The sequence below is a fragment of the Pygocentrus nattereri genome, chromosome 27 (genome assembly GCF_015220715.1).
Source record: "Pygocentrus nattereri isolate fPygNat1 chromosome 27, fPygNat1.pri, whole genome shotgun sequence".
In the NCBI taxonomy this organism is placed as follows: Eukaryota; Metazoa; Chordata; class Actinopteri; order Characiformes; family Serrasalmidae; genus Pygocentrus; species Pygocentrus nattereri.
The window spans coordinates 5,604,102-5,748,280 of NC_051237.1; the positions used below are offsets into that span (position 1 = coordinate 5,604,102).

A 144,179-nucleotide genomic window follows, 5' to 3' on the forward strand; every position below is an offset into this window, starting at 1 on the left:
AGTAGTTCTCTTTTTCCATCTCCAAACATTTCCCAACATAACCTTAAGGTCTTAAATCATGGCTGAATTTCTTTTAGTAAACTAATTCATTATGCATCTTGCATTCTCTTGTTAGAATGTGATTTATTGTGGTTTTCCTCCTCCTTAGTGAACAGAGAGCACACAAAAAAAAACTTCTACTCAACTCAGTGTATGACGTACATATGAGCAATTATTTTTGACTGTCTGTGTACATATTGGTCTATACTTTTAAAATTCAGAAATTTTAAACACCCCCAAATTAAAGACACTGAGTGAGTTCATCCCATCACTAATCTAAAGGCTCAGTTTAGCAATATGCATGATTGTTAAGGTAGGGACAGGGAAATGTCTCTTACCCAGTTATGTACAAAATCCCAACCACATGCATCAGTGATTTCACAGATTTAGGAATCTAAATTGATATATTTGAATAGTATAAACCTTAGTACTCTGAGATTTTGCATTTGAGATAAACCTCTTAAAATTTCTGTTTGTCCTGCTGTCAGAATCGGCCTTGGGGATTATAAAAAGCTGTGTTATTGCTTGCTGTGCTGAGGAGAATAAAACTGCACCAGCAGTCCCACATCTTAGATTTCTCCTCTCCAAAAGTCTAATTGTATACGCTGACGTCTCTATAAATAAGTATTTTGCATCCTGTTTGATCAAATTAGATTACCACAGTTTTGAATAAGAGTGTGCTGCACCTGTTTCCTGACTGCTAGGAGTATCATATACTGTCAAAGAGAAAAACACAGAATCAACAGCTTATAATTGTATAATAGTACAATTATATATTTTTTACATTTTGCATTTATCACACAATAATGAACGCAATGTTAGTAGATTAACTGTTAACATAGGTAGCCTGGGACCAGCACTCAGACAGCCCACAGAAAACTGTGCCTTTCATTTCATTTCACCTGTCATGGAAATGTGATTTATCATTCATAGTAACTCTGCGTGTGTGTGTGTGTGTGTCTGACTGTCTCAATCTCTATAACTCTTCCTCTCTCTCTCTCTCTCTCTCTCTCTCTCTCTCTCTCTCTCTTTTACTCTTTCAGTTCAATGCAAAGTAGCTTAATCAGCATGACTGTCTATGTAGTACAATGATGGAAACTACAGAACAAATCAAATTTAAAAAGAAAAATATCAAATAATAAAATTAATTATATTCATAAAATTTAATGAAAACTGTCCTCTCTCTTTCTCTCTGGCTGTCACACTCTCTTCCTCTTTCTATCTCTATAACTCTTCCTCTTTCTCTTCCTCTCTCCCTCCCTCTCTCTCTCTCTCTCTCTCTCTCTCTCTCCATATGCCTGTCTGTTCTGTTCTTTTATTCGATGATTTACTGAACACACCCACTTGCTCTCTGCTCTCTGTATAAGACTGTTGCCCTCTGCAGCTGTTGTTTCAGTTTTGTCCGGTTGCAGAGCAACTGTGTCTGTTTTACTTCACTCTACACTCAGCACACCTGAGCAATACACACTCCACTCAGTCATGGGTGTCTACCACAAGGAGTTCGAGCAGGCCGGTAAGAGCACAGGTCTGCAGATCTGGAGGATTGAAAGTATGGAACTGGCTCCAGTGCCTGAAAGCCTGCATGGCGCTTTCTATGTGGGAGATGCCTACCTTGTCCTACGCACTGTTAAACAGAAGGATGTCTGCTTCTATGATCTGCACTTCTGGCTGGGTAAGCAAAATAAAAAATACCAAGAATAATTTGTCTGGAACAGGCTTAACTCAGAATATTACATAATTTCAGATTAAAAAAAAAGCGTGATGTACTGCTGCTGAAAGAATCTGTATGGAGGATGATTCATGTCTATGCAGATGATGCTGATGACCTGTGGAATCACTGGTATCAAAACGGAATTGGTAAAATGCACTGATTGAATTCTGATGGGAACTGCTCAGATAAGGAGGGCTTTAAAAAGCCAGGTTAGCATTTGGAAGTGTGATATCATGATTTATTAGGGCATGTCATTTACCTATCAAACAAGAACAGGCTTTCAAACATAGAGCAGGAAGCTGATCATCAGGTTAGGGAAGTTAAAGGGTCAGGGTAAAACAGGTTGCGATAACTTGTCTTGCCTTTACAGTAATTAATTCTAACTATACTAAGGATTCTTTCTGACGAATTCTAATTCTGATTTCTTTACAGCCAAACTGGCCAATGGCTGACTTTTTAGCCAATTTTGATCAGACCTTTTATTCTAAAGCTCATACTGTGAGGAATTTTATTATTCAATGAACTCATGAAAGCAATTAGCACAATTCCAGTACGTTCAGTTAGCCAAACTTGCAATAAAAATGAGATTATTTGCTCTTTAATGGGGCAAACTGGCATTTAAAATTTTAAATCCGCTGCCTATTTGAATAACATGAATTAAATAAAGTGCCATAAACCCCATAAAATTGCCTTGATCTGACAAAATAAAAACAATAAATTAGTTGTTGATTTCATGCTTTGAGCAAAAATCTGCAGATTCCAATCTTGGCTGGTCTCTAGTAAGACAACAAATCGTGATCCTGAGCTCTGCTGCCACTGTCATACATGCTATTGACCAGTTGTGGCCTAAAACACGTTACATCATATACTAATTAGACTTTGCTTTGAATGTCACATGTTATGACAAGTCAAAGGTTACTGTGTGCAGAAGTGGGAAGATTTCATGATGTTTGTAAGGAAGTGATGATTGTATGCAGTATGTGGTCCAAGTGAAGGATGCATAAAATGCAATTAAACAAGTTCTCATCTCACATATGTTTCAAACAGTTCAATGCTGTCAGAACAATATGGCCAAAACATTAACTTAATAGAAGAAGGAAACAATGCTCTTAACTTTAATGTATGATAATGTGCTCTATGGATGCTTCCTACTTACCTGTTTTACATGAAATGGAAGGGCAGCTGATATTTTCAAAACAGTGTTAAAAAAAGACATGACCGCAATGAAATACTAAATAAATAAATGGTTTGAGATACAATTTGAAAAGAATTGAATTCAATTTACTATAAATGATTATTCTCTTCTTAACCTCACTGTCTTGAATGGAGGTCAAAAGCATGTCTTTGTCATAGATTTGTGTTCTCAGCCTTCCTATAACCCCCTCCATTAAGAATCATTGACCACTAAGGATGTAAATGGACTTTTAATGGCTCTCCTGCCTATCATGTCCTAATGCAGCTAGCCACATAATGGACAGGAACACTTACAAGGCCTTTTACAGAGAAACTGTCAGATCACTGCAATGCTTCTGTGCACTTACCAGCTTATCATTAAAACTGGCTGTAAAGCATGAAACGTGTTACAGTAGAGTCTGTGAGTGTAAAATATGGTTAACACAGTGGGTGTTAATAACCATGTTAGAGTGTGAAAACGGACATCCCGTTTACAGTGCAATGCTACTTAACAATGTTCTTTTCAGACCCATTTATGGAATGGTGATTTATTAAAGGCTTGCTGTAAATAACAATACATAATATGCTGCAGTATATGGCCTTAGACATCTGCAGTTGTCTATGCTTTTATATCTGTCCATATTAATTAAATATTAAAGCTTAAAAATAGCATTAAATATTAATTTTAACATAATAGCATGCTAAAATATAAGCACCACAGAATACTGCAATTCGCAGAAAAGTTAATTTTACTGTCTGTCTGTCTGTCTGTGTACGGTCATGTCAAGAAGTAAGTATACCCTGTGGAAAGTTTAGCCTATTTCAGCATATTTTGAGAAAGACATTTCATATAAACAGTGTTGATAGATAAAGGTTTATCATTTAACAAAAGACACTTAAAATTACCATTGTTGTCATCCATTATATAACTGAAATAAACAGAAAGGCAATTTCCATATGTGAAAAAACAGTAAGTACACTTAAATATATCACTCCTTCAAATGTGTCAAATTGAAATCAGGTGCCCCCATCAGAAAAAAAAAGACTAAAGACTAGAAAAAGACTAAAGTTTGTTAATATCTAGGCAAGTACCAAGACTTCTTTAACAATGTACTGTGGACAGACGAGTCAATGATAGAGTTGTTTAGCCACAGTACTAGAAAACCAAAGTCAGCATTAGAATAGAAGAACCTCATACCAACTGTAAAGCATGGTAGTGGAAAAGTTATGGTCTGTGGCTGTTTTGCTACATCAGGGCCTGGCCAACTGTCATAGCATCAACTCATACCAGAGAGTGCTTGGGGAGAAAATGAGACCATCACTAAAAACAGATGAAGCTGAAGAAGTGAACTTTCCAACAGGACAATGATTCCAAACATACAAATAAATCCACCAAGGAATGGCTCAAAAGGAAGAAAGGGAGGGTTGAGGAATGGCCTAATCAAAGCCCAGATCTGAATCCCATTGAAATGCTCTGAGGGAATTTGAAACAGGCTGTACATGCAAGAAGCCCCCCAAACATTGCAGAGTTGAAAAGAATTCTGCATGAAAGAGTGAACAATTTTTTCCCCAGGAGATATCAGAAACTGTTACAGGAAATGCCAGTTGTTTTAGCCAAGAGGCAATACCAGTTACTGAAACCAGGGATGGTCTTACTTTTCAACAGACAAAGACATCTCAGTCATTTTATTTTTATATTAATGATTGCAAAATCAAATTTTGTTCTATGACTTGACATTTATCTATTAATTTAGCCTATGATCAAACATTGATATGCACGTATATGCCATAAAATGAAACATTTCATGTGGTGTACTTACTTTTTTATGTGACTATATGTCTTGGTTTTCTGTCTATGTCTAGGTAAAGAGTGCACTCAGGATGAAAGTACAGCTGCAGCTATCTTCACTGTACAACTGGATGACTATCTGGGGGGTAAACCAGTTCAGTACCGTGAACTCCAGGGCTATGAATCCACTGCTTTCACTAGCTACTTCAAAGGAGGGATCACATACAAAGTATGAACCCATACAGGCCATAACCTTCTGCCTCTGACATTTACTTTTAATATCCATTAACTGTCATTGGGAGAAAGTTGTGTTATTCTGTAGTCGGCATCATGCCCGTTATGAGTTTAACGTAATATTTTCTTTGAGAAAAATCGTAGAAACATTTTTCCTCTGAATGTCTCTTGATCTAATGAAGTACAAGCTCTTTCAAATACGAATATTGCTATATGCAAGCGTACGCTGCTGATTTTTTCTATTTTTTCTAATAATATATTTTAATTCAATTTTAATTATACGCAATGACTGCAATTTCCAAAATGCAATTCATTTTCCCCATAGAGAAAACATGCTTAGACCAGGAGTTCCTAATATGGGCATAGCAAGCATTACAGAAAGACACAAAACCTCAGACTATACTTTTAGGTGCACAAAAAGATTCTTCAGAAAAAGAAACTCATTGAATAACCACTTTTGGAACTTTACATTGGATGTTTCTATAAAGAACCACTTCTTGAACGTGTAAAGAAATTTATAAATTAAATTTAACTTCCACATATGGTCACAAAGGTGTACTTTCCAGCCATTTAGGCAATTTTATTTTATAAACACGTAGCTTCGTTTTGACTTTAAATATTTGCTTAATGGTAACAGAACAGCACTGCCACACACTGGGTCATGTGTCCTAACATATACTGTGTCTTCTGTCATGAAACCATTACACAAACATTTATGTTAGTACACTATTACGGTCTAATTTTTATTTTTAGAACATTATATTTGCCATGAAGCACTGTTTCCTTGTTCATCCTGGCCTTTTGACTTATAATGGCTCACTGTTTAGGACTGAAGTGAGGACACTGGTCCAAGATCAATAAACAAGTGCCTTCCTTCTCAAAATGCTCCATTTATACAACCCAACACAAGATGCTGATCTAAAGAGAGACTGTTTGTGAAGCAAAGATTTGTGCTTTGCAGACGAGTCTGACTCATAGAGCTGAGACGTGAGGCCCAGAGAGGAAAGCAGGAAAGTAAAAACAAGGTTTATTTTCTTTTTCTTTCTTTTTATTTGAATCCAGGCAGGCGGTGTGTCGTCAGGGTTCCAGCACGTGGTCACCAATGATCTCTCTGCCAAGCGGCTCTTCCACATCAAGGGCCGGCGAGTGGTCAGGGCCACGGAGGTGCCTTTGGACTGGAACAGCTTCAACAAGGGCGACTGCTTCATAGTGGACCTGGGCGCGGTAAGGTCCCACAACAAGAGTAATGTAATAAACGTCTTTATAAGAGATGGTATGGTTTACCTACACTGGGACTTCATATGAGTCATTAAACTTTCTGTTATGCATTGTAAGGGTCTAACAATTTCAATACAGTATCTAGAAATTGAAAGAATGAAAGTTTCAAACACTATATTGAAATTTAAAAGTGTATCAACATGAAGACCAGTCTTTTCCAAGGGTTTCTCATTGGCTGTTCTGTGGAAGCCATTGTCAATAATCAAGTCACTGATCAGTTCATTTAAACACTAAACTTTCAAAACATTGAGACAGTAACTTACAGTTACAGTCAAGGGTGGAACAGGCCAAGTTTTACTGGGGAACCCCAGGTTTCCTTTTTCAAAAATACATCATAAACTGGCTTCTTTTGGTGTATTTTCCATTGAATACACCTTAAAACAGCCTTTTTCATTTATGGGTTTCCGTAATCAACCAATAAATGCTTAAATCTAGTGCACTTCCTGAATATAACAAGACATTTCAAATTGAAAGCTTGACAGTTTTTTCTCAGATACTTATCTTTATCTTACTTCAAGGGTCTAACTGAAAGAAGAAAACACTCAAATTCTGCATGCTGCCAACAACATATTGATTGTGGCAAATAAATGTAGATTATACATTCACTGAATTCACTGAATTGGTCTGTAAGCTATATGGCACAGACATTTTCTTAAAAATTAAACAAACCATAAAATAACACGTTTTAAAAGTTAATGGCACTTTTGCTGAAACTACCATTAGTGACAACGCTCGGGAATCCAGACAAACTTTCCATCAAGGCAGAGACTACAAAGCAAATCATTACATGCTTGTGAAAACAACAATCATTTTATCAGAGATACTTAACTACCTTGATATGTTATGTGATCTGTACTATAATGTCAGAAACGTGTCCATTTACTTTTACATTCGATATTTAGTTCTCAAGCTCGCAAGGAGTGAATTATGCTACTTTATATTTGAGTCACATAAACGCTTTATTATGGTGGACATATTAAACTGAGCTCACTGCTGCAATAAACACACAAATCATCAAATAATGTTAAAGTTTGAAGAAATTTAGAAAGCAAACACCACTTTCATTACTGATTGTGGAGGTTCTTGGCTGCCATCATGTTCCAAACACACAGCATATAGTGTTTTTTGCTAAAGAGTGGGAGGGTAGACCCTGTGACTTTACATTGGCTGACTCTGCTATAGGTTGAACTTGAGATGTGTTCAACAGGCACTTCATTTCATGCAAACACTTTCATGTGGTTTCCTTCTAAAAATAGTCAGCTAGATTTTCGAGATCAGATTTCACTGTTGTGTCTTTACTTTTAAATGGGGTTCCAGTGCATTATGGTTCATTTCCACCTCTTGTAATAGCTGAAGTGTCCGGTTTATTGTAGATCAGGGTTTTGTAATGTTTATTGCCAATTGCTCATTTTATGAGATCACTATTTTGTAGAAGGACACACTACTTTGCTTTCTTGTGTTTTGCATTAAATTCAAACACGTCATTTTTCTGAGCCATTGCAGTCTGTGTAGAATATAATTAGAGCTACATAATCAAAACATTCTTAATAAATAACATTAAATGCAATTCACCATGCACATACGTTTGATACTTGAACTTACTGACTTTGCACATTTTGTCTTGTCTGTTACTATCTTTTTTCTTTGCAATGTTTGCTATTTATGTCTTATTACTGCACTGGAAAAGTAGCCCGATAGTGTTTCGTTATACTGTACTACCCTGCATTGTATAATGACAATAATGTTGAATTAAATTGAATTGAATTGAAAAATCTAACTGAATATTGACCTCAGAATGAAAAACTGAGCTTATATTACAGCTATATAAACTGTATATTATTTCACTCGTATTACAATGTCATAAAAGTTTCTTCCCACAGAATGGCAACCAGAAATGATCATATTTCCTTTAGTAATGTGTTCATGCAACTGTAGTATTATAGTTAGCAAGTATCAAACAGGATCTGCAGTGAAGAACATACACTTAGTGTTTGCTTTGTAGCTCCATGGGAGGGAATGTGTGGGTATTTGCCTTAGTGTGAAGTTACAGTCAGTGTCAATATAATCAATTAAACCACAACTACTCGAAGGAAACAAGACAAGTTTAGCGAGGCCTGGGATCCTTATTTACAAGATGCATAGAACAGTGATGAACCCAAAAGCAAGTAGAAAAAAGTTCTGACATTCTGCTCTAATTTATTTGAATTTTAGCCTTAATTAATAGGCATAGCAGTTTATACTGTAGATTTACTTGAGATAGGACTGAGAAGTTTGATTTGCTATCTGAAGATTGTGTTTAATTGTTGTGACATATAATACACTGAACTCTCAGAGCAAATGAATAACTCTTATTATCGTTATGATGCCTGTAACGAAAATTAAAGTCCATTGTGATAAATATATGTCCACCTTATCTTTGCTGTCGCTGAGAAAGAGATACTAAAACATTGTTCATCTTAAATGTTAAAAACAGCTGTTCCCAAGGTACAAACTACACTACTGCAAATAAACAGTTACATTTGTTAAAGATCTTCACTTGATGGGTATCTCAGACATAAAGAAGGTAAAATGAGATGAAGTGTTTTAATGAATAAACAGGGAAAGTTAAGCAGTACTCTTCTATGCTCAGTGATAGGCCTGGAACACTCTTTTTCTCTCTCTTTCCCACCCCTTACCTCTTTCTCTCTCTGTCTGACTGTCTCTCTCTCCAGGTTATCTACCAGTGGTGTGGTTCCAAGAGCAACAAGTTTGAGCGACTGAAGGCAGCCCAGGTGGCCACTGGTATTCGCGATAACGAGCGAAATGGCAGAGCTCAGCTTGTGATTGTGGAGGAAGAACATGAACCAGGGGAGCTGATCAAGGTAACCCTGCACCTGTTAAAACCAAGGCCAGGCAAGCAGCTCACTGTTAAAGAGCAGAAAACATCCTGTTAGGAGAAAAATACCATTAAGGGGCCCATGTCACAGAAAACTGAATATCCCCTGCTTTTTGTAAATTAAATAATCTGATGTACTATGTAAACACTGTTAAACCATGTTAGACCAAACTAAGCTGTAAAAAACAAGTCTATTTTGAATATGAACATTTCCATATAGTCATGTACAAAGGTTTGGTTAACACATCCTCTACAGAGAACACACTTCTGCATATTTCAATGCACAAATACTGTTTATTTCCTGAATTTGACATATTGAAAAAATAAATGTTATATTATATTATACTATATGATATATTATTGTGTTTTTTTATTGTGCTATGTTTTTTAATATGTTAAAAACAGCAAATAAATAGATACTGTGCATTCAAATTAGCAGAGTGTGTTCTTTTGCGTACGACTGTACAACAACTCTTTAAGCCATGCAATATTCACAAGTAATAAGGAGTGTTGTTACTGCAGACAGACTGTAACAGACATTTCAGGCTTAACATAACAGTTTGTGAAGTCCATTTTGCTTCTAGTGTGCATTTCATCCTAGACTTTGACTTTGAATAAGGCATAACATAGAGCAGTGATTCATAACAGAAGTCATTTACATATATTACATATTATATTACTTAGAGTCACAGATATGGCCCATTTCATTCCATTAGAGAGGATTTGGAGAATGCATGTAAAAATGCATTATGACTCTTTTAGTACACAAAACCACAGAAATGTTCAATGTTATAAGCACTTATAAGACTTCAAAACACAATCCAGTAAAAAATATAGAACAGGAGAATGTAATGTGTTTTCTTTTAGCCATCAGCTGTTGTAAGAATGTACATAAGGAACAAGTTGTTAGGGGAAGTAAGATTTCGCCTGATGTGTCTGTGCAGATATATGAGAATGTACATTTGCACTGTCATTTGAATGTTGTAGGTTCTTGGTGATAAGCCAACCCTGCCAGATGGTGATGATAGTGATGACATTGTGGCTGATATATCTAACAGGAAAATGGCGAAACTTTACATGGTAAGGAAGTGCATAAGCTGCACTATATTTGATCCAGTGAAATATTAATATATAGGTGCAAATGCATTGTGGAACCACATTAAAAATATTGTGTTTATTAGGTATCTGATGCCACTGGAAAAATGCAAGTGTCACTTGTATCAGAAGAGAATCCCTTCTCTCAGACTCATCTCTTGTCTGATGAATGTTTTATTTTGGATCATGGCAAGAGCAAGATGATCTATGTATGGAAAGGTACACCCAGCTTAACCAAGTAATCCTCAGGACAGTATGTGCTTTACCCTGAGGCTCCATAGAAGCAAAACATTAAAACTGTTTGTAAATGTTGAAAAACTCAACACTAGTTTGTATTTACTGCTGTTAGATTCATTGTAAAAACCCTTCTCTGAATGACACATTATGTAAACAGTTGCTCAGAGCATTTTGAGGTGAAGTGGTATATTTAAGAGAAATTAAGACTCAAAATTCTTTACAGTGGTATCATAGGTACCAGGGGTCACGATATTTGCAAAGTATAAAATATAATCATTTATTTAGTATCCAAAACCATCAGTGAAACTATACAGTTATACACCGATCAGGCCTAACATTATGACCACCTCCTTGTTTCTGCACTCATTGTCCATTTTATCAGCTACACTTACTATATAGGTGCACTTTGTAGTTCTACAGTTACAGACTGTAGTCCATCTGTTTCCCTGCATACTTTGTTAGCCCCCTTTTACCCTGTTCTTCAGTGGTCAGAACCCCCCATGAACCCTCACAGAGCAGGTACTATATGGGTGGTGGATTATTCTCAGCACTGCAGTAACACTGATGTGGTGGTGGCATGTTAGTGTGTGTTGCGCTGGTCTGCGTGGATCAGACACAGCAGTACTGCTGGAGTTTTTTAACATCAGCATGCAACTGTCTACCACAAATCTCTTTTAACAAACACATTTTATGCAAAATCTCCAAGTTATCATTCAGACATCAGACAATTCAGTCGTAACCATTTCATGTAATAATTGTCTACGAAGTGACTTTTAGAGACATTAAACTCTTCAGATGTCGGGTTTCCTTCACCACAGTGAACCACTGTGAACAATTCTGATTGGTAATTTCCTCTAGAAGAGAGCATTTCACATCAAACCACTTTGTTTACACCTTAACTCTTTAATTACGCAGAAATTTAGAAGCATTGGTGGAACTCATCTTTAAGTGAAATTGAAAATGGTGCATATTAATAAACTGGTAAATACAAGCTTGAGACCTCATTATATTCGTCCAATGTTTTGCATGACCCATTTTTTGACTGACCCAGGCCGAAATGCAAACCCCAATGAGAGAAAAGAGGCCATGAAGACAGCTGAGGGCTTCATCCAACAGATGGGCTATCCTGCAAACACACAGGTTCAAAGTCCTTTGAAAATCTATTACTTCGCTTCAACAATCATTAAGAATTGTTCATTTTCTGTCACAATACATAAGCAAGCATTACAGAGTCCACCTCTGGGTCACCAGTACGATGCATTTGTTGCGTATGAAATTATCAGAGTGCTTTAATGTCATACACAGATCCAGGTTCTTCCAGAGGGAGGGGAGACGCCCATCTTTAAGCAGTTTTTTAAGGACTGGAAGGAAAAGAACCAGAGCGAGGGTCTGGGCAGAGTCTATGTGACTGAGCGGATTGCGAAGATCCAACAGGTTGAGTTTGACGCCTCCAAGCTTCATGAGTCTCAGCAAATGGCAGCACAGTACAACATGGTGGATGATGGCACTGGAGAAACACAGGTGAGCTGCACAATAGCTGTGACAGGTGCTGGAGGGATTGTCTACTCTTTGTGTATGTGTATGTATAGAGGGGGTTGGGGTGATGGTACACTGAATAGGTAAAGATCATTTGAATGGCAATGACAGATACAGCATTATTGTCCAAGGCAAACAGTGTTGTTCTGGTGGTGAGTAAACAGAATAGACTACAAGCTCACTATTAGATCTCAGGTTTAATGGCTGAAAGATCTCAGAGGCTATTTAATTTATCCAATCAGTCTCTTTGGCCCTTTTGCAATGGAATAAACATGAACATGAAGACAGTCATTATTTTGAAAGTTTTACTCGCATATTTTCAAACAAGATGGTTCAAACAATTTCTAAAGAGCAATTTTTAAAGAAACTCATTAACCACAGAGTAAACATCAACAAAACTGGCCATGCTATTTCAAAAAGAAGAAATGTACCATGCATATATGAGAAGTTTCTGAATGTAAGCTTATACCATGAAACCTCTAAGGTGAGATAGTTTGATGTTGTATCAGAAGTGCCACAGGAGTGCTGAAGAGGTTAAAGTAATAGAGATATGAGGCTTAGGTGATGTAGTACTGAGGTGCATTCATGATTCTGGTGGTTTGTTAAAGGGGAATTCAATCATTGAGATGTGAAGTCATTCAGAGTGGTTTAATATGAAACAGTAGACTGTAGAGAAGCATACAGACTCATATTTACTTTACAATGGTGGACCAAGGGTTACAATGTCTACAATGAAAATATAGCCTTTTTATTTACTATCTAGAACCACCGGTTAACCTAACATGTGTCTTTGCAGTTTTTATGTGATATCAATAATGGTAAAATAATTGTGCATGTGAAAAATACGTTTTTTTTCATGTACCTCTGGATTGATTTTAAGATATATATTTTAGGCCAAAATCGTATTGCAAAACCATCGCAAAACCATATTTCAGGCATCAGGCAGCATATTCATAAGCATTTCATGTAATAACTTATGTGTACCACTCAGATTCCATTCCATATAGTCTCTGTATGGAAATTAAGCTGCAAAAACAGCCTGTTTTGGATTCACTGCTTTAATAACGTCAAGAAAACCAATACATTTACAAATATCCACCTATTCAACCCACAGCATTTAGCCCCGCCCATTCACACTGAAGTTATATGGAATGTTTCTGCTTGCTGGTTAAGTTAGACTGCTGGTTGCATTATTTTACCTTCCACTGTCATGGACATCATTATACAATCACTGTACATTATACAAACACTGTTGGTGTTTTACTTCTCCACCATTTGGTCATGCTTACACTTCATTTGTATCAACTCACCTTCACCACCGAAAGTTGTACACACCGTATTTTATTACCCCTACAAAACAGAATTACAGAAAGATCTATGGCTTTTAGTTGCTATGCACACAGCTGTGGTTGGTAGGGAATCACTGTTTACAGAACAAAAGCTCTGTAATATACACCACCTCTGATATATGTAATTTGGTATTTTAACTGACCCATTTAATTGAGGAACTACAGCTTCAGGTATATGCTAGTGCTGAAAATGTATGTCCATGTAGTATGCCATGTTTGGAACAGAACCATACAGTGCCATCACAAATGCAATTTACACAAAATTTGAGCTTCATTGTGACGCAATGTTATATGGAGTGCAAATATATGTCTAACATGTGGAGAGGACCAGTGCCAGGAGGTCAAAGCCTACATACAGCAATTCAAATGTAAATCTAGATGAAAAGTACACCTGCAGTTAAAGTCACCCTAATGTCATATATATCAGTCATAATAAAAAAAGTAAAACAAAGTAAAAAACAAAGCAAATAAATGCTGCAGACCAATGCTTAATTTCTAGATCCTGTTGCTTTTATTGCACACAATTTCATAACTGTGGGCACAGCACAAGACCATCAGTGGCAAATCAAGCTCATCAGGAAAGTTTTCCGGTCAGGGAACATAGCCTACAAGGAAAGACATCACAGATGGTAAGAAAAACAAGGGGAAAGACACACTCAATATGAAAACAGATGGAGCCAATAAAATCTTGTCTCCTGTACCAATCATCAAGAAAGTTCCCATAGTTTAAATAGCTGGGTAAGGGGTAATATATCCTGTTTTAAACACAACAGATTGAATTGTTTTGGGTATACCAAGCCAAAACCTCAATGATTTGGAAAAATACAATGCATTCTCTTTCATTTGACTTTATTGACTTTAGCTGATTTAATGCTTTCTGATTGTTTTTGTGATCTGAGGCATGGTAGGGCCCAGTTTTTGGCATGTCTGATAGGGCTGGGCCTGTGTTGGACTCCATTAAGTGTGCTCTGGGTTTGTAGTTGCTAAATGGAGACATTGTAAAAATCATGTATCCTCCATTACCTATATCAGCATTATATGTGTGTAATTTAGCAATGTCAAAAGCAATAACAGTGTTTCTGATGGTTTCCTTGTTTTATTGTCAGATATGGAGGGTAGAGACGGGCAGTAAAGGAGAGAGCAAAGTACCTACTGATCCAAAGACCTACGGGCAATTCTATGGTGGAGACTGCTATATTATTTTATATACATACAAAAGAGGACAGATTATCTACACCTGGTAAGATTCATCATTTACATTGAAGTCTCATATCTTTTGTGGGTTCATGACAATTCAAATTTGACAGAAATTATTTGAAATAGAATGTAGTGATAGTTTATTCAGTTGTACTACAAGAGCGATTTTACTCACACTCTTTCCTTAGGCAGGGCTCCAGCAGCACAATAGATGAGCTGACTGCTTCGGCCTTCCTAACTGTGGAACTGGACCGCTCGCTTGGCGGAAACGCTGTCCAGGTGATTTATTTGGGTCTTCTTTCCACTGTTGTCCACTCCAGCCTGTATAATCTGGGTATCATTTTTGATCAGTCACTGTTGTTTGACACACATGTTAAACAACTGACAAGATCTTGTTTTTTCCACTTAAGGAATATTAGTAAATTGAGGTCTGTCGTTTCAAGGGCGGAGCTAGAGATGCTTATACATGCATTTATCTCATCTCGTATTGATTACTGTAATGCTCTTTTTTCTTCACTTATTATGTCTGCTCGTGACCGATTGTAGGTGATTCAGAATGCTGCAGCAAGGTTACTGACCAAGTCAAATAGATGGTCTCACATTACCCCTCTGTTAGTTTCGTTACACTGGCTTCCTGTTGAGTATAGGATTCAGTTTAAAATCCTTACACTTACTTACAGAGCATTGCATGTATGTGGTTGATCTGCTTCATCCATACGTATCAGCACGTTCTCTTAGGTCGAGTAATTTAAATGTACTGTCTGTTCTACGTTCTCGGTTAAAGACTCATGGAGATCAAGCATTTGAGGTTGTCACTCCTAAATTGTGGAATACACTGCCCCCTTTTTAAGATCAATTGATTCTATGGAGTCTTTCAAAAAGCAACTAAAGACCTACCTTTTTAAGCAGGCATTTGGATAATAATCAAGGCAGCTAAGGCATTGCCAGTCCTGTATTTGTTTTAAATCTTTTGTACTGTGTCATGTTGTACATTTTATATTGTGTTATGTTTTGTAAAGCACTTTGTGGCTTGTGTCTGTGAAAAGTGCTGTATAAAAAATGTACTTATTTTTACTTACTTTACATCTATTTCATGACAAATCTACACATAATACACACATGCTATATGTCTGCTGCATTACTTTTAGCCATGTTATGTACCAGCCACAAATAATAGTTAAACATAACATAACAAACCATAGTTACACTTTCCAATAAACTTTCAGCCTTAAAAACTAGAAAAGCCCCTTCTGATCAAGTAAATAGAGTGGGAGGAACTGATCTGGGGAGATTTGTTTGTTATCTGGTGAATGCAGAAGGAAGGCTAATGTTACTCTTAGGAAGGATAATTTCCTGCAGTAATTGACATAAAATCATCATCATAATGGAAACCCATAACCTCCATTGCTTTAGAAATGACTTGTCAGATTATTAGAGATAAAATCTAAAAACTAAAAGTAGCAAGGTTGCTGGCTCTCTAGATACTTTAACTCAGTTTGGTTTATTTGCTCTGCCTTAAAGGGTAAAAAAAAACTTGTTGACTTAAGCAAGTTTACACAGAGTAACATAAGGAGTCAGGATTGACGACACAAGGATCCCAATGATAATGATGTATTTGTGCAATACATGCTAGGTATTGTAGTGAGAATGACAGCATGATGAGGCTGGGGAAATAATGCTGAACTACAGAATACTGCATAAATCAACAAAAACATCCTAATCTCTAGTTTTAGGCTCTTTAAAATGTAATGTTTCAATTCTTCATTGTGGCTATCAATTATATTTGCCTTACTAGACTGGCATTCTTCAAGAATGAAATTTCAATTTCAGATATAACATCACTCGATTTAAACTTGGATTAACAAGCATTATAAATCTAATGCTATTTTGCAGTTTTATTGAAATACAGTGCCATCTTGTGGTCACACTGGAAATTACAGTAAAGAAAATGACTGTATTATTTATGGCTCTCGTGATCATTATTTAGGTGCGTGTGACCCAGGGGAAAGAGCCAGCGCATCTGTTAAGTCTTTTCAAAGCCAAGCCACTGGTGGTCTATAAGAATGGGACATCCAGGGAGGGGGGACAGGCTCCTCCGGCCCTGACCCGCCTCTTTCAAGTGCGCAGAAACCTGGGCACAATCACACGCATCTCTGAGGTGAGCTTCTACACACATGAACAACAAAGTGTTCCACACTGTCAGAAATGACATGTCTGTAAACAGCACTCATTATGTGTCAGACAACAAAAGACACAGACACAGCTTCATTTTAACAAACAGTTTAATTTTAAGAGATAAAAGAGGTGGTAAAATGCTCATGTAAATATCAATTATGGCAGTTTTTGGTGCATAAATCCATACAAAACATTTTAAGTGGACACTAACAGAAAATAAATACAAGAAAAGGGAGCATGAAATTGTCCAAAATCTCTAGGTCTGCTGAAGCATTAAGAGTTCCTTTCACTGGAACTAAGGGGCCGAGCCCAACCCCTGAAAAACAACCCCACACCATAATCCCCCTTCACCAAACTTTACACTTGGCACAATGCAGTCAGACAAGTACCATTCTCCTGGCAACCACCAAACCCAGAGTCATCCATCGAACTGCCAGAGAACTTGTCTCCACTGCTCTACAGTCCAGTGGCAGCACTTTATACCACTGCATTCGACACTTTGCATTGCGCTTGGTGAGGTAAGGCTTGAATGCAGCTGCTCGGCCTTGGAAACCCATTCCACGAAGCTCTCTATGCTGTTCTTGAGGTAATCTGAAGGCCACATGAAGGTTGGAGGTCTGTAGTGATTGACTCTGCAGAAAGTTGGCGACCTCTGCGCACTATACGCCTCAGCATCTGCTGACCTTGCTCTGTCATTTTACATGGCCTACCACTCTGTGGCTGAGTTGCTGTCGCTCCCAATTGCATATGTTGTTTTTAACTAGACACATACACTATGTGTTATTTTTAATACAACTTTTTTGAGTATGCACTTCATCAGATCATTTATCAGCTTTATCTGTATTTGCATGTCCCCTTTCTCACAGGTTGATGCCAAAGCATCCTGTCTGAACTCCAATGATGCCTACCTGCTGAAGATGCCTGAGGGGGAAGCATATATGTGGGTGGGGAAGGGGGCCAGTGAAGAAGAGGAGCATGGAGCAGAATACATGAGTGAGCTACTGCAGTGTGGGACAAAGCACATCACAGAGGGACAGGAGCCAGGTAAAAAGGACATATTTAAACATATTGAGTTGCCAATTTATTAAGCAGTCTCATACTGTCTCTCATCACTCACACTTTTAAAGTCAGTATTACCTAGATCTTTCAACCAGGGACAGATCATTTTCTCACAAAGCCCCTGTGCACAAGTATCTTAGGCGGCCCTATCCCCACCATCTGACGATTCTACAAAAACTAACAAAAAAGGACACCTGAAAAATAACTTTTATAACATTATATTTAGCCTTTTTTTCTCTGCACATGTTGGGGTATTTAATTAGGTTAAATATCATAGCAAGGAATGGGCAGAGGGGCACTTATTTGATTTGGCATCTGCAGCAGACAGTCTTTGGGTCTGAGGGCCCTGGCTATCCAAGGCCACTGGGCACTGGCAAGGCAAGGCAAGTTTATTTGTGTTGCACCTTTCATCCACAGCAGTGTTGAAGAAGCTCTGTTTAACAGTTCATCAATTTAGTTGAGCTTCAGCATAGCAGCTTTAACTAAGTCCTTGATTGGTGACTGTGTTGTTGAGTCCCTGAGGCAGTAGATGAGTGTGGAGGAAAAACTGTGCTCATTTTTTGCTGAACCTGAGGGCTGGCTGATAGGGAAATTGACAGCCTCATCCCAGCCGATAACAGCTTTTCCATAACTGGTGAGAGGTTAAGGTGGGGTAAGGCGGTGGTGGAGAAGGAGGATGGTGTAGATTGTTTGTGCAGTTTTGGTGTCTCCAGCAGCTGATACAGTCGAACATCATCATGCCTCTCATCCAATAAGTGCTGCTCTGTCAGGGCATTCTTACTGGGAGGAGGATGTTATGGCTCCTTAAAAGTGTTATCAGTGCGGGGGAGGATGTTGTGGCTCTGGAGTGATGACAGAGTCACTGGGTGTGCTGATGTGTCCCCACCAATGGAGCTGGATAAGTTGCACATGGTGAAAATGAGGTTATGTGTCAGAGATTTGACACCCCTTTTGTTGGCTGCAGTCCAGTCTCACCTTTCTCTCTTCCCAAAAAAAAGGTTAAAGTTCCAAGTAGCCTTGAGAATATTTAACGTCTCCTTGCAGGTAGAGGACTACTGATATATTACCACATGTTGAGTTTCCTGAGTGTGTTAAAGAGACCATTAAAGACACTTTTTAATGCTTAAGACTCCTGTTTCCTTGTGTCATTGTTGCCTACCTGAACAATGTTTTGCTTCACTGTGTATTCAGCCAGTAAGGTAGGAAGCTTTTCATTTTGTTCAGAGACTGTTACATCGAACAATGACCAGTGGCCTCACTGATCCGGTCAGTTGTTTTGTGATCACTGCCGGCTAAAACGCTTTTCTCAATATTTGCACCGCTTTTGTGTTTGCAGTTAAATTGTTGTGACGATTGTGTGCCTAAAGGTTTCTTCAACTTCAATGTAGCTTAGTTAACCTGATAAAAAGTAACGAGAAACAAATAATAAATTAAGGATTCCTCTGAGAAACGAGAACATAATTGTTGCACAGACTCCAACGTTAACACATTTCTACAATCAAATATTCAAGAAAGATTATGAAAATAAGTTTAGATCTAACAAAAAAAAAAAAGTACGATTGTCAATTATGTCATGTACATCCACCCCCCAGGCCCACCAAAAAATCAGACAAACAGTCCGCACAGCATGTTGCACAAAAGATGTGACTGTTACAGGAGTTGTAAAGCATGCTTAATGTCAAAATGGTAATGGGCCTAAAGTGTGAGCCCTTGCAAATAGTGTGAGTGTTGGTTGCATTTGTGATCGCAAATACCTAGGACTGCAAAGTGTACCAACAAGGTTGGCATATCTAATAAATATGTGTACACAGTATTTCAGTGTATTAACTGGCAAGTCAATGGAAGACCTACAAAGACTTGTTTTAACTAACAGTATCCAACCTTGAGGCTTTTTAGCTTGGACGTTTTGTGTGAAATGACATGACCATTATTAATCTCTTTGTTTACAGAGGGTTTCTGGAAAGCTCTGGGTGGAAAGACTGAGTACCAGACATCAGAGAGGCTGGAGAGCAAAACCATCATGCATACTCCTCGCATGTTTGCCTGCTCCAACAAAACAGGCAGATTTATTGTGAGTATTAAGGGGCAAAGAGCCAAGGACTAACAGCAAAATTTGTATGAAAAGCCCCAGTAGTATTTGAAATAGAACACACTTTTTGCTCTGTATCCAATAAACTGTGTTGAAATTGTAGAATATTTTGTACAGTCATACTGTTTTAGTGCATAAGTCTATGAGCAGACAAACATCATGTTCAGCAAGCGTCATGCATAATGCTTGACTGCAATGGCATATTGAAGTTTATGATGCGTAGAGATCACCAGAGCCTGGACATCTTCCCCGGTGATGCTTGATGGTGCAACCATCTCATTCCTGCATGTTTCAGGGCTTTTTCTTTGCATGAATGACCAGACAAGTCAATGATCTGCACAGAAAGTGCACTTTCCTTGGCCCCAGGAACTACAAATAGCATTAGTTTAGTGACATCTGGCAGTATCTACATCATCTTTTTTGAGACCCAGGTTAAGAACAGCCCATTTGAAATACCACTTCTGAAACATCACAAAGAGCAGTGAACAAATAGAGCATTATCTCATGGCAGCATTAAATAAATTATACATTTTAGATGTACAATACTGTCTAGAAGTCAGATCCCACCCTTCATTTGTTTAATTTCCAGTCAAAATGGCTTTCAGTACATTATATATGTAACATAATCTACTTGCATTATGCAGTGAAAAGATCAAAAGGATTTTCCAAAACTGGCACTTTAAAAAATATATTAAAATATGCAGAAAAACAACAGTGCAAGACCACTAATACTGTCACTATCAGATAAACATACTCAAAGCTTTCAACTTCATTTAATTCAAAGCTTTCAACTTCATATGCTTCATATCTGAAAAAATCCAAGGGTGTTTCTGTGAGAAAAAACTCAGAACTATGGGTCTGAAAGGATTTTAAATACTGAAGGAATCCTACAAAGGAATTAAATACTGAAAAAAGTGCTATATTAAATTGTTGAGGCTTCTGTGTAATTTTCTGTTAACATGTTTCCTGATGCTTAAAAGTGATCAACTTACATTTAATGGCAGTTCTGACAGGAAGTTAGATAAATGATGTGGTCTCTGACTTTTGCATAGTACTCTAGTTAACGAAATATTTGCATTATGAAAATAACGAATAACTCATACATAATTTAATTTTATCATGTGACAAACGAAGTCTTTATATTTCATCCTCAGATTGAAGAGGTGCCAGGTGAGTTCACCCAGGACGACCTGGCAGAAGATGATGTCATGCTACTGGACGTCTGGGATCAGGTATAAAAAAATAAAAAATAAAAAAAGTTAATACAGTTAATACAGCTAAATGTAACGTAACAGAGCATTTAAGCATTAACACAGACACCCTTCATCTGTAATGTCTATGATGTAAATACAACACTGGACTGTAGTGCATTAAAAAGTGGTTTAAACTCCCAGGTGTTTATCTGGATTGGAAAGGATGCCAACGAAGTGGAGAAAACTGAATCAGTAAAATCTGGTAAGAGGCACATTCATATTAACCACCCCCTTCCAATAAAATGTACCCCATTAAGCTTGATAATGGGTTTTATGTCATTATGAGTGTTAAAATGGACTTCTAACAGCATTAACATGAGCACAAAATGACATTAAAGTACTTTAAAGATGAAATCATTCGCAGTGTCATAGAGAATAGTAGGTCAAAAAAAACATAATGGAATTATCTTTGTAGTGTAACAAGAATATGGAGCATAAAAACATCAAAGTGAAACAATAGATTCTAAGATCTTTATAGAGATAAGAGATTCAAGGCTTAATAGGCTCAAAGCACAGAATTACTATAATAATGAAGCCAATACTGTTCTTAATCTGAACATTAATTCAAAAGCATATTAAGAATAAACATTTGTCAAGCATATGGTTCTGTGTGTTACTTATTATAATTATTCCATTTCAAATCAAATTTCTTGACATTATACACTTGCATGCAGAATAATTTAATAATAATATATTTTTAAATTTTGTTTTACAGCAGGCCAGCAAGTATTATCCACTTAAAGGAAAGATTTACTGAAAAATCTAATTCACACAAATTTCCCCTTAGCTTAAACATTGTGGATTTGGCATAATATGTTTGGTGTATGCAGTTTTTTTAGCAAATTATAACAGAAGTCTGTTGCCCTCAATCTTTCAAATCCAGCTTCATAGCTCCAGTGCAAAACCAATGAAACAAAATTCACACAATACACATGTGATGCCCAATCAACTGTGTCTGGGATAATAAGAAAATTGTGTCATACTGTTTCTATAAAATTCCAATGTCAGATGAGTCCCACGGGACTTTTGTTCATTTTTGTGTCTATGCATAAACTCATAGTCATATCAAAACTTAAAGTTAAGAACATGAGAACATCCTTCTCCTATAAAGATTCTGATATTTCTGAGGTTTTATTACAATAGTGACAATATGCATTTAGCAGTAGTCCAGTCAGTAAAGCACAGCACTTTAGAAGTGAAAAGAAAGTGAACGATGTCTCACAGAGTGATTTACTCCCCTACAGCTAAGATGTATATTGACACAGACCCATCAGGAAGGGATAAGGGAACACCTGTGGTGATCGTGAAACAAGGCCATGAGCCCCCTACCTTCACAGGCTGGTTCCTGGGGTGGGACTTCTCCAGGTGGGAGACAGATCCTGGACAAGCGCAGTGAAGGTCACACTGAAGGTCAACCGGGGGCTGCAGGAAACTCAGGGAAGTTAGCTGGCAACTTAGAGATTCGACACCTTTAGTTACATAAAGATGCACTTTGTTGACAGAATGCTGCAGCTGAATTGCCAAATATATTTGAAGTTTCATTAAGACACCCATTAGATTATCCTCCCAGCCATATATTGCAGAACAGCCATCTTATGAACTGGTTCTGAAATTTATATGAACATTTTTATTTTTATTATACCCGTTTTTATTAAGTTCAAATTTTTTACTGAATGTGCATGCATGTTTTTCTCGATATTACTTTGTATGCATTCTGAAACCACAACTAATACAATGTTTATGCTTGATAAATGATGTTTGATGTGTATTGTCTGTTTTCCTTATTGTAAGACTGTGGGTAGGAAGTAGCTACATTAATTCTGTTGCTTGTGCTTGAATAAAAAATGGTGGATTTGTACCTTTATGAGTTTTTGGAAACAATGTCATCTGTTCATTTTCACAGCAATCACACTGATGGTTCTCTAGGTTCAGCATCTATCTATCTATCTGCCTGTCTATTTATAGTTAGCTCTTCTACCTTGTGGTAAAAATGTTTCACACATTCTCTTTTGCTGATTATTTAGATCTTAATTCATATGTTCTCGTGTATTTAGGTTGTAAACAATACAGAAATGTATTGAATTTACTGTTTCCATCATTTTACCAAAGTTTTAGTGGCTGTTACGACTAGCCCCTGTTTTACAGTTAACCACACCCATAGGGTACGTTGTAGCATTTGCACTGATGCTGATTTTGGCTGATTTAGTTACAAATGCTGGTTATTAATCTTGCGCAAATAAGAATGTGGTAGATTGTTCCTGCTGCTAATATATTTTTCCTATTTCAATTCAGTAATTCACATTTGGTTCCTTTATTTGGTTCCCTTTATTGAGCTTAACTTTACCCTGATGGGTCGGTTCAGCTCCAGCTCCAGCTTTCCTGTTGTTCACACCTCTAATTTAAGCTTTAGCATTTTATAATAAACAGAAAGAAAAGAACAGCACCTAACAAACATCAGCTCAGCTGCAGGACTCCTACTCTGCTACTTCTACTCGACTCATTATTTAAAGGAGAATTCCCCTGATTTTTCTAAATATCTGTTTAATCAAATTGGTAGAATGCGAAGTCATTCAGAATGGTTTGGTGTAAATTGGTTCATTGTAGAGACTCAGATGTCTTCACAGTGGTGGTGATAGGAACCAGGGGTCATGTCTATAACACAAATGCACCCATTTATTTACTATCCAAAAGCACCAGTGTGGTGTAGTGACTTACACGTCTTCTGAGTTCTTATATGTAATGTTGATGATGGTAAAACAGTCGACTATCGGAAAAAGTAGATTTCTTTGGGAACTATGCCTCGTGGCTCTTCATGTAGCCCTCCGTCAAATGAATTTAAAAATATACGTTTTAATACCACAATCTTTCTATAAAACACTGCCTCAGACATCAGACACTATACTGATGACCATTTCATGTAATACCTTTCTATGAAGCAGCTTTTAAAGGTGGACGTGACTCGCCAAGTCTCTCTAGAACAGAGAATTTCACAACAAACCACTCTAAATGACTTTGCTTACATCTCGACTACTTAATTGTCTAGAAACTTTGAAGAATTGGTGTTCCTCTTTAATTAAAAAGTTTTACTTCAGGCTGGTTTTAGGCTACTCTGTGCCCTTTAGTCACTTTCTTTCTTGCTGAACAATCATCTCTGATTAACATTATCTGAATAACCCATGGTGATTAACGTTAGGCGTGTCACTTTTCCAAGAAATTTAATCAGGAACATTTCTCATGAGCCCCTGACTCTCACAATCCACCTATTAATGAGCTGCAGTCCTACAAGCGGCGCTCAACCGCACGGTGGCGACGGTGGGAAGGAAAAGACCTGAGGAGAAAATGGCTCTCCAGCTCTCCTTTCCAGGAAGACAGTCCGTTCAAGTGACACTTAAACTCTTACCAAGGTAATTCAGTTCAAGGACTGTGTATTGTAGGAGTTATTATGCCAGTCTCCACCGCTGCTGCTGCTGATACTCGGTCGTTTCAAGATGAAACAGCTGCTAATGGCTGAGTGATCCATGTGATAGCCAAGCTCATCAGAAGTGTGGTCAGATGGAGCTGCTGATGGATTAGTGAGACACGCCCCTTGCAGCGTATCGCGCTCTGGATGATCATTGAAAACAAAAACTTAATAATTTAGCTTAATTTTGTCTTCCATGTGGGCAGTTTTTCTTTATTTTCTGCTGATTCGTCTTAACATTATCTGTGATTTCACGCATCTGCTGTACGTAATCAAAACGTACTTAATAAAAAAACGTACTTAAAAATGTATATTATACTGGATCCGCAGGACAAAATATGTGAACAAACCGAAATGAAATAAAAAAGTAAAAAAAAAAAAAAATCGTTAGGGTCTCACCCCCCTCTCTCCATTGATAAGTGAAAGGAACAGGTGGTCGGTGGGCGTGTCAGTGGCAGATGATTGACGCGGCTCTCCACCAATCAGACGCCGATTAAAAACCGCGCCAGCTTGCGGAGAAATCGACCAATCACGGCTCTGCTTCGTCGTCGGTTGGACCAGCGGTGCTGTAATGAGCAGCAAGCGGCTCTGCTGTGTCAGTCAGCCGGGGAGAGAGAGAGGAGAACGCCGCGCTCGTCTCCAGGCTCTGAGGGAGAATACTGCGATTTGGAAACACTCAGCTTTATGTCAGATGAAATATCCTGTCTCAACGAGAGGGAATTATCGATTAAGGTTAGTGTCAGCCTCTGGTTTTATACACACCTGTCTCTAAACGTTACCGGTAAACGCCTGCTATCTATTCTGAGTTTTTCTAACCGTGGATTTAATACTGGTTCACTTAGAAAATTAAATTCACTTTATTATATTATGAGGGTGTTCCCCTCAGCAGCTGCTTTCGCAGACGGTCAGTAAACCAGCCCCCCGTTTTTGTTCAATGCACTCCACTGTTTTAGCAGCTTTAGGTTTTGTTAAAGAGTGACCAAACTAATGTGTTCTGTGCTATGCAACCACCTGCACAGCATTTATCCCGAGAAAAAGTGTCATGAATAGAAGTCAGTGAACGGAAACGAATGTGTTCGTCATTCATTTACCGATTTTATTGCAATTGAATAGGAATCAGCCGTTGGTAGTAGAAGGCATTAGCCTATGAAACCTTTACCAGCTCCCTGCTGATTTCTTCCTCATTCATCCTCACTGCCGTAGGGTGACATCCAGCTAGGTTACAGCTGTGTGCTTTTTAGAATGACAAAGAGAAAGCCATGCCCACTTAGAAGCAGTTTCTGAAAGCCATGAACTGTGTGTTTGTTACAGAGCCTCACTGCTGGCCTCATTGCATCAGCTCCCTTTTCATCTGGTTTCAGGTTGTAGTGGTGGCCTCTCGGGGGAATGAGAGAAGCCTTGTGAATATTTGGTGAAGCAGCAGTGGCGCCCAGTCTCCTGAGCCTTCCCCTCTGCTTTCATCCTCTCCAGCGTGGCAGAACGAGATGGGGAACGGATTATCAGAGCCCCATGCCGTCTTCCCGTGTTTGCCATCTTTCCAGGCCCTGCACATTGTTATTCTAGGGCTGGACTGTGCTGGCAAGACCACTGTATTGTACAGGCTGCGCTTCAATGAGTTCGTGAACACCGTCCCAACCAAGGGCTTCAACACAGAGAAGATCAAAGTGGCGCTGGGCGGTAAAGGCCGGACTGCAGCCTTCCACTTTTGGGACGTTGGGGGACAGGAGAAGCTGCGGCCGCTGTGGCGGTCCTACACGCGCTGCGCGGATGGCCTAGTGTTTGTGGTGGACTCTGTGGATGCCGAGCGCATGGAGGAGGCCAAAACGGAGCTGCATAAGATCACGCGGCTGCAGGAGAACCAGGGTGTGCCCGTACTGGTGGTGGCCAACAAACAGGACCTCCGCAGCGCTCTTCCACTTGGCGAGGTAGAGAGGTTGCTGGCATTGAATGAGCTTGGTGCCCACACACCCTGGCATCTCCAGCCTGCATGTGCCATCATCGGAGAGGGCCTGCAGGAGGGCTTGGAGCGCCTCCATGGCATGATTGTCAAGCGGCGGAAGATGATGAGGCAGCAGAAAAGAAAGAGATAACTGTCGCATGGGTGGTGTGCATGTCTGAATGAGGGAGAGAGAGAGAGCAAGCGAGAGAGAGAGAGAGAGAGAGGGAGTTAGCAGGGTCCTCTCACGCCTCTGGGCTGGGTCTACTGATGACACAGGCCGCTAGGCCTGCGTGACTGTGCACTGGTGGATTGATCAGTTTATGTCGGCTGAGTTTTATCAGTCTGATGGGGCTGGATGAATACAGTTCAAAGATACTGGGCAGTATGTTCATCAACAAGCGAACACTATCGATTTGTCACTCTGGTAATGGAGGGTAAAAGTCCTGGGACTGCGCAGGTGACGTCATGGGACATACGCGTATAGAAGACTTCATGCTAGTTCAATGGACTTTATTGAATTCTTATGAAGGTAAACACTGGACAGAAACCCATTGAAGATCGATCACTTTAGGCTAATTTGACGTCTTGACTTCCAGGGTTAAATATTTTCTATTATCCATTCAAAAACAGTGTGAACTAATGAAGTGAAAGGATGGATTACCAAAGCCCCCATTCCACTTCTGTAAGTGTTCTGAAATATCAGTTGTACGCGTTCAGGTGATCTGTTAGTCCTGTTTCTGAGATAAAAATGGGCCTTTTCCCCAAGTCTGAATAGTACCATTGTTGCACAACAGAGGTGTGGTTATAAGGAGAACCAGTATAAGCTTTATGAATCACTAGTTTGGGAACACACATGTTTTTAATTTTCAGAGAACAAGGTGGTTCGCCAGCCAAAACACCTTCAGTCCTGCACATGGCAGTGAAAATGCCAGTGAGGGCAGATAAGCAAGCACAGGGTGTCTAGGCTAATGACTCAGCTCAGCAGGACCTCTCCCAGGATCCTGAAGTTTCTCTGTCCTACAAAACAAGTGGGTGTCATTTGTAGTTCTATACACAATGTGTGCTTCCCTGTACAATATGCACTTTAGCAATCCTCTTTTGTAGTCAATGAACTTGCAACATTCAGATTTTTGTATGGAACTTACGAGCGACGAAAAGATGTGACGTATTGCTTCGAATGAAGCGTTTTATAAGTCCTATGTTGTTCCACATTCAAGTGTGTGTTTTTGTCACTCGCTATGTGTATGATGGAGGGGTGTTCATATTTATGTGTCAAAATTTATACACCTTGAATAAAACAGCTATATTCAACAAAATGGAATGTTTTGAGTTCTTTTGACCGTGCATTGTGTGCACCAACTTCCTACGTAGGGCCAAACCATATCGGCAGAACACACTGATAGGGCATTTATGATCCCATTTCCTAATCTGATAATGACTGGAGGCACTGGGCTGATGACTCATTGAACATTGGCCTTTTCCTCTGTGTTGTGGAGGTATGGCACAGTGCCTTGTTTTAAAACCGATGATATAGCAAGCTGAATTGTATCGGCTCCATCCCAGGCATGTGATGCAACACTACTTTTGCCCCTCTCTGCTTTTGTTTCTACACCTTCATTCCAAGTACATAAGCTCATGTATGTTTGTGAATATGTGGCTGTATAACCGCGACCACCCTTCATGTATTTAATTTTCAGTCAACAAGGCTATTCATTGCAGCATCAGGAGAAAAATAGGAAACATACTCTGTGTGAACAGAGTTATACAGAACACTCAGCAACTAAATACAAACTTAGTTCTGGTGCACTTTTTTCCCCTTTTATCAGTAACAGCTTAACAGCCACACATCCTTTCAGACCCATAGTGTTAAGTTGCCTTCTCACAGTGGAAGGATGAACAGAAATTCCTGTGGATTTCAGATCTGAAGTAAGAGTGGAGCTTGATTTTTCTCCTGTCTCTCACAGATGAAAGCTTTAAGTACTGTTTTTCTGAAGATGACAGTTTTGGTGGTCTTCCAGGTCTTGCAGGTTATTAGGAGTCCCAGTTTCTCTGTATCTTCTTATTTCCAGAATCAGATGTTTCAGAAACTCCCTTTTCCACCATTTATTTTAATCACTTTCACACTCCTTTTGTACGTGGATTATTTTATGGCTAATCTCTTTAGAAATATCTCCTGAAAAAAATGAATAATTTCTTTATTTGCTATTATGACTGGAAGTTAAATAAAAGAAGAGTGGTCTCTGACTTTTGCACTGTATGAGCAGATGTAACATATGTCATGTGCAAAGGACTGAATACAGGAAACAAATGACATTTTGTTCATATTTTAGTGCACACTTACTATTTATTCGCTTACAGTTTAACAGTAAATTCACAGTAAGTTCAGTGAATACACAGTAATTGTGTATACAAACGTACAGAAGTGTGCTCTCTGTAGAGACTGTGTTGACTTATTTTCTCTTAGAAAATCAACTAAACAATTTTACAAGGGTGCACAGACTTTTACTTATGGCTATATATGCACACATTTACATCTTGCAGCTAGTTTAATTGAAAACTGAGCTTTATGAATACTAAATAAGTGAATTAATGAGCTGAGTTAGAGATTCTGTTATAGCTTTCACCATACACACTCTGTTCCATGACATATGTTATTCATATGCATGAAGCACATATGTTCTGAATTAGGTCATTTTACATAACTCCTCAGAACCAATCATATTTTCATTCCTGCTGTGCTTTGTGACTCTTTAATATTGACAACAAAGCAAAACCTAAAACTGCTCTCAGGCACAAGGTGAAGAGGTACAGTGCAAATTAAATACTTGGAGAGGTCTTCATTTTCAGTCCTGCGAAAACATGTAGAACTGTAATAAACAGTGCAATCTGAAGCTTGTCAGGGTCTGATCCTGGGCGCTTTAGGCGGAAGCCCCCACAGGGCTGTGTGTTGTGTTTGGAAAGGGTCTGGCACAGCCGGTCCTAGGACAAGCACAGCTTCTCTTTGAACAATGATGTGCTAACAGAGGAGGCCTTTCCAGCAGTGGACCCATTAGAAAACGGCCTTTGCTGGACTTGTTTACCCTGTTCAGTGTGTTTATGGAAGAAGAAAAAAAATTCTACTGACAAAAGAAAGGGAAGACATGAGGTCATGTAGCACCTGTAGGCCAGCTAGCTCCCCAGGCTGCAGAGATAATGGAAGTAGAATTAGTGTGCTTCTAACTGTGGTATGGTTTAGGAAATATGCAAACAGATTTCCTCTACGGGAGATGCTGAAGCGTACACCACCGAAAACATAAGTCCTGTTTGGCAGCGCTACACGTAGACCTTACAAGAGCTTCAAAGAGAATCCCTAATGCAGCATCTTTGCATTTTGTAGGGCAACAACGTCAAGGCTCGGTAACGAAGTGTGGATGGCTTCGGGGCTTCGGAGAGAGCAATGTGATCTGACTGTTTGACTGTGAGCTTTGATTTATTTTGAAAACAGCACTGGAAAATTACACCTGACAACCTGCACTTCACATGTGATGTAGATTTGCTGAGGAATTTTAATGAATCGGAACCTGCCATGTCCTTGTGTTTTCATGAAAATAAAGGCCCCATGTATTGGTACTATGTCTTTGCAGGAAGCTGGCAGTGTGCCCGGTGCCCAGTGGTTTGTTCCATTAACGTCAGGTCTGAAGCAGAGCTGGGTAGTTCCCATGACTTGGAGGGAGGGAAAACAAGCCTGGTTTATCAGGTCTTCGCTAAGTCTGATAGGTTAGCTGTACCCGTACACCCACAACAACCCCCCTGGCCTTTCCTGTACCAGTGTGGGCCCTGACCTGGACCTGGCCTTTCCTTTTGATCTTGTGATGTAATTAAGCGAGGATTAAAGGTCTTTGTGTGGGACAGTGGAGTTTAGTCTGCAAAGAACACTTCCTATTCCTCCTTGTCCCACCCCAGAACATGCTGTCTCAGGCTGTGTCCTGCTTCACCACCTCCACGTTCACTCCACACCGCTCATAGAGTGGAGAGAGTTGCTTTTGCATAGCTCTTCGCTACTTCATCCGGTCATAAAAGGGCCTTTCAAACATGTAAAAAAGGCTGCTCACTGCCATAAAGTGCCCTCCACACTGTCATTAAGGCCTTTCTAGAGGAATGTAGGGCAGATATGCTGTGTTAACCTTTTCTCTCACTGTATGAGTGCAATTACTAGTGCCTACGATGCACAGCTATGCAATGAAGTTGGTGTTTAATTTGGCTAGTGAATTCAGAGGAGCCTCATTGGGGTTTATGTCCTCCACTTTATTGGCTACATGTTGTTTTGATAAGTAGGTTGTATAGGAAGATATACATGAAGTAGGAAGTATGGAGCCTGTCTGTCTGAAGAGGCATGAGACAAACAATCTCCATGCTTTGTGACCAGGATAGGAACATTTCCTGATTTGGAATAATAATAATAATAATAATAATAATACGGCTCATTCACCAATATCATCCTAAGTTTTTTCTTAAATTTGTTTTTAGAAAACGTCTGTCAGATTTATGATATGTCCTTTAACTGCAGAATAGTTTACCCCTTTGTGTTCTTGAGTGTGTGTAGATTCTGTTCTTACCTAAGAATAAATCCCAAATAAATGATAAACTTCACAATCAGAAAATTGTGTGAGTGGGTTTTAAGAAGAAAATTCTTTTTAAGAACAGTTGGTGAATGAGGCACAATCTTATTTATTTTGCACTATTCATACCTTAAAATGCAATGAAAAGCTTTACAGTAGATAGATCACAGCGTAGGAGAATGAGAAGATAAAATAAAAGTATCGAACAAGGAAGGAAACAAAGATTACTTTCTTTATCTATTTTACCATGGCCCTATGTCATATAGATTACCCAAGACCCCTTTCTACAAATCTTAAAGGGCCTATATCATCAAAAAAGAGTTCAAAATAATATGTAAACACTGTTAAACTTTTAAAATGTACCATTCATTTCTCAGGTAGATTCAGTTTCATTTGGATTATGTCACGCATCCCTATAGATCAGAGGTTTCCCTGCACTCTATCTCCCAGAATCCTCTGGGAGAATCCTCTTTCTACAGCTACTGAGTGTTTAGTTCCTGTGTTTTCTGGTTTTGACTATTCATCTGTATTTTTACTCACCTGTTTTTGCCTGACCCCTTTTGGATTGTTTTTGCCTGTTGTTATGTTTATGTTTCTTTACTTGCTGCCCTCTCTGGATTTGACCTGTGCCTGTTTTCTGACAACGATTTTATTTGATGATTCAAACAGTAAAGGCTTTTTGGTCTTTTTATCCATGAGCGTCTGAGTGGTTCTGTCACGTTACAGATTAACTGCTCCTGTGATGTCCTGAGAACTCTTTTGCATCTATTTACCTGTTCAGTCTGCAGTGATTTAGTTCCCCTCCATTCATATTGAAGTTATAAGTAGTGTTTCAGCTCTGAGACCTTTCTGAATGAGGCTGGGCAGCCAATCAGTACTCAGGTCATTTACATTATATCAGTCACAGTCAAAATCAGCCTGTTTAATTTTACAGGATAAAAAGAGGTTGGGAAATGGACATGTGAAATTGAATTATGACCATGTTTGTCACACAAGTGGTGAGTTATGAGTGGACCTCAAAGGAAAAAATAAAATACAAGAAAAATGTGGGATATGGCCCTTTTAAGTCTACTTCACGAAATGCAAAACACAGGCATAATGGTCTTTCCTAGAACCTCTGCTGACGAACCCCGTTTTTTTTCATGCTTTAAAGTGGGAGATTTTATTTCTTTACTCCAAAAAAACACACAAGCTTCTACTTACTGATTCATTTTACCTATAATATGCAAGAACGATATTTGTATGACTGACATTTGGATGAAATTCTCAAACCAGAAATTTGTGTTATAAAAGTCCAACACAAGCTCCTGAATCTCCTTCCAGTGTGGTGAAAAATCTCTGGCCAGTACTTACTATTAATAGTTGTATCCATTGTTGGCAGATAAATAAATAAATAAACAGTAAACAGAGCAGTATTCACCCATAAGCCCATTGAGTGCAGTTGTTTTACCTCAATTATATTTGTAAAGTGAAGCACAAGAAAAACGTGCTTTTGACCGCTTATCTGAGCAGAAGCTGATCATTTCAAGCATATTCAATGAGAACTCAGTCAAAACTCTTCTGAACATGTAAATTAATGAATACTATTGTCATCATATGTTTATCAGTATAATGTTTATTTTGCGTTTTTGGCCATAAACATCAAGTCAGACCTTCTTTCAGACCCTCTGCGTATGATGTTAATACGTAAAGGCGTAAAATGACTTTTAAATGATTATTTCAAGCTTTACAGAGTAACTCACAGCAGCACACACACCATATTATAACACGTTTTCGTCGCCTGACTCAGCAAAACTACTTCTTTCAGTTTCAGAGGATCAAACTTAAGTGTCACATGCTAACAATATTCCCCCTAAGAGTAATAGTAACAATGTTAATGATAGTGATGAATGTGGTAGTTCATCACAACATTTTAAAAAAGTAAATAAATAAAATAAAATTGTGAAAACAAACTACGCCACTCAATTAAAATTCACTCAGAAAGTAGTTAACGTGCTGGTGCCTCTATGGTTTCAGCGAAATCTATCTGGGTCTTTTCCAAAGAGACAGTCGTGCTTAACTTCAGATTAGCATATATTTGAAGAGGGCAGTCTATCTCAGATGTCTAGCTGCACTGGTGAGGTGTGAATGTGTGTATGTGTGTATGGTGTGAACAGGCGGGTGGGGTTGGTGGGCTTGAACGAAGAGGGAAAACAGTGAAAGATAAGTGAGGAACCCCTCCCAGCATTTCCTGAGAATAACCGTGCATCCCACCCTGCTCTCTCAGAACGAGCACCAGAGCATGACATCACAGGCCTTCTGCAGGCTTCTGTAGACCTAAAGCCTTCCACAGTTACATAAAATCATTTTGTTGACAGCTCTCATCTCTACTGCACTTATAATTAGATAAACTCACGTCTCAGCCTCAGAACTCATTAAAACTCAAATATCTTTGAGGAAAGAGAACGGGGGTACTGTTAGCTGTAAAATTACCGAATAGTCATTTGAACTATTGTTGTAGTATATAAGAATCAGATCGCTAATGAGAGAGTATAGTCATTACATAACTAGCCAATTACTTGAAGTGCTTCCAGAGGTTGTCAGTGAAGATAAGGAGGCAAATTCAAATTAGCTCTATTTGAGTCATACTCTATTTTCGAGGTAATTTCTGCAGACAGGTTTGGCGCATTGAAACTTACAGCCCTTTTTATTTCATTTTGTACTTCAGAGCAACTTATTATAGACAGAATATAAAGACCACTTAGTTATAATTGCACATTATAGCTAAGTGGCCATTAGATCATTGTTACCTATAGAGCAGTGTTGCAGGCTTTCAGTTCAAAGAATGGTGAATTGTTTTACTCACGGTGGTATTACATAAGACTCTGATTTAAGCACATTTAAACCTGTAATGTTTAGAGTTCATTTCAAACAACCACACACATCTGTGGATAAGAAAATGCCTGCTAGGTCTGGTGAATTTTACATGGGACACTGAGAACTGCTGTGGGTTCATTTGGGTTAACACTGCTTTGGGTTAGCACTACGCAGCTCAGGCTCATATGTAAGCCATGTGTCTGAGAATGCCAACTTCTTTTTGTGAGATGGTAAAAAGTACAATGGAAAGAACGATTTCTTAGCAAGTGAAATCATTTTATATCATTTTTGTTAAATATTTCTGATTTTGGGATTGTAATAACAATATTTTTTGATTCTTTAGCTTATTTCTAGACATTTTTACTTGTTTTTGTTTTCAGCTATTTATATATATATATATATATATATATATATTAGTGAAATTGTTTTATGTTATCGACCAACAGAATAAGACAATTTCAGTGGATAAAATTACTTTAAAAACTTAAAAGTTGAAAAATCATATTATATTCTTGCAACAATCTTCAGAAGAGAAATTTTAGATATATTTACTCTATTTACACAGTTACACTATTTAAATAATAAACAAAATTGTGTTGTCCTTGCCATATCACATGTACATACTTATCTACTTACAAAAGTAATTTATTTATTGATTTATTTTATTATTTACCATCCAAGAAATTTGTGAAATGTAAATTGCCGTTCTTGCCGTATTTCTCTTTTACAGAATGTGATTCTGTGAGCTGTTAGGATTTGTTGCTTAAAGCTGCCTCACAGAGAGCTCTACCTCACTGAATAACCATGCCCACTCACTCAGCTCTTATACTGTAGCCACGAGCTACTGGCTGGCACTGCATCTGAGGAGCTTGGGAGGTGTGGCCACGCTAACTGTCATGTAGCTCATTGCAGGAGTGTGCCCTCCTAAAATGGACATTAACTTTAAATCTCATTGTTTGTTAGTGTTATTAGTGTAAGTCGGTGTTTGAAGTTTATTGTATTTGGGGGTGAGTGAGTTTTGGGGGTTGGTCAAGGGTGGGTGGTCTGACCACTCTTTATTAAGACCCCCCCAAAAGTGGTAAAAACAACAGGTGTGCTGAAGGCAGAGTAATTGTATTAGTTCAAATGTATGGCGTTCTTGAGATTAAATTCACTGTGAGTCAATGTGAGCAGGAGGAGAGGAGATATACAGCACTTTTTTGGTACTAAAAAGGAGTAAGTTGTAACTTGTAAGAAATAGGTCATAGAGATGATAATGTAGTCTTCAGTTTCTGTGGTTGTCATGCAAGCCTAATACTGAGTAGGATATGGGTCGTGGTAAGTTTTACATCTATGTGCTACTGTATTAAGGAAGCAGAGGGTGGTCAGAATGACAGTCAGTAGGCAGGAGGAGGTCAGGAGGATAGTGAGCAGATAGAAACTACCAGTAAAAAGAGGCGAGTAAAAAGAGTGCATGTGTGGCTCTGCAAATTTTCTCTAGAATATTTTGTTGGTCACCCCTGACTTCAAACGTTGTGTGAAACATACCCCATGAGCTGATTTTTTGGATTTATCATCATCTACAGACTGCAGACAAGCTAGATAACGTAAGGATTGTAAGACTTCAGTTCACTATAACAGGCTAGGTTACCTTTACACCCTGGAAAAAGTGTTGACCCCTTGATTGTGATTGTATAAGGCAGGCTTTGAGTTTAAAGATTTACTGGAGGAGTCAACATCCAAACCGTAATGTCCAAAATAAAGAATATCTTACATGAATGTCTGCTATGAGCTTCAAATGTCTACTTTTAATCTAGACAGATGCTATGAAATGTGAAAGGAACCACCTTGATGCTGGATGCTAACATAACATTACCAGGTTAGTGGAAATCGCTATTCAGTGGTAAACAAAAGCTATTTGCACAGCTAATTCCAAGGCTTCTGCTTTAAACATCTCGGTAGTGAATGCTTGGCTAGCACTTGTGCATGATTTAGTGAATGTATCTGTATCTCAGCGAAAGCAAGCCTAAAAAGGTTAATGCATGTAGTCTCTCTCTCTTTCTGTGCTCCACAGCAGCCATTGTTGAGCTCTATAACACAGATGAAGGACCATACTCCTTACCCCATCCCTTCTTCAGAGACAGCCAATGAAAGCCATGTTGATTTGCATATAAACTCCACATCAAGAAAATGACTCTTGTTTACAGAGGAATAAAATTAAAGAGTAAAACACGTTGCGTAAAGATGAAATTAAGGTGTTATTTGTTTCATAGTCTTCAGATGTTTTTCAATGAGTACAGGGAGTCATTTTTAAAGGGCCCATTTCATTGAACACCAAATTTTCTTCACATTTTTAAAATGAAAGAGTTTGCTGTAGTTTGTAAGAGTTATGTTCGCTCACAAATTTTGGATTTGGGCCCTCAAATAAAAAACAAGGTTTCACTTACTTAGATCCATGTCAATTAGAATTACTCTTACTTTCTGTTTGGTTGTATTTTGCTCATGAATGAAGCTAAATGGTGAACTGGTGCATTCAAAGCCCCTTAAGGGTATTTTCTATTGAGTCACATTGGACAGGAAGTAACCACCTTGTCTGTTTCCTCAGCTCACTGATTAGAGGTGAGAGTTCACCAAGGCAGATTTTTGAAACTTTAAACAACCACTGTACCCAAGAAAGAGTGACTTGTGAATGGCACAGTGATTTACAGTATCCTTCATTTCCAAATTCAACACTTGCTGCATGTATTCTTTACCTTTACACTTCCTGAAAAGCTCTGTCTGGAGGCCTGAGAGATTTCAGCAGGGTGTTCGGGTTCAAACACAGATACTTTCTCATTGCGTTCACTCCTACAACATAAGAACCACGGCAGGGAGCGACGGGCTGATTTTGAATTTGGTATTCATGTGAGTGTGTGTGTCTGTGTGTGTGTGTGTGTGAGATAGAGAGAGACAGACAGAGAGAGAAAATGAAGAAAAATAAAAAGAGAAAGGGAGAGAATGCGTGTGAGCACATTCCTCAGTGTGTCTGACAGTTCAAAGCCGTGCCGCACTTTAAGGCAGTTCTCAGTGGAACCTTAGAAGTATTCGGTTTGATCGTCTTCTTTGACTGTCCTTCAAACAAGGTCAAATGAAACTGTGATTCTGAACAACTGCCAGGCTTAATTCCGAGTGAGCGTGTTAATAATAGACCCAAATGAACTTCAGGCTGGATTAGAGGAACTTGGATTCAAAGTCTGTTCTTTTGAACCACATGTTAGCATTTATGAATTATGCACTGGTTGGATGGGGCAGTTGCAGTCTCATTGTGTAACCTGCATTAAAGTGAAAAACCATGTCTGACTGGCTCTGGTGTAATTAATTGGCATAAGCGTTAACAGTGGATAGGTTTTAATGAGCCCTAATCCTTAGCTTGCGTGACTTTAATGTGGGATCAGCTTTGTTTGGTGAGCGCTCTGATAGCTCTGAACCCTGTGACATCGAAAGCAAAATGAGCGATATTAAAGCGTAATAACATTAGTGGAAAGTTTGTGTTTGTGTAAAGTCATATGCAAAAGTTTGGGAGCCCCTGGTACATATTTTGTTGATTGGCTATGTGAAAATTAAACTTAAATTAAATTAAAATTAACCTGTTCAGGAAAAAATAACACAGAAAAAAGCTATGGTATGCTTTACATATACATGATAAACTTAAAATAGACATGGCACATTTATGCTTCTTCCCTGTAGTAGATGGGTTAACTTATTTTCAGTTGTTTGGATATGATAAACCTTTGCTTACAACTGTATTTTATTTGCTTTTCTTAATGTCAGCACCCCTTCTGTTGGATCAAAATAGAACAATTGGTGTTCAGTAGGAACAAATAAATATTACAGATTAAACGACATCATTTTAAAGCTAATCTAGTCTCACAAAGTGTGCTAGTGGTTGTAGTGGATGGCTAGTTGGCCAGGGTCAGTGTAATCATGAGATACAGCTGAGAGAAAGCTGCCTGAATGTAGAACCCCTGAACTTTAGCAAGGGGTGGGGTTGTTGGGGGTTAGTAGTGGATACAGGAACTACTGTATTGTCTGGGAGGCTTTTTGTTAGCACAGAGGGTGGAGATGTCCTGAGCTTCCTGTCTTGGTCTTGTGACTGCTGAACAGTCCTGCAGAAGGGGGGTCATTGTGCCTGGATATGAAGATAGAAGAGAGGAGTTTCCTACTAAAATACTGCTGATCATAAATTCTTACATACAGAGATAAACTCTGACCTCAGTAAAAAACTTTTATCCTGCTGTAACAGTCAATTTCTGTATGACCATGTCCAGAGATGCAGTGTTAACCTAATCTCTGTTTAGAGCATATGGTCAATTGTCAATGACAATAATTTGAATTATTTTCATTTGTATTACTTAGTATGTTTAGCAGTTTTCCACTGTACAAGGTACAATACCAGAAAACTGGAACTGTCCTTTTTTCTTTGGTCACTGTTCCAGGGCCACAGGTTCCAATTTTATGTTTTTTTTTGGTACCTGATCAAGACTGGTTCCAATAGGACTTCGTGGCACTCTATCTTTCTGTCTTTCATAACACTTGCAGTAGAAGATAAGTATTTAGTGAATTCTCTAATATTAACACCTCAACCTAGCAGGAAACGCATACTGCCTCTGCAGAATGAATGTTTTGCTCACCTTTTCATACTCCTAAGAAAAAAACTATGGTTCATTTGATTCTACACATTATTCTGTGTAACTGTAAGCATTTGGGTGATTGTGCGAGTGCAGAAAATCACACTTTATTAATTCAGGGCTTTAAGCATATGCTATTTTCGAGTGGTGTCGGCAACTGGAAAATATCACTTTTCCCATTTGTAAATTGCATTTGAAGGGCCGACATAGTCATATGTACAACAGATAAACTTGGGATTCTAGCCTTGCGTCTCATTTGAGGGGGTGGGGAAAAGGGGGTGTGACTTTCGAAGGTTGCATTTCTCAGTGCATATGCCATAAGTGCCATCCCAATTCAAAAGAATGCAGAGGATCCTAAAAATGTGGCCTTCTTTCATCCAAATTGGGGGTGCACTGGTGTATCCTTTTCAGCCCTGAGTTCTTTGCAGGCTACTATGATAAATAAGCAAAGCCCGCTCTGAAATAAAATGTACTTTAAATGTATGTTGCCTTGATTTGTTCATGAAAATTAGTACCAGTTTACCACAGTTTACACAGCTATAAAAGGATGTTATGAATGAGCATCCTGATGTTATATGAACGACCAGCTATTCTGTATATCATTTTCAATCCCATTAATTTAAGCATGTAAAAAGTTAATATTTTTGTAAAGCTGACAAGCAAAGAGGGAGGCAAAGCTTTAGCTGAATCCAAAATGAGGTTCTTCATTACAATAAAGAAAGTGAAAGCAGACAAATGTTACTAGCCAAAGCAAAATTTTAACTTAATAAGTGACACAACTGACTGTGGAGTGACAGCAGACAGGAAACTTAGCAACGTTAACTAATCTGTGTGGTGACTCTTCAAGTTCTGTTGTAATTTTGTAGTCAGGAGCAAAGAAAACAGAAAAATGTCTAAGCCCTCATGTGCTGTTTAATTTCATTTTCTCTCTCTCTTTTTATTTACCTCGACAGTGCCCTTCCTCACACCTTGCTCACTGTTCAAATGCCTCAGGCTCAGCCTCAAAGCAGGTCGGGAATCAGCAGTTATGACACTGCTGCAGTTATGAATCCTCGATAGGCCGCTCATTCGGCGCTACAGAAGCAGAGGAGGCTTCACTGCAGACTGCTGCTACCAAGACCACTGCCAAGGACACCCTCGATCTTGCAATGTCTTTAATTTTGACACACCATAGATAATATATGAGTTTACAAGATGCCACGTATAACATGACTTTACACATTTTACACAAGTGAAAAATGCTAAACTTGCAGTGACTGTGAAAAAATATATAACTAATGTGCTTCTGTTACACATATTTAACACGGCAAAGAAAAAGCAGTGTGTTCTTTAGACCTCAATGCTTTCTTTTATCATGTAGTTGGCGAATCTATGATGAAGCACCTGAATGGAGTTGTATTAACTAGATAACCATTTGTGGCTGGTTACATCAGCTGTTCAAGCGTAGGTTAGTTGCAAGGTTCAGGTTTATGCATTACTACATCAAAATAGGTTGCATCACACAAACTGGTTTTAATATTGAACTTAATAGTTAATCATTATATGTAATAAATAAATATGCATAATATAATATTTACTCACTCACCCACTCCCCTTGCAGGTGTAAGTTTGGGGAAACCATCAGAAACCACAACATAGACCAAAAAACATGACTTTTTTTGGTAAACAAAGCTAAAAACTTGTAACGGTATACACTGTGAATTCACTTACAGCTCTGATCATCACTCTGGTTTAAACTCTGGACAAGAAGCTAAACACCCACAGTTCCAGCTCAGTGAGATTTAGCAGCTGCCCAAACATCTAAACTGAGGCTGCTATTGTGTCGGTCAGCCAGAAAACATCTTGTAAAAGCTGTGCATTTGGTTGTCTGAGGGTCGTCTAATATGTCTAAATTTTAAAGAATAAATAGGCAATGGATGTATGTGTATTATATGATTATATGTCTTTCAAACAAGCAGAAATTGAACTAGAGCTAGAACTGTTGATCTTGTTGGTGCCCATTCTGTTTTTTGATTGTCCAGTGGAAAAATGTCCTTAGAACGTAGCTGAAAACTCGACTCCAATCTAGCATATAATAGAAGCCATTGGGCAGTTAATTCTGTAATAACCATTTGTAATTTGTGACTAAATGACATGAATTTGAAATGAGAGAGTACATTTTAGATCTGATCTTACAAAAGAGCAACACAGTGACATCCACCAACAACACTATGCTGTTAATGAATTCCACATGTTTTTCCATATGGACTAGTGCTATTTCTTAAAGAATGAATTCCACAAATCTTCATTTTGAATACTTTTGAAGAGTTTATTTTCTGCCAACATGCAACATGGCACCTAAATGCTTATTGTGCATTTATTTAACAACTGACAAAATTGTCATTAGTTTTTCAGTTTTTTTTTAGAAACAGAGAAACATGTCAACATTATTGTCAGCAGAAAACAATAGTGTATTATAGATGCACCAGATAGAGATATGCTTGAATATTCCTTTAATACTGCAGAAATACTACCACTACTTTCCAGCAAATAGTAAAGCCAATGACTGATTACAGTGACAGAGATTTGCCACATTTTATTACCACCCAACAGTTGTTAGAGAGCCAATACTGTAATGGATTTGCTTGGCATAAGATAAAAAAAACTGTGGAAAAATGGTGACCTTGAAATGTAATCTTCATACTGTAACTAATGCTTTTGGCCCAACTTCACCAGCATCCATGCGTGTTTTCTCAGAAATTATCCCACCTGTCAATCGAATCTTACGTAATCTATATTTATGCTACCTCTCTCTCCATATGGGCCCTCACTCTACGCAGTCTCTGCCAGGCCCAGTCGGGAAATTGTGTCCTGTCATCTGCTCTATTAAACATTCAGACATTAAACAAATAACTCAGTCTCGTGTTGTACAAGGTGCTCTGCTTAAGAGCTTTTTAATGACTGTCCTGTCCTGCTTCAGGACGCCAGGCTTTCTCCGAAACGACACTGATCTGCCCTACCAACAATTGTGTCTGGAAATTATTTAACAACTCCTGGTTCTCATGGTTCCTGCTCACTCAGCTGGGAGAAACACAGGCCTTGCAGCGTTTCGCTGTCAGCGTCTGAGTTATACAACACTGTTGGCATAGAGCTCGGGCAGACCTGTGTGAAAACACAGCATGGGGATCAGGCTTGATCCTGTGGGAGACAGACGGAATGAGCACCACTGGAAACACACACAGGAATGCCAGCCACCACCATCTTGGCTCCGCACTCACACTCACTCCTCTGCATCAGGCTGGAGGGGGCGGGGCGATGACTGATGGACAGTTGTCAGTAATGTCAACGTGTGAAAAGCTGTGTTTGTGTGCAGGTAGGTGTCGTGTGGAGGATGTTTACTGGAGTGAACCAACAGGATTATCCTCTCAGTAGGAAAGAGCCACAGAGCGTCCACTCATTATCGCCTCTGATTGGCATGAGGAAACGAGGCACAGTAATCTCAGCCTGCAGACCTCCATTTACCAAGAAAATACACTATTAACTATGAGTCACACACCACAAATCAAACCAAATGAACAATTTGGGTCAGGAAATGATGTTAATATACTCATTAGTATAAAAATGGAAAAACGGAGGGCACAATGCTTTACACTGCAGAAAAAATGATGGCAAGAAAAAACACCTTAGATATAAACAATATGTATCTGACATTTCTCATGATCAGATCACTGTACTATGGAAGTAGAAAAGAACCAAAATTAAAATTCATTCTCTGATTCTAGGAGTATGTCAAAATATTAACTTTGTATCTAGAAATAATGACTTACTTTCTTGAAATATTAACTAGTATCTTAAAGTAAAAACGTAACTTCGTATCTTTAAATAATGACTTATTTTCTAGAATCATTGATTTAACATCTTGAAATAATATATTTTTTCAAAATATTGACTTTGTATCACTTTGTATCTTTAATGTCATGACATAGCAACTTGGTATCTCAAAATAGAGACTCATTTCCTTAACATATTCCATCCATCCATCCATCCATCATCTTCCGCTTCTCCGGGGTTGTTTTAATATATTGAATTTACTTATTCTCTTAAAATTTTGACTCATTTTCTCAAAATACTGACATAGTATCATATAATAATGATTTAATTTTTGAAATATTGATTTAGTATCTCAAAAATAAATGCAATGATATATAATGAGTGATTACATTTCAAGATTGAGTTGTTAAATTTCAAGAAATTATTTCAGGACAATGTCGATATTGTATGATACTATTATTATTTTAACATAAGAAGTCCATATTTTGAGGAATTTAATCTCCTCTACTTGGCAGTAATAGGCTCCCATGCCGTAAGAATGCTATAAGTTTTTCCAACTTTTTCCATATTTTACACATTTTTGCTTATTGTAAATTATTTATTATTTATCAAGTATTAAAGGATGAATAGTCTTATAGTATTTTATAGTATTTTATGCCAAGGGCAAATATGCAAAAAGCCAGTTATGGTGGAGGTGGCTTGTTCTGTTTCTGCTGAAGAAATAAACAGTAACACAATGTATTGACACAAAATTAGCCATAGACAAAGACAAACAATCAAACAAACAGACTGGCTGTGGATCCATCTGAGGAAGGAAGCTAAAAGTCAGCCAAACATCTTGGCGGCGATGCTGTATCTGTTTCTTGCAGGTTACATAAAGCCACTGTCATTTCCCGCTGTGTGTGTCTCTGTGTGTGTGCGCAGTAGTGCCCTGTCCCATGCACTAAACAAGGCTTGACTGGGATCCAGCAGGAGCCACCTGTGTTGATGTAAGTTACCAAACACTGATTTGTCCTTTCTTTGCACAGATGCAGCAGCTACACGCTCTGGAGGCCTGGGCACCATCACCATCCACAATAATATTTGGGGTAGAGCTGAGTAACGGCTGCGCTTCATTCCACGCTGCAATTGTTCTGGAACAGGGAGTGGATGGCTGTTAACTTCTGCTAATCTACTAACACCACAAGGGATTCTGAGTATAATTAAACTGGATCTGAGAAATGGATTACACTGCAGTTATGAACTGTTGTTTCTGTGTGTCTGTTTTTCATGCACTCATGCTTAATATATGGTTTGCATATTTTCTCATCTGCTGATATGTTATGCAAAAGCTTCTAGTCAAATTTACAAGTTATAAATTTTTTTCAGGAGTCAGGAAAAACAGCAAAAAGCATATATTTAACAGAAAATTATACAGAAGCACCAACAGCTAAATATAATTTCTAATTCAGTCTTTGGGTGTGTATATGCTTTGTATTTAGCAAAGAATATGCAGGGATATTTTCCCATGCCTCCAAAGTTCAGTCTTAAGCACTGGTTGTGTTTTCTGCTTCTCACAATCCAAGTAATCTGAAAGACATTCAGTGATGTTGAGGTCTGGGCTCTGGGGAGGTCATTTCATTGTTCTGGGAACATCCTTTCAGACCCCTGGCATCGAGTTGTCACAGTGGAAGGATATCTTGATCTTTTAATAATTTGTATCTCCTATTTTTATATTTATTTATTTTCCTTTGACTTTTCTTACACAGTTATATTATCATATATCTAATTTCCTAAAAATATCTCGTGAAGCATTTGTAACGTGTACTTAAGGTGTTACATGTAAGAACATATGAACATATTTTGTTTCTCTCTCTCTCTCTCTCTCTCTCTCTCTCTCTCTCTCTCTCTCCTGGGGCATGTTGGGGCATCAATCTCAAAATGTTGTGCACTGTTTCGCTATAGTTTCCAAGTTGAACGATATGTTTCATCAAAATAGTGTGAAATGGTGTACTGCAGGCTTTGAGGTGTGTTTCTTTTGTTTGATGGGTCAAAGGTGTTACCCATTCAGCACAAACATGTATATAAACCCTGCCATATTAAAAAGGCAATGCACACCCCAGATGCTACTAAAGGTCTATCCACAAATGTCGCCGCTGTAGATTGCTGTACACAACTGTTGAAGATGTCAGCAGACATATTTGTTGTAAGTATCTTACTATTCTGCCCTGCGATGGACAGGCGACCTGTCCAGGATGTATCCTGACATTTGCCCAATGACTGCTGTGATAGGCACCCCCCATGACCCTGAGGGAGAAGTGGCTTAGAATATGAATGAATATCTTACTATTAGTAGTTTTGTAAATAGAATAAAATTGATTAAAACATTTATTTGATTTCAACCTATTGTATGGATTAATGTATTTGTAGATTTCCACAAACACTCTTTGTCATGTGCTTGAAAGCACTGCAACTTTATAATGCAGTTTTTTTGTCCAGTGGACCACTATTTCCTTTTACAAAAATGTTTTATTATGTTTTGTCAGGGCTGAATGCAGCCCTGGTCTCTCCCTTGACAGGTGTGTCTACCACTTTTTTCTGACATCAAAGCCTTTGACCAATCAGATGGAAGGTGTAATTGAGAGATGGGCCTAAAGCTTAAGAGGGAGCCTTCAAGGTGGCTGAAGAGAAAGATCTGTGTTTTAATCTCTATAGTTGAGACTGTGCTTATATTTTGGGTATTTTATAAGTATCTCCTTCAATTTAGTTGACACAAGCTTTTAATCTCTTGTGTCATGGGACTACTTTGGTATTTTACCTGCACACTTTTAACAGTGTTCTACAAGGAATTGCAACTCTTCTGCTCAGTGCGCTTTTGTTTGTTAGCATATTCCCTAGCTTTGCTTACAGGAGACTTTGTCTCTTTGTTAGGGATGTGTTTCTGTGTTCTAGAACTTTGTCAGCACACTCTAACTTTAGCTGGCAAGAACTGCTTGATTATTTGTGCCACTTGGTGTTTCAAAGAGATAAGAGGGGTGTGCCTATAAATGTGTACCACGTAAGAGTCTGGTCTGTCTAGTTTCCATAGGTCCTGTACTTTTGGTTGTTGGCCGGGGAAATTTAGTGCAGTTAGCTTTTCTTTTATTTTGTAATTTAGCCAAGTACTTTTGGTTTAGTAGACAAGTGTGGTTTTGTTCTCTTTCTTTGTTGCTGTCAGTTTGATTCTTCCACAGTGGTACTAGATATTTTAGCACAGTGTTTTTATTGACTTTATTTTTAATGAAAGTTCAAAAGCTCTCAAATGTTCTTTGTGCTTTTGTCTATCCATCTCTGTTCAGTATTTTTATTGTTATGCCACAATAAAATATTGCACAATATTTAATTGCAATATTTAATTGAACATGGTATAAAGACAACTACTCATGTTGAAGCTGTTCTTGCTTTTTCAAAAATATGTGCCCAGTTTTTAATTTAATCCCAGCAACATTTTTCAAAAACATTGGGACAGGGGCAGTTGCATAATGCAGAAAAGAAGCATCTAGTGGAACATTTCAACTAATTAGGTTAATTAACAACAGGCCAGTAACATGACTGGGTATAAAAAGAGCATCCAAGAGAGGCTGAATTCTAAGGATGAGTAGTTCAGCACCCTGTGAAGGACTGTGCAGGCTGTGCAGAAAATCTGGAAGAATCTCTGTGTGCAAGAGAGAAAAAGCTGAAAACCAATGGGTTGTGATCTTTGAGCCCGCTGGCAGGCATTGCATTTCTGTTCATTTCTGACATGATTTTGTAGTGGAAATCATTGCATGGGCTCAAAAACACTTCCAAAAACCAGTGTCTGAGAACACAGTTTGTCACTGCATCCACAAATGCAAGTTAAATCTTTACCATGCAAAAAAGAAACCCTTTCTGAACAGCATACAGAAATGTGGTCCAATTATTCAAAATTTGAAATTCTTTGAAATTCATGAATGCTGCATGCTCCAGGCCAAAAAGGAGTGGGACCATTACCGTTATCAGAGTACATTTGAACACATGGCAGGGTTGACTTGCACATCTGTGACGGCACCATTAATGATAATCGATATATGCAGGTTTTGGAGCAACATATGCTGCCATGCAGATGATGTCTTTTTCAGGGAATGCCTTACTTATTTCAGCAAGACAATGTCAAACCACATTCTGCATATGTTACAACAGCAAGGCTCCATAGTAAAAGAAAACAGATGCTAAACTGCCCTGCCTGCAGTCCAGACCTGTCAGCACTGAGAACATTTGACCCATTATGAAATAAAAAATAGAACAAAGGAGACTGTGAGGTGCTGTAGCTGAAAACCTGTCAAGCAAGAATTGGAAAACATTTCAAAACTACAGCAGTTGATCTTCTTAGTTCTCAAATGCTTGCAGAGTGCTGCTTAAAGAAGGTGCATCATATTGCCTCTGTCCCAACTTTTTTGAAATGTGTTGCTGGCATCAAATTCAAAATAGGCATTTATTTTCCAAAATACAACACAGTTTCTCAGTTTTAACATGATATGTTGTCTTTGTACGATTTTCAATTAAACATAGGATTTCAAATTTTTGCAATGATTGCATTAAGTTTTTTTTTTTTTACAGTTTGTGCAACTTTTTTGGGAAGTTTGGTTGTACTAGTCTTAAAGAGAAAAATTAAATATAGTAAAAATGTGGCATTTGGGCCTTTTAAGTTGAGAGAGATAAGAGAAAATCTTATCAATTCTCATCAAAGCTGTTCCTTTGAAATTTTTATCTAAGTTCTGAACATTGGGAAACAATGAAAAAGCAGATCTTTCACCATTGATTATGACTGATTGTACAAATAGATGTGGCAGACAAAGTTTAATTTGAAAAGAGCTGGAGTTTTCCTTAAGCTGAGTCTCCCAGAGACCCTATTGCTTTGTAAAAAGCCAAACATGACAGAACAGCAGTTTAAGTGATCAGATCATGACTTCAGCAGATTTGTGTAAAGTGCTTATGTTTATAGAGGTCAGATTCCTAGTAAGTGTGATTCGGCTAAAGAAAAAAGCATAGAACAGGATAATAAAAAGGCCCATCCTTGCTGGTCATCGGTCATCTGTCACTATAACACCAGATGTGGCAGCTCCCAAGGCCCTGGGCAGCTGCTCTGGCCACAGGACAAGGGAAAACAACTCCTCTCCTGCTATTGTTCTCACACTACCACTGTCTCAGTTATCTTAAGAACACCCAGCCTTAAAAGGAACAAGAAAAGGAGAGAGGTAGAGAAAAGATACAGTGCAAATGGGAATCGAAGCTAGAGGGCTCAGAAACAGTTTCGTAACTTTAAAAGTGAAAGAGACAAAAGAGAACAGAAGAGTCAAAGTGTATAAAAAAGACAGGAAAGGAAAGGGAGGGAGACATAGTTTGGTAAAGTGCAGAGCAGGGAAGAGAGAGAGAGCGGAAGGGCATGAAAATGAAGTGAAAAAGGAATAGGCACAATGATGGAATATGAAAGAGCAGGAAAAAGCACTGAGAAGAGATTTAGTGTTAGTGATTATACAGGAGAGAGGCCAAAGGATAGAGGGATGAATGGAAGTGTACTAAAGGTGATTACATGTGGTTACAGAAGGGCAAAGCGTTTGCTTACTTAATTGAAACATTTAAAACGTTCTTCTTCTTCTTCTTTTGGCTGCCTCCATCTTGCCCTATCCACTGCCTCCTCTACTTTTACACCAACCATCTCCATGTCCACCTTCACTACATCCATAAACCTTCTCTGAGGTCTACCTCTTCTCCTTCTACCCGGCAGCTCCATCTCCAACATTCTTTGACCAATATATCCACTATTCCTCCTCAACACATGTCCAAACCATCTCAACCTGGCCTCTCTGGCTTTATCTCCAAACTGCTCCACCTTCACTGTCCCTCTGATCTTCTCATTTCTAATCTTGTCCATCCTTGTCACTCCCAACGAAAATCTCAGCATCTTCATCTCCGCCACCTCCAGCTCAGCCTCCTGTCTTTTAAACAGAGCCACGGTCTTCAAACCAAACATCATTGCAGGACGCACTTCTGTCTTGTAAAACCTTCCCTTTCAGTCTTGCTGCTATCCTTCTGTCACACATCAGCCCTGACACCTGTCTCCACCCACTCCATCCTGCCTGCACCCTCTTCTTCACCTCTTTTCTACACTGTCCATTGCTCTGGATGGTTGACCCAAGATATTTGAAGTCATCCACCTTTACGACCTCTACTCCTTGCATCTTCACCTTTCCACCTGCCTCCCTCTCATTCACACACATGTATTCCGTCTTATCTCTACTGACCTTCATTCCTCTCCTCTACAGTGCTACTCTCACCACAGATTACAATGTCATCTGCAAACATCATGATCCATGGAGCCTCCTGACTGACCTCATCTGTCAACCTTTCCATCACCATTGCAAACAAGAAGGGGCTCAAAGCTGATCCCTGATGTAAACCTACCTTCACCTTGAAACCATTTGTCACTCCAACTGCACACCTCACCACTGTTTCACTATCCTCATACATGTCCTGCACCACCCTAACATACTTTTCAGCTACACCTGACTTCCTCATACAGTACCACAGTTCCTCTCTTGGCACCCTATCATATGCCTTCTCTAGATCCACAAAGACACAATGTAGCTCCTTCTGACCTTCTCTGTACTTCTCTACCAACACTCTCAACTCAAAGATTGCATCTGTGTTACTCTTTCTGGGCATGAAACCAAACTGCTGCTCACTGATCTGAACCTCTTGCCTTTGCCTTGCTTCAACAACTCTTTCCCATACCTTCATGGTGTGGCTCATCAACTTTATACCTCTGTAGTTACTGCAGCTCTGCACATCACCCTTGTTCTTAAAAATGGGCATGAGTACACTACTTCTCCACTCATCAGGCATCCTCTCACTCTCCAGGATTTTGTTAAACAACCTGGTTAAAAAGTCCACTGCCTTCTCTCCTAAACATCTCCATACCTCCACAGGTATGTCATCTGGACCGACTGCCTTTCCATTCTTCATCCTTTTTAAAGCTGCCCTCACTTCCACCTTACTAATTCTCTGCACTTCCTATCTCTCCCCCCGTTGTCCTCCTCTCTCTCTCTCATTTTCCTCATTCATTAGTTCTTCACAGTACTTCTTCCATCTACTCAACACTCTCTGTTCACTCACTAGTACATTTCCTTCTCTATCCTTTATCAGCCTAACCTGCTGTACATCCTTTCCAGCTCTAACTCTCTGTTTAGCCACACGATACAAGTCCTTTACTCCTTCTTTACTGTCCAGCCTCTCATACAGCTCATCATAGGCCTGAGCCTTTGCCTTTGCCACCATTCTTTTCGCTATGCGACTAGCCTCACAGTACTCCTGCCTACTTCCTTCATCTCTCTGGTTATCCCACTTTTTCTTAGCTGCCTTCTTCTTCTGAATACTCTCCTGGACTTCCTCATTCCACCACCAACTTTCCTTGTCTTCTTTCCTCTGACCAGACCTAACACCCAACACATTTTTGCCAGTTTCTCTCACCACCTTAGCTGTAGTTTCCTTCCTGTAGTCTCTTGTATGTCACCCTGTGTTCTTCCCTCTTCTGAAAATATGTGTTCACCACAGCCATTTCCATTCTCTTTGCAAAATCTACAACCATCTGACCTTCCACATTTCTGTCTTTCACACCATACATACCCAGCACCTCTTTATCCCCTCTGTTCCCTTCACCAACATGTCCATTGAAGTCTGCACCAATCACTAATCTCTCCTCTCTAGGGACACCATCTACCACTTCATCCATCTTATTCCAAGATTCCTCTTTCTCCTCTAACTGACAACCAACCTGTGGTGCATATGAACTGATCACATTCAAAATTACACCATCAACCTCAAACTTCAGGCTCATGATCCTGTCTGACACTCTCTTTACATCCAGAACACTTTTCACAAGCTGTTCCTTTAGGATTATCCCTACTCCATTTCTCTTCCTCTCTACACCATGATAGAACAGTTTGAATCCACCTCCAATGTTCCTAGCCTTGCTTCCTTTCCATCTGGTCTCCTGGACACACAGAATATCTACCTTCCTTCTCTCCATCATGTCTGCAAGCTCTCTGCCTTTACCAGTCATTGTCCCTATGTTCAGAGTCCCTACTCTAACCTCCACACTCCTGCCTTTCCTTCTCTCTCGCTGCCTTCTAACCCACCTTCCTCCTCTCCTCTTTGATGGTCTTCGACCTACAATAGTCCAATTTCCACTGGCACCCTGCTGGTCAACAGCACTGGAGGCGGTCATAGTTAACCCGAGCCTCGACCGATCCGGTATGGCAATCATATTTGTGATCCACATGATAGTTTTGGCATAAATTTTATGCCGGATGCCGTTCCTGTTCCTAACGCAACCCTCACCATTTATCCGGGCTTGGGACTGGCACCAGAAGTACACAAAGTACACCCCTAATGGCTGGTTTAAACATTCTAAAACATTCTAAATAGTTCTAATATCAGGGGGTCACTGTACATTTACTGTGTTGCAGTGTGATCTTTTTTTAACATGCTGTTAGTTTTTCCATTCATTTTTCTAGTTTGAGTTCCTAAAATACGGTACTTGAAAAAGTAAGTCGTTTATGTAATTTCATTCAAAACAGCCAGTAAGCCCTGTATTATTCACATGTAATGCATGCATTTAATTTGTTATACAGTACTGTGAAGCAGTGTTTGCCAACCTAATGTCTTCTATTTTTGCTAATTTGTCACATTTAAATGTTTCAGATCATCAAACTAATTGTAATCTAACACAAAGACAAAAACAAAGTAAGCACAAAAAGCAGCTTTTAAATGATCATTCCAATTATTAAAGAGAAAATTTTTCAAAACCTATATGTGAAAAAAAGTAAACCTAATAATTAAACCTAAACCTAATAATTAGCTGTGCTGTCCATGGCAGTAAGAACTGCAATCAAATGTTTGTGCTAAGTTACAATGAGTCCTTCAGATTACTGTGGAGATGTTTTGGTCCACTCTTCTTTGCAGAATGGTTTTAATTTAGCAACATTGGAAGGTGCTCGATCATGACCAGGGTAAGGTCTTGCCACAGCATCTCAATGAGATTCAAATCAGGACTTTGACTCTACCATCACCATGTTTCACTGTTGATATGATGTTCTTATGGTGGAATGTGGTGTTAGCTTTACACCATATGTAACAGGACCCATGTCTTCTTAAAGATCCACCTTTGAATCAGCAGTCTATTGAATATTATCCCAAAAGTCTTGGGGGTCATCTACATGCAAGATGAGCATTTGTGTTCATTTTGGTTAGCAGTGGTTTGCACCTTGCAACTCTCCAATGTATGCCATTTTTGCGCAGGTACTTTCTTAATGTACACCAATCTTATTTGAAGCAAATGAGGCCTTCAGTTCTTTAGATGTTTGTCTGGGTTCCTTTGTGACCTCCTGGATGAGTCGTCAGTGCCCTCTTGGTAAAAAAGAATTTGACCAGCCTCTCCTGGAAAGGTTCACCACTGTTCCAATTATTCTCCATTTCTGGATAAAGGTTCTGTTTTCTTAGATTCGGGAGTTCATGCAGTAATCATGCCTGAGTGTGGCTGGTGAAATTGAACCCAATGGTCAATAGATTTTGGTTAACTAGTTGATTTAGTACCTACATAGCTAATTACTTTTTCACATAGGACCAGGAATGATTTTTCACAGCACTGGATAGGCATGCACTAACAAATTAACAGAATTCAGTAACTGATCAAAGGTGTCTACTCTGTAAATAAATTCTGTAAAAAATGTGATGGCAAAAAATGACCAATGTATTTTATATGTATTTTTTTCATTAAGTTTGCAGACAAGTCTGTAAGTCCTTTAACAGAAAATCTTATTAACTGATTGACTGATAATGTCTGCCATTATTGACAACCCACAGATTTAGCAGTATCAATGAAAACATCACCGATAATGTGCCAGTGTTTTGTATGTTTTTTTCTGGGTTGTGGTATCACCAAGATTCAAACATGTATTAGTCATGTATTGAGGCACTGCAATTATACGTTTATCACAGCAAGACAAGCTGTACTCACTAATATGAACACAAAACACCATTATTGAGAACAAAAACAAAAAACATGTTGTAATATAAACTATATTTTCTATATGGTGGGACTAAGATTAAAAATAAGAAAAGAGGTAATTAAGAGAAAATAAAACCTAAAAAACCTCCACCCTTAGTGGTACAATAACAGGTTACATGAGGTAAAATGTCCATCATTATGAATGAAAAATAAAACAATTAATTACAATTAAATGTGTTTACTTTCTTATTTTAGCATTCACCACTTCCTATATCTGCCATTCTTCTCATTTTATGAGATATATTCGGTATTTATCAGTGAGGCTAAGTGGCCACTGTTAACTAACATTAATTAACTAACTTAGGTTGCTTCCAAAAAGAGTAAGCGAGAGAGGGGAGTGCATGAAAACAAAACAGAGTTACTTAAACACGATGCAAAGAAATGAAAAAAAGAGTCCACAGTTTGTTGGGACATAAGGGAGTTTGGATATTCTGATTTTGGTGTTTGTATTGGGTAGCGGGGTCACTGTGGTTGTAGTGGGCTGATGTAGACTAAAGTCTCACTTACCTGGGCACAGGTAAGCTACCCAGTGAGATGCAGAAACAGAAAAATTCAATTTAAATTGTATGGAGGAATAACCCATAAAAAGGCAAATATTTTACTTACTTGTATTAAGTTACTTTTGAGTCAACAGACTTTAATGATTTTTTTTTGTCCATGGCAAGCAATATTAAAATATAGATGAAGCAGAGAGATTAAGTTGAAAAACTCTTTAATTTCTTTAATGAACTGCCCAGCATTTTCTCTGATTCCCTCTGTTTCAGAACACATGACCTAGTCTGACTCTTCTAACATTAAACCTGTTGGTTGTGTAATGAGACAGCTGTGAATCAAGCAAAGGCTCATGGGTAGGCCTTGCAGGCCCCTCTTGGATGAGCAGAGAAAAAAAGGGCTGCTCATCTGGACAGAGAAAGTGAGCGAGAGAGAGAGAGAGAGAGAGAGAGAGAGAGAGAGGGAGAGCATGTGATTCGCTTTTCCTCTTCCTGCCCTCAGGGCCATAGAACTAAGCTTCTGTGCGTCATCATTTCCCATCATGCTTGTGGGTCTGGTTCACCTGTCAGCACTCACAGAGACAGAAGGAGACAGGAAGCAGCTGCCCCCCCACCCTCTACAAAGTTTTATTTTGCTCTTAAAGGAGTAGTCTGGTATGAAGTTGCTTCTTTAATATACATTGGAGCTACAAGACTAGCTAACAAGTATGGAAAACTACCAAAAGTATGGAAACTACTACAACAGAGTTTGTAGTAAGTGTAAAATTATATATACATACAGTTTCCACAATACTAACCAGTTACTGTGAGCTTCTGGTGCTTAGTAACATTGGCCATGCAAAACACTCCAGCAGCACTGCTGTGTCTGATCCACTCATACCAGTGCAGAACACACTAACACACCACAACCACAGTCAGTGTCACTGCTGAGAATGATCCACCTCCAAAATAATACCCTTGCTCTTTGGTGGTCCTTTGGGGGTCCTGACCATTGAAGAATAGGATGAAAGGGGGCTAACAGAGCATGCAAATAATTGTAGAACTACAAAATGTACCTGCATGATAAGTAAAACTTAAATGGAGTGAGATCCGGCTGTTGTGTTTTGTGGTGTGTGCTGATTCATAGTATACCCTCTTTATTACTTAGGGCTACATCACTGGTTACAGATGCTACCAAGTAGCCTGATGCTAAAAATAAAAGTTTATGAAAATGGTGAATTGTGTAAATATATTCTTTAGCCCATTCCATTAACATTCCTTTAATAATCTGAAGATCTGGAGTAAAGTAGTTGTCTTCTCACAGTGGAAGAATGGACAGAAATCCACATTTTTTTCAGATCACTTGATAGATAGGTTGCAAAGTTTTGTGGCAGTAATGGAGGGAACAGTAGATGTGTAACTCACTTCAGCATACACACTAACAATTCTTCTAAATGTCAGACGTAATAGAGGTTAAACAGCCTTATGGCACTTTTTTAAGCAGTCCTGCTGTTCATACTGCATTTTTCCTGCAGTGCAGTACTATTAAAAAAGGAACATGTTTTTTGCTACCAACCTGGCTGTCAGTGTCAAACAGACAGGTGTCAATCAAATGTGTTAAATCGTTTATCAGGATTAAATGTGCTTGAAAGATGAGGATCCATGCAGTCAGAAACGTTACAGCGCTCAGGATTCATTTGAGTGTACGAGGCATGTATGCTTATGTCAGATCTCCAGTCTCACAGGACAGCAGCAATAACCCAGCAACTCCACAACTCCCTCAGTGACGGGTCCCTCATCACTCACTACCATCAGAACACGTAGATCCCTCCAGCATGGGTGTGCATAATTGAGTTTAAAAGCACAGAAGGGCACAGGGCCTGTTTTGTGTATAAGAGAGGGATGAAAGAGTGGGACTGGGAGGAAGAGGGGGGGTTTGTTTGTGCATTTTATTCCAAAAGAACGCAGTAAATAGATGCCTGTGTATATTTTACTCTTTTTTTAAGGTTATGTGTTCAAAAGAATCCCAAACATGCCTGGGAGGTGTGTGATACAGAGCGTTTAATGCAGGCTTGGTGGCTGTATGATGATATCGGGAGTTATGTAACAGAGAGCTGAAACACTGAAAAACACAGGCTTGGCAGTGAGAGCTCTTGGGAGAGCAGGGCCAGCACTCTAGACATACCCAATACCTGTGGGAATGAGGCTCTGTTTGTGTAGCGTGACAACATGTCCATGGAAAGATCCCTGGACAGTGACAGGATCAGATGCTGAACTAAAACTTACATTCTGTACATTGCATTACATAAACACACTTTAGAATTAATTCAAGCAGAAAAATGATTTAATTGTGCAAACTGTGCAAATGTCAGAGACCTTCAATTTTTTTTTTGCTAGAACAAAACAGCCATTATGTACATTAAGTTATTAATTTTTCAGGAGACATTTCTGAAGAGATAATTCACTTGCATAATGAAAGGAATAAAAGAAAATAAGGAGGTTATAAATGATTAACAGATACAAAGATAATGGGACTCTTAACAACCATGCAAGAACTGGAAGACCACCCAAACTGTCACCATCAGATAAACAGCACTTAAAGCTTTCTTCAGTTCTTGCTTCCGATCTAAAACAATTCATGGGTGTTTCTGTCCATTCTTCCACTGTGAGAAGACAATTCAACACTGGGGGTCTGAAAGGACATGTCAAGAAGCTGCTACTGAGAAAATGAAAGGCAAAAAAATTGTTTGGAAATCAAACAAATAAGATGCTGGTGTTTTCAGAACGACAGCCTGACCACCTCAGAGTTCACACCTCCACATCATTGAATGTGTTTGGGATTACTTGGATTATGAGAAAAAGAAAATGGAACCAACTTCTAAGACTGAACTTTGGAGGTGTGAAAAAATATCCCTGCAGGTGTCTTTGAACAACTGAAAGCAAGTCTCCTTAAAAGGATGACATAATAAATGATCAATATTTTTATATCATATTTGATAATATTATTATCAATTTTATGTTCAATGTTATCAGTGTTATAATTTATACATTTATTACAGAAAGATATCACTGTTGTCAGAAGAAAAACCTTGTATCTCCAAAATGGTAACTTTATAGGAGAAGGAAAAAACCTACTTTAGTGTTAGTGTAAGTCAATGGAACCAGACATTTTTTAATTTTAAGTAATTTAGGGTCAATTGTTTTAGTCCATTCATCATGAAATTTGTACATAATATAAAAGGCAGCAGGCGTTTTTCAAATTATGTCAAAAACTGAAAAACGACAAAAATGGAGATATGAGGTTTTCTTCTGACACCAGCGAAATGTTTGTATTTTACATCAGGTGTTATTTTTTCAAAAACTCATTATATTCAAAATGCAAATGGATATATTGCAGTTTTTTCTGAAAGCATGAATAATGTGGATGACCATAATGTAATGTAATGACCATATTGACTAAATTAACTGCTTAAAACCCCATGGTTATTACCTACTGGCTTAGTATTCAGTAACAGCGACCTCAATGCAAACTGGTTGAGCTATTCTAAGGCTACAGAAATGTATAAACTTTGAGGCTGTTGGTGGGCCCTGGCCATTTAATGGGTTAAATAAATGAAGGGTCATCTTTAACTTTTGCGCAGGACTGTATGTGTAAATCTAACTATTATGAGTTCTAACTTTAACCTAGTGACTCATTCACAGTCCACGTGTCCAAGCTAAAATGACCAGGGCAAGTCACAAACACTGATTGTGTAACTGACGATGTTTATACAGCCTGAGTTTAGCCTGTAGTAAACATGAGGTGCGTAAACTCTCAGATTAAATATTCTCCCAGGCTGTGACGTGAGTTCAGGCTGGGATTGTCTGGCATGGGCTGATTGATTGACTGCTCAGAGTTAATATCAGTAGAGGGGTGGAGAAGAACTACCTCATCCCACTTCATGGAGTGTCAAGGTTCATCAAGGTTATTGTGCTCCAGCTGGACTGGACATATGGAAAGAACTGCCCTCTTTTCCCTTCTCCTGCCCCTATTATTTCATATGATAGCCTTTATTACAGCCTCCCAAAGTCATCATGAGTGTGAAGAAACACTTTTTCAACTCTATCTTCTACAGCTGCGTGCTACTGTTGTATATCATAAACAGTTTTGAAGCAGACTTAGAAAAGAACACGTAACATGTTGCCTGACTCACAATAGAAGTAACTGGGCAGAAATAACTGGGCAGTTGCTGAATTCCAGAAGCATTTGAAATGTGTGACTATAGAATAAATTTGACAAGCAACACAGGTCAATGATCAGGCAGGAGTCTGTAAGAGCTCCATTCCACTCCACCACTATTGCTAAAATAACTATTATTGATATTACTTGCCAGTGGAACACTAGTCCCATCTGTGTTTGAATTAATGACACAAATTAATATATAAATACCTTGAACTGATGATATCATGAAAGTATGTGTTTTGCATGCATTTTTATTGACGGTATTTAGCAGCATCCCAGTGGCCTCCATTTCAAGTGTGTTTTGAATCAACATGTTTCTTTCTTTTCTATGAACTATATCAAAATTATCTATGGCAACAACCATGTACTTCAGACCGAGGTTGAAAAATTATGACATATTTCTTATAGTCTCTTCTACATCATAGCTGAAAATCTGGAGGAGTAAAGGTCAACATTAAGTTCCTCTGCAGCACTCAAATCTTTTGTTATAAAGAAGCTGCCACAGCTAGTAAACATTGCTAGGGACCTATTATCCCACCTGAACTTGTAGAAACAACATCAAACTCTTGTAATTCCTGGTCTCTTGTGATTCAAATTTGAGTCTCAGGGATAAAAAAAGCTCTTCCTAGTGCCCCACCAATATTCGCCATGCAGTAAAATCCTCATTGGTATTCCAGAGTTTGTATTCAGGTTTTCTTCTCAGCATTTTTGACAACATTTTCATTGTCATGAGCTTTGCTGCTGGATATGCAGATGGAATAATGAGCTTTGTGGATTCCTCCGCTGAGGTTCATTAGACAAACTAAGTTTTGGCACATGCAGCTGTTTACCTTGCATCTCTGCTTCACGCCATGGGCTTTGGCATAACCATTTATGAGCAGTGCTGTATGAAGAGCAAGTCTGAGAATAAAGGATAAGGAAAAAACATGATCTATGGTGAAGAATCCAAACCCTAACTTTCTACTTAGTTTATTCATTTGCGCACAGGTACCAGACACCTAGCCAGCCCGTAAGACACTGGGCTGATGCAGTTTTATAGCAGGACTGATGTCAAGATTAGGCTCAGCCTATACATGACAAGTGACAGGTGAGAAAGACATGACCATGCAGGGATAAACAAGAATAGACGGAAGAATGTTCTAAATACAGTCACACACAATACAGAATATAATAACGTATAACACAACGCTAAACACATTACAGAGCAGTACATTTCTACATTCCCCCCTTAGAAAATACTCTAAAATGTATGCTCTCACAGTATAATCAACCTATCCTTTCCTCTTACAGAGAAATGTGGCCAGTATTTCCTCCTAAAGACGAATCTCTTTCCCTTCAGTTCATGCACAGGCAAATGGGGATATAAAGTGTTTCCATGTTCATTAGGAACATCTACGTTTGTGTAGTTTAGTCATAAAATACTTAAAGTCATTTGAGGCAAGAATAAATAACAATAGCTACTATTTTTATAGCTATGAACTATAAAGTTGTAATTAGTATTGCCAACTCGTGTACTGCCAGCCAACATTCCAGAAGCTATCAGCATTTGAATTACAACAGATGGCTCTATTTGACATCAGACATCTAACAATAGGCAATGACCAGTTATTGTCACTTATACCATCTACCATCATTTGCTGTTGTTCTCATGGTTTCAGAAGTGGAATGATCTGTACGTGAAGCTTCTGCAGAAATATTAGACATTGGGATCACATGAAAGCAGTGATACAAGGCATGACAAACAAACAACCATCACCTCCTAAGGTATGATTTTCTGCTCACAGAATGGATTTGATGTCAGTTCTTTGACCACCAATCAGGAACCCGTCTAATGTCCTGTTTCTTTGTTCCTGTCGCAGGTCTGCTCTGGCATGTTCTAAAAACAAAACACATAGACACAGCAGCAGTATCGTGTTCTTATTACACAAACCATGTCATATGCCCTTGTGTAAAGGTTTGGTTCAGCACTTGTAATGGATACATTCTTTCCCTACCTAACATGGGTCCTGGCCTCTGATGGGAGTTCTAGCCGCAAAGGGGATTAGGAAAATCTTCACTTTGAGGTTGACCCCCATGATCTAGACATCACAGTTCCTCCTCAGAGCATCTCTCAACCAGAGTCACCCATTCTGTCCTTGTGCTAGCCATCACTATCTGATGGTGGTACCCATTGTATCCATTTTTCCTTGTCATTTTAGAGCAGAGAATGTGGTAAGGATGACTTGATATGGACCTCCTCATTCTAGCCCTAACGGCTGAGTCTTATGCACCTTAACCTTTTGTCCTAAGACAATAGGGTGACCCCTCTCCTTTCTAAGTTCTTATGCAGCCAACACCTATCTCTGAGCAACAGCTTCAGATAAAGTCTGACAGTATTGCAGTAGAACTATGTCTGCAGCTTTCATAACAAGCCATAATCGTGGCATTTGCCATGACAAGACATCAGCTTTTAAAATATTTTTAGTAAGCACACGGGTGATCCGGCAGTCTACCCATAGCTAATTCTACATACTTTGTGACAGCCCACCCTGTGTGTCATCTGTCGTCATACTGGACCATCAGTGTTTACCCCAACATTAGCTTTTGGCAAAGGCGTTTTGCATACATACTTTGCGCAAAACTAGAAACCAGTCTTTCACAGTCATGATCAGCTGAATTATATTCCCATTGCATCAAATGACTGCAAATAACATTTACAGGTACCCATCCATCCATCCATCCATCCATCCATCCATCCATCCATCCATCCATCCATTTTCTAAGCCGTTTCTCCGTCAGGGTCGCGGGGGGATGCTGGAGCCTATCCCAGCAGTCTTCAGGCGGAAGGCAGGATACACCCTGGACAGGTCGCCAGTCCATCGCAGGGCAGACAGACAGACACAAACAGCCACTCACACACTCACACCTAGGGGCAATTTAGCATGTCCAATTGACCTGACGAACCCAGGCCCTCCTCGCTGTGAGGCGACAGCGCTACCCACCACGCCACCGTGCCGCCCCATTTACAGGTACCCTTTTTGATAACTAAATTAGGGCCACTTAAAATCAGCAAGCCTGTTAACCCACATTTGTGCTGTCACTGATACAATCTTGTACTGTAAGAGCAAAGAGAAAACTCAGTGTGGACATTTCAGTGAGAACATGATCCATAAAATAGGAACAACAGCTAAAACCAGATGAATAGTTTGTCTGGGTTGCTCTCAGGCAGGTAACATTCCAAGCATTATCATGTCGATTTTAGCAGAGTAATAAAACATAGACCTCTCTTTGTCACTATGAGTTTAAGTTAAACAGCTAGACACAAACCCTAGTGATGCTGAAACATACAGTGTGAATAGTAGTTCCATATTCGCTAGACCTAGGACACTGCATAACGCAGATTTAAGAGAGATGAAATGAAGAGAATGAAAGCTTCAACTGATTAACAGTTAGCTGAAACTCTGATTTTCTGTTTTAGTTAGATTGTATATTGGTTAAACAACTTTTCACATAAACCTCAATTCAAGTTTGTCAGTAACTGCACAAACCCACAAAAGATTGCAGCTGTGCTAATGTATCAGGTCATAAAATAACACATACTGTGGCACAACAGTCAGGTAAAATGGACTCCTGAGCCCGTAAAACCAGCTGTTCTAAATAGTGAACATAGGATTGATTAAGCTTTTTTTCTTATACTGCTTGTGTCCTAATGAATGTAGGTATTCTAACAAACCTAGCAAGTCATGTTCATGTTCCACTGCATTTTAGGAAGCTATCCAAAGAGCGTCCACATATAGGTGACGTTACCTGTCTAACCAAAGCCTCCACAACGTGTTGAATACCTGATAATTCTGCATTATTAATTTTATACTGCTTGAGATTCAGACAAGGAAAACTCAGTCAGGCTGACATGTTCAACCTTTAGTTAGTCACAATCTGCAAGAGATTTGGACCCATTCAGGCATAAGATCAGCGCTCTGGGCTTTTAAACACAATTTCAGTTGTATCTGAAACTCAACCCTGAGCTTTCCCAGTCACTGTATCAGACAAGGTTGTTCTAGACTTACTTTAAAGTGCAAAACTTTTCCTTACACTTATACTTCTACAGGCCTATTTTGCCTTGGAATCAGCATTAAGACATGCTCTGCAAGTTTGCTCTCTTCTTGTTTGCCAGAATGACATATTTAGCTTCGCATCTAGGGGCCATATTTTATCTGAATGAACAGGTACTTTCTTTTGATAGTATTCGTCCAAACTGGATGAGTCTATATGTTTATGTAACTATTCATCCACTCTGACAATGAAAACATCATCAGACCAATTAGGTGCCACCCTACCACCCCTCTGTGTGGTAGCTTTCTTACCTGCCATACAGGTACCACAATACAGGCCTAAACGCACTACTGCAGTCCTCTCCATTCCGTCAATGAGAGGTGGATAACCTACTGGTTTCAGGGTTTGCTTTGAAATGGGCACTCACCTATGGCATAGAGATGAGATGTCCAATCCAGGTCACGGCACCACTTGAAGAATCGAAATCCCTAACTTAACCAGGAGACCAGCTGTACGTCTGGAGAAGTGAAGTTTATTAGTTTGCGTGCAGGTACCAGACACCTAGCCAGCCCATAAGACAGATGCAGTTTTATAGCAGGACTGATGCCAAGATTAGGCTCAGCCTATACATGACAAGTGACGGGTGAGAAAGACATGACCATGCAGGGATAAACAAGAATAGACGGAAGAATGTTCTAAATACAATCATAGTGCAGGCACACACAATACTGAGTATAATTACTTGTAACGCAACACTAAACACATTACAGAGCAGTACATTTCTACAATGGTGATTTCACAATTGTATCATTTTTGACATATATTTCCTAAATTTCCTTTGGGATCTATCTATCTATCTATCTATCTATCTATCTATCTATCTATCTATCTATCTATCTATCTATCTATCTATCTATCTATCTATATCCTACATATGTGCCTTTAAGGTAGCTACTGTCTAGATATGTCCCATCCATCCATCCATCCATCCATCCATCCATCCATCCATCCATCCATCCATCCATTTTCTAAGCCGCTTCTCCCTCAGGGTCACGGGGAGATATGTCACATAGGAACATTAAATATTAAAGTCAAGAGTTATGTTTGTCGTTATATGATTATTGGAATGTAATTAATTACATAATTAATATATATAATATATATAATAATAAAATATATACATCTTTGGGGACATATGAGGGTTAAACATAACATGACATGTCAGGAAAAAGTTTTCTTACTTAAGTGTCATATTGCTCTATACTAAAGTTTAGAATGTTGCTGGTGCAGAGGCAGGTAAAAGCTGTATCACTCTAGTTTTGATAGCTTTCCTTTTCAGGAGCTAAAGTCATAGAGCAGAGGTCTGCGTTACACACACAGAAAAGAACGGTCACATTAATTGCCCCCATTTGGATGGGAATATACCAAAAGTGAAATTTAAGTTGGAGTTCCCCTTTTATTTGATATCTCTTGCTAACAGAGTCATCTGGGGCTTTGTGTGTGTTGACACCTTCCAGAAACATGTGCTTTACAGCTTTTGAGTAAAGATTAGCAGCTGCATGGACTTAGCAGAGGAACATACTCTGCCTAAACCCAAAACAGAGTCATTTCTCTGGCACCCTGCAGCTCTACACGGAACCACATCGTACTCCAATGAGCCAAAACTCTGTGGGGGTAAATCCCCCTTTAAAGCCATCCTAAGAATGTATGCTCAGCCTAAAATAATTACTGCCAAAATCCCACATCAACAAGTGTTCACAGACACAAAATTATAATTATATTTACACTGCGTAACCATTTCACTCTTCATAGCCTTCACATTGCATTCGTGCGTGTGTGTGAGAGTGTATGTGTGTGTGTATGTGTGTGTGTGTGTGTGTGTGTGTGTGTGTGTGTGTGTGTGTGTGTGTGTGTGTGCGCATATGTGTTTATTCAAGCTTGGGGATAAAATGTGACCTAATAAAGAGTTTAGATGCATTTCCTCTCTCTCTGTCACAAGGTAACGCCTGTGTGTTTTGGGTCTGCATCTGTTCCTGTCTGCTCCGCCCTGGTAGAAATTCAGCTTTAATTAACTTCATACTCAAAATATCTGCATTGCATTATTCAGATCTCTCTCTCTCTCTCTCTCTCTCTCTATATATATATATATATATATATATATATATATATATATATATCTCATACTCACACACACACACACACACACACACACACACACACACACACACACACACACACATTCTAATTTACAGGGGCTCAGCTACAGGCTGTAAATAGGCACAGATTGGGTGTGGGATAGAGGGAGGGCTATGGTGACCAAGCAACACTGATGACTGATTAGTGTATAATACATGCAGAGATCAGTACTGCCACAAGAAAACATTGTAACATCGTTCTACCAGTTAAATTTTACATCATTTAAAAACACCAACTGCACTTTACACTGTGCGAACATTTCATGACAAATGGATTAATAGAAATGTCCTGAAATTACGTACATATACAATACAATCTCTTTATAAAATCTAATGCAAAAACTTTCATGACCTCTTCATCACTTCTTTTCACAGTAGATAAAATGGAGGTCATTCAGTTGAACTGTGCAATTTTTTTCTTCAATAATTTGATGGAATGTATTTCAATGAAATGTACAATGAAAGAGATTAAAATCAGGAGCTAAAGTCATTTATTTTCTTTAAATGCAATTTTTGTCAGTTTTCAGTGAGACACCATTTTTTGCATTAAGATCATTTTATGTCAGCACGGCTGTCTCTGTGGAGAAGTGTGAATTGCGTCCCCCAGTTTTCACCCATCATCTATCTATCTATACATTCACATATTGGCTATTCATGCACAATCTTCATCACATCTCCCAAACTTGTGAAATTGTGTTGAACTGAACTAAATAAACAACGTAAGTCAGATTTCTTTCACTCTTAGAATGGTAAACATCTTTGGTGTATCTTTGGGAAGAAGAGAGGAATCTCTCTGACGCCACAAGATTGTTTCAGTCTGGAATCGGCTAAAATTTACTAGCGCAGAGGCTTTGGTGCTTCCTGTTGACCTTGTGATGGCCTCCTGTGTTCCCGTACTCTGTTATTTCACTCAGAGTTATCAGACTCTCTAAACAACACAGCTGAGGGCAGCACAAACCTATCCAACAAATCTGAAACTTTTAACCTTCTTTTTTAAACCTGATTCACAGACAAGATGGAATAAGTACTGAGTTTATACAGTGTCTGCAGTGAACAGTCCGAGTAACAAACATATACAACTTCTGAAAGGTTTCAGTCACAATAGAGTGAGTTTCAGTGTCTTTAACTGTTGTTTTAATGGTTTACAGTAGAGTGCTATTAGCCTTTCTTCAAGAAAACTAAAGAAAAACATATTCTTCCATCTACTCATCAGATAAAAAATAGAAAGACTTGGCATGTTCCATCTTCTTTTTTAAGTCTCCCAGTTCATCTTTCAGTCCAGAGATAAGTTTGAAATGATCAATAGCAGGATAAATATAATAAATATTTTACAAGGCGGTCAGCAGTCGTCTCCCAACTGCTAGACATGTTTAAAATGAGAAGTCTACCACCTGCAATGATTGACAGGTCTCCCTACAGATCAGATATCTGCCCATAATATCTGATCGTTAAAGTTCACGTTAGTGATTCTGGTCTGTTAAGGCCTTAGGAGCCTTGAACATCCATATTGCTATTTTTTAGTGGGTTTTGTATTCAGAACATTTAATGTGTGGGGAATAAGTACTGACTGGATATATTGAACTTCACTGAGTCAATGAAGGTAGTTCAGCTGTTATAATTAAAATAATCAGAAAAAATCTTTGAAATGATTCAAAGAAATGTGCACATCAGTACCAACACTATGGTATAAATAGCATTTACAGCCTAAATTATTGTAAACATAACATTTTCTTATATAATCTATCATTAGTGATACATTTAGAGACTTTGGCAAAGTCTCCTTCAACTCATAGAAATCCTATGGAATAGGTACCACATGCATTTCCACATCTGGCTTAGTAAAATGGGTAAAAATTATTCTGAGTGGTCCTTTGCAGATGATTAATAAACTCTTAACAGATTATCAGTAACATCAACAACATATCAGTGGCAGCAGTAGTGAATAATCTGAATACATAGATGTAAACATCTTAAAGTTGTTTTGTTGACACATTACTTACATTAGGAAGATGTGTTGTTAATATGTAATTTCCATTACACAAAACCTAACCTTACCCAGCCTTACCCAAACCCTAAGCCTAACACTGGCCCTAATCCTAACCCTGACCTTAACCTCAACCCAGAACCTAATCTTAAACTTCACATGTTTTTGACACGTTACTGAGAGTCCATTGAGTGTTTGTTTCATCTAAAAAGGACCACTCAAAATAAAGTGTCACGGTAAAAATTGTTTAGCATGTGGAATTAGAGCTTTTGTTGTGCTAGTGTCACTAGTCTCGCAACTAGAATGTCTGAGGACAACCATAAGAGATTATGAGTGAAATGTGATTGGACACGTAGGGGGCAAAGGTGCGCCCATCAACACCATCTTACACACAAGAAGACTCTGGTTAGCCCATGGATGTTACATAAGTGCCCCCAAAAAAACTCCAATTAAATACGTAGATTTGTTTTGCGTGTGCAGAGAACCCATTACATGCAGTACAAATAAATTATTACTTTTACTTTTTATTTTTAAAAATACATTATTTCTTGCAAGAGATAAACAGTTCTGTTAGCTAATGGTAGTAGTTCACTAACTAGTTTGATTTGCTTGTGTTATTGATTGTTTTCCAGATGGCAAAATCACCATGTATTTCTGATTGAGGACATTCAGAGTCAATTTATATGCATATTTGAATGAAATTTATCATTTTGGTAAATTTAATCCAACATCAATGCTGTGTTTGCTTACTTATCAGCCTTCTTAGATCATGTAGCTCATGTACTTATCAAAATAAATGCAAGAACAGCAAGGAGAAATCACACACACAGCCACTTATTGCTTTAAAGGGTGAGATACTTATATACACATATTAGGATAGAGGCAGGATATAGTAAAGACTGGAACTGGAGTCTCAGACACTCCCCTCCATAAATATCCCTTATAAAAAAGGAAGCCTTCACCTGCTGGCTATTAATGGCAGTGCCGCTGCTGCTGCTGTGAGTTCCTGTTCCGGCCCGCTCCAAATCAGCAGCTCGTTAATCTTTAGATGAATACATCACCCCCGTTCTGTCTGAGCCTGCACTGCTCTGAAGGGCTTTTTAAGGAACAATACTCCATCATCTCGCTCATCCTTAATTATTTGCACTGCTGCTCCAGCTGCTTTGTCACTGTTTGTCCGGAGGAATGTGTTGTAGCTGGTAATTAGTGGACAGAGAAGGCTTGTTTTGGTTTGTAGTAGGGTCTGAATAGCAGGAGTCTTTTTTTTCCTTTATTGCTTCCATATAAAGAACTACATTCCACACCATCATCCACTGCGTGCTCCACAGTTTCTTTTTATGCTCTCTGCTCCGCCTCTACAGTATGTAGCTAACATGAGGTAAACACACTGACATGCAGCAGACATCTGAAACGCGCTCTGGGCATAACAGCACCTTCAGCTCAAAGTGGGACAAACCACATGCATATATGAAATGCATACAGATGCACATATACATACCTAAACATACAGAGCAAAACCAACATATACTGAACTGATTCCATCGCTTCCCTAATGATTACAGCCATACATTTAGAATTCCACCAATTTTTCAACTTTTCTGCATAATTATATCATTAAAATGTAAACAGTTTCAAATGTAAACTTTCAGAGTGGTTTATTGTGAAATGCTCCATGCTAGAGACCCTTAGTCGGAATTGTTCACCGTTGTGGTGATGAGAGCTAGATATTTGAAGTGTTTAATTATTTTAACACAAAAAATGACTATTTTTACAAAGTGGGATTTCATTTAAACCTTTCCTGTTAGTAATACATTTCTAAATGCTGTTATTGCATTTATTTTGATATCTAAAGACTTTGAGCTAAGAAAGTGAAAAAAAAAAGATTTTTTATTCAATTTTCTACTGTTTAAGATGAAAATGCATAGTAATATAAGCCATGACAGTCACTTATAATCATTACTCTGGTTAAACAAATCTGTAATAAGTACTTACTGATCACTTACTTACATGTTCATTCTGAAAAAATCCAACAAGAGAAGAAGCCTTGTGGATATTGTTGTACATCATTTATAAAGTGAAAACATGGCAGCACAAAGAACCCTCTAGGAAGTGATACAATGATTTTACTATAACCAATGGGGTCATGCATGCAGTGTATCTCAGATTTAAATTTATTGACTTTTTGGGCCCAGTCTTTTGTGGGAAAGGTCTTGTTGGGTCCATGTGTTCCATGCATTTAAAAGCTCTCTCACAGAAAGATTTTACAGAAAATATTTATAAATGTGATAAATCCCTAGTGCCTGAGAGATTAATTTGAGATAGTTTTGAGATAAGCTTTTAGCCTTAGATGCTTTATCTTTATCAGGGCATTCTAAGGCAAACTGGTGTCCAAAGAAAACATATTTTCAGATTTACCACTATTTTACCATCGTCAGACTTACAAATAAAATCTCCAAAGACATGTGAAGGTTCACTGGCTATTTTGGATTGAAAATAAAATGGCTATATTGGACTTTATGACCCCAGTTCCTATATCATCTCCAGACCACTATGAAGAAAGGTAAACCTATCCAATCACTAATCCTAACAACCCAGTGTTCAAGATAGAGGAAGTGCAAGAAAAAAATAATAAAATGCAAAACCTAATTAAAACACTAGTAACTGTGTCATCCATTTATAGATCAAATAAAAGTTGGTGCATTTCAGCTTTCCTTTACTCACAGAATGAGACAGACTGGGGAACACTTTTTGATGTGTGCTGGAAAGTCTGCGCTCTGGGTGGTAGATTGAACCCCAGCCAAAAACCTCCCCAACCTCATTAGCCGGATTTCTGGGTTATTTGGACTGACAACAACAATGCGGTTTTGTCACCACATACTTTGATGATGACATGTTACCCTTGACATGGAGGAGGCCATTACTGAATTCTGCAATGAAGGGCAAGAGGGAAGATGGCAGGGAGATGAAATTAAGCCTGGCTCAGTTGACGAAATCAATCTCTCTGAAACTACAGCCCGTGCTTCTCTGCCTCACCTGCCTGGCAATGCTTCACTTTTTATGTTTCTGGAGCAGTCAGAGGTGAGATGTAGGGTAAATACAGGTCTAACAACATGCACACAACACTGTGCTGCTGCCTGCTCCTAATCTGAGATATCAGCATCGTTGATACAGATGAATTATGTTTAATCCCTTAAACTCTAAGTTTGTATGTGGGTCCACACTTAATTTCCCCACTCCCACAACTACATAACGTACATACTACATTCATTAAAGTTACTAAATAATGAATAGTAGTAATAAGTAATAAGGTTAAGAACTGTGTAATGATTCTGAGAGACTGTGAGATGCGTTTAGAATCACTGTGTGCGTTTACATGCACTTAATAATCCGATAACTCCAGAAAATCAGATGTTGTCAGTAATCTGATTAACGCATTTCTTGCACCTGAGTAAACAGAGGTCTGGGTCTACATGAGTCAGACAGAAATCAGGTTTCTGCTTTGCAACCAGCCAATAAACTCACCGAAGAAGACATGACGTAAATGTAATGCAAAACTCAAATTCATACCGTGGCTTTTTAAAAATAAAAATAAAAACACCTTGCCACTTTACCAGAAAATATGAACATACATCATCTAGAAGATGAAGAATATTTAAATCTTTAAATGCGATTACTGAGCTACAATCCAGCTCTCTTTATCAGATTTCTTAACTGTATTTCTAGACTTTATTCCCATCTAAGAAATCAGAATATGCTGTTTACATCATTTAAATAATCAGATAACTGCAGAAATCTGATTGTGATTGGATTATTGAGTGCATGTAGAAAACTCACTGTTTTGTTGTATATGTTTGTATGTAAAAGTTTGAACACCCCCTTATTTTAATGACCAGTTTCTATTTAATGTTAACATTAGTGTTAATATGATGTTTGTAAACTTCATTCATAAAAATACAAAATGTGCCATAACAAACGTATTTTCACTTATAAAGAAGAAGTGTAGTTTGATCAGTATTGCCCTAACTTTTGCATATGACGGTACACATATGAAATGATTCTAATATGATACTGGTACTCTGCAAAGTCCTGATTTACTATCAGAGCTGTGTATGATGCTATAGTAACTGAGAAAGCTGTTAAGAATGAAGTTAAAATGAAATTACTCTTCAAAATGCTTGATAAGAGAAAGGTGTTGATCAAGTCTCCAGACAGATTACTCAACAAGAAATGTAAGTTGATTTCTATCAACAGAGGACTGTTGTGAAATTTTCTTATTCTCAAAAACTGGAATTATTACTGTTATTGTTAGCATTATTGAATAAAATTAATAGCAAAAATCAACATAAATGATCACAAACTTTGCAACAGCAGTGTGTGTCTTCAGCTTTGATTAATGATCTCACATCCATCTAATCATCTTTAATGCTACCTATCAGTCAGTCACTCAGTCAACCACATGATCAAAGCTCTCACTATACATAAGTGTAAAAGTTGGAGAACCAGAGTAAATTAAATAAGCTTATGTGCTGGTGGGGGGTCTGCAGGGACTTTCCACCATAACAACAACTACATAGGATCAGCTCACAAGAGGCCTAAGCAGACAACAGCCGCACGCTGCAGTAGTGAATGTGTACATGTGCGTTAGAGGAATCTGAGCGATTTAGCTGCTGTCAGGACACAATAACCTGGTACGTGAGGAAGAAAGAAGCTTGCTGAATGGAAGGAAGGAGAGCGGAGTGGAGACAGGAAGACAATCAGACTGAGGAGGAGACGAGCCGCAGCGCTATCCTGACTATTCTTTCTCTTTCTCACAACACATACACAGGGGATTCTATATTTTATCTGGATGGTTTGTGTATGTGTTCATGTGTGGATACGGTTATGCACAGAGAAAGGGGGGAGTAAAAGAGACAGAAAGAAAGAGAAAGCTGTGTATGCATATGCATGAAATTGCATGTACTCTTCTCTGCCTGATGAAGGCTAACACTGAAACACATTGAAAGGTTAGGTCCATAGACGTGTTATAATAATGGCTTTTTAATTCATTGAAGAGTGTCATGGAGATGCTTTTGAACTCTGTTCAGGGCTGACTCTAGCCTTTTGGGGGCTGTAAGCAGAATTTTTTGGGATCCCCCATCTTGCTAGCTTACACAGTAAAATTAGAAACTAATTAATAAACAGTGACTACCACAAGCTGTTTAAATGCTTATGGACAAGGATTCATTTTTATTATTTTTTTTGTTTGGCTGTTCACAATATCTTTTAAATGTGACCTATATTTGATATTAGACTAAACAGATCAGCTCCTAAACTGACCGACATGCGCAAATGAACAATGCTTCACATTGCTTCACGTGGCTCATCCAGAGGTAAACAATCATAACTGCCAATGAACGCCAGTCACTCCCAGAGGGTTCAGTTTCATCTTTGCCAGCATCACTGGAGCTATCACCCACAATGTGTTCAACTTTGCTGTAAAAAGGGTGAGAATCTGGTGTGTAGAGTGTAAAATCTGGCTGTTCAGACTGAGTTGCATTGCTGCATATCGGATAAGTGTTTCAATACCACCATATGAAAGCTTCTCAAATCATAATTGAAAATGTCAAATTCAGTGCTTTTTTGCTGTTTGCACTGACATACAGATAATACACTGCTCAAAAAAATAAAGGGAACACTTAAACAACACAATATAACTCCAAGTAAATCAAACTTCTGTGAAATCAAACTGTCCACTTAGGAAGCAACACTGACTGACAATCAATTTCACAGCTGTTGTGCAAATGGAACAGAGAACAGGTGGAAATTATTGGCAATTAGCAAGACACGCTCAATAAAGGAGTGGTTCTGCAGGTGGGACCACAGACCACTTCTCAGTACCGATGCTTTCTGGCTAATGTTTTGGTCACTTTTGAATGTTGGTGGTGCTTTCACACTTGTGGTAGCACTCGTGGTAACAGACCCTACAACCCACACAAGTGGCTCAGGTAGTGCAGCTCATCCAGGATGGCACATCAATGCGAGCTGTGGCAAGAAGGTTTGCTGTGTCTGTCAGAGTAGTGTCCAGAGGCTGGAGGCGCTACCAGGAGACAGGCCAGTACACCAGGAGACGTGGAGGAGGCCGTAGGAGGGCAACAACCCAGCAGCAGGACCGCTACCTCCGCCTTTGTGCAAGGAGGAATAGGAGGAGCACTGCCAGAGCCCAGCAAAATGACCTCCAGCAGGCCACAAATGTGCATGTGTCTGCACAAACAGTTAGAAACCGACTCCATGAGGATGGTATGAGGGCCCGACGTCCACAGATGGGGGTTGTGCTCACAGCCCAACACCGTGCAGGACGCTTGGCATTTGACAGAGAACACCAGGATTGGCAAAGTCACCACTGGCACCCTGTGCTCTTCACAGATGAAAGCAGGTTCACACTGAGCACATATGACAGACGTGACAGAGTCTGGAGACACTGTGGAGAGCGATCTGCTGCCTGCAACATCCTTCTGCATGACCAGTTTGGCAGTGGGTCAGTAATGGTGTGGGGTGGCATTACTTTGGAAGGCCGCACAGCTCTCCATGTGCTCACCAGAGGTAGCCTGAATGCCATTAGGCACTGAGATGAGATCCTCAGACCCCTTGTGAGACCATATGCTGGTGTGGTTGGCCCTGGGTTCCTCCTAATGCAGGACAATGCTAGACCTCATGTGGCTGGAGTGTGTCAGCAGTTCCTGCATGATGAAGGCATTGAAGCTATGGACTGGCCCGCCCATTCCCCAGACCTTTAATTTTGTGTGTGGCTCCAAATACAGGCCTCCATTGATTAATAAATTAGATTTCCATTGATGATTTTTGTGTGATTTTGTTGTCAGCACATTCAACTTTGTACAGTATTCAATGAGAATATTTCATTCATTCAGATCTAGGATGTGTTATTTGAGTGTTCCCTTTATTTTTTTGAGCAGTGTACATCTGTGTCAAGTATGAAGGGAAAGGTTGGATTTGGGTCATTTTTACCTACTGTGTGAACAAAGCCTATGTCTCTTAATAGATAGAGCTGACACACCTATTCCATAGAGTACCTTCAGCAGGCATGTTTATTCCCTATCAGTAGCACGTTAAAAAATATTGCTTATTTGTAATGTTGTAAGGTTTATTGAAAATCTAATCTATTAAGCTGTAAGCTGCTGTATCAAAACTTTATACACTTTTTTTTATAAACACAATTTGAAACTGCCAGTTGCCCTTGACATTGTCTACATTTTTGAGTAAAATGGGCCAATGAAAATGATCCAAAATGACTTGGAATAGAATTGTGTACATTAATGTATATTAAAGTTATAGTTGTTCTTTTCCCTTCCTTTCCTTTTCTATACCTACATACTCTTTTATAAGACATGAGGTTTTGTTATGACAGCAATGAAATCTCCAATACATTTTTTATATTTGCATATACACAAGTCCTTCTCCCCTTTGCTATGACTTTCATTCTTTAACCCTTTATTGCAGAATGTTGCCTCATGGCAACAAACCCCTTTTCTTTACTTTACATTAACATTATACATATTTAATGACAATGACAGGATCAGCAATAAAGGGAACAGTGTGAGTAAGTCAATAAAAAGCATGGACATGGTCTTACTAACTCTTAGTGGACATTTTTAAAGGTCTTTTTTTAATATTCAGTATAATTTATGTGCTATGAGAACTTGCAAAAATATGTTTGTTGCCTAAAAGCAACATTGCATGACAGTGGAATGTATTTAGTCGGTCACAAGCCAGGTCTCACCACTTCAGGGAACATGGATGTATATCATTATATGATATATGAAATTGCTATCATAATGCATGTGGTAGAGGGTTAAAAATAGACCTCTAAATGATGCTTAACTTGAACATATGGTATCCTTCAATTGGTCTAGAATTTTACATCATTCTGGAGTTCTTTTGGGAACCAGAAGTAGTTCATCCAGTGCATCACTCCAGATACCTCCTTGTGGCACCTTTATTTTTGATAGTGTAAAGTGATTTTCTCACTTCCTTAATTGTATGTGTTCTCTGCTTGCCTTGGTCTTAATCCAGCCTCAACTTCTGCCCCCATCACACATTTACTTCCCCCTAAGTTTCCTCTCACTGTGCTCAGGGGATTTAAGTGTGACCGTCTTCTGATTTGTGAAGACATGCTTTTCAGCAGTCATGTCCACTCTTTGGCACCCATCACTGTAGAAGTGTTTTCTCAGCTCAGATTGTGTGGGCCAAGGTGTGTGCTTCTGTTCTCATGTGTGTTTCTTTGGCATTACGTCCAGACGTGACACCCTGCGGCCGCAGGTGTGTTTGTATTATGCAACCTTCCAGTGTCAACATCTCCCAGAGCCAGCCAGCCATTTTTAGGGACCTACTTGAATACATAAATGTGAGTGTGTGTGTGTGTGTGTGTGTGTGTGTGTGTGTGTGTGTGTGTGTGTGTGTGTGTGTGTGTGTGTGTGTGCAGGTGTAAAAGTTGGACAGCGGCAGTGTTCTTAGAAAATACTGAGGTTATATACTTGCTGCAACCTACCAATTATTTCAATGAGTAATCAAGTAATCATTTTTTAAGGGTACTTTTTGAATAACATTTAAAGACTTTTCAATAGGAGAGGGAAAATCATCACATAAGATCAAGCTATATTTCTAATTTTAAAAATGATCAGTAGGAGAATTTCATATATGCATTTTCATGCCAGCTAATCATTGCCAATTCACCAAGAAGGTACATTTGGTGATTAAAAAAAGAAAAAAAGTTTGAGTTTAATTGATTAAAGTGACAGCACTAGTGGTCAATATCTTCCAAATTATTATGATATTTTTAATATCATTGCTGTCCAAAAAAAAAAAAAAAAAAAAACAGAAAAAAACAAACACACAAAACAAAAAAACATCAACCAAAAAACAAAAATGAAAAACATGTATCTGCAAAATAGTACTTTGAGCATATCTGGAGCATCGGTCTATTCATCATGAAGTTTTGAAATTAATGTAAAGGACAGCTGTTGAGCTCAAGTGATGAAGTAACCAATAGAAAGGCTCTAAAATGGAGATTATTTTTTATATGGGAAGACATAAATATAAGTGCCAGAGTGACTGGAAGGATGGGTGCAGTAGGATCTAAATTGAGGCCCGGTGGTGTCTCATGGGCATTCTCTATCTATTTTGTGTGTGTGTTTACAAAGACAGAGAGTGAGAGAGAGAGAGAGAGAGGAGACAGTTGAGGAGCAGCTCTAGGCCTAGCATACAGCCATGCAACTCCTGTGCTGACAGATGGAGTGTGTGTTTGTGAGTGTTGGCAGGCTCCACTGATGCAAAAATGTGTGTATATGTGTGTTTGTGTGTGCAGGGAGGAGTGGACATGTCAAAGCAACGCATGGCAACGGGCACACAGGCAAAAATCTCACTGACAGCGCCCAGCCTTTATTGAAGGTCACTTGGAAAACATGAGTCGAGTAGAAACGAGGTCAGAGCCAACAGATAGAAGCCACCAGGCCACACAGTCAACAGAGCGGCAGTGGAGAAGACAGGAAAGACAGGTGGACACAGTAAACCCGCTGCAACTGTCTAGAGTGAATGCAGGACAGTAGCTGAATGACCTCATTTTTTCCTGAGAACAAGCTAATTGTATTTGTTTTTTTAAGATCTCCTGGTATTTGTGTCATTATCACATGATATCAAATGTTGTTTTCCTGAGAAAACAGGCTAATTTTCTCAAGATATTAGATAACAAACTTTGTTTTTCTATGACATAATTCATTTGAGATTTTGCAAAAATAACATTTTCCTAAAATAATGAATGGAATTTGTAGAGGCCAACTGTGATGTACCGGTAACATTTCATAACCCTACGGCTAGAAACATGCCCTGAACACTAACTGAAGATAAGCCTACTTCTATGTGTGCGTTATTTTATTAGTTCTGGTTATGTCAAGAATTCAAGAGACTTTTTAAGTGTTCATTAGTATGTACTAATTAAGCCTTATTATGCCAAAAAACTGTCAAATAACTGGCTGCTCCTGAGCATGGGATTAAGTAGGCTTTTATTTGCGTGTTGTACATTATAATCTTCTTCACATCATTTATTGATATGAAGACATCCCAGCAAGTGCTTCGCTAAGACAGCCTGATGAAACTCAGTGTGACAGGTTAGGTGGTGACTAGGAGCACAATCCAGACTCCATGTTGAAGAAAGGTTTTACATATTAGCTTCGTTTCATAACAGATTTGACATTGTTTGTTAATGCAGAAGTAAACATAATAGTGTTAAACTTCTGGTTGTGTTGTAAACAATAGCTAGGACTACTGTCCAGAATAATTGCTGCTAAATGCACCAATATTTCAATCAAACAGCCTTACCACTCGATCAAGATGAAAAAATGTTTAGTTTTAGTAGAAAGACAGCTTATTTTGCCACATGGTGTTTATTTTAAAGTTTTCGAACATGAAGTCATGCCAAACTACTTTATTTAGAAATGTATGTAAGTAAATGACCTTTTTTGATAGTTTATTTAATCAACATGTACAGTTGGACGGTTGTACCACCTGACGTTTTTTAAACTTCTTGAGGCAAAAAGAAACTAAAATGAGTTTTATAAAGATACATTGAAAATTGTTTCACATAAAATAGATATTGTTGAATAGTTTTATACATCTTTTATTTATTAAATAATTTTTTTGGGGAAAAAATGGACTTGGACACAAAAAAGGATGTCATGTAGACGTCCCTAATAACATAATAGTAGGCACCCAGTTATTTAGCAGCTAGCAGTTTAATAAAATCTAATAAGAGCATTACAAGATCATTATAGTGCCCCCTCACAGTAAAATGTTTCAAATTTTTTTCTTGTGACAATAACCAAATTGACTCGAAGCAAAATTTTAAAAACTTTTTATGCTGGGAAAGTAAAGTAAATAAAGTTTATAAATCCACAGCCTTTTCAGGTTTCAACAGAAATCTGATCCTAAAGCTAATAATCAACTAATTTGAACTGTTACCCCATTTCTATAGATAGGCTTCTGAAGTGGATATTTATGAGCAGTGATCCAGGCTTCTCTAATATGGGCAGCAGATATGGGTCATGGCTTATGCCCATGGATCTCTGTTTCACTCTCATCAGCAGAGTGCCAGAGAGGAGCTCACACATACCACTGACACACTGCTCTCTCCAGAAACATGTCACATTTAATCCTATAAATAGCAACAAGTGGACTATGACCTACACTATAAAGCTCAGCACCTGATACACTCTCATTTACATTCCACTGGCACAGATAAACAAGGTCTTTCAGAGCAAGATTCAGTGTGTGCAGAAAGAACAGCTGATGAGACAACAAAAAGGCAGCTTTGAGATCAAAAACACATGCTATTAAATACTCCGAGCCAAGCTGATTGACATTTATCCAAAGGAGTCCACACTCATTAAACTATGTGCAGTACATTAGAGTACATTACTATCTTTGATTCCAAGAGCTTGTGGTTAAAACTGCATGAATTTCACTTTTTCAAACACATCTTTTATGACTTTTATCTTGTGTCATTGCTAGTTTGTTAAAGTTGCTATGCACACTAGGAGAGATTGGAAATGCTTGATATCAAACAGCATGAGGATCAAGAGAGATCGTCGTAGCTTCGTACTGAGGCGTGTGTGTGTTTAGAGCAACTGCTTCAAGAAGGCTCTACTTTTTGCCAGAGTTAGACTGTGTGGGTGTCAGAGAGCTTAAATGGTCCAGAAGTGTGTGCTTCTATGTGTGTGTGCACTTGGCATAAGATAATGTAGAGACTGAGATGATATGAACCCTACAGCCTTGTGTGTAACTGAACTGGAGAAAACTTGCCTAGTGATAAACTAGCTTTATTATGCTTTTTGCTGTAACAAAACTCATACCTTCAAAACAGTAAGTTTATAGGAGAAGTATTTTTTTTTCTTTGCTGGAATGTATATATAGTGAAAATATAAAGTTGGTGTACTTTTTTGAGTAAAAGCATTTAATGTGTTTTCAAATGTTTCTTAACACCTTATATGGCCGGGGCCCTCAGGTGGGCCCAAAGTTTTATTACACACTTCTATAGCCTAAGAATAGCTCAGTCTTAATACATGATAAGATCGGATTTTTACAGGTTAAAAGTGTGTACCGTTACCTAGTGTGTACCTATTACTGAAAGGTAACAAGACCCACAGTAGAAGTATAATATCCAATTTAAGATCACATGTTGTAACATAAAGAGAATGACATGCAATGAGGTAAAAGATGCCACAAGGAATGTAAATGTATAATCAAATATTATAACAACTAATGTTTCCTGACATATTTCCTAGATGTAACATGTACAATGAGAAAAGCAGCAGCCTTAAAATGGAACCTTGTGGAACTCCAAATGAAACCCTTAAAATGATAAAATCTTAAGAAGAATGATTTTCTAAAGCAGTAAGAAAGCTGTTCTAAGCCATTCTAAAGCTAGAACCCACTCTGGACCATTTCTATTGGTCAATTTGTCATAAAATGCTAACAGTATGCAAATGACAGCTGCTGTTTTCAAATGGTGTGTTAAACATGGAGTAAGGAGGACATGATGTGATACTGTATATGGTCCACATGCCTACAGTACATGACCTATATGAATCCTAATATCAAACCCAAACCTATTTGGCCCAACTACCTGTAATTGACCACACTTGAAAATTCACACTTAACTAATCAACCTACATCAAATCCTACAGATAATACATACACGTCAAATAGCAGAACCTAAAACAAGCACATGTGACAGAGCTGATCTGAAATGCAGTGAAATACTCTGTTTAGTAATAAGAGAAATTAGGCACCAGCCACTGTTAACAGCGTAACCCTTCATAATACGTAAATTCATATTTTATCTGCCCTTTCTGGGCATGTGTGTTTGTGCGTGTGTGTGTGTGTGTGTGTGTGTTTAAAGCTGGTATTTGAAAGACCAAGAATAAAGGAGGAATGGAGCGGGCAAGTGAGTGAGTGAGGTGTGGGAGGGGGTGTGGGGCAGAGAATCCTCTACTCTAGAACTCCTGCTGAGAGACAGCTGAAGGGGAGAAAACTGAACCATTCCACCGCTCTCTCTCTCTCTCTCTCTCTCTCTCTCTCTCTCTCTCTCTCTCTCTCTTTCCCATCTTTCTTCTTCCTTATCTCCCTCTCAGAGATGTGTGGGCAGGAGAGCTTTGGAAGTAGGTCAAATCTGTATAGGGAAAAACAATCTTCCCAGTAGACAAGGAAGTGCACAAGTGACAATTTTTCCCTTTGAGTTGAACACAACTCAGAATGGTAGCAGAGTAAATAGAGCTGAAGGAATTACAACAGTTATCATGCACCATTAGCCTATGTATCTCCACAGCTGTCACATATTGAATGCATTCAGACGTTAAACATGTTCAGACCACCACAGAGCAGGTACTATTTGGATGGAGGATCACTCTCAGCACTGCAGTGACACTGACGTGGTGGTCTTGAGTTAGCATGTGTTGCACTGATATGAGTGGATCAGACACAGCAGTGCTACTGGAATTTTTAAACATTGTGTCCACTCACTGTCAACTGTCTACCTTGTTGGTGTACAGTTTGTGTTGGCCATCCTCTAGTCGTTCATCAGTGGTCGCAGAAAGAAAGCTTTTGGTTGGTGAAATTTTCTCAGCCCAGTGACACTGAGGTCCTTAAAAGGTCATCCACTCATACCAAAGCAACATACACTAACACACCATCACCACAGATATACACACACATGTGTACATATATAAATATGCACATGTATGTGTATATGAAAACATAAATATAAAATATGACCTATGTAAAAGTTATGGCCAAAATAAATAGAAACTGCACAAAAATAAGCAGAAAAATGCCAAGTTTAGGTTTGTTCTCTGTAGAGCATTTGTTCACTATACATATATGGACTAGTGGATCAATAAAATTAGATCTATAGAAAAGCCAAACCTTGTAAGGTTTTTGAGATATTTTAATAAAACAATGAATGACTGAAATCGTTTGATTAAACCCCACATTTCCATTCCATAAGTACTTTGTAACCCAGGCCTGTGCACAGACATTTTGAGGAGAATGGGCTCAATCAAAAAAGAGTGAACCTAAATATTGAATTACATAAATTATAATACATATAATACCTATAAATTAAATATAATACCTATAAATTAAAATAAATTACACACCATATTACATACATTCTAATAAACATAAACAATATAGTCATGCTTCAGAGGGAATCAAATGTACTGGTAAGAGTTTTTCACAGAATGCTCTAAAATATTAACATTACTGCCTGAGCAAGTATTTGAACTTATTCCAACATACAAAACTATAGCACAATCCACTGTGCTATCTAATCGCTATAAACTACTGAGTTAGAATTTATTTATGTATTTAGAAGCTCCACTGAGTCTCACTTAAATCCTATTTTTTAATAAAATAATTATGAATTTGTTTTAGTACATTATTAGCACCTCTTACTGCTGATATTTTCTGCACATATTTCTTTCTCAACATAAAATATAATTGCAGTCAATGCAGACATGTTCAGTGTGTAAGTCTAACAGCCCCCTTGCTTCATTTATTGATGTTTGCTTTCTTATAGCAGCTAGTTCTGATGGTTGATTTGAAAATTAATTTTATCTTGTGTGTGCCACTCTAACTCAAGCTTAACAGTGCAATTGATAAACATTATAAATGGCTAGTGGCAGGTCAATTTGATCTCTTTATTAGCCTTTCAGTAGCAGAGGGAGCAGATGAGGTGATGAAGAGTTTATAGGCAGTTTCTCACTGCTGGCTGCAGTAATGAGCTCACGTCTGTCCCCCTCTCTCTGCTCTGAGCAGCCTGCTGGCTCAGAGAGGGAGATAATCAGTACACAGCCATGCTTCCTCTGATTGTGCCTCTGGAACCCCCTCCCCACCCCGCCTTCCACCCTTTTTTGCTGTACAGCCCCGATAAGCTGGTTTGAGAGTCTGTGAGCAGGGCCTTGGCCATATAATAACTCTGTGTGTGTGCATGTGTGTGTGTGTGTGTGTGTGTGTGTGTGTGTGTGTGTGTGTGTGTGCATGATACAGTAAGAGCAGATGACCAGTGAAAGGACCAGCAGCTCTACTCTGCATCCGTGGTCCTCCTCAGTTGTCATGGAAACACTATTGCCTGCATGTAACAGAGCAGTTCAAGGCTTCTGTTTGTGTTCTTGTGTATTCAGACCAATCACCAGCTTGGCAGCTGCTGACATCATCACAGAAGTATCCGCTTATCACTATCAAAAGCCCTTTTATTCACCAGTACTTGTCATTTACATGGAATTTGTAAAGGAGTACACTTAAAATACAAAATAATGCTGTCTATCCAATTTAAAGAGGATGCTGTAGACTAGATTGTGTACAATATAATGTGAACTTTATAGTTTATGTATATAATTATGTAAACATGATTTGTCTACAGATCACGTGTAAAGAGCCATTGAGATTATGGAGTTGAATAGATGCATGGCATGATACTGTTTCTTTTCCAATACTGACACAGTTACCGGTACCAATATCAATTTGATTTCTTCAGTAACATTTCACTATGCTGTCATTAGTTGTTATAACTGATTATAAACATTAATACAACAGTGTCATGTTACTTTTACCAGCGGTTGTCATGACAGGTGCCATAATGGCATGTGTCTTTAAATTAGCATGTGACACAAACTCATGACATCAAATCTGTAATATCTGTTATGGCAGTAATAGTGACCTAATACTGCGATGATAACTCATGACAGTGAATGACATCTGTCATGGTATTTATGACATGATTATGTATGGTTATGTTTATGGTATGGTCATGTCAATGGTGATGTATTTTCTTTCTTTAAATTCTATGAAATGCTTAAAATTTTGCTATTTCACTTCAGCTATCTAAAAGTAGCATGCTCAAACTGCTCAAACACTATGCTACAGGATCGCTAATGTCATCGCTAATATCACCCAAAGTTTAGCCCTGTCTCAAATGACACATTTTCAGTACTACTGTCCTCATTTGTGCATGCTGACGAGGACCACATAGGGTCTACTGCCATTCACAGGGGTTCTCAAAAGTGCTCTCTGTGTGCCCTTGGTATGGCCTTCAGCAAGGCCAGCATTGATGTGAACACAGCAGCAGCTTCTTACCCAAAAATCCTTAAAACACAAGTAACAACCAATCAGAGTGATTTTGTTTTACAGCTGTCTGGCTAACATGGAGGAGGAGAAGATATTCAGGCATTTAACCCATCTGTCCAGTGAAACACCTACATACACACTGGTGAATGCACACACACTAGGGGTAGTAAGCACAATTGCCTAGAGCAGTGGGCAGCCCTATCCACAGCACCCAGGGAGCAGTTAGGGGATTAGGTGTCTTGCTTGAGGGCACTTCAGTTATGTCCTGTCAACTCAGAGAATCAGCAACCTTCCGGTCGCAAGGCAGAGTCCCTAACCTCCAGCCCACGACTGTCCCCAAAATTTGCATGTTGACTTTAGTTATGTGTGGTCTTGGAGGAGGACTGCAGGATAAGCTGCAGGGAAACAATAAAGTGTTACTGATTATAACTGAGTACAATTTCATTCTTTTGTTGCTCTGAACTCTGATCCAGTATTTTCTGCCATGTAATGGCCTGATATCAGATCAGTGCCAGCTCTAGTATCTGCTGGAAAGTACAGGGAGTTGTAGTTGACAGCTTGCGCTGCTGATATATCACTGGTTTACCTCAGGAGGCAAGGAGCCCATTCAGGTGATGGCTTCCCACAGGGAACTGTTGACTGCAGTAGAAAATCTTGGCAGTGATCTTGTTTAGATCATTATTTATGCTGGATTTATACAGATTTTCAGGGGAAGAGAGCCCCTCTTTCTCAGCAGATTCAACATTATTTCGTAATTTGTCCTTGAAGTATGAGGTTGGCAGCATCAAATTGATTGAGAAATTCTCCAAGTTATTTATTCAGGTCTTGTTCCACAGACTTTGGTATGTTAGGACGACTCACAGCTATTATTATTCAGTTGCAACAAGTTTCTTACTTTTCACAACTGTGAGAGCTTCAGTCTTTTGGGTCTGATAAGAAAGATCTGTCATCATTTTCAACATCTGCCTACTGTCTGTAGGTGAAGGGACTGAAAAATGGGAAAGCAGAAGAAGGCAATGAAACAGAGATGGAGAAGAAACAATACATCCGTAACAAGTAAAGACAGTACATTAGAACAAAAGAAAAAACAATAGCTAATGGGACATTGCTTGTCAGATCAAAGGAAAACTGTCCTTGTGTTATTGAAATAGCTCAGTCTTAGCTGGAGGCATTGTCTGATCCTAGGCTAGATTGTTGCATTTCCTGCTTTTGGAGGCACACTTTAGGTAACCTTTTCATTTAAAGGGGAGTTTCAGTGAGTTTGAAAAATTTCTACATAATTCAGTTGTTGTCATATCAACAAAGATATTCATCATTTGATGTGAAATGGCACATTGTGGACAAACTTACAAAATCAGGTGATTAGAGCAAGCAGAAATATATTCAATGCCTTTAAAAGCTTTGTAAGATTGTAAGATAAAATAATAAAACTTATTTTTTTTTAATTTACCTTTTTTTCCAGATTTTAACATTACATTCAACATTGTAAAGAATATAAAGAAAAGGGCTATATTTGCCTATATTTGCACTGTAACCCCTGGTTCCTTTCACTGCCATTACAAATCAGTAAGTTTCTCTACAATGAGCTACTCCACATGTCAGTGATTGAACTATTGAATTATCAGACATTTTGAAAACTGGTGAAATTCCCCTTTAAGAAACTGAACTTCTTGCTTGTATGAGTGCATTGTAAGATACTGCAGCAAACTCACAACAAACTGCTAATGCTAGCAGAGATTAAGTGTTTTCCAGGAGAAGTCTCTGTATTGAAATACTTTGTGTACAGTACACTGTGTGTGAACTACCAAAAGATTAAACAAAGCCACTCTTGAACAAAACAATGTTACTCTAATCGTACACCAAGTTCACATTTCCAACATTGTGGCTTAAGTTTAGGAACACACACAGAACTTTCTATTCTTTGCACACTATAGTAAACCCAACCAGGAACAGCTGAGCGAAGAACTATAAAGTTTATATGATTTTCCTTCTTTTCCCCTTCCTACTGCTTCCTGAAACCTGTAAGCATTGCAGAGCATTTTCTAGAAAAGCAAAGGAAATGATGATGTTACAGTCATTAGCAGACAGAGTGACAGAAGGTCACATCCCTTTTCTGATAGATCTTTTCTTATGGCTTGAGGGCAAGTGTGTCAGGGGCTCCACCTTAATATAAACTAGAATAGGGCAGGATACCCCCATAGGCCATGACCTCCTGCAGTGTCCATTAGCCTAAAAGTCAAAGGCCACTGTGATCAGCGTGAGGGCATTCACTGGAGGCTGTCTGATGTCAGGAAGAACGGCCATAAGTGTGGCCTAAGCCTCCTCCTGTACCTCCCCCCACAGGCTGCTGCGTGGAATTTAGTTTTACTACTCTCAGTGCTGGAAACCATATGTGTATGAATAAAGGGCCTCTAACTGATGGTCCAGTGCAATATGAGTCACTGCTCTCCTGCATGGGGCAAATGTGCTGATTAAGTTTGCTGATCACTTCAGATGATGGAGACTGCACTGAACCATTAGAAGCTGATTTATGTTATTTTATTATGACTTGTGATATTTTATTATGACTCAAAAAAAGTTTTTTTTTTCATTTCTTTCATTTAATTTTTTTCATTTGATGAAATGATAATTGAAACAAGTGGAAAAAGTCAAAAGTGCAGACTTGAAGCTGTTGATTCCAAATGCCAGTTAAATGTAAATGTGTTTAATTATGTAGCTCACTATCAGGTGCTAGTCAGGCACTAGTCAGGTGCATTTACTTATTCAAACTGTTGCTTCTTTGGCTGATAAAAAATAAATAAACAATCCATTTCGAAATTACATTTTAACCAGTTTTGCTATTAAAATATCTGAATTGTTAAACAGAAACATTCCTGCAAGAAACTATTTAATACTGTGCCATTAATGAAAGCACCATCCTTCCATTAGCAGCCCTGGAGCTTTTTTCCTGCCACAAGCCAAAAAGACAACTTATTCTTGCACAAAGCAATGAGTATTCAGGCATTCAGGCAGAAAATTTGGACTATTTTTTGTCAGACAATCATTTCATTAACTCACAGTTTTTAATGTAGAAATGTTTACTTTGTCTAGCATAATGCTAGCACATCAATGGGTTTGTCTATCATATTGGCGACAAGTTTGTGGCCATTAGCATTCTGTGTTTATGGCAGTCTGAAGCTTGTATGATGTATATATATAAAACTCTTTCCATTGTAGCTTTATGTTTGTTTGTTCACAATCTCCTGAGTTGGTGTTCACAAATTCACATTGTATCATAAAGTATAGAATGATTTCAGTCCGTTTACTTCACATGCCAGCAATTTCCCCATTCAGGCAAATCAAAAACATCAGATTTCATTGACAGGATACAACCAGGCTTAATCTGTGTCCAGGAAACAGCGACTCAACACTTTTGATTCGTCTTAATCACAGTGGGGTTAGAAAATAGCCTCAAATAACCAAAAATCTGAGTGGGAACAATTTTCTTCCAAATCAACCTGCTTTTGTTATCCCTCTTGAAGCATCACTCTACTGCTGGTCATGTAGTATTTCCAGCAGTTTCCACCCTCCTGTGGTAAATGTGGGAATGGGAAAGGCATGGAGGATTTCTCCAGCAGTAACCTAGTTCTGTCATAACAACACTGCTCTTGCTTCTTTTATAACCTTCAACAACTCTTATTCCACCGAATCCACCAAATTCTTTTTTTACACATAAAAAATGCAGGGGCAAGGCTTTTGAGGTGATGCAAAACAGCAACACTGTAACCTTTGTGTTTAAACACAGCAGTAGCTGACCTCTTTTGATCCTTAACAATGTGTATATAAACATTTATGGTACAATGCTGATTCATCTGCGGATGACTGTACAGAAAGGCCTCTCTGTCATTATTGACTCAGATAAGCAGGATAAATGGAATGTCATCCCTGACTCAGACACCAGAGACATCTTTGTAAAAGAAAGTCATCAGAACATGTTGGTGTGTGTGATTGTGCATCTCTTGTCTGGACTAAATTGTGTGTAAACACATTTTCGTCAGACCGCAGGGCTACACCACTGTGTGTAAATACTCTTCCTACTGAGCTCAGTGGGCTCCGTCTGCAGGGCCACCCATGCTGGCTGCAGCCCTGTTTCATTTTCAGTGCAGTAATAGTAGCCATGGTCTGCAGTCAGCCAGTTACCCATGGTGAAGTCTGGTGATGCACAATATGGGCAAAATACTGTGTTGTGATTATTTTAATATATACTGCTATTGCAATGTACAAATATAACAAATATGTATATATCATGCAATATATTAAAAGCATCTTGTCGCAGCAGAGTCAAAGAGTAGCCTGCATTATGTTGACTGTTTTTCATGTTTGCTGGATCATTTGGCTGTATAATATTTCATATATATATATTTCAATATTTCAATAATTCATTAAAACACCCACAGTAACTTATCTGGAATGTCTGATGCTTTTCACAGCAGTACACAATGAAATATTGTATTTTATTAATATTCTAGCCTTTATAATGCCTGTATTGTGATAACAATTAACAAACACTGTATTGTGCAGTTCTAGTGTGTAAGTTTTGTTTATTTAGAGACTTCTCTAGTAGAAATATGTAATTACACGCAATTTGCCAATGAACATTTCTTGGGCAGCCAAAACGGATGATTGTGAGTGTATTGAAAGAGCATTCAAAGAGACCACAGTCAAAACGTGGTGAAAGTCCTTGAAGAATGTAAGTGAATATCTACTATTGTCATCATATCTTCATCTACATAAAGATGTATGACAAGGTCTGAAAAGCTTAGGAATCTGACCCAACATCTCTAACTGTTAAAAGATAATTTAGAGAATTTACAAGGCAACTCGCAGCAGTGTACGCACACCATATTTTAGTGTGTTTTCTACGTTATGCTACTTCTTTCACTTTTAACAAAAACATCATACATAGTGCACCTTTAATTAAAGCTGAATGGCTTATGTTTACAACACATCACCGATACACACAGGGTTATATGTATGCAGATGAGCCAAAACAACACACAAAGCCCCCCTAGTCACCACACTATTTCACATGCTGCAATGCAAAATATTATAGCATCCCACTACCAGCTTGTTTGGCCGTGGACGTGTGAGAAGCGGGGCCATGTGGAGTGACAAGCGCAGAGAACCACAGGTACCACCGCGGCAGTGGAGAGAGACTTAAATGTGTAAATAAATTGCTGATGTTCACTTTAAAAGGGGGAACACTGCTGTGTGTGCTGTGTTGTGCTGGGCTGTGGTGAAGTCGTATGTAGACTTGTATTGTTGTTGACCTGCTTTCCTGCTGTATCAGTTAGTGTTGAGTGACGGGTTTCCCTGCTGCTGTGTTAATAAAAGAGCACTCACTTGAAGCACTATGTTTCCAGTGTCGATATATATATATATATATATATATATATATATATATATATATATATATATATATATATATATATATGTATGAATTCAGCTGTTCCAAATAAACAGGTCTGTTAAAAAGCTCTGTTATAAAGCTCTGTGCAACAAAAACATTTTAATAAACACATATAATATTGAAAATATCTCAAAAGAAAATTTAGCCAAATTTGAGAATACATGTATTGTTACACCTCTACTAAGTAAAATCAAAATCAGTCACTGTAGTCTTCTTCTTAACCATTTAAACTCTTGCTGGAGCATAGGTCACTTATAACAGTCAACCATCTTTTCTGTCTTGAGGTATAACTGAACAAAAAATAGTACAGTAAGCAAAACAGTTGTATTATTTATTTATGTATTTGTTTGTTTACCAATGTGTGTAATTCATCAAATAAATAATAATTATGATCAAGATGTGCACAAATGTGCCTTCTTTTTTCACTTAGAAAATCAACAAAAAGTAATTGTAACAGGGGGCAGCCAACTTTTACTAATGCCTGTTCAATCAATTTACATAATTTCCCATCTCAGATATCCATTCTGCTTTCTTCCCAGAATGAACTGCAGGGCATTAGTGCTGTATTGGACATTAGCAACAAGCTAACACATAGCATCGCAGCAGCCTCATAAGAAATGTGGCTGAAGTCAGCATATCTGTGAATATACAGTACATATACACTGCATAATGTGCAAAATAACCATAGCTTGTGCCAGTTATTCTACACGGCAGTAAATAGAGAGAGTAAATTCATGGAGATGTATGCAGTGTGATTAAATGCCTGTGTCAACACCATATGCAAATATACTGCAATAGGGTACTGATATGTACAGCATTAATGCTAAAAGCTAGTTTTTCTTTTATCTCTGGTTGGTCTTTAGTTGGGGAACACTGATACTGATGCTGATGTTCCAAGATATCAGTGACATATTCTGCAAATGGCAAAGGTCAGCTTGAGAGCAATCTACAGACCCTTTGCCTGTGTACACTAATATTCAGTGGTTTGGAAGTGCAACTCAAAACGTTGGAATCAATGTTTTTTCCGCCAATACAAAAATCTACTTATTTGCAGAAAAATATATAAATAGATACCACTGTTGTAGTCCTGTGCAAATGGTAAAACAAAAAGAAAATGAAAGGGGCTGTAGAGGATTATAAAATGACAAAGAAAGTGATACCACATTAAAAATGAAGTTAATAAAATTACAGAATAATTTCAGAAGTAGTGATTGAGTCTTGAGGCAAACAATTATAAATTGACAATGATACTTGTTCCCAAGACACTTATAATATTATAATAAATAATATTAAGCTTCAATATGCTTGATACTACTACTACTACTACTACTACTACTAGTACTACTACCACCACCACCACCACCACCACTACTACTACTAATAATAATAATTATAATAATATTATACATTGTCTATAGAGTACTTTTCATACAGGTAGCAGATAAATGACAATTGCCAAGTCTAATATACTGGAATGTTCCATGTTTTGTTTTTACCCCAATAGTTCAAATTTAATAAGAAACTCCCTATTAATGGCACAAAAAGTTTAAAATGGTCATGTAAGAATTAATTGTGAGCATTTTTAGTACATGAAACCACACAAATGTTATAAGCCGACATCAAAAAAGAAAATAAAAGAAAAAGAAAAAGAATGTAGGATATGGGCCCTTTAATAACTTTTTGTTATTCCAAAAATACTTGAAATGTTAAATAAAATATAAAAAAACATATTTTATGTCTTTGTGTTTAAATGTACATTTTCACATGATTTCACACTTTGAGCTGTAGCGTATTCTAAGTCAGATGTCACTGTGTAACTGAGAGAGAACTCGACAGAAACATACAGTGGTGAAAAACAATGCTCTGTAACCTGATGGATTCCTCATTACTAGAAGCAGCAGGTTTACATTACGGTGATTTTTCTGTGCTGGAGTGCTCTGTGGTGTCTGAATGAGTGAAATAACCCAGCAAGAAAATATGGTGGTGTTTTCAGCTGCCTGCATTTCCTCAGACTCTAACCAGGCACACTGACCTAGACACTTAACCCCATAACCTCTACCATTATTCAGCTCTAACTGCTTCATGCTTCAGTACAACAACAAGATAAACACAACTGTCAGACAGAGAGTAAACACAGAGCAACATCAAGTGAAGCATGGTTATCATCATTAGTCGAAAACGCTTTCTTTCATCTGTGCAAAACTCTGTCTATTATAATGTATATATATTTGCTACGCATGTATATTCTGCTAACATTAGAACATCCTGTGTAACAAGCAGTTTAGCTACAGACTACAATATGTTATGTTATGTTACATGTTATATTAAGCTGTGGTAATCACACTACCCTGACATGAAAAACTTTAAAGGTTGCATAACCCTGCTTACGGACCTGTAATGAATGACATATTTATGACCGGGAGGTTAAACCCCTCTGAACATGCCAGTATCTGTTTTCAACACTTTCCAGTAGTGAGCCTGACTGAGTGGACTCTAATCTGGCTCTGACCATGGATCAAATGGAGCAGTAATCTGCACTGCTCAGTGCCATCAGACGTGGATATGTGTTCGCGTACCCCAGTGGAATGTGTATGGAGGGGAGCTTATAAGGATTCCTAGGAATGATAGCAGAAATCCCCTAGATAGACACTCACCTTTTCATCATAACATAAACAACCTGCAGGCTCACAGTGACCAAATGTGTAGAAAACAAGCAGATTGGAGCTATGGTCACTGGTCATTCTGCTACTGTGCAGGTATTTTTTGCAGTGTGGTTGTCTTCAAACCAATAGTTGTGCAAAAAAAAATTCACAATTTTTCTCTTACATTGAATGCAGTCTGTCTGCCCAGACATGTTTGATGTCTGAAATGTTTTTCTTTAGTCTTGCTAAAGTTGCCAACAAATAATAGAATTCTATCCCCCTCTGATTAGCATCATACACATTACATATCTAAATCATCTCATGCTTGCCTCAGATTGTGTCATATTATTATGTACGTCAAATAGACTGGCGTACTTGGCTTTTGACACTGTGTGACATACCGTTATCTACTGTTAGGCTAACAGTATGTGAATAACAGTATGTCATTCAGTATTAGAAACTTATTACAAGCCTTGAAGCTCTATTTTTAATGGAAATATAGTTCCATGTGCTTGTAAAAGAAAATGGTGATCAGTATAAAACACCTTATTTCATTTCTTTTACTTTTTTTACAATTTTCTGGATGTTGATTTTGTATACTAATGAGTAAAATGAAGCAGTATAGAGACACCATACATGTTTGACTTCTGATTTTACCATCACTAAGATAAGACTAATTTCCAATAACCAGACACTGGGGCTTCCAATGCTATGTTAGCATCAAGGTAGAAACATTTAATATTTTATATTACTTAATATTTTTAGAATAAATGGCATTTGAAGCTTGTAACTGACATTCAAGCATGCTATTCTTTGGATGATATGCTTTGGGTCCTCTAGTAAGGATTTTAAGCCTGTCTCTAAATATTATTGGAATCTGTTAGCTGAGCTATACAGCCCATTGGATGGGATGTTTATTTGATGTGAACATCACTTTGGTAATAGAGATGAAATGTACCATAAGATTTTGCATTTCACAATTTGTCTGATGCTAGATACAGTGGCAAGTAACTTACATGTGAAATGCCAATGAAAATGCAGGTTTGTTTATTATGTCTCCTTTAAATAAAAGCAGTAAAGGTTAACTACATTTGACACAAGGAGAAAACTCTGAACATTTGTCTTTCTTTGTTTCCTTTTGGCAAGTACAGTGTTGTAGGACTGTGGAATGGAATATAAAAAGTGTTGGTGGAGGACATGGTGGAGAGTTCCCAAACAAACTGTGGGGGGCTGCTGGATGCGTGCTTGAGCATGCAGAAGAGCAGAGACAGAGTGGAGCTCCACCAGGGGAACTCCTGTCAGTCAGCTCTGCACACACCGCGCGTCGAGCACAGAAAGACGAAGCAGGGCTCTGGGAGACTGTGGTACACTATGCAACACCATGCATCATGGGAACCCCTGGAGGCACCCATGAGAATCTGCAAATCTTGGAATTAGTTTTCTTCTAAAATGCCTGCCTCACACACTTCCAACTCAAACCCCACTGAATCACATTTCAAAGCACATCTCTCTCTCTCTCTCTCTCTCTCTCTCTCTCTCTCTTCTGTGGTGAAATTTACCCAGACTATTTCTTGGAGAATACATTATGTGCCTAGCGCTCTTGCACACTCTGTGTTAGTAAGAACAGACATCAAAGCTGCTTCTCCTCTTTTACTCTCCCCCTCCTGAAATTGAGGCATGTAAAGTGAATAGCAATGGCCTGTGTAGACGCTTGTTCTTTTTTAGGTGCACCTTTAGCACTTTTAATGTCTGAAGGGACCACAATTTGAGCTGTGCTTTTACTCTCTGTCCTAGCTGCAACTGTGCCAGAACATCATCACTCTTATGCTCTTTTTATCTCCCAACATACTTCTAACAGTACAATACAGCCTATTCCTGTCTTTGAAGCTGAAACATATGTCCAGCAGGCTCGTCCTTCAGGAGATCCAAACATATCTCAAAAATCTTTACTTGTGCTTGTGCTTTTTCACTCTTGTTGTGGGTTTAGAAGAGTCATATTATGCCTGGCTGGCTTTGCAGGTTCTAGTAAGAAAAATGCAGCTAGTAAGTTAAAAAATAGAAATCAACAGGCTGCTTTTGTTGCTGTGACTTAAAGGCTGATATATGTAAATTACTTCTGTTCTGATTGGCTGCTCTGTGGTGTACCTCATTCAAAAAGCAGTCTAGGCTGAAACAGTCTAGGCTTACAACTTCAGCATGAATAAGCAGAGCTGAACTGCGGTAGGCCTTGTAGGCTACAGGTAAAGACCTTGGTATTGCACTGAATGCTAGTTTACCATTGCACATGTAACTTTAATTACACATCTAACTTTTATTGCACATGTAACTTTAATTTTTCTTTCAAATTTGCACATAAAACTGTACTTTTTTACTATTGTTTTTTAGTGTTATTCTTATATTTTCAGTTTTTTTGTATTTTCTTCTAAGATTATATTAAGATTATATTTTGTGAATGGAGAAACAGCAAAGTAAGAATTTCATTGTACAATGTAACTGCCTGTTCTGATCTTGAATCATTGTCCCATATCAATAATATCTCTCAGACTGTGTTTTATTCTTTGAGAACATTTCCAAAATAACACATGTTAACCTTAAATCATGCTGAGAAATTTGGTCATGCTTTCATACCTAATAGATTAGACAACCACAACATGTTACAGGTGGTCTCTTTAAATAGGCTCCAACTATATAGAATAGTCTGTATACTCGGAAACGAAAATTTGAGCATATTACTCCATCTTATTCATTATACACTGGTTTCCTGTTATGTTCAGCATAGATTGGTCATTACAAGTCTTGTTTCTGACTTTTAAAGCTCTTAATGGCCAGCATATCTTGCTGATCTGTTGAAGCGTTATAACCCATCCAGATCACTTCACTCAGCTGAGACAGGCTTATCATAATTGCTTATATAATTTTGAATGCATGCTTTTTAGGCAGATTAAAACACCTCTGTTTAGGCTAGCATATGCTTTAAAGTCTTGTGGGACATTTTCTGCTGTTTGTAATTGTGACGTTATTTTTTTATTTAGAGTGTAGTGTTTGTTTTACTTATATGTCTCTAAACCACTGTAAGGTTAACTAAAACAAAATACTAAATAAATAATAAATACTACTACTACTACTACTACTACTACTACTACTACTAATAATAATAATGCCTTTGTAAAGTGTTTGAGCACTTGTGGAGTTCCTATTATTATTATTGTTATTGTTATTGTTATTATTATTATTATTATTATTATTATTATTATTATTATTATTATTATGCAGACATGTTGGTTTCCATTACATCACAAAACCAATGCATATATATGTTTTACAGTGCAGTGTTTGCATAGTTCATCAAACTCCTTTATTTCAACAAAGTGGGGTAACCTTTTCTGGTTTCTCATGATAGTGGCCCTTTAAGTCCAAAATCCCTCTCTTTTTCCCCCTCTCCCACTTTCTGCCCACTTCAGGCTGTCTTCCCAGTTCCATCCTGCAAGGCACCCTGCTGAGGCCTCCCATACAAGGTCTAAATAAATCAGAGGGCCTCAGGTTTAGAGACAGGCACTGAGAAGAGAAGAGAAGAGAAGAGAAGAGAAGAGAAGAGAAGAGAAGAGAAGAGAAGAGAAGAGAAGAGAAGAGAAGAGAAGAGAAGAGAAGAGAAGAAATTCCCATACTTGAAAATTCTTTCTAATCTAATAATTTCTGATTGTTCTATACATGTAAAACAAACATAGATTGGCAGAAAGAAACACCCCCTTTTCAATCAATATGGGCTGAGAAGAGCCAGCCTTGTTAAATTATTCAGCATGTTCATCACAAAATTAATGAATTCTTGGTTCTTGCAGAGTTGAGTTCTATCCAAGCTCCATCCATGTCAGAATCACCACCATTGAACTACTTAATCTACTGGGAGTTTTAAAGAGATGATTTGGCCAAAAATTTGAACAACTTTCCTTTTACCTCAAATGCAGCTTATTAGCCAAGATAAGTTTAGTGCCCAGGAAAATGTGAATGATATCAGCTAGAAGGACCAAAAATGGAAATAAATAGAGTTGCTGGCACTTCAGGTGTAATGTGTATGCAACAGGAATAGAAAAACAAAGAAAGCATAGCTAATAAGTAACAGAAGCCTACAGCCACCAGTTTAGCATCATCATAACTGCATACCTAAATCATCACACTTTTGCCTCAGAATGAGTTCAGTTCACATTTTTAAAATGTCTGCATGGATAAATCTTTAAAATGTAAACAAAGTCATTTAGAGGCATGTGATATGAAGTGCTCTGTTCTATAGAAGCTTATAAAGTCAAATTGTTTACAGTGCTACTGATGGGGACAAGATGTCTTAAGAGTTAAATGATAACTCACACAAAGCTATTGCATGAAATGGTTACAAATATGTCCTCTGATGTCTGAAACATCATTTTACAACAGTTTTAAGAGTTTTTTTTTTTCAGATTTACTGCTGTTTTACCATTATCAGTGTTACATATAAAAACTCAGAAGACACATGTAGATTCGCTGCTCATTTTAGATTATAAACAAATGGCTATATTTGTGTTGTAGACATCATGACCACTGGTTCCTAATCACCACCACTGTTTTAAGTTTCTCTACAGTGAACTCTGCCACATCAAACCACTCTGAATGATTTTGTGCACATCTGAACAACTAAAATTTGCAGGAATTCTGAAAAAGTGGTGGAATTCTCCTTAGGGTAATCTTAGACTGGTTCATGTTGTTGCTAACACTGTATGACAAACTGTTACCCATGAAAATGGACAAACTGACAAAATCTCAAGACTGCTAACTGTTTTAGCTGTGCAATGCACTTTTGTCAGTTTAACTCCTTAAATCCCAGTTTTGCTACATACTAAGGCTTATTATTATTCAGTAACTACAGGGACTTCAATGCAAACTGGTTTTGTGTAATGAAAACTTTGGGCCTACCGCTGGGCCCATGGCCTGTTAAGGGTTAACAGTATAGTGGCAGAAGCCCCATATGCAAGTCTATTTTAGATTACTTAACAACTCATGATGTGTGACATGATTTAGGTTAGTAGGCATGCATAAAGAAAGCTGCACTTAATTTATCTTCCTCAAGGTCTTGTATTTTTTATTTAAGCAGATCAAGCTGTGATAGGGCTCTTGTCTTTTACATTATAGATTCTTGTAGGATGTCGAGGCACTTTGTATGAGTTTGGCTTCTGCTGTTTATACATTATATAAGTTGCTCTATATAAGTGCCTACTAAATGAATAAATATAAATGTAATTTGTGTTTACATTTGTGACTGAAGGCTATAAACAGACATTTGGTCTACTTTTTCGCTAAATTAGCCTCACAGCACCAGTGCAAGTGTCACGATTGGCCCCTCCCAGTCCTGTCAATGTGCTTTTTGTTTACTTTTTCATCCATGTGCGTTTGTTTTGGTTCAGTCCAGCCCCCTTGTTGTCTGACTCCACCCCTGATTGTTACCACCTGTTTCCCACCTGACCATCATTAGCCCTCTTGTATTTAAGCCCTGTGTTTTCCTTAGTCGAGCGCTTTGACATTTGATCAAAGATGTTCACAGGACATGAGCAATCATGCCAATATGCCAGTTTCATTGACATATTTCCTCCATCTCCAGTGACCATGCCTCTCACGCTCGGATTGTTGCTCGGTTCCTCGTGGGCTGAAACTACCGGACAGCTGTCTCTCTCACTTATAAAGCACCCCCTCCTCCCCTCCTCCTCTGTTAGCCTGTGCATTCCCACACAGTAGCTGACCACAGAACAAAACACAATGCAGCAGCACTGATAGGGCTGTGAGTGTCCAGTGAAGCAGGTTGAAAACTCTAAGATGCAGTTTTGCCTCAGGGAACATACATGCAGGGCCTCTCTCTGTACTGATATAGGACAACCCAGCATGCAAAAAGCACTTAGGCCTACCAGCACATAAATACTAAATGAATGTCTTTTTGTTCCCAATACAGTGCATTTTTGCATGCTACTCTGAAGAAGTTTTCGGTTGCATAATCACAGCAGAGAGGGCAAAGAGCCTACAGAGTGGAAAAGTAGGCCTGCCATTCTGAAAAAAAGAAACCGGATTTAGAGTGAAAGTGGCAGTTCTTGATGCCTTCAGGGGTCAACTTTTTAGTTCTGATCAAGATAACAGCGGAGAGGGTGACAACTCCTCAGAGTGGATGTCTGCCTAGAGATAACAGATTAGTGAATGCCTAGAATAGATTAATTTAGAATTAGCTGTCCTTAACTAGCCTTAAGTTTGACCATTATGGTTAGAGTGGAGGCAATTGCACTGGAATGCAATGCTGCCATCTAGTGGTAGCAATAGAGCCAACATGAACTAAAAAGTCTCCATTCCCAATTAGAGGTTCATAGTATGGTGGAAAATGACCATTGCAGTTGTCATAGCAGCAACTATATATTAGTCACCTATATATTAAAACAGGTGAAAGGATTTTCATTACAGCTTTGATCCTTTGTGGTATCATTATGAATAGCTCTTTACAACCACGAAAAAGACCACAAGGGGGCACTGTTACACTTTCTAAATACTGCTGGACTTAAGGATAAGAATTCTGCACAGCTCTGTGAAATATGTCGTGTCATGTCACAGTGTCTTCCAGAATTATTAGCGCTATTGATATTGATCTGAAAAATATTATGACAAAATGCATTTTTATTGTTATTTGTTAAGATAATGTCTCGAAGAATATATGAGAGAAATTTAAACTTTTAACTGAGATTAAAAGAATCTCAAAAGAAAATACACCAGAATTATTGGCACCCCTGCATATACTACTTTGTGTACCTTCCCTTTGCCAAAACAACACACCATCATACCCTGCCATTGGGATTGGGTTATTTTTTGCATGATTTTACCGCTTTTCATACCAAACCCATCTCTGCTCTTGAATATCAAAACGCTTCATATGTGGTCAAAAACACCAGATCACCAGAGCAAATCTCTAGGTGGGTTTTGATGTAAAACCAATTAAATTCAGATCACATTTTCATTGATATCTGGTAAAAACCAATGGCTTAAATTTGTGGTTTCACAACAGCACAGGCTTCCTTCTGACAAGGCAGAATCTAATTGCATGTTTGGAGGCACGTTGAGCTTAAAATGCAGCTCCTCTTTTGCTTTTTAAGCCATCCCCTATGGGAGTGAAATACATTTGCATCCTCATGGGCTTGGATTTGAAAGTTTTTGTTATCCTAACCATGGTGTTGAGTTTAATCAAGTGTATTTCTACTTTATGATGACCTTGTTTGATTAAGGAAGAGAACTGTTTTCATGGAAATATTTATCAGTTATATTTTGTTAATAAAAATGTCTGTGTGCCAATAATTATGACACATGCTGTTTTCTTTTAATGTTTTATCATATTGAAAGGGTGAATTTCTTATTATCAGATAATGATTTTTACAGCCTTTTTGCACATCCTTACCAGGGGTGGCAGTCTGGAGGACTTTCTCTCATTTTGCTTTTTTGTCTGACTTGCAAGGATGATTTCAGTCATCCATAAACATTGTAAATAGCGCTGATGCCAGCATAATCATATTACTGTTGGCTGTAATACAGGGACAAAGTAACTACATGCAAAAACATAAGAGGTTGCGTGGTGGGACAGGCTGTGCATGAAGTCATGCCTCTTTCATTCAGATGAAATGCAGTTCTCTTCTCTGGCTTTTATCATGGTGGTGCTCTCCAACCTCTATCTGTCATAAGCTGCAGGCTGCGTTTTACCATAATCTCAGAGGGTGCACAGTGCGGCAGGAGATAGCACAGGAACTCATTTTCAGATGACCCAAATCTTTGCATGAACTGTTCTGAGATCCGCTTGTCATTGCGAATGATTGATTCCAAGGCAAGGCAGCATGTAAACTGTAAAGGTAAAGGTGCTTCATGCTTCTCATTTACATATGATTCCTTTAGATTTATTATTTTCCTTAAAAAGTTCATAAGGGAACTAAAAGTTGTTCCTCTGTAGCGTTGCTACAAGAAACACTTCTGGCATCTTATTTCTCAAAGATTTCAAAATATGGTAGTACATTTGAATGTAGTACCCTTCATCTAGTATCATGCATTTTTGGAGAAGCATGTGAAATATTTTCTTCTACTAAATGACCATGACAAAGCTGAATCTACTACAGTCAAGCATTCTCCCACCATGAAGAGTGCATGCAAACAGTCAGATTCCCTCTTTTTACTTCCATTGTAAAAGTGTATCAGATCCAGATGTCACTGCAGAACCTGTGGAATGGCTGGAACTGAGATTGTGGAGAATCTGTCCAACATCACCAGCGCTGCAGGTGGAACTACTGATAAAACTCATGCTAGTGCTGATGACTTTCCAGTGGTTTAGAACAGAACTGTGAGTCTCTAAAGGAAATGAAATAATGAAGGAGATAAAGAAGGAGATCAAACTGCCAGTCTAGCTACAGATCTTGTACCAATTTTAAACCGAAAGATTTTTGGGATCCAGAGTATAAACCAGAGAGAAAAATGTATTTGTGCCTTTTCAAACATTAATCTGAAAGTGGGATTCAGCAGCATTCATTTTAGAATGTTTTAATTCTACATATCAAAGCACTGATTCATTTCTCACCATAACAAACCTTTCCAGGTTTTCTTCTCAAACATAATGTCTTGATATATTTACAGGGTGATTCAAAGAGATTAATTCAATTTCAAAGTGGCATATTTTTACAACCACAAGGTGCCTAGAAACCAATCACATACCACCTGAAAGAGGGGGTCATAGAGTTTCTGACTGCCACTGGAAGATACAAAATGGAACTTCAGTTTGTAAAGAGATGGTGACCCCTGAGCAGAAAGCGTGTCCACTTTAATAAGTCAATCTGTTATAACTGTGCAACAGTTGGACATGAGAATTTATTTCAGTTTCAAACTTTGAGTCAATTCTTGCCATTTGCCTCTAGAAGCTTGTACAAAATACACTCCTGCAACTCATGAGAAACTGCATGTAGAAAGCATCACAGGACATTCATGGTTACCACATCACATCTGGTATAAAATAGATGTGATTAGAGATTAGCCCAAGTTGTGCTGTTTGATATATTATGCTCAGTGATACACAGCACACAGTAATAATTAATTATTAAATCCCTCGTCTCCCCTGCCCCACATCTTTGCAGACTTTAACTTTAATATGCAATACAAACTCAGTTCCAAAAGGTTGAGATAATATAATATATATGATCTTTTTACAAGTATCTAATTGAAAACAACAGAAAGAAGAGATATGTAATATTTTGGTGACACTTTATTTGTAGTGTTCATTTGCACGTGATTAATAAACTCTTAACGGATTAACAGTAACATAGTGAAGTAGCAGTACTGAAGCATCTGAATACATTGAAGTTAATATCTTGTAGATGTACTGCTGATATATTACTTACATTAAATAGATGTATTGATAATATGAGTACAGACTTGTCCCCTTTTGAAAATGCATGGCTCATTATGCAGAGACCTGGACTGCTGAGCAGCTGAAGTGTTACATCAAGCAAAAATGGGGAAACATCCACTTTAACTACAACTGGTGTCTTCAGTTCCCAAATGATTACTGAACTTTGTTAAAAGGAAAAGGGATGTAACACAGTGGAAAACTACTCCTGGCTCAACTTTTTGGCACATGTTGCAGGCATCAAATTCAGAATAAGCATATATACACACAAAACAATAAAGTTAAGTAGTTGAAACATTAAATCTCTTGTCTGTGTAGTGTTTTCAGTTGAGTACAGCTCACACAAAATTTGCAAATAATTGATGCATGTTTTTACTTACATGATTTCCTGTAAACTTGTTACTGTCCCAATATTTTTGAAATTGGGTCTTTATTCAAATAAAAATATTTAATCCACCTGGTTACAGCTTGACAAAGTACTGATGAACAGCTAGTTAATTACCAGCTACTGGCTTGATAATGTTTAATTAGGGCTTTGCAAAAGGCATTAAATGTTCCCCTATACTGATGTGTTGCCAAATAATCATAACAAACCATACAATTTGACTTCATGATGCACAGAATAGTTCCATAAATAGATGCAGTCAAAACGAATCATTTTGATGTCAGAAATTTACATCCCTTAATTCCATAATTTCTTCAGATCTTAGAAAATCTTAGACTTATTACATGCTCATTCATCAGTAACAACAGTGACTTCAAAGCAAATTACAAGGGACTTCAATGCAAAAGGGTTAATGTGCCCAGTTGTCACAGGCCCTTTGGTACAGGCCTCTGGATTCAGTGCTTCTCATTCACTGCAGAGAGAGGGTCTGATTGGCTGTGTGCATCACCTGACTATAGGAGGACTGCACAACATCTACCTCAACACATCCTTAGATTGTTTCATTCAAAGCCTTACGGAAAATTAAAATGAACTCCACCTGGGATTTGAGCAGTTCAGTAGGCTTATTAAATAGGCTAAATTATTACTTTTAAGATTTGCATTTGGCGGTAGAGTCTCAAAAGTACATTCAACAATGCTGTCCTTAGGAACTCAAACCCATGTCGTGTTAACCCATTTATGCGAACTGGGTGAGTTTTCATCTCTTTATGTTTGGGTAAAACAGAAATAGCTGTTTCCTGGCTGGGACGGAAACTGTCCCCTGTGAGAGATAAGCCCAACTCGGCGTGCTCACCTTCAGAATAATTTGACATCTTTTATGATCCGTGCTGTTTGTCTGAATTTCACCTCACGCGCCTCTGCTGACTGAGCGCAGGAACCAGAAGAATCATCTTTAGGGGATTAGTTGTGTTTTGGTTCTCAAAGCTTTGTGATACTGTTAAGTTTGGAACACAGTGTGGTTTGCAGAAAGTGGTGATCCTTTAATCCGCAATGGCCATCGAGCTCTGGAGCGTTCCCACACATTCTCCTTCTCCTGCTCAACTCTGTTCATAATTCATTTAACATTTTTGCTCCTCCTGTATTAAAAATAAACAAGTAAGACTGAGCTGGTCTTTCAGAGCGATACTTTTTCACATGGCTACGTTCTATAAAAGTGTCCCAGGTTTGCAATAAAACTATTCTTGTCATAGACTATTGGAGTGATGGAGGAGAATGGGATGAACACAGGAAGCTCATGTTGGGAAAGAGGAGACTAAAGAGAAAAGCTAAATGCAGATATACGTAGGGGATAAAATGGAATAGACATAAATTAAAGCTCAGATGAGCTGACTAATCTGCTGAATTGAAAATGGAAATGCTGCTTACTTACTGGTTTCCTTTCTTCTGAGTCAAGAAATCAAGTTTAGACAATTTCCTTTTCACCTCAAATGTAATCAGTCAGCGAAGATATGTTTGGTGTCTGAAATTTACTTCTTTATTTTTGCAGCTCGAGTTATGAGGTCTTCAGTTTTAGCCATAGTTACCTAACAATGGAAGCTTTTAGCCACTGGATTTGCATTGAGTTGCAGGGCTAAATCACCACAATTGCAGGGCTAAATCGCCTCAAAATGAGTCAATATACCTCAAATGGACATTATGTGGTTTCTGAGACTATATGGCAATGTTATCTATAAAAATGGAAATACCTAGCATGAGCAATTGAAGTATCCATCTCAGAGTCACACACACGCACAGGCACACACACCTATGCACACATATATGCACACACACATACACATATACATACACATACCTACATGAAAACCTACCCATGCATAGATTACAGGGGAGGCTATCACTTCAATTGATGACATTTTGACGCTTATTGCCAATGAGGGTCGGTCTGGTGGCGGTTATTAGTTAGATTAGAGGTTTCTGTGCCTGGAGCCTATCTTTACAATGTTCAAGGCTGTTTATATCAAGGGAACAGGAAGATGTCACGTACAACTTTAGGCTCCATTAAGTAACACACACATACACCCATTAAGTCTGCGCATCACACACACACACACACATACACACACACACACACACACACATATGCACATACACACACATACACACATACAGGCACACACCTTTCACCTCAATTGATTACACTTCATCTTTAGCTTTAGGTAGTATAAAAATCAGTTATTACCATGTATGTTTACTCGGTGTGCAGTTGGGTCATTCATCTCTGTAGGCCCTGACAATGAGTGCTTGTCTCTCTGGCTAATGCTGATTGGGTGAAGGTCACTTCAGATATGCAGGGTTGTTATAAATTCTTTTCGTAAAACCTTAAGAGTTAGTTTCGCAGGAGCACAGGGAATTTGAGATTTGGAGAGATAAGTGGGAACTCATTGTCTTGGGAGATAGGAGAAAGAGCAAACCCACACTCCACACTCAGGTTTACTGGGGTGATGGGTGCTCTTAAAGCTCTCAAGCCTATTTTTGTTTTTTCATTTTTATTCACTTTTGTTAAACTTTTCATATTTAGCATCATTTTTCTGTCTTGATTTCTATTTTTCATATTTTCTTCATTATCATAAAAACTATTTTGTCCAACATTTTTTCCAATAAACTAGCTAAACCCCTTTTGGACCCCTTTTGGTTGGGTTTATTTTACACCACAACGGACAATTTTTTCCATTTTCACAATCTTACACCACTGTAGGTGTAGAGAGTTTGAGTGTTTATGCGTGAGGCTTGTACATGTAGGTGTGAGACAGAGGCCCAACTATATGATAATCATGAGATGTGAGTTATTATATGTTTATTTTAAGAATTTGTGTTATACAAGTTATTGCAATATTTATATATTTAAGCAACAGAACATAAGAAGAAGCATGTTAGTAGAAAAAATATCACAGCTGTGATTTGGTCACAGGCACGAGCTGAAGGGAAGTACCATAGATCATTACAGTTGTGATGTTATTTGTAATAACAAACAACCTTGAGAGTTCTATTGCTTTTACACAACAGCTCTATAAAACAGTAAAGATGCCCTACATATTGTATCAATGGAAATCATAATATTGGCAGTTCCTTCTGCCAAAAAGTAGTAGCGTTTGGCATTGTGGATGGAATAATGTTGGGTTCAGCTTAGCTTTTCAAAGATTTTGGTAGATTAGTCAAAAAGTAATTTTGTTTCAGATAATCTGTAAAGAGCTATTTGAAGCTTCACAGCCCATCTTGTTGAATGAATGAAGGAAATGTATTCTGTTAGTTTCTGCTTAATTCCAGTTTAATTGTTCCACCATGACAGCTTCAGAGTTTGATGTAGGCCTACTGTCACACTGTTCTTCAGAATCTGACCAAATGGGCTGCAGGTAAAATAGTATCTAATAGAAGTTATATAATATTTCTGATCTAATTTTATGCTTTTATGTGTGCTAAAATAGAAACATAGCAATGGTTAGCTGCAGTGTAAAGTGAGTCATTACCTAGCAACTGGTGCTCAGTGTAATGAAAGTTATTGTGAAAAAAAAAACAAAAACGTACTGTTATCACAAATATTGGCATGGATAGAACAGTTCTCAACCAATCAGATTGCACTGTCACAACAAAATGTTGCATATCATGATGAATTGTGGTTACAGAGTAACATTAGGAGCAATGCCAAAAGGCACTTACTGATATAACAGCTAAATCTTGCTTAAATGTAAATGGACTTGATATATATTAAAATGCATGTAAATATTAATACTGAAGTAAGAGAACATTTATACTTGGACCTTTGTGTACACATTTTCTTTACCAAAGCCATCCAGAAGTGGACACTCTTAAAAAAAAGATGGTTCTTCGAGGATTCTTGTAAGGTAAGTTCTAGTAAAGTGTATGGCTCTATATAGAACCATGAACACTCTGCATATTTAAAGGGTTTATTTTGCTTTGTGAAAGTGATTCTTCAGCTAGTGTGGTAAATGATAATATATAGAAACTTTCTGCTTTATATAGTATTACAAAAGTTTTTTCAACTGTACCAAGCTTGTTCAGTAAGTATAGCACAACCCTTTTTGGTGCTACATTGAACCCTTTTAAAAAGGTTCTATATAGAACTATATACCACACATTCTCCATCAGTCTGAAGAACCATTTCACAATGCAAAGAACCCTTTAATCTGAGGGTTCTTTGAGTGTTCACAGTTCTAGATAGAACCATTTTAGTTTTTAAGAGTACACAATACTTCTGCACTTCAAAGGTAGGGTACTCTTGGTAAAATTTTTCTACAGTGAACAGTCTTAAATATGGCCTTTCTTTCAAATTTTAGCACAACATTTCTATTTATTTGGCACATTTAACATACTGGAAAAAAAAATAAAGTTATGTGCCATAACTTTTGCACAGGCAATTTATAACTTATTTATTTTTATTTTTGTATCTTTTAATCAGCAGTGCTCAAACTTTTGCACACAATCATAAGTACATTCACAAACAAGAACGTTTGCACTCTAGAAATGTAGATCTAAGACTTGCAATTTTACTCAAGTAACATTTTACCTAAAGCATTTCTACTCTTATTCAACTGCAGAAGTACTTGTGCTTTGTCCAGTCTTGAACAAAATAATGTTGTATCGATCTTTTCTCCCACCCCTAGTGGGCAGTGAGGGGTTAAGGTGGCGGCCAGGGTCCAGAGGCCTCGAGCAGCTGCAGTCGTGAGTGAAAAGAAAACAGGGCCGAGCGGGGGCCTGTCAGGCTCTGATGTACGATTTGTAATGGGATGTTTCCAGACCTCCTCTGTCCATATGGCTGCCGACACGTTCAGAAACACCCACCGCCTACAGAGCCAGCGAGAGCACAGAGCTACATCTGGCCCACAGGCACACACATGCATGCGCACACACACACATGCTTACACATACACACACTTCCTCTACTTTGTTTTGAAGAAACAATTGTGAATTTTATCTTAGACAGTGAAAAGCTAATCAATCAATGATGCAGCAATGGAAACCATGCTTTTTTTGTGCTTAAATAAAATTGCAATTTAAGTTAGAATTTTCAGGTTTATTTGTCATTTGCACAACATGTCAGGCTCAGATAATCACTCTACAGAAAGCAAATAAAAAAAGGAAAATATTAAAAACAAATTGAAATATATTAAATATATGCAACATATAGAAAAAATATAGATACAGTGATTGACTTCAGTAAGTAATTGACTTCAATAGAAGTGGAAATACCTCTAAGAGTAAGTAAGAGTAAAAACAGTCGCTGATTTTATAGTAAACAGTAAAAGTCCACAATTTTTTCTTGAATACTGAGTGATGCACATGGGAACAGCACAAGCTGTGACTACAAATAAAACTACAAATATAAAAACTGATTCCGTAACTGAAACCATGCTAAATAAGAAATTATGAGTCCACATAGCACTGTATTAAACTACTTGGCTATGTTAAAAAGCAACTGAAGCTAAGCACAGTAACAGTAGCCTAACAGGGTGAAAAGAGAATGTTTCATTCTAAATTTCTCCCTTTAAAAAAAAAAAGATGGAAAGAAAAAAATAAACAGTGTGCAAATTGTACTGTTTCAGAACAGTAGCTAATTCAGCCCATGATACATATTTGCACCCTTACTTTGAATATAATAACTTCTGAATCAGACCAGACCATTTCACTGCACTCTAAATCGCACTTGGTAACGTCCGCATCTGCATCCAACATGTCACCCCAGCAGCCATGTTCTCCAGCGCACTGTGCCTGAGCCCCCTGCAGCAACTCCTCACACTCTGCAGCTGTTTGTCTCACTATCCTGACAATTGTCCAAAAATCTCTGGGAAATCACAACGTGACTCTTTCAGTTTGCCATATCCGGTTTAGTCACTTCGGAAGAGCTACTCTGAGTAAATGTCAGTGTGAATTTATCAGAAGAGGAACTGTAAAAAAGCCCTTCCTGACCTGCCTTGAAGATTGTGCTGAGGTTCATTCACAGCCCACGTACATGTGGGAAGGGTTAGACACCTCAGTCTCTGAAAAGCTTCTCCTGGATCAGCGATGACAAGAGAGCACCAATCCAGTGTTTACTAACTAACACCAGCAAACAAAAACGTTGGTTTTATGTGCTGTACATTTGTGTTACTGGGAGTCTCTTGAACAAGGGTCTTGAAATCAAATTACCTGGGGGCCTCTAGCTAGGTGGTCTTCTCCAAGGGGACCGTTGGAAAAATGTGTGTGTGTGTGTGTGTGTGTGTGTGTTGGGGGGAGTGTCTCATTTATATTTATGCTCATAAGTGTCTCATTTATTTAAGTATAAATTTTAACATATCATCGCTGTCCAAAAAACTAAAACAAAACAAACAAATATCTCCAAACTGGTAAATACTTTACAGGAGAATGTAAAATATTCTTTACCATTAATGTAAGTTAATATAAAGATTTATTCCAGTCAATTTTGGAGCATTTCTATTGATTTTTGCACAATGTTAAGGACAGCTTCCAATTTCAAATGATGCAGAAAAAAAAATATTTTTTTTTCAGAGAGCAACAATATAGGACTCTTATTGTAAAAGCACTGGAGTTGCTGCTGAATGTTAGTGAAGTCATTGCGTGTGAAGTATGAAGTGCAAAAATGAGCGGTTAATTCTTCATTCTTAGTTGATTAGTTTGATAATTCCATTCATTCTTAATTCTGACACATAATATCTACTGCTTATAGCTTAATTAAAACCATACCTGCTCAATGGGCTGCATTCCACATTCATGCTGTTTCTGGTTTTTGAATTCCTCTTGCATGCAGTGCTCTATTTTTGCTTTTAACAATGCAAATATCAGCCTAAGCTGATTTTTGTATATGTTAGGTAAACAGCCACAGTGTTTGGTAGGTGAAACAAATCTACCTATCAGGTGTAAATATGTAAATATTAAGTTGCAGAAAAATTTTTAATGGCTCTCAGGCCAGATTTAGGGATAAATCTGTATAAATATTTGATGGACTGTATGAGACCCTTTCATAGTTTGAGACCTCTGCTCTTGAATGTTCTCCCTCATTGTTCTAGGTTGTCTGCATTGGCCTTGAAACTCCTCTTCATTTACATGGTTCCTCAGTGTTCTTTCTATTCACACTGTTCTAACATGTTCTCCCTCATTTATACAATTCTAGAATATTTTCCACATTCACAGTGTTCTTGTCATCTGCACTGGCCTTGAATGCACTCTTAATTCACATAGTTCTTCAATGTTCTACCCATTAACACTGTTCTAGAATGTTATCCTATTTACAAAGTTCTAAAATGTTCTAGAACATTCCTCTATTCAGACTAATCCAGAATGTTTTTACTGTTCACACTGTTCTTGTTCTGTACCATCAACTTGTTCTTTTCCATCATCACATTTCCATTATGTTGTTTTAGAATGTTCTCCCCCACAATGTTCTCCTTATTCACTCCTTATTTAGTTCTTCTTCTGGAATAGTATAAAGTTGACTACCAGCATTAGATTGTTGGTGCTTATTGGAGAATGTTGGGTCAGTGTGCCATGACCTTTAGTCTATTCTCTAGTAATGAATGACTGTAGGCAAGACTATTTAGCCCGCAGCTAGGCCTGAGACCTACTGGAGGGCAAACCGTCCTGGTCACGGCAAGAGAAAAATGCACACTTAAGCTCAGAGGGTGAATGAGAGGACAGCATTGACTGACCTTGAGCACTACTGGAAGAAGTACAAATTTCAAAAGCAAATAAATATTGCTCAAACTCTGAAAAGTGGAATGATTTCACCTTCAGATCTGTACCATCACGATGATACTTACACTGCAGAAGAGAGAAGAGATATTGAGCAATGTGTGTATTTTGGCAGCAAATAAGTTACATTTTTAGTTAAAATAATATCATAATTTTACAGCTGCCAATTTATGTGAAGTCTGGAAATGATTTTGTGTGAAAACAAGCTTATTATCAACAGTTTATTTTTTTCCCCATGTACTTTCCTGTGTTTCAATTTTATGTATTATTTCACATTCTGTGTAAGCTGCTAAAGCACCTCACCTAAACCCAGTTTCTCTTTCTGAGTAGGTCAATCCTGTTCACAGTGTACATGAACAAAAAAATGTGCTGTGAATAACTTTCCAGTGTTCACTTAACAGGCAACATATTCTGTCAAAATGCTCCTCTGTCAGTTAAACATATGGAGTCGTAATTTGGGTGGCATTTACGTAAGCAGTATCCTCACCAATCTAAAGGCTGATGTGGCTTATCCCACCAATACCATTAGCAAAACTCCTTCCCCCAGTTTCTCTCTGTTTGCATCAGTGAAAGCTAATGACTGAATGAGAGCTAGATTAGAAAACTAGCTCATCTGTCTGCCTCTCGTTCTATTTGTTTATTCTTCTATCCACCAAACAGATTCTCAGATATGTCTGATTATAATTGTTTTGTTTTTCCATCTATCTATCTATCTATCTATCTATCTATCTATCTATCTATCTATCTATCTATCTATCTATCTATCTATCTATCTATCTATCAAATAAAATGTGCATTTCAAACATTCACAATTATGCAAAAACATTGGGTTAGTTAAATCTTTAATACTTAATGGGACAACAATAGCCACTACTGATGACCTAAAGAAGAGTCCTGATGAATAGTCCAGTCAGAATATCCCTAAAGATCTTGAAAAATCCTCATGAAGCAGTGTTAAGTTATTATGAATGAACGTCCACTCTGGAACCCTCAGATCTAACAACTGAGCTGTGCACAGAACAGAGTGGAGGGTGGCAGGCAGATAGGTGAAATAGGCTAAATCAGAATCAATTTCCGTAATAATGCAGAACAGCCTATAGTGTCACTATCCCAGTAAGTCTTTGGACTGCTGGGCAGGTGGGTTTTTATTAGCTTTCCTCTGAAATGGCTTCAAATGACTTCATTGGTGGGTCAGGGCCAGCCTCCATCAGGGCTTGGGGGAGAATGGGTAATTACTGAGGGAAATACCGAGAACAGCCTTCAAAACCACCCAGCCAGGGCCAAGTGTTACATCATTAGAGAGCAATCACCACACACACACACACACACATTCTTAAAGCACATATACTCATGTGAGGGCTTTGTGAGTGCTGCCACTCACTGGGTAAAAGCAGAAAGCAGAGCAGATGTCTGTCACCCAGGTTTATGGTCCAGACCTGGTGGTATTTTACTGAGAAAACTCTCCTGCCTAGCAGTGGCGACACCACAGACATATATCATATAGGCCTGGCTTTTAAGGTGCTGCCATAGCCATAGACTGTTTTACTTGAGCTCTTTTATAACGAATGCAATTAAACGCTGTCCCATTCTGCCATTCCAAGTCCTTGGTCTTACCCACAGTTAATCGACTGGAGCGACTTCAAAACCCCTTCCTTGAAGCTAAAGCCATGGTCATTCACATCAAGAGACCAGATATTATATTGTTAACATATTTTTTCACTCTAAGTAATGGGTTCCCACATAATCTCCACTGCTGCTGGGTGAAAAATCATTACTGCCATAGGAGGTGGCTTTGAGAAAAGCCATTGACAAACTAAGCTGCCTTCCAGGCTGAGTGCTCCTAAGCAAAACTTTAGGTATATATATGATAGATATGGCCTTATATGTGACCAACTAAATTACAGTGTGGCTCCTAAACAAAAAGGAATATTAGGCACATTACATCTTTAGAGAATAATATCGATAGCAATATTTTCAATATATGTACCATATGAAAAGGTTATCTGCTCACCTGTTTCAAACATAAGTAAAGCTGTTCAAATGAATGGAATCAAAACATTTTTGTCAGTATATTCCAATGATGGACAAATGGCACGATGCCTGTACATGAATGAAAATAGAGATTCTCTTGTTCTCTTGGTAAAATATACCTCAAATAAAAGTGTAAATACAAATGCTTCTTTTTGTGACGGGGAGCGAGGAGGCAGATGCACATGCTGAGATAAGCAAGATTTATTAAGGGCAAATCCAAGGTCATTGTCAGAACGGTCCAGGTTAATATAGCCAATACGGATAGATCGGGGGGCAGACATGACATAAACCAGACTACGACAGACCAAACACCACAGCAGATAACACCAACAACAGAGACAAAGATCAGCACAATCAAACAAAGCAAACACCAGGGCCAAACACAGGGCTTAAATACACAGGGAAAACAAGGGACAGGTGAAAACAATCAGGGGCGGAGTCATGAAACGAGGGGCAGGACTACGGATACCAAAACAAAATGCACATGGGCTAAACCAAAACATGAACACATGGACTGGGAGGGGCCAATCGTGATACTTTTGAGTATCAAAAGCAAACATTTTGAGTTTTTCTAGCTATGGTTTAGCACTTTAGATGAATGTTTTCATCTCCAGGCTACAACTGACGACCAGAAAGCCTACACAACAATGTACTAAAAGGATGTATAGCTAGATAGCTAGATAGCTAGCTAGATAGGTAGATAAAACATGAACACCCAAAGACCCCTTTGCATGATTAAAGGGTTCTTTGCATCATGAAAGTGTCCTTTACATTGTTGGAACAATGTGCTGTATGAAGTTCTATATAGAACCTTTTTGAAAAGGATTTGTATATAGCACCAAAAAGGGTTCTTCTATTATGAGAAGCTTGACACCGTAACAACAGAAGACCCTTTCTGGTGTTATATAGAACTCTTTTCATGCAAAGGGTTCTCTGAGATACAGAAAAAAAATGTTTACTAAAGAACCCTTAAAGAACCATTATTTGTAAGTGTGTAGTTTCCACAGAGCAGATGAGAGCTCTGTATGATTTTTCGATAACAACAGTTTCACTGTTAATCCCCATTCTACACCTCTTTTCTTACGTCCTTCCATTTGAAAGCACATAATATCTTTTGAATACTTTAAACAAACAAGTTTTCTTGATTTTCATTATAAGGACACAATGAAAATTAGTGGAGGTTTATGTGGTTTTAAATGGACTGTGTTCATTCATGGCCAGGGAGCACAATTGGCCTCGCTCTCTCTGGGTGTGTAGGTGTGTGACTACCCCTCCCTGATTCCTAAGCGTGCTGGTAGCCAGCCTAGTTGTCTGTTAGCTGGCTGTTAGTAACAAAACAGGTGATTAGTGTTGCATTAGCTGCAGTTCAAAAAGATGCAGTGGTGCTTCACATGACTCTGAGGAAGCTGGTGTTTGCCTTCACATTTCTAGTGACAGTAGTATCGTGAGATTGGGGGAGTCCTAACTAGTGGGTGGAATTGGATACATCTAAACTGAAAAACCCCCCTAAAGGATGATTTCTGCTCTGAAATGTATCAATATTCATTCAATTATAGTCTATATTAACTATGTTGCCTGAAACAGTACAAATACTGATATATTAAACAGATACCAACAAACATTGTTGTATTGTTTAATTTCATTTTTACATTGACTGAATATCATAAGGTTCATATAAGTACACTGAAAGGCAAGTGTTTCTTAATAGACATTGGCAACTGTTACGCTAAGATAAACACTTTGATAACCAATTTACAATCAATGTGATGCGAACTGATGCTACATCATTGTACAATAGAGTGACAAGAACTACGGAGACTCCTGAATTTTAATAGTACACACCACAAAACAAATATGAGTAGCACTACAGGGAAACCATTCAGCTAATTGGACACTTTCTGCAGAACTGGGATTCTAAACAAGCAAATTAGCCCCGTCGTTGAACAAAAAGCACACAGTGGTTTGCAAATTAACTTTTGGTGGATCATTGGTTTTAAGTTGCTGTATGAACTGCAAAAAACAGAAATGCTACATATATGTGCAAATTTTTTTTTCACAGTCATACATTCTTTTCATGCCTTTAATTATTGTTGTTGAAAACTTGACATATTACTCAGGCCGCTAGTATATAGCTAATTTGTTATAAAGTAACAGCTATTATCCTGAACTGAAACTGTGCAATTTTGGAAAAGGCATCAGTGCCAGTAAACTGTATCCTAAATCTTTGATTCATCTTTTATATTCATAAGGTTATTTGATGAGGATACAGGCGTCAGTGTCATATAAATCCTTTGGGGAGGAACTGTCAGTAGGTTTTATCACCTGAGATGGAGCGAGCAACAGATGGGCTGAAACAATAAAAGGCGCATCAGGCCTCACGTGCGAATCGCATCAGCACTCCCTATCTCGTTAGCGCCAGACATGCGTAATTGATTCCAGATGTGGATGGGTAGGCCAGGGAGGATGGCGAGTAATGAGGGGTCACTGCAGCCGGGTCCAGCCACTGCCACACGACATGAGTAAAGCATGCAGCTTAATGCTTGAGTGCAGCTGGAGGGACAAATTGCAAAGAAAAAAAAAACAGATTTTACTGTCAAATGGGCTTCACAAGAGAAAAGGATGCAGATGTATGCACACATACACATGTCTAAAATATATTTCTTATGTTGGTTTTCTCTGATTAAAATCACACTTTTGTGTACAAGTTACTTACAAGTTAAGAAAGTTTTTTTCCTTCTCCTGATAAGCTACAATTTTGGAGTTAAGTTTTTTGTTTTAATTATCTCAATAGACATTAGCTGTTCTTCACTTAATAGCTACCATTTATTTACATTTTCAGTTAAAATGGCAAGGCAGTACAATTTATTAATTTTTCATTATCACGAAGGCAAAAAGCATCAAAATATATATAAAATATATATAACATAAAATGGCACAAAGGCTTACATATCAGACGATATATCAGATTTTTCAGTATTTAGTGTGTCACCCTTTGGATTTTTTGCAGCTTTCATTCTTTTTTCAGAGACTTCTTTTCAGTTTTCAAAGAAATCTGTAGGGATATTTTTCCTATTTCAAAGTTCAGTCTTAGAAGTTGCATTTTCTGCTTCTCACAATATGGGTATTTCTGAACACTTTCAGTAATGCTAAGGTCTGGACTCTTTTTTTTGTAGTATTAGCTACACATTCTTTCAGACCCATACCGTTAACTTGTCTTCTCACACTGGAAAGATTGACAGAAACACTTGCAGATATTTTCAAATCTGAACCAGGAGTGGAGCTTGACTTTTTCCGTTTTTTAAATGAAAACGTTGTGTTTTTTATCTGATGGGAACAGAGTTTTAATGATCTACCATGTCTTGCATGGGGTCCCAAATTCTCTATATCTTCTATAGAATTTTTATTTCTGCACTGTTAGAAATAAAGGTTCTGTGCAGGTACATTTTTCATTCATCAAGGTACAAACAATGTAAATGTGCCCTCAGAGGTACAACTGCAGTTTTAACATCCAATATTTTTTTTTTTTTCCCAAGTGGTACATACTGCATCTGTACCTATTCAAAACCTAATGTTTTAAAACATAATAAATAATAAAATAAAAGTCAATGCAACATAGAAAATGTAATTTCTATGGATTATGGTACAATTATGTTCCCTGACTAAGGGTACTGAGATGTTCCCTTGAGGGTATCTCCCCAGTGATAAGAGGGGTACTGCCCCAGTGCTATAATGTTTTCTAAGCTGAATTCTAACCTTAACATCAGAAACCAAAAAGGAATGGTTTTGCCCTTTCAGTTTCAAAACAATGAAATATGTAGCTTTTGTTAAAAGCATTTTGCAAATTGAGGACAATTTTCCTGGTCATGGCAAGGTAGGTTAACCCTGTTTTTCTCAGATTTTCCTACAAAGTCAGGACACTTTTGTCCTTTAATTGTATAAACACACACACACACACACACACACACACACACACACACACACACACACAAAGAGACACATAAAAGAGACCCATGCACCCCAAAGTCAACTCCATCACTTCAAAAAGAGCCTTTTGAGCTCTATTCTATTTTAGTTCACCACAGCATAGCAATAAGTCACCTCTCCCTTTCAAAGAGCAGCACAGACTCGCGAGAGTCAATTACTGTCTGGAAGCAGCGCTCTAATTTTAATACCTCAGAAGACTGTCTATTCTCCAGCACTGTGTTTTTACAGTGGTATTTCCACTCCATCAAGGACACATCAGCAATGCGCTGGAACAGAAACCTGTTGCTGAAAGCTCTCTCAGGCTTTCATCGTGCTGGATTACTGCTATCTTCCTTTTGTGTGAGAAAAACACCTCACAGCTTCCCTCAACAGCTACTGTGTCCAAGAGCTGCCAATGTCACTTATATTCACACATACACACATACATGAATAAAATCTGCCTCTCTGTCTCCAGTAAATATCGAGGGCCTTTATAACGTGCTGACTATCCTATCTCTGACAATTTTCTCCCAGTGTCATCTTGGTTACAGTGAAATTTCACTTGCGACAAACAAAATTAAACCCAGTGCCATTTTATTTGAGATAGGTTACAATGGAATATCACAGGAGTTGCAAGTTCTTATTATCATACCGTTTTTAATTAAATTTAAGATTACACCACCTAATGTGTCAGTAGCAGAGAGTTACCACACGTCATCCAAACACTGCATGCGTTACCTAACATATATATCCTTTTATAGCACAGCGGCACAATTCTTCTGGAATGTTTAATTCAACATGCCAGACCACCAAAAAGCCATAAACCTGCTTTAAGCACACGCAATAGTCGTGTGGACTATAACTGGGGTTATTTTGCCTGGAAAGCCAGGGTGATTGATGAGACTTGAGGATAATTCAGACAGGAAATGGTTGATCTTACCACACAAATATTTTCCTTGTCCTCTTGGACCACCAGCACTAGCTCCCTATCCCCAGGAGGTGCAAGGAGAATCCTCGCAGACAGGAAGAGGAAGAAGCAAACTCTCTCCTGAGCAAAGACCTGGATCAGTCACATGGATTGAGGAAGCAATACATTCAGTATCTGAACAACATGACAAATACAAAAGACCTGACTCTGTGATGAAACCACACACAAGACATGTGTGTTTAAATGTCCTGTAATCCATTTAGTATAATGCCACAGCTGTCAATCACTTCAAATCCCTGCTGAAAAGGAAAACTTCTTTAATAACAAATCCATAAGTATTTCCGTTGGTTCTTGATAGTTTTGTGATGTGTTTTTAATGGGTTCATACAACAATGTAAAGGTGGTATATAGGAAACTAATGGTATTAAAAAAAACAGTAAGCCCATTCCCATTAGAAAGCAAAACCATTAGGTTTTAATCTTAAAAGTTTCTAAAGTTCCTTTTTAAGCAGAGCTGCCAAGGCAAGATTCAAAAATGCCTTAAATCTTAAATATAAAGGTGCCAAAAATGAGTTATTTGGCATAGATGAAGCACCTAAAGAACTTTTTAATGGATGGTTCTTAACATAATTGTTTTTATAAATTAGATGTGAGTGTGGAGTACCTTTTACAGAGACTTGAACAGCGTTGGGGAGCTTACATTAAAAATATATTCTGTTACAGATTACTGATTATCTGTTAAAAAAAAGTAATTGTAACCTAATACAAAGGATTACTAGATTACTGGATTACCATAGTAAAGTTATGTAATCTGATTGCTTTCCATCACTTTTGGATTGCTTGTGTTTTTAAACTTGTAAAATGAAATAAAGTCAAGATGAAAATCATTAAAAATAATTTCAACCACATTTTTTACCAAGAATTGAACTTAACCACACTGTTGTATGAAGCAGAATAACAGATTACACTTGATTTAAATACTGTGCCTCACACAAATGGTTACTGATCTCAAATTTAGCAAAATGACCAAATCTAAGTGGAGAAATATATGGAAATACTTCAAGCATAAAGTACACACTTGTGGAAAGTGATCCAGTTCACTGAGTTTAAACGCCATATCATTTAAAACTATACAATAGTTAATAATACATCATTTTGCCCTTTTTGCTATTCCTGCTGCCTAGCATACTAAAGTCAAAAGATCAATCATGTTCTGAAACCCCTCTTCAACAATAATTACAACTAGGTGCCATTCTAAAAACTATCTGTCCAATATTTGTGCTCTCTCTGCTGAAAGGCTGGACTGGCTCATAAGGTTTCAAGTTGTTGCGTTGTGCTCGGACTGTGATGATGGTAACTTGCAGATGTTCTCTAATCATCTCTCAGTGGTCTCAGTCCAAAGAGATCAACATGTATTTTGAATTTAAAGGGCATTCATTTCACACGAAAACTAATATGAAGCTGATCATCTTAGTTACAGATAATGATAATTTATACATTTTAACATTTTGCACCCATCACTCAAAAACTAATGAAGGAAGAAATAAAACCTGCTAAAACTAAACTAACTTTGCTGTTCATAAGTCTTTGCTCTCTTTTCAGATTCAGAGCTATTTGTTAATGTTAGTTCTCACCAGCAATAAAATCAGTCAAGTTCACTTTCACAAAAGTTCAATTTATAACTAGTCACGCTATAGAATTACACAGAGCAACAAATGAAAATAGAATAGTTTACTTCCATTTACTTCCAATCTGATAATGTGTAAATGCAGAGTTAAATGACTGGTTCAGATTATCTTCAAGAAAATGCTGCAGATCTCAGTTCTGACAATAAAAATAGAATTCTTACTAAACGTTCTGTTGACTGACTGAATCAAAGACTGTGAACAACTGCTAGGGAGGGGATTCTTCAGAAATCTCTCCTGACAGCAGAGGCCTCCTACACTCCTCTTCACCAAATTAAAAAAAAACTCTTCAAATCTACACAATTCATTGGAATTAAAACCAGCAAACAAAGACAAAAGGTGACAAGTCTGCCATTGTGTGGTTTGAATGTAATCCTGCTGGTAATCATGTAATGTAATCTGATTACTGTCTGTTTACTGTAACTGTAATAGATTATAGTTAGCTTTTTGTTTTGGTATCCTGATTACATAACTCTGGCAGCACTACTGTGTCTGATCCATTCAGATCACATGCCACATCAATGATAATGCAGTGCTGAGAATGATCCACCAGCCAAATAGTACCTGTTCTGTGAGGGTCCATGGGGGTCCTGACCACTGAAAAACAGGGTAAAAGGGGGCTAACAAAGTAGGTAGAGAAACAGATGGACTACAGTCTGTAACTGTAGAACTACAAAGTGCTCCTATACAGTAAGTGTGGAGCTGATAAAATGGACAATGAGTGAAGAAACAAGGGTATGGTCATAATGTTATGCCTGATTGGTGTATATTCAAGCAAATAATCATCTAGTAACCATCATTTTAACATGGTACAGTTAGACATTTTATGTTTCAGACATTCAGATGTATAGGATGGACAATAATTTAGATAGATTTTTATCATTTTTATTTCACATAAAAATAACACTCAAGTATCTGTTAAAGCTCCACTATGTAAGTTTTGGGGACAACGTGCGGAAGAACATAAAAATTGCTAATATAAAAATATATTTTGTTAGTCATTTTAAGAAAAGAGCAAAGAGGAACCAGACATCTTATGTGGTTTATTGTTATTCTGAAATGGTAACACACCAACACACATGAAATCACAATGTGTTGTTTTTTGTATTCATTCTGTGTTCTCAGATGTCTAACTTTTGAACAGTACTCTATGTATGGTTTTGTTCTTAGAGCAGGAATTGTTTATGGCCTCTGAAAAATTCCAGATATTTTGCCTGCGCATAAATATGTCTTAAAAAAACTTTCTTGCCTTTTCTGGACACTGGAAGGAAAGTGGCACCATCTCACTTTCATTGGTATCATTACTCCTAAACACCTCCAAACTGGCAGGAAAGAATAAATTGTGAGTAATAAAGCCACTCAGCTAGTGGAGTTATGATAAATTTGATGAAAAATATCCTGTGGCTGTAAATTTTGGCTCATTCCCTGGGCACTGGAGCAAACTGCAAAAACAGATACATGTAATACACGCACACCCACATAAAGTGAAAGAGTACACTTGTGCAACCCAGGGTAACAATAAAGGCTTATTGTTTGAGTTTGGGTAGCAGACACAGGTCTGATTGTATCCCTGCGGCCATTAAGGCTTCTCCTGAGCAGCTTATGGAGATCACAGCTCCTCTCTCTGAAACCCAAGTCCTCTCTGGGCGGTTAGGAGAATGTCTGCTGGACATCAGGCCCCATATTAGGGCTTAGGAGGGATTTTCAACAAACTACAATAATTCAGTGATAAATGTGCTGGTGAAAAAAGAATGTCTTGATTAATACTATTAAAAACTTGAAGGTATTCATTTTCAGGATTTACAAACCTCAATTTCAAAAAGGCTGGGACAGTGACATAGTAATAGAAACAGAAAGAGGTGATTAGTACATTCTTTTTTAACCTGTATTGAAAACAGTACAAAAACGTATATTTGGTGTTTCACTTTTTTGTAAATAAATGCTCATTCCAGTTGATGCCTGCAATACAGTCCAAAAAAGTTGTGAGAGGAGCTTGTTTACCACTGTGTTGCATTGCCTTTCCTTTTAACAACAATTAATAATTATTTGGAAAATAAAGACCCTAATTGATCCAGTTTTCAAGTTTAAAAGCAACATTTTTTGCCATTTTTCCATTAGACAAGTCTTCAACTCTGCAATTGTACAGGGCTTCTATTGTATTATTTTGTGCTTCTTAATGCTCCACATGTTTTCAGTGGGAGACAGTTCTAGACTGCATGCAGGCCAGTAAAATGCAGAATGTGGTTTGCTGTTGTCATATTTAAATAGGCATGGATGTCTGGAAGGCAGAAAATTGTGCTCCAAAATGTGTGTATATCTTTCAGTGTAATGATGCCTGCACAGATGTGCAAGTTACTCATGTCATAGGCACTAGTATGCCACCCCCCTTACCATGACAGACCCTGAACTTTTGAACATTGGACGATTTTCTTTTTTGAATATGATGTCTATTATTCCCTTAAAAAATCAGAATGTTTGACTCACCAGGTCACAATACATGTTTCCACTGTGTATCAGTCCACTTCAGATGAGCCCATAGAAGTCAGCAGCATTTCAGGATGTTGCTGATGTATTACTTCTCTGTGCAACAGTCTTAACCCTATCAAAGCCCAGACTTATTACACACTACTGCTTATTATTCAGTAAGTATATGGATTACAGTGCAAACTGGTTATGTTTAGGTCATAAGAACATATATTATGTCTAGTAAAATTTTGGACCCATCAGTGGGTCCTGGCCATTTAAATGGTTAACTTGCATTACTGGATGCAGTGACAAATTGTTCTTTACCTAACAGTTTCTTGAAGCATTTCATAGCTCATTCAGTGACATCCATCACAGAAGCAGGCCTTTTTCAGACATTCATTTTATACCCAAGTATGACTGCATCAGTTGTTTGAAAAGATAAACATTTTAAAAGATAGATTTTTATTACCAAATGATTGTTAAACCCCAACTGTCCCAACTTTTTCAGAATGTGCTATCAATTTAATCAATTTCAGAAAGTTTACAAAAAAGAATGAAGTTGATAAGGTAATGTTAAATATCTTGCCTTTGTTCTGTTTTGAATACATAAATAAATATGTACAATACACATCTATCTATCTATCTATCTATCTATCTATCTATCTATCTATCTATCTATCTATCTATCTATCTATCTATCTATCTATCCATACCTTTGTTTATCACCATGTTCTGTGAAGAGAATCTATATGTTGTCTATATATATATATATATATATATATATATATATATATATATATATACAAATCACTACTTTCTATGCATACTGTCCCAAGTTTCTTGTAACTGAAGTTTGTAAAACTGACAAGGGATACTCTCAATGACTTGCTTTTCTACTTGATGCAAATATGTGGTCATTTGAATTACTACTTCACATTTAGAGAATGATGATTCAGTAACTTTTGTCACCTAATTAAATCTTTGCATCGAGACTAACCCAGCAAAGAGTGATAAACACCAGTCATCGTTCAGTATGAAAAATGAGATTCCTTTAATCAGAAAAGAAATCATAGCCCTTCTTAAAACAATTTTACTTCTTCAAAACGTATTGATGATTACTTTTTTACTGAATATAAGCAGTTCTTAATTTATAGCTCAGATTAACCCATACCTTTGTTTATCACCATGTTCTTTGAAGAGAAAAGTGGCGTCTATATGGAAACCCAAACTACTGAGAGGGGTGGAGGAGAAGCTGTGAAAGCAGGCTTTTTTTATAGACTCTTTCTTTATTCTGAGTTTTATTATGGTAGGGAATGATAGGATTACTGTGAGAATAGGTCACCCACAGCTGGGCCACAGACAGCCTAATGCCTTCAGTTTGCTTCCTCCACGCTCATATGTTGAGGTAAAAGATGCATTACCTTGGCATCTTGCTTCATATTTGGGACTAATTACATGCTTGTAAAGTTTAGTGGGGCCTAGACCTAATGACGGACCACCCATCTGTCTCTGCAAATGGGTTTTGGCACATCACACTGCATGGGCCACCACATAGAAGGGGCAGGTCTTTAGTTGTATACAGAGCTACTACCTCCAAGGTCATTTTATTCACAAGTTAAGCAAACTGCTAAGAGGTATTAAAAAAAGAGGGGAGTGGGGCAATTTATAGCTGTTGGGTTTATAGGAGGTAAAGCAATTTTGCTTTTTGACAATTTTGCATTTCACCATCATTGCAAAGGCAGAACATGTGCCAAATGAAATACACACGAGAAACGATACTGGAATAGGCCAAAAGGGAGGATCAGTGTTGTAGGAGATAAACAACTCTCAGATGTGTTTACTGTGCCATACATGCATTGGCCGGCCTTGAAAATGAAAGGAGCCAAAACCCCAAATAGCGTTATTATTTTCTTTTGTTGATGTGTAGTTTTTTTTTCAGTAGTAGAAGAATCATGCAAGGTCGGCATCCATCAATCAAACCTCAGAAGTCAGCATTTTCAAACAATTGCCTTAATTAAATAGGCCATATAAACAATGCGGCTGCCAAGGTCTTAACATTAATGGCAGGCCACTGAGCCTGTTGTCGATCCTCTACATTTTTCCCCTCTTCTTTCTGGATGGGATGGTGGGGAAAGATTGATGTGAGGTGTCACTAGAGGGAAGTGGGAGTGGCCAGGCTTCAGTGGAGTGTATGTCCAGCACAGCGGGTGGCTGCACCGTCTGGCAGCCGGTTTTTCAGCCTGTACTCTGAATGGGACACAGGGAATGCCACGGAAGCTGATTCTCCAAGCGAGGAATGCTGAAGCCTGCAGATCTGAATTACCAAACACACTGGCTATGTTTGCTGCTCAGGATGCTGGGCAGCCGCCACATCAAGCAAGACAGATGTCAATAGAAGAATGTATCTTGTATATAATTACACATCAGCAAATGTCCAAAATCCTCATTGCTATTTACAAGGGGGGAAAGACTGGAATCGCATGGTGCCACATAAAGAATTTAGTCACCAGTGGTATCAAATGAGCCATTGATTTGCAATCTGCTGAGTAACTGGATGCCCCGTCAGTCACGTTATCAATGGGGTGTGAAGGCTTTTGGTATTTGGCACATGAGCCTCTTCATGCTGGGTGCCAACTTAAACAGCAGCTTAAGCCCCAGGACACTGGACAAACCGTTCTCTGTCATCGCAATACTTCACGCTGTCTCCACCACTCCACCGCCAAAAATATAGAATGAGCCTTTTTCTAAAAGAGAAGTCAGGGGAAAGCCTGAATAGAGGAAGTCAAAACAGCACATCTAAAAACTGTGTTCGACCACATTACCAGAATAAAGTACAGGAAGATTTGCTTTATTAACATGTATAATGGCCCATCAAAAGCTCTCATAACATGGAGCTTAAAAAATAAATAAACCCCAGCATTTGTATATAGGATGAATAGTGAGGTGCTAAGCTACATTTGGTCTTCTGTAGCTTTTGGCATGGAGCCCACAGTTGAAGGGCAGAAGAAAAACGGTGCACTTATATTTTCACACCATCATTTTGTTTAGTTTACTACAATAAACACAATCATGTTCTTACTGTGTATGATTACTTGGTGAGTTTCAGATCATTCCGTGGTTTCACGTACCTAACTACAACAGCACACGAGGGCAGAGAGCACTGCCAGTCACAGATCTGATTCAGTTTTATTGCCAAAGCAGACATGAAAACAACCAGGACGTAGTGCACTTAAAGCAATTACTTATCTATGTAACCCATCATATACAGGTGCACACAAACAAAGCTAAGCGGTTTATAAGTGGTTTTAAATGTGTTTAGTAATAGTTATTAAATAGGTCATAACCATCTTCAAAATCATTAATAAGCAGTTATAACACAGAAATACAGAGGGCAACAGTGACTTGTTGCTTGCCAAATAGTGAGCTGACATCCATCTTTACTAATAAACCTTAGATCTTGCTGATAGTGTATCTTTATCTTGTCCATAGAAGATAGGGGCAGTCGTGGGCTGGAGGTTAGGGATCCAGCCTCGTGACCGGAAGGTCACCGGTTTGATCCCCAGAGCCGACAGCAGATGACTGAGGTGTCCTTGAGCAAGACACCTAACCCCCAACTGCTCCCTGGGCGCTGCGGATTGGGCTGCCCACCGCTCCGGGCAAGTGTGCTCACTGCCCCCTAGTGTGTATGTGGTGTTTCACTGCCCAGATGGGTTAAATGCAGAGGTGAAATTTCCTCATTGTGGGACTAATAAGGGTCACTTAATCTTAATCTTAATCCATATGTCAGCATTAAAGGGTTGTTTAACCTCTTACCAAGCCATGGGCCTGGCAGGGGGCCCAAAGTTTTATTGCACACTTCTATAACCCAAGAAAAGCTCTCCAAGTTTTCATTGAAGTCTCTGTTTTTTAAGGAATAATAAGCCTTAGTGTGTAATAAGCCTGGAATGTAAAGGAGTTAAACTTTTGTAAATGACTGTCAGAGGATGTTTTCACATGTTAAAAACATTCTCCTAGAGAGAAAGCTATGAATAACTAAACTAGCTTAAAGTGGGTTAAGTAACAATCTATGAAAAGAATACAAAGTTTTGCTAAAGGTCTGCAATCCTTTATAATATATTCTGTCTCTGTTTTGTATGCTGGATCTAATTTTCACTGAATCTTGGTCCACCTGACTCCTATTATAATACCACTATAATACATAAAAGTCAATATAAATCAGGGGTTTAGCTGTGGGGCGGTCTGGGAATTCCGGCCTGCCCAAAAGAAAAAAGCCAATGACAATGTCACAAAACATAATTCATCATGCCGTTCAGGATGAAGCCAAAGGTGCTGAATTCTTGCATCATTGTGCCTTTTTCCACTTTAAACCAATAAAAGTGATCACATGACCAATTTTTTATGTTCCTTAAAAACAGTTTCACCGATGGCAGCATTTGCATGGCTGCAGGTCAGGCCCTCCCGTCCTATAACCATAAAAATCTGGCTATACCACTGATATGAACAGTAATTCCATCCATCCCTTGCGGTAAGGATTTATTGAAGTTTAGAACAACTTTCTTTATTTAAGTTAAAGTGAAACTTTTAAAACTTATTTTCCTTCTTTGAGCATTGATCTTTAGAGTTCTTAAAAATTTTGTTTATTTGCTTGTTTCAATTACATTATAGTGACAAAATTACATTAAACTATTAAGAACATTGCCATAATGGGAATAATTACAAATTTATATTCATCAAGTATATTTTTTGCAATCAAATTAAATTTGCCGTTATTCTCTCTACAATCTAAACCATAACTATGCCATTTACATTTTCACACAAACATGCCCACACGTCAGACGACCTCTCTGACTCTTTGCAGAGTGTGGAGCCTGGGCCGCTGTTGATGTTATTTCACGGCCCCTTGGGTCCGGCTGCAGTGCAGTCTCTCCACATCCTGATCGCTCGGCTGCTTTTGTCCGCCCTCCAACCTGCACAGCCAGGAACTTCCAGTCACAGGCCAGATTTATGAAGCTGCGCTCCGCCAGGGGCTCGCCCCAGTGCAGCCACACCAGGTTTGTTCTTCAAACAATAACATCCAACTGCACGGGAAGGCTTACACTCTCACTGCTTTTCTTTCACTGTTTCGTCTTCCAGCTCTAATTCTTCTTCTCTCACAAAAAAGGGATCATTTCTGACCGCCTGTCTTAACGAGGAGAGTTAAGCTTGCTTCTACATGAAGCATGATCAAATTGACCTACCCATGCTCTCCAGACTGTGGAGCAAGTGTTCTGGCAACTAGGATTAGATAAACATCACAGACTTTTGCCAAAAATCCCATGGTAAATAATCATTTTAGCACACAATTTATGTACAAAAGACAGCATTACTCATTTCAAATGATTTCATTATATTTTATGCATCTGAGAGTTATAGATTTGGTGTAGTTTTCAAGCATAGTGGAGAATGTGTTTGTTTCCAAGTAGTATGGATTAGCTATACAGTCTTAGCTATATAGTCCACCTTAGTTTAAACTGAAACTGGAAACATATAAAAACTTTCACTTAAATGAATTGAATTCAACGTCATTTTCAATGTAATTTTGCCCAACATTCTTTAAAACTTGTTTAACTTCACAACTGTCCCTATGAAATAACACACCTGTATATTTCTGGGAAAAACATGGTCATTTGACTGTTTGCAAAGTTATAATTGACAGTTCTCAGTCATTCACCATTGTTTCAAGCATTACTTCCTCCATCAAGTGAAGAAAAACTCTTCATCCTGCAGTAAAACCTGTTATAAAAGTAAATTTGTCAGAATTAGGCTAAGAAATGGTGGAAATATGTTACTGAGGAACGTAAAATGCCTGAAATACACATCTGCTATGGTTTTTATGTAATTCCTGACTCTGAAAATTTTTGGATTAAACAACACCAGAAAAAAAAGGTTCATCAGTCCAACTGATGTGTTCATCATGTGTTAACTTCATGTGTTAACAAGCAATTGAACTAGAAACAAAGATTCATTCAAAAAAACATTTATTCATTTACTTGTTACTACATGAAGGAGTTATAGGTTGAACTGAAGGATCATGTTTTACAGTATGTGTGGAAGACCATATTTACAGCTTACTAACAAAGCGGCAGATTTTTGCTGGCTGTAAAGTAAACCAAGCATTATTTTGGTGACTTTTAAGAAAAAAATATTATGGATCAGTTAGCTAACAAGTTAACTTAGCTTAACTTAGCTTTCTAAACTATTGCCTTGGTTTGCTGTGTACAGGCCAACACTCATATTTTGTCAGTTCTCAAATATAAATGACTGTACTTAAGTACAATAATGACAGCCAGGTAGACCGAATGGTGACATTTTGCTGGTATTATGCAAGGATCAGACATCCCCTGCTGATCCCTCATCTAAACTAACTCTTCTGTGAGGACTCACTGAAATGTGTTGGTTAACGGTGCGAGGAGAAAATGCAAGTCTGAGCAGCTGCTACTCCACAGAGGAATCAAACAGCCAGAAAGTGCCAATTCTGAACAGGCCAAACAAGTAACTGTGATGCTTATTGCTTCTAATAGCTAGTCAGCTGTGGAGTCCACCTCTATTTTCCAGTCTAGAAACCCCCCTATCACTAATATTAGGCAGAAGGCAAGACCTACATTTTATACAGAAACACAAGATCTGACTGTTAATAAACTTGGAAAGTGTGTTTAATTTTGAGATGTAGCCTTATAGTCCACAGTTTTTGTTTACTTTTATTTTTTCAAGTTATCATAATACATATACCAAATGCATTTTGTACAACATGCAATATAACTTGCCCCTTGTTCATTTTACTTTACTAAGAGTTATCCCTTTAACAAGCACTGCTGTCTTTTTGAATAAAAACTCCTCTGAGTAGTGTGTATCATTATGGTCTGTCCGTAATGTTTCCAGCCTTCATAAGAATGCACAGATGAAATTACTGTGTAGTTTCCCATGACTGTCTTATACCAAATTTGTGTATTGCATATTGTATTGTATATCATTTACTTTATATCATTATATTGCATGTTTATATGTATTGTGCTACATCAGAGTGGAATTATACCTTGATGCACCAGATGTAATTACCACTGGCATCTCATATGACAAATAAAAGAAATGATCAATCAATAAAAAAATGTGATATTAACAAAAAATAAAAAAAGATGCAGGCATTATATTAGCATTCTTTTCTCATTCTGTATCGAATGTGTATGAAATCATGATACTAAAACATAAATATGTATCATATTACAAAATCTTTGTATAATTGCACCCCTAAATATTTGAAAATAGCACAGTTGAATATATTTAACAGATATATTTTAAAGCATTAGTTGCATTGCACATATGTTGCTCACATATTTTAAGATAAGCAAATATATGTACAAACATTTTACTAACATATGATGTTAGGAAGGTCAATCAAATTATACCATAAGTCAATATTGATAATGGTCATTATAAAATGCCAAAAAGCAAAACATATATATATATATATATATATATATATATATAATGTCGTATTATGCACATGGTAATAATGAAGAAATTTAATTTTAACATTGATGGACAGCCTAGCATATCCTACCTAAATCATGTGTCAGTGTTATCCATGAAAATCCAAGGATCAGGTTGCATCAGGATTGGCCAATACTTAACATTAAAATATTATGACATCCATCATGTTTGGTCATGTTATTGACTGAACTGACTGCCGCACAGAACATAAAAAGTGAAAAGCTCTCTGAAATTCCATCAAACTTCATGAACTGGTGATTATCAGGAGAAAGGATAAGGGACGTGACTTTCATCCTACTCCATTTATGCTTTATACTTCATTCAAATGGTACCAGTAACTCTATTTTCTCTTTTCTTCATTTGCCTCCCACTCTATCTGGCCCTGTTTCACTCTCCATCTCCCACTTTCCCCCTATTCTGTTCCGGACAGTTTAACACATGCCAGACCTCGGCAGCAGTGTGTGTGGAGGAAGCAGGGGTGATGAAAGACCAGTCAAAACATGTGCGGGGAGCTGCCATTAGCACATGTGGCTTTCTCCTGAGTCTAATAATGCAAGCGGACTGCGAGTCTTGTGCATTTAAGGTGATTAAGGTGGATGAGGCACATCTACTGGGCTGCTTATTTTTATATGGAAGAAGATCAATACTAAACAAAGACACACAGGTGTGAGGACCACTATCATTCCCACATGTTCTTGGTAAAGCAGGGATGGAGCTTTTCTCTATGGCTGTGAACATGATTTGTTTCAACGAACCTCGGGTCGCAAGGCTAAGGGTCACTCGTCCTCTTCCACAGGAAGACGTGTTACAGGATTATTACATGAGTGAATGAGTGCGCTGTATGAGGTTCAGCATGACCTAAGACTTATGGGGCCAAACCACTCTCCAGTTTCCTTTATTACACCACTTGTGAAGACAAAGTGCCCTGTGTTTCTGAGTAGAGGAGTTCAGGCCATCACGTCTGACTGTGTGAATTTTACCAAGACCGCACACTAAGAAGTGTTTGCTTGTTTGTAAATGTTAGTGTCTTTGATTCATAAATTACTGATACTTTTGTTATGGACTTGTTCGCATCTTGAGCTCTGTTCAAAATGTTTTAGTTGGGGAGGTACCGTAGATTAAGATCTGTGACTTCAAACCAGCATGAATCTTCAACGTCAGTAGTTTTTTATAAGTTTATTGGTAATAATTTCAGAATTAATTACCTTCCTACCTAATTTGTTGAACTAAGAGCTAAGAGGAATGGCTGAGCAGTGTGTTGTTATGGAGTTTAGCACCTGTTGCATAATATACTTTCACAGAAACTTTATCCTATATGAACTGACATGTCAGCACCTTGTGATTAACATTACAGAAGCTCCTGGTAAAAGTAACTCAAATTATACTTTTGCATCCAGTGAAATAGTACAGTTGAGTTTAGAATAAATCAAATTATATACTGTTTCACTTGAATACAGCCTCTCTGGTCATCTCTCTTCATACGTGTTACAGTTTGGGCCCTGAGAGATGCATACCAGGGGGCTCCACCACCACATTCTGCAGCTTAAAGGGCCAGCAGCAAGCTTGAAAAAGAGTCAGTCTCTCAGGTTATATCCACCATAGTCTTTGCTTATAGTTCAGCTGAACTTAATGCTTTCGACTCCATCCCCCTGTTAATTTCTGAACATCTGTAACTGCACCTGCTCTTCAATTCTTCAGTTCTTCAGTCTTGCATGCTGTTAAACTGTTCTCCTTCGTGCACGAAAAAATCCTCAGCTAAACCCCCTAAGGAAAGTTTCTTCAATCAATATGTTAGAGTTTATCACTGAAATATAACAATTTATTATGCCACAGTTCTTTATCCATGCTTCATTATGGAACTATGTGTTGACTAGACACATCTATGTTGTTTTGGAGACTGTAGCTTATCATTTTTTTCCCTACACAGTTTGTGCTAGTCATACTGAGGTTCTATATACAGAAATATTGACACTCAAATAGGCAAAAACCCCAGCGTTACAGCTATACCTGATGCACTGGTATCAGCACCATAGTGGTGTCACTGCTGTCAATACACCACCACACAAATAATGTCTGATTAACAGCTTTCCTGTGATGAGAAACTGAGCACTGAGGGACTGGGTTGGAGAGATGAGAGCAGAAATTAGTGCACAATTAGTGCGAAAATTTTATTTATATAGGTTTGACTTAAACTGCCGAGGAGTGAAGCTCACCGGTACATATGGCTAATATATTATATTATATTATGCAATACAATGCCTAATATATTATATTGTATTATATAATACAACACAGCATATGGAGTGAGAATAAATCATACTATGTATGTACATTATAGTACAGTATATTAAATTATTCCATAAATTACACACTATTCTAATGTAAGTATGTAGAGTACTGTGCAAATGTCATAGACCAAGCTTCATTTTTTTATTAATTTCCAGTAAAACAGGCATTAAGATATAAATGTTTTGGCATGAGGTAAACGAGCAGAAAACATGTATTTAACAGGATAACAGAAGCCTCAACAAGCAAATGTATTATCAATTTATTCAACATGTCATGTGTCCACCCTTTGCCTTTATTACAAAGCCCATTCTCTTCGGGATACTTGCTTTCAGTTTTTCAATGAAATCTGGAGAGACATTTTTCCACACTTCAAGAGTTCAGTCTTAGAAGTTGATTGCATTTTTTGCATTACACGATTAAAGCACACTTTTCTTTTTTCTTTCAGGCTCATTGTGTTGAGCTGTCTTCTCACAGTGGAAGGATGGACAAAAACACCGGATTTTTTCAGAACTGAAGCAAGAGTAGAGCTTAATTTTCTCCTTTCTCTAAAAGATGAATGCTTTAAGAGCTGTTTAACTGATGCTGACAGTTTTGATGTGTATGGCTCTTTCATAGTTTTAATATATATATTTATATTATTCACTCAGCTCTGAAATGTCTTTTACTTATTTTCCTTTTGGTTTCCTCTTCCTTATGCAAGCGGACTATCTTCTACCCAATCTAAAACATATAACTTGTAATTGATGGGTATTTTGGCCAAAAATTAAAGAAAGAAAGGGAAACTTTTGCACAGTACTCTAGTATTGATCAAACTGAATACAATAAAGCCTTGATACAACAATCTCTCTCCTCTTGGCTAATCTAAAAAGGTCCCTGCAAGCTTAACAGCTGGCAGTTGATTTACAGTCAGAACACAGTGGTTGGAAAAAAGCAGGAGGCCAAGGCCATTGTGTGACACGTTGTACTGATGATGGGCAAAAATAGTTGGAAAATTATGCAGAAGCATGGAATCGATACGACAAATAAGGCCTGGTGGGAATTCCTCTTGGGTTTGCAGTTGCAATACTGCCGAACAGAATGAATCTAACAAAGAAACAAAGTAAAATTGCAAAACTAATAACATTACAGAGTAATACACAAAGAAGTAAGTTCCACAAAGAAAGTAAGTTATTTTAAAGTACAGAAAATGGGAAAACAACTCTTTAAATTTTAAGTGGGAAGGAATCCAATTACATTTTCCACATTTAGCAGACACTTACAAAAGTGCCTCGTTGTCCACTCAGTGGACAGTCCAAATCAGGGACTTCTGGCTGAGAATTACATAATGCAGACAAACTTAACCCAATCATGCACATACACAGCATTGCCTTTGTATCTTAAATATGACACAATCATGACAGTCAATATCTTACAAACCAATGCTATGGCTAACTAAGTTAGAGAGAATCTATTATGCTCATTTTTTATGTTCATAATTTTATCTTTGTGGTCTACTAGATTACACTTCAATGTTCACATGTTCTAGTGTTCCAAAGGCACATCATTTTTCTCATACTGTACATGTGTTCACCCTCTGTTTGAAATGCTCTATTACAGCCCCTGTGCCCTTGAGCTCCCCTCCTGATGAGTCCAGCATGCTCTGTTTGGTCAGATTACCCACTTTCTACTCATTTGTCAATTCTGATTTAATTGTGAGTGATTAAAAGCCGTAGCTGTATCTTGCTGCATGTACCGCCCCTGTCTTGCAGTCTGAACCTTCTCTCCAGAGCAGCTGTAAGCACCGCTGTGGCTATTCTTACAATGACATCAGTTCAGCCATATCAGTATGAGCCACAGTCAAACCTGAACAAACTGAAAAACAACAGAACAAAGTCTTCTCGGCCTCCAGTAGTCACTGTGCATTGCTTGAAGGTGTGCCAAGCTTGCTGATAGGCAGGCAACAAGGATTGTGTTACATTGCACCATCTCGTAGCAGGTAAAGGGCTGGAATTCCAGTAAGGCATTTCAGGGAGCTGAAAAAAGTGATTTCTATGGGAGATACTATCTCCGGCCTGTACTTTGGGCTTTGCAACTTTGCAGACCATTTAACTGCCCAAAAATATATAATACACTAAAGGAAAGGTTAAAATAAATAAATAAATAAATAAATAATCAACTCTGCAGTGCTGTCTATTTTGTCAGTCCCAAATGTGCACCAATTTTGATATTCTGGGCTGATGTTAGCTTCTCATTTGATTTCTTTTCCACCTTAAATAGTACAGCAGATACATGCTAGTGCTGTAACATAATTTAAGGTGGAATGGGAGATAACTTCTGCTTCTGTACCTAATCTCTATTCATTGTGCAAGACTCAGTTAAAATGAGCAAACCAGGGCTATTTCAATTAAGATGGGGGCTGCTTGTTTAAATTACTGCCTAAATTACTATACGTATACACTTAGATGTAACGTTTACAGTTTGTCTGAGCATTCTTGATCTTAAATTTCTACCGTAACTCACAATAACTGGCCCAAAATACTGCTGGGAATACTCACGACTATTCCAATTACCCACTCTGGCATTGCAAGAAGTGGTGCTGAAACTAGAAAGAGAGTATACATGACTTTTCAACAAGATATTTCAACAAGACATTTCAGTAAGTGGTTCAGTAATCGGTGCTAGCATTTCAATGCTTGACAAAAAGATGGATCTTCAGTTGATGTTTGAAGACAGAGAGGGACTCCTACTAGCGAGGACGTTCATTCTGCCATCCAACACCTGGGTGCCAGGAAAAAGAAAAGACACTAAAAGGAAGAAATTAATAACCAGCCAGTTATGATGGCATGAAGTACTTTAAAATATGTTTATTTTTTTACAAAGTTTAAGAATGTCAAGTTAGTAGGGTAAACATGTTTTCTGTAGATTTCTATACTATTTTTTATCAATAGGAAAGTTTACATTTGTATTCATTAGCTTAACGTTCAGAGATTCAAACCTCATTGTGAATGTTAATTTTGCATTAGATACTGTATATTTGTAGCAATTTGTAATATTAGAGAATGCATTTGGTATAGAATGCTAAACAACGGGTAAGAAATGGTCCAGATGAAACACGCAACTTGACAAAGAAGTAAAATAAAAATTTTTAAAAACTAGAATATGAAAAAACTCAGCATTGTCCAGGTGTGCTAATGATCTGATTTTCAGACATTTAAATCGTAGGCAGACACAAGAACTTACTAACAAAGGGCTATAGTGCATTCTTCCAGAACAGCCTCCTACTGTGATATCATTAACATCTGAGCTTTTTACGATGTTTCTGTTCAATGGCACAGGTAGGATGACCTGCACTGTGAAAGCTCACAGCTGAACATCTGTTGGCCTTAAAACATCTGGATGGCTCCATAAATCATGGTTTCCTTTAGTCATTCATCTAAAATGTTTGTAGGCATTTTCAGCTAGAGGACTTCTCATATCGTGGTTCAATGATGAAGGGAAGTAGCTGGAGAGAACTTGTCGCTAGACTTTTCTTTCTGGATGCACAAGAAATCCAGAGGGCAACTGAAACAAAGAGAAGTGTGAGGTCAGAGAAACATAAGTTTTAATATTGCTGTCTATTTGCAAGATTATATAAAAATGCTTGTTTTATGATGTGAAAAGTCTTTGATGCCAGGCAGACCCACTCCATACTGAAGAGCCCCTAAGTGGTACTTATTTTAGAGATTAGAGTAGTTTAACTGCTGCTGAGGCTGCTCAGTTATATTCCTTAAATTAAATTAAGCCAGGTTCAGCTAAGGTTAACTATACTAGACCAAGAAAATACATTGCTTTTTGAAGAGAACTTATTATCATTGACCTTGGTGTTAGATGCCTGCCTTATTTGTATGTCTTTCCATTTTAGAGAAGGAAAAATTAGTGGTTGCTGCCAAATAGGTCTCCATTGTATGTTCCAACCTGGAGCCCCCAAGAAACTAATAGACGTCAACATTGTATTTCTGTTGGCCTATAATTTCAGAAAGGCCACATGGATGGGAGCTTATGTAAACCGGGCAACATGCTGTGCAGACTCTTTCTCAGGCCTTCTCTACAGTATCTGTCCAACATAAAAAATAGCTCAATAGCACAATGTCTCCAAATGGCATCACATTGAGTCCAGATTTGTTAAAACATGCTCTTTGTACTATAGGAGAACAAATTAGGAGAACATATGCTTATGTAAGTGATGAGACAATGTGTTTACCTATGGATCATTCTCAGCATATCTGACCCATGCCTAAATATAGATCCAAAAGGATATAGGTTTATCAAATAAGCTGCTTTCAAATATATACTATATACTATAAAAATAAAAAAATAGCTCACTTTATGAGAAATGAGGATGGTGTTATGAAATTGCACCATCTTGTAATAGGAAGAGGGCTGGAATTCCAGCAAGGCATTTCAGGGAGCTAAGAAAGTGGTATCTCTGGGAGATACTCCTCCTGGTATGTACTTTGGCCTTTGTAACTTTGCAGACCATTTATAAGCCAAAAAAAACACTATATAACACTCTAAAAGAGAGGGAAACAGAAAAGCCTAATAGATCCTTTTTAAGGTCAGTATTTCACATTGCTACCCTGCTCAGATATGTCCTCATCCTTCTTAAGTTTCTTTTTCATATTTGTGTTCATGGTTATAGCCAACATTTTTCAAAGTCCTTATTTAAGAAACAAAAATGTGACTTTTTAAAAAACTAATTTAAGTTAAATTTGCCAAATGTCCAAAGTTAAATTAAGTTAACTGTCCAAAAAATTATTATAATCTGTTAGAATAAAGTCTATCATTCCAAAGAGGAAAATGCAATTGGATTGCTACCTTCAGACCATCATTACATCTTTAAACTCCTATCAGGCATCAACAGTTTGGGAGGCTCCCTCACCCCACTACTGTCTCCTGCAGGTGAGAAGCTTGGCATTCATCCCAGAAACTGAATGCCAATTCTGAGGCATATCTAAGGACACAATATTGTCAGAATTTTGGTAATATGCTCTTTACTGAGCTGAGAGTACATCTTGAATGAGTCCATGGAAAACTCTGAACAAACTTCATAATCACTGAACAGAGAACCAATGTCATCGCCCAGTTGATCTCCGAATTGGCAAATTCACAAGCATGAGCCTTATGGCCACACCAGTCCAGCGCGAATGTGGGTGTTATTGCCTATTGGGAGTGTGGGTGTTTTTGGATCTGAGACCATCCATGCACAACTTAAAACAGATCTCCCCTTTCCACATGAATTTCCTCGCCTGCAGAGACTGAGGAGTTGGACTTGTTATTTCTCATTGCATGGTAACTTATATTTTCTGTAGCTCTCACAGTAGCCGCAGCTGTTTGACTTGGAATCGACCTGAGGGTTAAATGAGCAGGGTTCAGAATAAGTGAAGATGTATAGTGTTCCCCTACCTTGGAACAATGTGAGGAAACACAGCAAAGAACAGCTCGTCATAGCCTTAGTTAATATTTCTGCAGCTACATCATGCAGCTAATTAGGTTCTGGCCTTGAACAACATTTTGGGAGAGCATATAAATGAAAATGTGATGATTATATAATAAACAACTATTTCTATGAAGAACATGTAGGAAACCTCTCTTTGTACTTGGGGGTGAGTTACACTTCCAGAATGAAATCAGTGTCAGTAGATTTGTATAATGCTCTTTAATTCTCTAAGCTACACTGGTGGTCTTACACTAGTGATAGGGAGTGTTTGGGAGTGCCTTGGAATGACAGGAATGCCATAGTATGTGTACACAGGTGGGCTGGGAAATAGGATAGGATTGGATCAGACAGTTAATTGGGCAATCCAAAAAAACAATGACTACTCATGCTCTGCATCTCAATCAGACCATAGAAAAATCTGGGGGAAAAGGCAACAGAAAGTTTTGGCCACAAGCTTACTTGGCCACAAGCTTACTTACTTGTACATGACAATCAGTTGGACAAGAGTGATAACAACCAAAATCTGCACAGTGTTAGGGGGAAAAAACCTGCAGAACATTCGTACTTTTGTCTTTCTTCCTCCTCTGCAGAGATTGATGAACATGCTCTGCTTCAAGTTCTATGATTTATGTCTCATAAGATTAATAAGCAAAGATTATGATAAGTTGTCCTCTTGATCCTCAAACATTAAGCACTCAAGTGGTGCCAGATAGTTTAGACTAATGTGCTCTCACATCCAGACTACAGCTCTTGGACTGTGATACTGTGAGGAAAATGACAGCGTTTGTAGAACAGATGTTTGTGTTTTCTATCAAGCTTGAATTTCTGGCACCATTCTGTTTGACTGCAGTGAACAGCACTGTTTAACAAGAATTCACCAAATGCTGATTTTGAAATTCAACAACAAGCAACAAAGGACATGTTCTAATGGTTCCCAAAGTCATTTTTGTGTTGTGGTCTGCATTAAAAATGTTATCTGTAAAGGATTGCTTTTTAAAGTAATATAACTAGATTACTTTCTTTTATCTTAGGATTATTTATCTTTTTAAAGTTATATAACTGAATAAAGACAAGAGAAAAATAATTCCAACAACACAAGACAAGCAAGAAAACTATACTATTTACAAAACAGGATAATAAAGGTGACATTGTCTGCACTTTATATGTCCATTTAAAAAAATCACAAAATATTTTGGTGGAGTAAATCAGGTGTTTAAATAAGGCTTTGGAATGAAGTTCTGACCCTAATGAAAATAAAACAAATTATCCTGTTATTTTTCTTTACTAAGTATGTGATGTAGAAATTATATTGTGTCATACACAAAAGATCATTGATCTCACTTTTAATGAAATGGCCTAAGTGGGGCGAAATATGGATAACAAGTTCATACAGTGTAAGTTGTGCATGTTATCATCGCATAGAACAACTGGTAGTATGGAAATCCCAAATGACTGAAACAGGTTTTGTGTGCATCACTGAAAGAGAGGAAACAGGCTCCTCAAATAAAAATAGGCTTTGCATTTCAATATTCATGTTGAATTATAGGGCTGTAACACACAAATTGAAGAATATGTGTCACGATTGGCCCCTCCCAGTCCTGTTAGTGTTTTGGTTTAGTCCATGTGCATTTGTTTTGGTATCTGTAGTCCTGCCCCTGGTTTTGTAACTCCGCCCCTAATTGTTTGCACCTGTCCCTCGTTTTCCCTGTGTACTTAAGCCCTGTGTTTGCCCCTTGTGTTGGCCGGTCTTTGTTTGAATCTCTGTGTTGTTTGAAGTGTTTGACTCTTGTTTGGGGCGCTGTTCCTTTTTGTCATGTCTGTCCCCCAATCTCTACATGTTGGCTATATGAACCTGGACTGTCTCGACTATGACCGTGGATTTGCCCTTAATAAATCTTGCTTATCTCAGCGTATGCGTCCGCCTCATCGCTCCTCGTTACAATATGCTGCTTAAGTTTCCTACAAGATTCAAATATCTGTATTTAAGCCACAGCTGCTATGAATGTTAAACCCAGCATGGTAGGGTAAATGTATGCCATTGTCAGTTTGGCATTAACATCCATCCATCCATCCATCCATCCATCCATCCATCCATCCATCATCTTCCGCTTCTCCGGAGGTCGCAGGGGCAGCATCCTAAGCAATGAGGCCCAGACCTCCCTTTCCCCAGCCACTTCCACTACCTCGCTGGGGGGGATTCCGAGGAGTTCCCAGGCCAGCTGGGCGATATAATCATGCCAGCGTGTCCTGGGTCTTCCCCGGGGTCTCCTAAGGAAGGCGTCCAGGAGGCATCCTAACCAGATGCCCAAACCACCTCAGCTGGCTCCTCTCGACGTGGAGAAGCAGCGGCTCTACTCCGAGTCCCTCCCGGATGACCGAACTTCTCACCCTATCTCTAAGGGAGAGTCCAGACACCCTGCGGAGGAAACTCATTTCGGCCGCTTGTATTCGCGATCTCGTTCTTTCGGTCATTACCCAAAGCTCATGACCATAGGTGAGGGTGGGAACGTAGATCGACCAGTAAATTGAGAGCCTTGCCTTATGGCTCAGCTCTTTCCTTACCACAACAGACTGGTAAAGAGCCCGCAGAGGGCTCTCCACCCTTTCCCGCCTGAGAACCATGGCCTCGGATTTGGAGGTGCTGATCCTCATCCCGGCCGCTTCACACTCGGCTGCAAACTGATCCAGCGAAAGCTGAAGTTTACGGCCTGATGTCCCCAATAGGACCACATCATATACAAACAGCAGCGATGTGACCTTGAGGTCACCAAACGGGACACCCTCCATCCCCTGACTGCGCCTAGAAATTCTGTCCATAAAAATTATGAATAGAATCAGTGACAAAGGGCAGCCCTGACAGGGTCCAACTCTCACTGGAAACGAGTCTGACTTACTGCTGGCCATGTGAACCAAACTCCTGCTTTGTTTGTACAGGGCGTGAATGGCTCGTAGCAAAGAGCCATGTAACCTGTACTCCCGAAGCACCTCCTACAGAATACCCCGGGGAACACAGTCGAATGCCTTCTCCAAATCCACAAAGCACATGTGGACTGGTTGGGCAAACTCCCATGAATCCTCCAGAATCCTGGAGAGGGTAAGAGTTGGTCCAGTGTTCCACGACCAGGGCAGAACCCGCACTGCTCCTCCTGAATCCGAGGTTCGACTATAAGACGGACTCTCTTCTCCAGTACCCCTGCATAGACCTTACCAGGGAGGCTGAGGAGTGTGATTCCCCTGTAGTTGGAACACACCCTCTGGTCCCCCTTTTTAAAAAGAGGCACCACCACCCCAGTCTGCCAATCCAGTGGCACCGCCCCCAATGTCCACGCAATTTTGAAAAGGCGTGTCAGCCAAGACAGCCCCACAACATCCAGAGCCTTGAGGAACTCGGGACGGATCTCATCCACCCCTGGAGCCCTGCCGCCAAGGAGCTTTTTAACTACCTTAGCGACTTTGGCCTCAGTAATGAACAAGCCTATTGCCGTGTCCCCAGACTCTGCCTCCTCACTGGAGAATGTGTCGGTGGGATTGAGAAGGTCCTCAAAGTATTCCTTCCACCGCCCAATGACGTCTTCAGTAGAAGACAGCAGCACACCATCTCCACTATATACAGTGCTAGTGGCACACTGCTTTCCCCTTCTGAGTCGCCTGATGGTTTGCCAGAATCTTTTTGGAGCCGCTTAAAGTTACTTTCCAAGGCCTCACCAAACTCTTCCCACACCAGGGTTTTTGCCTTGGCAACGACTGAAGCCGCAGATCGCTTGGCCTGTCGATACCTGCCTGCTGCCTCTGGTGTCCTACAGGCCAACCAGTCCGGTAGGACTCCTTCAGCTTGACGGCATCTCTCACCTGGGGTGTCCACCACCGGGTTCGAGGATTACCGCCCTGACAGGCACCAACTACATTGCGACCACAGCTACATTCAGCGGCTTCAACAATGGAGGAGCGGAACATGGCAAATCTGAGTGAATGTCCCTCACCTCCCCTGATATCTGGTCAAAGTTCTGATGGAGGTGTGAGTTGAAGATCAATCTGACAGGTTCTTCTGCCAGACGTTCCCAGCAAACCCTCACTATACGTTTGGGTTTGCCTGGTCTGACCGGCATCTTCCCCTACCACCTGATCCAACTCACCACCAGGTGGTGATCAGTTGACAGCTCAGCTCCTCTCTTTACCCGAGTGTCCAAAACACATGGCCGCAAGTCCAATGACATGACTACAAAGTTGTTATGGACAAACTGTGGTTTGCACAGAAGTCCAAAAACTGAACACCACTCGGGTTCAAATCAGAGAGGCCATTCCTCCCAATCAGACCCCTCCAGGTCTCACTGTCGTTGCCCACATGAGCGTTGAAGTCCCCCAGTAGGACAATAGAGGAGGAGCACTTTCCAGCACCCTTCCCAAGGACTCTAGGAAGGCTGGGTACTCTGAACTGCTGTTCGGTGCATAAGCACAGACAACAGTCAGGACCCATTCGGACACTGCCCAGTCCACAATGCTCCGAACCCCTACTACTGCCCCTCCCATCGGTGGTGGGTCAATGGGAGGGGGACTCATGTAGCTCCTTTGGGCTGGGCCCGGCCGGGCACCATGAGTGAATGCCCAGCCACCAGACACTTGCTGGCGAGCCCCTCCCCCAGGCCTGGCTCCAGGGTGGGGCCCCGGTAACCCTGATCCAGGCAGGGTACACAAGTCCTGTTTTCTTGTTTTCATAGGGGTGATTATGGATCACACTTTGTCTGGCCTGTCACCTAGGACCAGTTTGCCATGGGAGACCCTACCAGGAGCTTTTGCTCCAGACAACATAGCTCCTAGGACCATTCAAGCGCACAAACCCCTCCACCACGATAAGGGGGTGATCCATGGAGAGGGACACTACATTGCAAAACCAATAAAGGTGCCAAAAATCAAAGCCTACTTACAAAAGTGAAGATTTGGGTTGTGGTGATGACCACAAGAGTGCTGTGTAAGAATGCTTCGAATGTCATTCTGCTCATCTTCATCCTATTTTTATCTTTCTATAATCAGATAACTTTTTTTTCTATACTATATATTCTAACTATAATAACATAACATAATACTGTCACCTTTCTTTGTGTTCTGATTACATAATGCTGTTGCATGCATTCCAAGTCTGGTGGTCGGGCCCATGGTCAGACATTTTGGGGGTTAGAGCTCAAGGAGAACAAAAGGGCAGTGTGAATGAAAATTAATTTAGTGTAACTGAATTGAATCCTGGTCTTGGAGAGCAGTGTTGTTTTCTACTACACTCTCCAACCAGCAGTCAAATCCATGCCTTGCATTCAACAGTGAAACACTTTCCTTTATTGGTTTAGACAGTTATTAGCATCCCTAACTGCTGATGTTAAATTTGATTGTTGCTCAAAGTAGTAACACATTCCTGAATGTGGTTTTATTAAAGTGATAATGGCCCATATTTACCAAGCATCTCAGAGTAAAAACAGTGATCTAAGTTTAGGTCTTGTCAGTTCAAGTCAGTCTGTACAACTTCATATTTTAAATAATTAGTAAGAAACTATGAAGCTGTAAAAATATTTTTAGAGGCATTTTAGATCCAGAATAATCCAGAATAATGAATAGAGCAGTAGAAGTCAGAAGTCAGAATAAAATTAGCATACAGAAGGAATACTGATTAAGGAACAGTAATGATCAGAAAACCTGCCGAAAATGACTGCAAGCAAGGAATTCCATTTTTTATTTTGTTATTTACCATTTAATATGTTCTAAACTACTTAACATATTAAATAAAACCTTTACAATTCATATTAGTGTGTATTTTATTATAATTAAATTGACATTATGAGAGTTATTATAAATAAAATAACAACAATTAATAATATGACAATGCGTTCCGAACCTTGTAACAATAGTCAATAAAAGGTGTGCCCTGACCCCGCATCTGCATTCTTGCTGTTGAATAAATAAAAAGCCATTGTCTGTGTTTTATCAGTGGGATGGTGATGTGTGCATCTGTGGCAGGTCAGAGTTGATTCAAGGTGAAATTTCTGAATGTGGCCAGTACTTCATCAGAGGAGGCACCCAAGAGTGATGAAGCTTTTGGACCCCAGATCAACCCACTTACTACTGTGTTACTGAGGAATGGCAGTGCTGAGCCAAAGCTGATTCCAGACAATGTAATATTCTGTTATTTTACATGCTGTCCGAAAGGACCTCAAGCCCCCTCTGGGGTCTGTCTGTGCCCATTCCATATTACTAGTCACTTCTGTCAAATTGTAATGGGATTACTTTATTTATTGCTTTCTGGAAGAGTTTTCCCTACTCATTATTTTACTTCTGTGTTACTCTGTAAAACCCACACCAAACTGTACCAACTGAAAAGTAGAGAGAAAAACTTCTAGTCCTTTCTATATGTTGTAAGAAGTAAATAAGCAAGAAAAGTAAACAGACATTAAAAATGTATCACCTTTCCTCAGAAAAAATACAACCAGCTATTTAATAAAGCTTTAATAAAATGATGAATTTGGTTAATAATGTTTTTGGAGCTTTTTGAATGAAACTCCAGTCTGGAAATCTGTCTTCTTCAGCGCAGGGATCTTTATCTATCAGCTTCATGTTAGCATGATTGTACATTTCACCACATTCACAATTAAAGTCACGCTGTCGCAGGTAACACATGCTTGCATATTACATACCAGGGCTGGCACTGATAATTTATATAGAAGAAATTTATGTTTCAAAATGAATTGTTTTGTTAGAGGCATATGAGTAACACAAGCAGTATAATTCTTAACATAAGTCAACAACTGTAATGTGATTATAAAAAGTTATTGTTACAGAATAAAGTAATCACATTACGGCAACATGTTACACTGTAGTGCATTACCCCCTAGGCTGGTCTGTGTGCAGGCCCTATTGATTTAATACCTGAGATTTAAGATAAAAAGCTGAATAGAGTAGGTGCACTGCATTACTGGCTCACAGAAATGTTAAAAATTAAAAGAGCTTTTTTTTTTCAAAAACAGAGATTGTCTTTACTTTCAGCCCTTTATAATTGTTTCCATCTGTTTACTCCCAGCCCATACTATGATGGATATTTTTAGAGAAGGTTGTTTTTAACTCATTTGTCTTCATTTTGCTGAGCCATTTGTAATATCTCTTAATCCAGTCCACACACACACACACACACACACACACACACACACACACACACACACACACACACACACACACACACACACACACACACACAATAAACACATATAAAATGCAAGCAGACACTTAAAATCTGGCACAGGTTGAGAGTATGCCTTATTTGTAATTGCCCTTCAAATAACTGTTTTTATGTGCTCTCATTAACAGCTTATCTCAAATAATAAACATATGTTTTATGCAAGTAATAACTTTGCATTGCTTAATAGGGTTACTGTTACTGTGCTTGGACAGTTTTGCTGACATGGCCATATGAGTGTGAAAAATCTTATAATGTTGTAATTTATCACTTAATTATTTTCTAACTTTCATTTTAAATTCAATGCGTTCATCTCTCCTTTGTTCCAGAGGTCATATGCGTGACTTCGTTTTTTAGTGCTCCAGGTGTGAAGTCACATTTTGCACTTTTTCTTTCGATCCTTGGCCCAGATCTACTGTAGTAAAAGTCGCTGTTGTACCAATAAATAAGCCTCTAAATGGACAAAACAGCTGTCACTCATGGTCCCCTGCCAGTTTATTGGAGGGGTTGTGGTTTCCTGCATTTCGTCATACGATATCATCCGGCCATAATCTTAAGATTCGGAACAATTTCCTGAGCTCTAGACGATTCCTGAATCTTGGATACCGCAGTATTAAACCGCACTGGATGCTGGATGTAGGATTTGTTTGAGCTGCTATAATAATCCTTGCCAGAGCGTAATGAATTCAAACTCTTACTGAGGCATTTGTAGGGCAATCTAAGAGAATTTTATGACGCTGAAAAACATTGCTCGGTAAACCATTTTATTATCACATCAGAGCCTCTGGTTCTTAAACAGCAAAAGATTTGTTTTTGTCTGAAGGCATGACATGTAGTGTTTACTCAAAAAAGGCCCAGGAATGTGATTGAGCTTGAGAACCTGTGATGTGATTTGATATCCAGGTTATGCTCAATTATTTGAACAAACATGCAGCAGTTGTTGATTTCTCACAGACAGCCATTTTTGTAATTTCTCCCAGATGCACAATGCCTTGGCCTTGGTCCAGACTGTCTGTAGAAACTGTGAGAAACTCTATGCAGACATATTCGAGGCTGTTTTTATTCTCAAGACATGTCTTTCACTGGAGCAAAAGGGGTTGAGTCTATTTTAGAAACACCAGTGTTTCATTATTTGCACCATGTTGATGAAAGACATAAGAAAGATCTGTTCTTGCGCTGAGCAATTGGATTCAATACTGGGTTGGGGCACAGTGGGCTACCACAGCCAAAATCAAAACAGTCGCTGTGGCACTGGGTCCCTCAGTTCAGCGAATGTCATCCATCAACACCTACAGCTACGCTGAAAATTATCTTAAATCATTTCTTCAGGAGGCCAAGCAGACACCCAAATTCAATGTGGAAAAGTCTTCAGTTGGCTCTGTTGTTCTTGGCTTGGCACAGAGAAATGACAACATTTCCCTTCCTGCTAAAGGAAAGCTGTTCCCACCGGGGTCAAGGTAGAGGGTTTGTCCAAGATCAAAAGTAACATGGGCCAGGGGCATTCCACAACAACAGCAGCTTCATCTTCCACTCGCATGGCATGGGCCGACTGAACTTGGATAAGTCAGAACTTTCAAATACATGAGGGGACTGTAAAAAACTGGACGATCGCTCAAATGTAATAGGAAAAGAAATGGGATTACCTAACACCAAAGCGCAAATAAAACTAAGCCCTGAAATGTATTGCTTTAAGATAATCACCTTGGGTAATATTTGTCAGTAATGCGATCAAGTTCAAGGAGAAGATACTTTTGCTTCGCTTTTCATAGTCTCACTATACATTATTGATATTCTACTTGAGAACAAAAACAGAAGGTTTATTGCCCTGTAAAAGTCATAAAATGAATCCCTGTTAATTGCTTCCAATTAGGAAACATTCCATACAACAAGAAATTCTCAGCGGACAACATCATAAAATTGTTTATCGCTTTCTTATATGCATTAGTGCTGTAGTTTGTGATCTGTGGTAGATTCCTCATACCCAAGTCATGTTTGCCTTGATTTGTGTTTATTCACGCAGGTTTTTACTGATGTGTCCATGTAGAACGGCATCTGCCAGCCCATATTCATCATGTCTTTGTTTAGACATAGCTATGATCACTGCAGCTGGGTGCTTGGCAGGGTTTGAGAGGTCATAAATATATTTCCCCCATTCACTTCTTACAGCCACGAATTGTTTCCTCCAGGGAATGGCTTTGTGTCTTGCTTTGATCACACTATATCATATACAAACATCTAAATCGGACAGCTAATCAAAAACGTCTTGCGCAGAGGAAAAAGCATAGCTGGCTTTGACCACAACTGAAAACAAATCCACTTAGCCTGGGTTTCGCCTGTGTGTCGGGGGGAACGGCGCAGCCACAAATCAAAAAAGTCCAGAACTTCTGGAGGTATCGAATCGCCAGCTGCTCACATACGACCGAGGACGTTTTTGAAAAGTCAGGCTACTTGCCAAAATGCCACTCCAAAAATTAGGATGCACACTCACACAGTAGTCCTAGAAATGCCAAACCATAATATTAGTTTTTCAACATGGCTTTCCATCACATTTCCAACATATTATCCTCTTTGGAGTTGATAATATTTTCAAGAAAGAGAACTCTACAAGTAAGGAAATGCACTTTTTTTTCTTTCGATGGTAAATGTGTTAGTGTCACTGGTACGAGACACGAAACAGTTAGAGCTGCAAAACCTGTTTATTCAAAAGGTAAACATATAAGATCGTAAAGAAAAAATGAACTACACATCTAAAGGGACAGATCAGAAATGTTCTCATATTATGCATATTTGCCACAATTCATTTCCCAAACAGCCATTATGTAGCAGGCAGGCATTAAGCAATGCAATGTAGAACTTTCAGCTCATTGTGGAAATGTTTCTTTCTGATATGCTTTTTAAATGGGGTATTTAGTCAAATTAGAATATTTCACTAAATAGCCAAACCAAACCACATATTTAGCTCAATGTAAAGAGCACAACCTACATTTTTTATGTAGATTTTATAATTATATTTAATGAGCAGGGGGATTTGCCATCACCTTGATTTGGATAGACATTTGGATAGACATACCTCAATGTTGTTAATGTTCAACGGCAACAATGTAATTCTGAGTACATACAGTAGCAATTAATTAGGGCAATAATTAAAACAGTGCAAAATTTCTTCCCAAGGCACTTTTATGGAATGTTCACAACATTCTTTCATTTTATTTACAATATTTTTTACAAAAAATCCAAATTCTGAGCTATGGCTCACAAGTGAAAACATGTCACAGTCTTTTGTCTTCATCCAGTTTCCCAGTCTTGTCACTCTATTTTAGTTAAATCTCTGTGCTGAGATGTTGCAGAGATCGAGCTCTGTTTGGTGCTCTTTCACCATCTGT

General features: G+C 38.4%; 3 protein-coding genes and 2 long non-coding RNA genes across 6 annotated transcripts in view; 4 read left to right on the top strand and 1 right to left on the bottom strand.

The window, feature by feature from the left end:
- The first annotated feature begins 1,398 nt into the window (after positions 1–1,398).
- Positions 1,399–22,953, top strand: scin (scinderin). Its single transcript, XM_017693942.1, has 16 exons — positions 1,399–1,711; positions 4,787–4,941; positions 6,009–6,170; positions 8,936–9,085; positions 10,087–10,179; positions 10,281–10,413; positions 11,483–11,571; positions 11,737–11,952; positions 14,423–14,556; positions 14,702–14,792; positions 16,501–16,671; positions 17,555–17,732; positions 19,697–19,818; positions 20,991–21,068; positions 21,231–21,291; positions 22,334–22,953. The coding sequence occupies exons 1-16, from the start codon at positions 1,519–1,521 to the stop codon at positions 22,483–22,485; spliced, it is 2,178 nt and encodes a 725-aa protein (XP_017549431.1). The 5' UTR covers positions 1,399–1,518; the 3' UTR covers positions 22,486–22,953.
- Positions 22,954–25,078: 2,125 nt separating this feature from the next.
- Positions 25,079–27,804, top strand: arl4ab (ADP-ribosylation factor-like 4ab). Of its 2 annotated transcripts, none has more exons than XM_017693963.2 (2): positions 25,079–25,281; positions 25,861–27,804. In XM_017693963.2, the coding sequence occupies exon 2, from the start codon at positions 26,034–26,036 to the stop codon at positions 26,637–26,639; it is 606 nt and encodes a 201-aa protein (XP_017549452.1). In that variant the 5' UTR covers positions 25,079–25,281; positions 25,861–26,033; the 3' UTR covers positions 26,640–27,804. The 2 variants fall into 2 exon arrangements, with proteins under 2 accessions (XP_017549452.1, XP_017549443.1); XM_017693954.2 differs by having other exon boundaries at positions 25,911–27,804.
- A 7,124-nt stretch (positions 27,805–34,928) lies between these two features.
- LOC119262563 lies at positions 34,929–36,091 on the top strand. Its single transcript, XR_005129752.1, has 3 exons — positions 34,929–35,528; positions 35,739–35,800; positions 35,996–36,091. It is a non-coding gene; the product is annotated as an uncharacterized LOC119262563 (long non-coding RNA).
- Positions 36,092–43,325: 7,234 nt separating this feature from the next.
- Positions 43,326–74,987, top strand: LOC119262564. The gene is made up of 3 exons (XR_005129753.1): positions 43,326–43,387; positions 58,854–58,959; positions 74,765–74,987. It is a non-coding gene; the product is annotated as an uncharacterized LOC119262564 (long non-coding RNA).
- Positions 74,988–143,473: 68,486 nt separating this feature from the next.
- Positions 143,474–144,179, bottom strand: part of meox2b (mesenchyme homeobox 2b) — a 9,894-nt gene continuing 9,188 nt past the window's right edge. Inside the window, exon 3 of the mRNA XM_017692668.1 lies at positions 143,474–144,179. This exon is cut by the window's right edge and continues 342 nt beyond it. The gene's annotated coding sequence lies outside the window, so the exon portion shown is untranslated.

Bases quoted from the DNA above. Each gene is read 5' to 3' on its own strand.
- arl4ab (XM_017693963.2), top strand. From the start codon at position 26,034: ATGGGGAACGGATTATCAGAGCCCCATGCCGTCTTCCCGTGTTTGCCA.
- scin (XM_017693942.1), top strand. From the start codon at position 1,519: ATGGGTGTCTACCACAAGGAGTTCGAGCAGGCCGGTAAGAGCACAGGT. The intron at 14,793-16,500 runs GTGATTTATTTG...ATCATTATTTAG, and splicing joins TTGGCGGAAACGCTGTCCAG to GTGCGTGTGACCCAGGGGAA. The intron at 16,672-17,554 runs GTGAGCTTCTAC...CCTTTCTCACAG, and splicing joins CAATCACACGCATCTCTGAG to GTTGATGCCAAAGCATCCTG.